General features: G+C 37.7%; 5 protein-coding genes across 5 annotated transcripts; 2 read left to right on the forward strand and 3 right to left on the reverse strand.

The window, feature by feature from the left end:
• Positions 1-35,174: 35,174 nt before the first annotated feature.
• LOC134792732 (kynurenine 3-monooxygenase) lies at positions 35,175-59,013 on the reverse strand. Its single transcript, XM_063764031.1, has 10 exons — positions 58,876-59,013; positions 57,858-57,927; positions 56,905-57,098; positions 56,499-56,547; positions 56,185-56,272; positions 44,601-44,769; positions 43,066-43,317; positions 41,220-41,450; positions 36,107-36,268; positions 35,175-35,300 (listed from the first exon to the last, which is right to left on the reverse strand). The coding sequence occupies exons 1-10, from the start codon at positions 58,939-58,941 to the stop codon at positions 35,232-35,234; spliced, it is 1,350 nt and encodes a 449-aa protein (XP_063620101.1). The 5' UTR covers positions 58,942-59,013; the 3' UTR covers positions 35,175-35,231.
• A 4,655-nt stretch (positions 59,014-63,668) lies between these two features.
• LOC134792745 (transcription initiation factor TFIID subunit 2) lies at positions 63,669-80,286 on the reverse strand. Its single transcript, XM_063764048.1, has 19 exons — positions 80,148-80,286; positions 80,019-80,072; positions 79,766-79,929; positions 78,587-78,803; positions 77,920-78,152; positions 77,337-77,514; positions 76,579-76,848; positions 75,959-76,099; positions 75,119-75,399; positions 73,791-74,030; positions 72,663-72,912; positions 71,365-71,527; positions 70,560-70,729; positions 69,564-69,777; positions 68,707-68,908; positions 67,755-68,007; positions 67,171-67,356; positions 64,709-64,837; positions 63,669-64,060 (listed from the first exon to the last, which is right to left on the reverse strand). Exons 1-19 carry the CDS (start codon positions 80,190-80,192, stop codon positions 63,818-63,820), a joined length of 3,633 nt encoding a protein of 1,210 aa, XP_063620118.1. The 5' UTR covers positions 80,193-80,286; the 3' UTR covers positions 63,669-63,817.
• A 1,485-nt stretch (positions 80,287-81,771) lies between these two features.
• On the forward strand, positions 81,772-87,996 carry LOC134792733 (uncharacterized). Its single transcript, XM_063764032.1, has 7 exons — positions 81,772-82,088; positions 82,460-82,599; positions 83,063-83,222; positions 84,103-84,321; positions 84,697-84,855; positions 85,303-85,437; positions 86,201-87,996. The coding sequence occupies exons 1-7, from the start codon at positions 81,939-81,941 to the stop codon at positions 86,357-86,359; spliced, it is 1,122 nt and encodes a 373-aa protein (XP_063620102.1). The 5' UTR covers positions 81,772-81,938; the 3' UTR covers positions 86,360-87,996.
• Positions 87,997-88,667: 671 nt separating this feature from the next.
• On the reverse strand, positions 88,668-92,317 carry LOC134792734 (probable nuclear transport factor 2). The gene is made up of 4 exons (XM_063764033.1): positions 92,095-92,317; positions 90,863-90,934; positions 90,041-90,139; positions 88,668-88,897 (listed from the first exon to the last, which is right to left on the reverse strand). Exons 1-4 carry the CDS (start codon positions 92,200-92,202, stop codon positions 88,784-88,786), a joined length of 393 nt encoding a protein of 130 aa, XP_063620103.1. The 5' UTR covers positions 92,203-92,317; the 3' UTR covers positions 88,668-88,783.
• Positions 92,318-92,548: 231 nt separating this feature from the next.
• On the forward strand, positions 92,549-121,372 carry LOC134792735 (U4/U6 small nuclear ribonucleoprotein Prp31). The gene is made up of 9 exons (XM_063764034.1): positions 92,549-92,885; positions 93,104-93,239; positions 94,382-94,586; positions 95,029-95,171; positions 95,849-96,033; positions 96,611-96,751; positions 97,234-97,383; positions 103,214-103,441; positions 121,155-121,372. The coding sequence occupies exons 1-9, from the start codon at positions 92,685-92,687 to the stop codon at positions 121,263-121,265; spliced, it is 1,500 nt and encodes a 499-aa protein (XP_063620104.1). The 5' UTR covers positions 92,549-92,684; the 3' UTR covers positions 121,266-121,372.
• The last annotated feature ends 524 nt before the right edge of the window (positions 121,373-121,896 follow it).

Genomic DNA, 121,896 nt, shown 5'->3' on the forward strand with positions numbered 1-121,896 from the left:
TAGAAAAAAATCGCTAATACTTGCTTCTGGTCTATCGCCATTATTGGGACATCGGACTTTGTACTCTCCGAGGTATTCGACTAACCTGTGCTCAATAAGCAATCGGAACAATACAGGGTCTAGTCATTAATTAAGTATCGGATGCCATCAATGGACATTCCGCGACGTCGAGCGTCATCGTGTTTTTAATTCAGCGCGAAATTAAAAAATCTCAACCTGTTCATCAAAGCTCACATCTCCCTTCGCATATTTTTGAAAATGTATCCTAATAACCAAGCGTATAAGGTTGCATTTTAAGTATTCAAGCTAGTACCATACGAGGAAGGAAATATGTAGAAATGTTACAGTAATTATGAAATGATTACTCCTGTAGCACAAGCACTCCGCTGATGAAATCCGTCTGAAATCTAGTAAAATATATTACGTTAGCTGCAGTGCGGTGCAGGGAATACATTCAAAACTTTTATATTATAGCTTGTAACATAGTGGCTAATTTAACCATATATTATGGGAGTCGACAAGAAACTACCGAATTGTCATTATTATGCTTAATCCACTAAATATTTAAGTTAAGTGGATATGTGCAAGTTTCAAGGTAAAAAGAGAAAAGTAAATTGTTGGTCTACCATTATTTTTATGGCTACGCTAAATGAATGTAGGTTTGCATGTGTATAAAAAAGGACCGCAAAAACGAGCATACAAAAAGAAACATCAAACTAGCAATATTTACTGACAATGAAAAATGAAAAAATCCATTTAAAAATACTAAATCCCAATACAGCATCTAACAGTCCACGCCCGTCTGACGTAACAGGGTAAACAAAATAACAGTCCCATTTACCCGAAGGGCAGCTTCATGTGGGAGAGCTCCCTCTAGTCCTGTAGCACTAAACAATGTCGTAAATGCAATTGAAAAAATATTGGGATGTGAACCTTGTTATCTTAGCACAAGGTTCAAAATAGAATGAGTTTTCAAATGTAGATATGACAGATGGGAGAGCTCCACTCGGCACGCGAGCATTGTGACGTCACAATGGTACATTTTGTTTTGCTCGCCCGCCTCGTGCCTTTCTGTTGTACGGGGGGAAGTCAGGGGTGCAATTCTCACGGCTATTTATATCAATTGTTATTGTCATTGAGGATAGTTTATTGCAATTGAAATGGATTTTTGATGTAAAGCTCTTTTGATTTGAAAGGTTTTACAATTTATGTTTAAAAGCCCCTAGGTTTCTTTCTCTACTTCATTCTCGTCTAGATTTAGCTTAAGAGCCCATCATCGTGAACACTAGCGTCACTGCTAAATAATCGTGACAATTTAAATTTAACGAAAGATATTTAAAAAAGGGGGCCGCTACGTACTGTATTTTGTATTTAAGTACCTTTTGAATAAATCAGACTAGTTTTTTGTTCCTGGATTCATCAATCTATGCGTCCAAAGTTAAAACGGCCGTTTTTGTTTTGAGTTCATAATAATAATGTACATACGAGAACGTAAAACTGAAATATTTATAACAAGTGCATCACAACAGTTACACCCAGTTTGATTAATCAAACATTTCAACACCGCCGCGCCAATTCCGACAGAACGAAATTCAGAAAAATATTGATACCAACTCCATTACCAATAGCGAATGTACAGTCAGGAGCACAAGCTTTATTTTTCTGAAGAACCGCCGGATGATCATTGAAAGTAAGGGTAAGGGTAACATTCGATTTCTGACTATGCACTACTAGTACGTACGCGTCGGTGTTATTGTCAATTTCCATAGTAAGGTGACAGTCCATTTCCAACGACAGCAGCAGTACCATTCATTTTACTATGGTAATTCACAATAACACCGACGCGTTCGTACTAGTTGTGCAGCTGCGGTCAGAAATGGAATGTTACCCGTAAAATGAATGGTAGTGCTGCTGTCGTTGGAAATGGACTGTCATCTTAACATTGCAATGGCGACAGCATTCCAGCTCATGGTTGCCGCAGAATGCTTTGTTGCAAGAAATGTCAATTATCCAGGATATCGACATTGAAACTGACATATCCTGCAGCAATATTGCACGGCAATGCTGTTGCAATTATGTCAATTCATCATTTGAAACCGGAGACGGCATTGTGCTAATTTAAGTTGTGTCCACACCACACCAATTACATTCTATGTTCACGTCTTTCATATTGTGCCACAAACCATTACAAGAACTGGATCTTGGCTCCTGAATCCAGATACTGGAAGAGTCTACAAAGTTACAAACAAGAGTTTACAGCGGCGCAGGTGATCAGGCCACTGCGAGTCGCAGGGCGTTTTCGCTACACTTGCCCAAAAAGCTTGACTTTAGGCGTGTTTTCGAAACGTTGTAGCTGAGTAATATTTTGCATATTTTTTCTGCAGCGGACTGTATCTGCATTGGTATCATTCCAGCCCGTCACAAATATCGTGATCGCGATGTCTGTTCGATTAATTAAATTCGTAATAACGATCGGATTTTTCGAATAACAACGATATTTTGGCATGAGTATACCTATACGAGTAGGTATTAAACCACGTCAGGTGGCGAATACCTACAAGTTGTGTTGATTTTGAATTACTTGAAAATAAATGTAATTAGACGATTAGACTCGATAAATTAGATAAAAGACATCCAAGCTGGCTTTGGGCCTCCCTTAAAGATATAGTGACCGGACGTCTGGAGTCTGGAGGCCTACCGCGAACCACGTTCGACGTGTCGCCTCTCTGTCGCACTTGTAAATTTTAACATAAGTGTGACAGGCAGGCAACACTTCGAACGTGGTTCTCTGCTACCCTCATGCAAACGGTTCCCTCCGAACAAACAAAATTCTACTCGGTACAAAAAAACCGAGCAAAATCGACTTAAGACGCAAAATTGTTGTCTCTTTCAACATATTTTATATCTTATCTCTGACTCACGATTCTTGACTGTTATGATAACATATAATAGAACGATACGTTCCCAAATAGCTCTATATGGTGACAATGACTTTACAATATACCTACCAATCGCTCAGATTACTGTATGATCTATGAAATGATTCCCGTCACAAATATGGTCGCGATTGGAACCTGTCCGTTTAATTAAATTCCGAATAACGATCGGAGTGTTCGCAAACTGCGGATATTAAAGCACCATCGGTTGCAATTTCACTTTGGCGATTTTGAAGTGCGAGATTTTGATGCCAACGGCGGGCGATAGCGAGCCGTTATAACGCAATTTTGACTTGACTATGCATACATTTATTTATATAATATCTCTCATGTCCACAGATTTTTTTTTAACTCTAACACAGATCATGGAGTCGTCAGAGCTCCATATTATGATAGTACCAAAAATAAAGACTAGGTAATTTGAGGACAAACACTCACTTTATTGTTAATAAAGTAATGTTACTTTCACACTCATGTAACACTTCACACATGTAACACTCACTTTATTGTTATTACCTAAAGTAACATTACTTTATTGTTAATAAAGTAACATTTCTTTATTGTTAATAAAGTAACATTACTTTATTGTTAATAAAGTAACATTACTTTATTAACAATAAAGTGAGTGTTTGTTCTCAAATTACCTAGTCTTTATTTTTGGTACTATCGTAATATGGAGCTCTGACGACTCCATTGCATATTGTTCAATATGCAATCGGTATCTCCACGAATATAGGCATTTTTACGTGCGATTTGGTATTCGGTATTTGGTATTTGGTATAGGTAACTATCTGTAGGTCGAAGAGTTATTTTATGACACGATATCCTAGAAAATACTGCTGAAGTTACATACTTCATGCTGAAACAATGCTTGTGGCACTCACACAATTTCAACTCATCAAATTCGAAGTAGTAACTTAAAATTTGTGTGAAAACTTTCAATGCAAATTCATCATTTCTTCGTTCTTCGGGCAACTTGCGCAATCATTTTGCTGCGCATTAGTAAATCTGGAGTAAAGGCGGTGATAGATGATCGCAGTGGCGGATTTGCAGTCTTTGCCGACCCACGCCCTATAGCCGCCCCTTTCGCAGCACCCATCATATTTACTACATTTTAAGTTATTTCTTTGTTATAATCAGCAAATTTTTTGTCACAATTTGCCGCCCCTAATTTTTTGCCGCCCTAGGCCCGGATCTACTGGGCCTTAGGGCAAATCCACCACTGGGTGATCGGGTGAGTGCTCTTTAATGGCTCTAAAACCTTTATCGCTGCTAAGGATGTCAATCGTGTACGATCAGCCATTAACTTACCGATGATTTGGTTACTTTGTTACCTATTCTTAATATGCTCACAAAATTAGGTGCAGAGACCATAAGGTAAATGATGATTAACGTGTCCGAAAGACGACCAAAGCTGGCCAAAGGTCTGCCCTAAAGTTCTTTACAATGCACTTCGAACTCGATTTCGAGAGCATCTTCTGATGCTACCTTGTATGTAGTTGCAAATCGTTGTAGATAAGTTATCAGGCATGGATCATGAACAGTGGCCCTTGAGTCTTTTTTGGACTATACAAGAAGTATCATGTAGAGAGCCAACGTTTCAATAAACATAGGTAATTACGATAACCTAGTTTCATCTAAGAATTTCCTCTGTTATAGTAGATTATAAATGTGCCCTCTGTGAGGTTACATATCAGAATACCGAAAACTGATTTACCTAATGTTGAATCACCTATGCTTGATTCACCTATTTTTAAATTACCTTTCGATCATTTTACCTAAACATTGACTGACCTAAGTTTATAATACCTAAGCTCAAATAACCTAATGGACGAAACACCTAATGCACGATATACCTAATGCACGTTTTACCTACTGCACGTTTCACCTAAAGCTATTATACCTAATGCACGAATCACCTATAGCTGATATACCTAATGAACGATACACCTAAAGCTGATATACCTAATGAACGATGTACCTAAACTTGATTTACCTAATGGACGAAATACCTAAAACTGTTAGACCTATCGCACGACATACCTAAAGTTGATATACTTCCTGAACGAATTACCTAATTTCGATATGCCTTATGCACGGAATACCTAAAGTCTATATACCTAGTACAAAATTCATATCATTTTGCCGAATGATCCAGTGGCAACTCCACCCAATAAATCGTATGATTTCCCAACCTTACAGTAGAAACTGTTTGGATAACAACTTAAAAATATACTTTAAGAAACGCTACTTTTTAGGTAGTACAATGATTTCGTAAGTCTAATACAAAATTAGTTAACTTATCAAAAACTTAATTTTTGTAAGTTAACATTATGACGATGAATAAAAGTCGGTTTTGGCACTGTTTGGTCGTAGTTAACCTAACACGCTCCTCCTCGCTTTGCTCGTCGTCGCACCTATCTCGACTCTGGCAAATGACTAAGCTAATTGAATGATTTGGCAAAAAAAATTATACTTATGTCCTAATAATATTCTACTAAACAATAATGATATTTTTGATTTTAGGTACATATTTCGTTCATTAAGTGCATCGACTTCAGGTATTTCGTGCATTAGGTGTATCAAATTTAGGTATTTCGTTCATTAGGTATGTTAACTTTAGGTAATGCGATCATTAGGTATACCGACTTTAGGTAATTCGTGCAGTAGGTATGTTAACTTTAGGCAATTCGATCATTAGGTATACCGAGTTTAGGTATTTCGTGCCTTAGGTATATCAACATTAGGTGTTTCGTGTATTAGGTATATTAGCTTTAGGTATTTCGAGTATTAGGTGTTTCAACTTTAGGTAAATCGAGCATAGGTATTCTGAGCTTAGGTAAACCAATTGTAGGTGAAACGTGCAATAGGTAATTCGTTCATTAGGTGTTATGAGCTTAGGTTAATTGATCATTAGGTATTTAAAAAAATAGGTGAAACGAGCATAGGTGATTCAACATTAGGTAAATCGATTTTCGGTATTCTGATATGTAACCCTCTGTGAATATTTATTCCGATGCCAGATAAAAGCAATGTTTACCTGCTTGAGAAATGTACCAGCACCGATAGCCAGTCTACTTTGTTGTACCGTAATGTCGCCAATCCATTATACGTAACAGGCGGGAGCAAAGCGCAAATATCTCGACATCAGAATAATTCCATTTATAATACTCCATTGAATTAAACGGGGACTTAAGTCCGGATATAAATTATCTTTCTAGAACAGGGGACTTGTTCAGATTGTAGAAGCGGGGAAAGGTTTGGAAATTATAATGAGAATTGACTTACGACTTGTTCTGGTTTTCCTCTACCTAATCCAATAAGTGAAGAGGGTAGGCTACTCTTAAATTTTATTAAGTAAATACCAGGTGTGTGTAACTCAGCATCGCGCGACCGTCACCAGATTTGGTGTCGCATACAAATATGTGTAAAGCAAGTAAACACTGCATCGCAGCTGGTTGCAGGAACAATGATAAAAATCCTGATAAGTGTATATAATATATTATGTCCAATCGGCAACGTTTAAGCCCGTTTGCTATACCTAAACAGGGGTTTTGTTATACAGTGAGCCTTATGTACGTACCTACTATTATTTATTTTTAACCGACTTCAATTTCATAGAAGGAGGAGGTTCTGTATTCGGTTGTGGCTATTTTATTTTTATTTTTTTTCTATGTACGTTCACCGATTACTCCGACATCCGTAGTCCGATTTGAGTAATTCTTTTTTTGTTTGAAAGGAGCTACCTCCGAGTTGGTCCCATTTTAATTTGGTTCTGTTCTGATGTTGGGATCCATGAGGAATTGAGGGAACTCCTCAATTTTTAAAGGCACATGCATGGTGTTTTGGGCGTTTTCTTAAGCAACTCGAGCATTTTCTCCCGAAAACCACCAATTTGATGAAGTAGACCTGATGATGATGATTATTTTGATGATAATGATTATGATTTCTTTAAATGTAAGTATGTTCAGCGATTACTCCGGCACCTGTGATCCGATTTGAGTAATTATTTTTTTGTTTGGAAGAAGTTACCTCCAAGGTGTTTCCGTATTATTTTTGGTTCTGGTCTGATGATGGAATCCATGAGGAATTGAGGGAACTCCTCAATTCTTAAAGGCACGTGTAAAGTGGTTTCGGTGTTTTCTAAAGTAACTCGAGCATTTGCTTCCGAAAACCACCAATTTGATGTACTGCAACTGTAGCCTTACCACGAGTTTGACATTGACATATTCGCTAACGTCTTATGCATCTAAATGTAACTTTTTATGCATCTCGCTCACACTAAGGTTAGTACGAGCGAGATGCATAGGAAGTAAGTTACGCACATGCTAGCGAATATATCAATGTCAAACTTGTGGTAAGCTGGTAAGGCTACTGATCGGGGGTTAGGGTTAGGAGTTAAGGGGTCAGGGATTAAGGGGTCGGGGAATGGAGGTTGAAGGGTTGCTGGTTCACGATCGAGGGGTTCCTGGATCAGGGGTTGATGTGCTGTGAGGTTGAGTGATCGGGGGGCTGAGGGATTGGGTCAGTGGCGGGGCGGGCGGATGGATTTAGTTGACAGGAATTATAATTTCCCAGACGGACTCGAGAAAATTCCTGGTTCAGGGTCGAGGGGTTCCTGGATCAGGGGTTGATGCGCTGTGAGGTTGATTGATCGGGGCGTTGAGGGATTGGGTCAGTGGCGGGGCGGAGGATGGATTTAGTGTAGTAGTGAGTGTAGTGATAGGAATTATAATTTCCCAGACGGACTCGAGAAAATTCCTGATTACATAAATTTATTAAAGTAATAGGTGCACGAATTTAGTGTTACACGTGATCTTGTTTTTCATTCATGCGTCGCGCTCTTAACTGCGTTAAAACTAAACTTACTTAACTAAACTTAACATTGCGTTAAAACTAAAAATGGAAAAATAAAAACTTTTTACAAAAAAAGCAAACCGACTTCAAAAAGGATGAAATAAAATATTATCCTTTTTGAAGTCTATGCGTTACCAACTGATATGTTTGTAGTCGGTGCCAAGCCAAGTAGTAACAATACCAGTCAAAAATAATCAGCTTTATGGCTATAAATCCCATTAGAACTGTACTAATAACTATTACAAATGTGTAAGTAATTCTGTCTGCCTCTTTGTCGCCTTTCCATGGCTAAACAACTGAACCGCTTGGCAAGAAGGTAAATTTCTTGAATTGTTTTATATTTTGAAATGTAGTCCTCTGGATAAGGGACGGGAAATTACTCAGTCCCAATCTCACACTTGCGTGCTATAGACTGTTCGAGCATTAGTAAGAAATGCTTTTTAAAAAATACGACGGAAAAAAAATGCATTGGATTTCCACTAATGTGCCGACAAACATGGTACAGACTGCGCCAAGGTTTGATCGTGTGTTCTGAGGTTCGTTCTTAGATACAATCGACGTCAAAGATATGTTTACACTTTTGCACCTTACTCCTTTGTAATAAGGCGAAAAGTGTAAACATTTTTTTAACGTCGACTGTACCTACAGAATGTACGTTCATTGTCGTCGTGTAAGGCAATCCAACGTAGGTACATCCTTATCGAATCGCACCAAAATCATGATATGCTTCAAAATTTGGCTTGGCACCGACTTCAAACATATCAGTTGGTAACGCATAGACTTCAAAAAGGATAATATTTTATTTCATCCTTTTTGAAGTCGGTTTGCTTTTTTTGTAAAAAGTTTTTATATTCTGTGTAAATACTACTACTTACCACTATTTTCTTTTACGGACAACCTCTTTCCGTGCCAATCCACAGCCAATTACGAATATTTTTCGCCGCTACTCTCAGTCGCTTCCAACAAAAAGTGGCGGGCTTCTGGCGCAAACATTAATTTTGTCCACGTTCTTATATTTTTCTTTGACCGAGTCGTCGTGGAACTGACCTTTGATAAATAGAGTATAGCCTTCACCTACTTAAGTATCCTTGGGCGGTATCGGATAATTCTCTCTAGATTTTGCTAGGCTTTGGCCCTTGGAGCGATAGAATTGAGCGGGATTTAATAATACGGCTCGAATACGCCACCAAAGGAAATGTGGTTTCTTGATATTTTGCCTTCGGTATAAGGACATTTTCGTAAATTCCTTTAAAGATTACTCGTACTTTGCTGTCGTAGTGGTTAGTTTTTCAATTCTAGTATTAACAGCATGGCTTTACTATGATCAATTTATGTTCTTTAATCTGCATTAAACGACCTTCTGACGGTCTGCCAATATTCGAAACTGAATGTCTACTTGACAAAGTATGACAGGCTCATTTTTAAATATGCCCAATGCCGGATAAAAAATAGATACCTACCTAAATATAAATAATAAAGCCTAGATGGACTATATTGAGTTTAATTTTGGCACCGCGCCTTGTCAACATGATTTTGTTTACACTGCACCTGAAAAGAAACACATTCACATAATTTTGATAAAAATATTGAGATTTATAAGTGAATAGTTATTCAAAAGGAACACAAGTGTGATAACCTCCACAATAATTAAGCATTCATTTGTTTTTTTGAAGTGAAAACTTCTTTAGTGGCGCTGTGCACTTTTTGTGATGGGGAAAAAATGTTAAACTCGCGAGAGTGTAAGATTCGTAATACGTGACATCACGTGTCATTGACTTTTTCTTTATTGATTTAAATGCCATCTAGTGAGTTTCCCTCTAACTGGTACTAATATAACTCGAGTATTAACAGTGATGTGCCTAGGGGTTTCAAGTAATGCGACGAAATAACATGCAACCCGTTGTTTTTTTTTTATACAGTCACCTGTCTCCGTGCCAGACTGCCAGTACAAGCGAGCTTATCCACGGTTTACCAATTTGCAATCCTTAACAAGTAACTGTGAATGCAGTCTTAGTGACAGCACAACTGGGACCTCTGTCGGTCGATAAGCCACAGGTTCGTGCTCCTGCAATATTAACTGGACACTCGATACAATCTGCCGGCCGCTTCGCACATTTGTATAAAACATGCAAACGCGTTGTGGTAGTGCATTTGTTTTTATTACTCTTGGTCAGTTGCGGCAAAAACGGGTGACCAAAAATAAATGATAATACTTATACGAGATATAGCTAGTTCCATTGTAATAATGTGTTTGTTGTAAATAATACAACGGTCCAAAAACAGATTTTTTTCCTAGTTTTTGGTCATACAAAAGAGATTAACATTACGTCATACTATTATGCTGAACCAATTGGTTGTAAATGTAGCCTGGGTGTCCGAAATATTCGTCATTGCAAACGTGAATTTTAAATAAAACTGAAAAAGTAACACAAAAGTATTATTATGTCTTCCAGACTTATTTATCATTCTTTATTTATCAAACTGAAAATTATTTTTTTATTTTAGACTTCATTGTGCAATCAAAAATCGGACAAAACTTTAGAAAAATTACAAGGCGGGTACAGTGAGAAGCGTTTAGAAGTAAACAAGTAGGTAAATATTTTTAACTAAATATGTATTTATTTCACTCAGAATTGTGAGCAAAAATAACCACGACAAAAGAAAATAAGTAAGTAAATTTAAAGCAGAGATCAATTTTGCCGCCTAGAGTCATATTCTAGATGCAATCTTAGTATGCAGTGCTGCATGTCCAATGTGTCATCGCAGTTCATCCAATATTCCGGTCCACGTGGCGCACGATTCATAATTCATGTGCAATGAAACTTGCTGTAATCATTGCTGAACCTATCGATTCCCATCACTCTCATATTGTTCGAAATCGTTCTATTGTCTGTGGGGTGTTGTTTTAAGGTGCATGTTACTTAATATCACATTTTTTTTAAATCTCTATGTAACTTAGTTACATAATATGTATGTTTAATTCTAGAGATAGTTCGAAAAGTGTATAATGTGTGTAATACAAGTGTACTAATTTTATGATACTGACTACATTGTATTAACAGTGTGTCTTGGCTGTAGCTGTAAACTTATACTTAGTGTGTGCCTGAATAAAGAATAAATATGCACCAAATGATATCGTATGAGACCAAAATATAAGCATTGTGATGATTTTTACTTGTTTTTTTTAATTAGGCCGATTGCATTTGAGTTTATAACTTCAGATTAAAACAGTTATACCAAGCCCTCGTTGATATTAAGTTCTTTAAATACTAAGTTATTTTAGTTTTTAAAGCAATTTTCGCTATAAGCTATCTAGCTTCAAATAAAAATGGCAGCCATTTTACCAGCGGACATTTCTTGCATTTTATCCGATGGAAAAATATGAAATGTTTTAAGATTAATGCCCCAAAAATGTCAGTAGAATTCGCTCTAAAGCGACGTGCATTTATTCAGTTTTCATATCAAATAATGAAATTGGTCTACCTAGAAGTTCACCGGCACGTGTCTTATAATACACGTAGGAACGTTTTAAAAATATTTCTCTCGCCATCCACCGATACTACCTGCAGCAAAGTTCCTCGAAACATACATACCTAATGTTTACATATATTCATATATGTATAACAAGCTTTGAAACAAAACACAAAGGAATGCATTTTAACTCATACCTTCACATAAATCATTATAATTTGAGCTGCATGGAATGAATTAACATATAAATGCATTTCTGAAGTTGCAGCAAGACAAAGAGCCAGTGTAACGGCCTCATTGGTAGACAATAAATTTGTTTTTATGGCTTACTGACTTAGGTTAGTTAACTTTACAAAATCTAATAACCATTAAAAAGTAACTGTTTTGCACACCTACGTAACATTCAGGCACGGCTTTAACCTATCTCATACCATCAAACTCAGACGATCTTAAAAAAACCAGTCAAGTGCGAGTTGGACTCGCGTTCCAAGGATTCCGTACATTATCCAATTTTTAACAATGTATTTTTAGGGTTCCGTACCTCAAAAGGAAAAAACGGAACCCTTATATGATCATTCGTGCGTCTGTCTGTCCGTCTGTCACAGCCTATTTGCTCCGAAACTACTGGACCAATTAAGTTGAAATTTGCTACACATATGTAAGTCTGTGACCCAAACACGGACATGTAACGTTAACAAATGAATTTTTAACATAGAGGCTACTTTTGGGGGGTAAATAAGAAAATTAAAAAACAAAGTTTAGCAAACTATATTGTGTTATATATCAAACGAAAGGGCTCATTGTGAGAAACTCAAGCATATTTTTTTTATAATTTAAGATAAATAGTTTAGAAGTTATTCAATAAAGTAGACAAAAAATGACCATTCCCCCCCCCCCCCCCCCCCCCTCTATCTCCGAAACTACTGGGTCTATTAATTTTGAAAAAATACACAAAATAGTTCTTTACCGAAAGATGACAGGAAAACCTATTAGAAATCTACAGTCAAGTGTGAGACAGATTTAGGAACAAAAATGCGTTTAGGTAATTTTAGGGACGCAGAAGCAATGGTTTAAGTGAAAAGTGGTGTAGACAGCTATTGCGAAGGCCCTAGGCCGATATCTGCATAAGGCCGAAGGTCCGAAGCGTCCCGAAGAAGTGTGCCTTTAGGTTCAAGCGTGAGTCCGATTGAAGACAAAAAATGTCGACTAGGCTGTATCTGGCACATAGCCGCAATGGTACTTGTACTATTGATTGATTAGGTACTTGTACTGTTGTTTTAGCACTAACATCTGGGAGACCGAGCTTTGCTCGGAAAACATAAAAACTCAAAGATGCACGTTTTCCCGGAGATAAGACCTAGCTAGATCGATTTTTCGCCCCCGAAAACTCCCATATAGCAAATATAATCGAAATCGTTAGAGCCGTTTCCGAGATTCCGAAATATAAATAAATAATAATAAATATATAAACAAATATTGGGGACATCTTACACAGATCGACCTAACCCCAAACTAAGCATAGCTTGTACTATGGGTACTAGGCGACGATATAAACATACTTATATAGATAAATACATACTTATACATATACATAGAAAACACCCATGACTCAGGAACAAATATCTGTGTTCATCACACAAATAAATACCCTTACCGGGATTCGAACCCAGGACCATGCACAGAATTGCTCGTTTAAAAATATAAGATATGTTTGTCTCTTTTCGACCTTCGCTTTTAAAACACTTGTTCGGCATTTAATATTCCTATCCAAGCTACTTTGCTACTTTGCATAGTTGCAGAGATATAAGCCATCGCGCCATAACACTTCATGTTACATCTGGTTTTTGAACTGACCCACTCAGGTATTTCAAAGTTTCACTCACGTTACACGTACAAAAAAAATTGCTATAAATTGTGTGATGTACGGAACCCTTGAAACGCGAGTACGACTCGCACTTGACCAGTTTTTTATTTTATGTGAAACGTCTTTGAAAAAACCCGTAGGGGTCGGATCAACTAAGTAATTAAGTCCGACTCACGCTTGACTACACATTTCTAATAGGTTTTCTTGTCATCTATAGGTAAAGAACTATTTTGTGTATTTTTTTCAAAATTTTAGTCCCAGTAGTTTCGGAGATAAAGGGGGGAAAATGGTCGGACAGGACAGACGCACGAGTGATCCTATAAGGGTTCCGTTTTTACACGACTGCCTAAAAAAAAGTGTTTTCCTTTTGAGGTACGGAATCCTAAAAAGACGAAAGAGGATGACGTCACGTGACCGCTTCTCCACACAAACATAGTCCCCATTTTACTTTCTGGATATTAACATTATGGTAAATATTTTTACGCAATTCGATGTCTGTTCTTCGAAAATATGAATTTAGGGCCTGTAATCAGCTTAAACCAAATGATTTATTTTTTATAATATTCAGATATGAACGAAAAATAATAATAACACAAGCGTATGTAAACGAGCTTCTTAATTAATATCATACAATCAGACTCGAAGGCGCTCACTCATCATAATGAATTAATGACCTCATGTTTACACGACCACTTATGTTCCGAGCACCCAAAAGAGCGATTTTCACGAGTTTTTATCACAACTCTAATTAATTCTGTGGAAAATGGCTACCGGGCGTTGCGTGGGTGTGGGAATAGGCGATGTGATGAAATCACATCATGTAGGCAATCATTTCACTCATTTGTTTCATTTTAAACGTGGGTGTGATTTCGCGATAATTTGTGATTTTGAGTAGTTCTTAGGCACCTGAAGGTAGCCGAGCTCGTTGTGGGTGTTATAGCATTTTGGGAGCATTTTGGGATCATTTGTAGGTAATTTGGACTGCGAATGTAGGAGTCGTTATGTATTCATTGCGACGCGTACCTTCGACAATTTTCAATGGACATTGTGTTCTTGTATGTACAACATTAATTTATATTTAAATTATTATTTTGGCTAAGATTTCTGAATTCTGGTACCGTCTTTTGCTTTTGTGACAATATAAGGTACCTACTTAAAAAAATACGTGAAATTGGGCTTAGGATAAAAAGTAATTCTGGCCATAGAAGTACTAGGTAAAATCGCGATTAAACTGTCTAATTCATACAACTTTTAGGTATCAGAATACATACAAGTTGGGCAAAAAGGCCTAGATAGAAATCAATGGTTGAAGAAGATGAATTGTTTGAACGCTAATAGTATAACAGATGCGGCTATAATTTGGTTTTCTGGGTCAAAAATGGTCGGGAAAACAAGTGTATTTTCTGTGGACAATACAATATACTTATAGCTAACGATTTGGCACATTTTACTAAGGCTTAAATTACAAAACTTTTAAGAAAAAACATGATTCTAGGATTCACTGTGTAAAGACGCATAACCTTACTAATCATACATAAAAACTTTTACAAAAAAAAAGAAAACCGACTTCAAAAAGGATAAAATAAAATATAATCCGTTTTTAAGTATATGCGTTACTAACTCATATGTTTGAAGTCGGTGCCAAGCCAAATTTGAAACATACCATGATTTTAGGGCGATCCGGTAACAATGATTAGATTAGATTAGATTAGATTAATTTATTTCTTATTAAAAATTACATGATATTTAACAATGTCATAAATGTCATAATGTTTCCAAATAACATGAATTCACAAAAAGATCGTCAGATTGTAAACAATAATAATAATAATACGTTAAAATAATTAAAAAATAAGTAAAAAATATACAACAATCAAATAATCATAATAAAAATTAAAAGTACCTATATTAATATTAATGTTTGCCATAACAAGGATTGCCTTACACGACAGCAATTATCATACTTTCTGTAGATACCTAAGAACCCACTGTCAATCCACCTTGGCGCAGTCCGTACCATGTTTGTTCTAGTATAAAACCAATGCGATTGCCGATATGTTTTTTAAACAGCAATTTTTACTAATTTTCGAACTGTCCATAGTACTCAGGTGTGGGATTGGGACTGAGTTATTTCCCGCCTCTTATCCAGAGAACTTGATTTCAAAATATAAAACAATTCAAGAACCATCTACAGGGCTTTAACTTTTTACCTGCATGGCAAATTTCACCAGTTTACATGGCAGTTGTTTAGCTGAAAAGGTGACAAAGAGACAGACAGAATTACTTTCACTATTATAATACCTATTAGTACAGTTGTAATGTGATTTATAGACATAAAGCTGATTATTTTTGACCGGTATTGTTACTATTTGTCTTGGCACCGACTTCAAACATATCAGTTAGTAACGCATATACTTAAAAACGGATTATATTTTATTTTATCCTTTTTGAAGTCGGTTTTGTAAAAGTTTTTATTTTTCATTTTTAATTGTAAGGCATTGTTAACAGCTTATGAGTGACGCGTGACGCATGAATGAAAATAATAATGATACGTATCACTAAATTCGTAATCATTCCTGTCACTACAGTGCACAAACACAAAATCCATCCTCCGCCCCGCCACTGACCCAATCCCTCAACCCCCAGATCACTCAACCTCACAGCACATCAACCCCTGATCACGGAACCCTTCGACCCTGAAGCCTGAACCACCAACCCTTCAACCGCCATTTCCCGACTCCTCAGTAGCCTTACCATAAGTCTAACACTGACATATTAGCTTAGCGTGTGCGTAACTTACTTTCTATGCGTCTCGCTCGTACTGGCATCCTATTAGTGCGAGCGAGATGTATAGAAAGTAAGTTACGAAGACGATAGCGAAGATGTAGTGTCAAACTCGTGGTAAGGCTACAGTTGTACTTTATCAAATGGGTTATTAACGGAAGGAAATGTTTGAGTTACTATAAAAAACAACGATGTCGCCATACTCGTACCTTTAAAAATTGAGGAGTTCCCTCATTTCCTTATGAATTCCGTCACCAGGTTATAACCAACAATATTATGGGAACACCTTGGAGGTAACTTCGTTCAAACAAAAAAATAATTACTCAAATCGGACCACGGGTTCCGGAGTAATCTACACTTATAAAATCATCATCATTTATCATCAACAATCATCATCATCAGGTCCACTCCATCAAATTAGTGGTTTTTAAGAGGAAATGCTTGATTTGCTTAAGACAATACCCAAATCACCATACATGTGCCTTTAAAAATTGAGGAGTTCCCTCAATTCTTCACGGATCCCATCATCAGAACAGCACTAGATTAATGTGAGACGCTCTTGGAGGCAGTTCCCTTCAAACAAAAAAAGAAATGCTCAAATCGGACCACGGGTCTCGGAATAATCGCTGAACGTCGAAAGAAATCGTCATGATTATCATCAAAACAATCATCATCATCAGGTCCACTTCATCAAATTGGTGGTTTTCGAGAGAAAATGCTCGAGTTGCTTAAGAAAACACCCAAATCACCCTACATGTGCATTTAAAAATTGAGGAGTTCCCTCAATTCCTCATGGATCCCATCATCAAAACAGCACCAGATTAATGTGGGACCACCTTGGAAGTACCTCCTTTCGAACAAAAAAAGAATTACTCAAATCGGCCCACGGGTCTCGGAGTAATCGATGAACATACATAAAAAAAAAAGAACAGCCACAACCGAATACAGAACCTCCTCCTTCTATGAAATGGAAGTCGGTTAAAAAATGTACAATAATATGAATGTACATGTAGTTGTACGTATCCATAGTAGGTACCTACCTATATCCCGTGTTTCAACTATTAAACGCCAGCTAGGGAAGCAATTAAGTCCGCTTTGTGAATACTCGGATTACCTTTAAGGCCGAATCTGGTTGGGCCCGAGATTCTGAACCATCGTTTTAGGTGAATGGGATACCGAATGAATCGATTAGAGACAATGGACACACTCGGAAACTATGTTAGAGGGTCTGATAAATATTTGTGATTATGATCGTATGAATAAATTAAATTACTATTCTGAATATTATACCTATAGGTATAACGTCTACATAAAAATAACTAAATATTTAATATGATTTTTTTTTACTACTACTTACTCCGTTGGCTCAGAGACCCAAAATGTGACTTGGCCTCCGACACAAGACAGCACCACTTTTCTCGGTCCTGTGCGACCTCTAGCCAATTGTTGACTCGAAGTTCGCGTAGGTCTGCCTCCACCATGTCGCACCAGCGATATCTGGGGCGTCCGATAGGGTCCGATAGGACGTGAGAAGAGCATACATTTTTTTTACTAACTTTACTCAATTGAAATCTTTAGTTCCCAGCTGGAAGTAAATTAATACACGCAATTAACATATTCGATTAGTCTTAGCTAATTAGGAAACATTTAAAATGCAAATGTTATTAAAGTTATTGACCAGTATTAATTAATATTGTAGGTAGGTATCAATAAACTTTAAGTCTAGACATTGACATTATTAATTTAAAGAACACTTAATTTAATAAAGTCAGAACACAAATTCAATTCAGATTTTCTTTTAGGTGTCATTAATCAGTTACTTTATAGCAGATTTTTTTCGTGCAACGCAACTACTTGATTATCTTGATTGATTGATTTAAGGTACATTATGTTCCTATTTAGTCTTATGCGTTCGCTTTTATTTATATACCTATTGCTACTGTAAAATTAAAATTGATATAAAGTATAGAATACTGAGAAGTATATATGTAGTGTTTATATTATTTAAAATCTAGTGTCTCGTTTTTACGTATAATGTATGTAAATTTTCAAAATTAGGTAGGTACCTACTACTAGGTACTAATACCTAGGTGTGTTGGTGACGAATGTTCCATCAATTTAAAATTCTGGTGAACAAAATTTGGTGAACGACGTGTGAATTGCTTCATTATAAAGATAAGGGTGACAGACAACATTTTTAACTGTCTTTAAAAAAACCGGCCAAGTGCGAGTCGGACTCGCGCACGAAGGGTTCCGTACCATTACGCAAAAACGGCAAATAAATCACGTTTGTTGTATGGGAGGCACTTATATATTTATTTTATATTGTTTTTAGTATTTGTTGTTATAGCGGCAACAGATCATCTGTGAAAATTTCAACTGTCCTAGCTATCACGGTTCATGAGTTACAGCCTGGTGACAGACAGACCGACGGATAGACGGACAGCGGAGTCTTAGTAATAGGGTCCCGTTTTTACCCTTTGGGTACGGAACCCTAAAAAGCAGTATTTTACGAAAAACGTAGTCTGATAGTTTTTCAAACCTTTTGTTTATTCCCAAAACATTTGTTAAAGTTGCTCCTAACTGTGGCACCCAATGTTATTTCACTACTGTAGACTGGGGACACTTGTAACATTTGGTTACATGCTTAACCGCAAAATTATGGCCTAGCCACGGTAGCGACACGCTCGAAATGATACAAATTACATTGCGCTGCCGCGGACGGTATTGTGTTAATAAATCACCAATAATCGGAGTGGTTTAGTTGATTTAGCTCTGATACGAGTATACATAAATCTGATTATGGAATGCTTCAGAGATTCGGAATGTTACCTCAGATTTGCAACTAGTGAAATATTAATACAGTTTAGTATTATGTGAGGAATTTAGAAGTTACCTAATTGCTAGACTAAAATAGCATTTTTAAAGTGTTTCTCTTTCTCTCATAAATCCGCATTACTGACATTGGCACTAATTGTAAGACTGCTAGGCTCAAATGGGACTGGACCGGTAACATCTGCCGCGTGCATTCAGATAGTGGCCTACATAGTGTAGCTACCCAGTAGGGGCAACCCGTGTAAAACCGTATACCGGGGTAAAACCGTAGACTGCCCATATGTCTGTCACTAATTCATATTTTGCCACGCTTAAGAGCGCTCTTACAAGAAAAGTCGAAATAATGCAAAATTGATGATACTAGTCGACGAAATTCAGGACTTTGTGCTCATTATTAGAAACAATGAGTACTTGTTCCAGTAAAAGCGTCTTCTTATCTTTTTAAATATCGTTGTAAATATTAGAAAAAGGACTTATTAAATTAGTAATGATTTTTTTTCTGATGGTCGTTTCCGAAAAACCCCGTGAAGCACTGAATGGCGAGCTCTGATTTGGAAATGTTGAGAAGTTTACTCTGCTAAACCTGGCTATTTTGTATTACTAATACCCTGTACTTTAGGCATATCAAACGATATTTTTCCTACATACCTTTGAGAAAGAGAAAATCAAAGTAAAACGAACTCAATTTTCATCCCGAAACAAGTGTCAATTCCTACGAAAATCTACTTAATATCGAAGTCATTTTCATACTCAAGCAATCTGCAACGTTTGCATATACTGTTGGTATACATTAGTGTTTATGAAATTCTACTATAATTTTTTGGCAATTTTTTGAAAACTACTCTATATTACCGATGACGCGCGCTGCGCCAGCTCAGTGCCGCGGCAGAGCTTGTAGAGGCAGGACGTGTGTCGGTCGGCTCCGCACATTTTCAACGGCGACGACGAGGTTTTTTATCATTGTGTGCGGCGGGCGCCGTGTAAAACGCTATACTGTGTGCGTGTAAACCGCAACGAGAGACTTTGATCCTAGCACTGTTTTTATAGTATTATAATTTATAATGGTACAGTTTAATAAACTACCGGACAGGATTAAAAATATTTGAAACGACCTGACATTCTTTATGTATTTATTTGACTCAAGATAGTACTCAGGGTCTGATGATGGAGCTGGAAGGTGGTCACCGGTACCAATCAACCATGCAACTAAACCACTTCGTGTTTAGGCTCGTTTTATTCATCTCAACAAGATCTTTGACACAAGATAGTACTCAGGGTCTGATGATGGAGCCGGAAGGTGGTCACCGGTACCAATCAACCATGCAACTAAACCACTTCGTGTTTGGGCTCGTTTGATTCGTCTCAACAAGATCTTTGACACAAGATAGTACTCAGGGTCTGATGATGGAGCCGGAAGGTGATCACCGGTACCAATCAACCATGCAACTAAACCACTTCGTGTTTGGGCTCGTTTTATTCGTCTCAACAAGATCTTTGACACAAGATAGTACTCAAGGTCTGATGATGGAGCCGGAAGGTGGTCACCGGTACCAATCAACCATGCAACTAAACCACTTCGTGTTTAGGCTCGTTTTATTCATCTCAACAAGATCTTTGACACAAGATAGTACTCAGGGTCTGATGATGGAGCCGGAAGGTGGTCACCGGTACCAATCAACCATGCAACTAAACCACTTCGTGTTTGGGCTCGTTTGATTCGTCTCAACAAGATCTTTGACACAAGATAGTACTCAGGGTCTGATGATGGAGCCGGAAGGTGATCACCGGTACCAATCAACCATGCAACTAAACCACTTCGTGTTTGGGCTCGTTTTATTCGTCTCAACAAGATCTTTGACACAAGATAGTACTCAAGGTCTGATGATGGAGCCGGAAGGTGGTCACCGGTACCAATCAACCATGCAACTATACCACTTCGTGTTTAGGCACGTTTTATTCATCTCAACAAGATCTTTGACACAAGGTAGTACTCGGGTCTGATGATGGAGCCGGAATGTGGTCACTGGTACCATTCAACCATGCAACTAAACCACTTCGTGTTTGGGCTCGTTTGATTCGTCTCAACAAGATCTTTGACACAAGATAGTACTCAGGGTCTGATGATGGAGCCGGAAGGTGGTCACCAGTACCAATCAACCATGCAACTAAACCACTTCGTGTTTAGGCTCGTTTGATTCGTCTCAACAAGATCTTTGACACAAGATAGTACTCAGGGTCTGATGATGGAGCCGGAAGGTGGTCACCGGTACCAATCAACCATGCAACTAAACCACTTCGTGTTTGGGCTCGTTTGATTCGTCTCAACAAGATCTTTGACACAAGATAGTACTCAAGGTCTGATGATGAAGCCGGAAGGTGGTCACCGGTACCAATCAACCATGCAACTAAACCACTTCGTGTTTGGGCTCGTTTGATTCGTCTCAACAAGATCTTTGACACAAGATAGTACTCAAGGTCTGATGATGGAGCTGGAAGGTGGTCACCGGTACCAATCAACCATGCAACTAAACCACTTCGTGTTTGGGCTCGTTTGATTCGTCTCAACAAGATCTTTGACACAAGATAGTACTCAAGGTCTGAAGATAGAGCAGGAAGGTGGTCACCGGTACCAATCAACCATGCAACTATACCACTTCGTGTTTAGGCACGTTTTATTCATCTCAACAAGATCTTTGACACAAGGTAGTACTCAGGGTCTGATGATGGAGCTCGAAGGTGGCGACGGGTACCTGTCTATCATGTAACTGAACCACTTCATGTTTGGGCTCGTTTGATTCGTCTCAACAAGACCTTGGACACAAGGTAGTACTCAGGATCTGATGATGGAGCTGGAAGGTGGCCACGGGTACCAGTCTACCATGTAACTGAACCACTTCGTGTTTGGGCTCGTTTGATTCGTCGCGACAAGATCTTTGACACAAGATACTACTCAGGCTCTGATGATGGAGCTCGAAGGTGGCGACGGGTACCAGTCTATCACGTAACTGAACCACTTCGTGTTTGGTTTATCACCTAGTGTCAAAGATCTTGTTGAGACGAATCAATCGAGCCTAAACACGAAGTGGTTTAGTTGCATGGTTGATTGGTACCGGTGACCACCTTCTAGCTCCATCATCAAACTCTGAGTATCACCTGGTGCAAAGATCTTGTTGAGACTAATCAAACGAGCCTAAACACGATATGGTTTAGTTGCATGGTTGATTGGTACCGGTGACCACCTTCCAGCTCCATCATCAGACTCTGAGTATCACCTAGTGTCAAAGATCTTGTTGAGACGAATCAAACGAGCCTAAACACGATGTGGTTTAGTTGCATGGTTGATTGGTAATGGTGACCACCTTCCAGCTCCATCATCAGACCCTGAGTACTGTCTTGTGTCAAAGATCTTGTTGAGACGAATCAAACGAGCCCAAACACGAAGTGGTTTAGTTACATGATAGACTGGTACCCGTGGCCACCTTCCAGCTCCATCATCAGACCCTGTGTATCTTCAGTGTCAAAGATCTTGTTGAGACGAATCAAACGAGCCTAATCATGTTACTACATGGTTGATTGGTATCCGTGACCACCTTAATCATCATCATTATCATCAGATCCTCAGTACCAGTTCGTTTTTAAACCCTCGTTGATACAAACTTTACAACCTATAGGTACCAAATGCAATGACGAAACATGTAAATAAGCGAGTACCTATAATTTCTTTCGAGTAATATACCTTCATAAGTACGAGTATGGGGCTATTCATAAATTACGTCGTTTCAAATGGGAGGGGGGGGGGGGGGGGGTCTGGACATCGGATGATGGTAGCATGACGTAGGAGGAAACAGAGTCATCCGAAGCATGATTTTTGGATGATTTGAGGGGTGGGGGGGTCAAAAATCGTCAAAAATAGATGACGTAATTTATGAACAGCCCCTATGTACATTTGCACTGCATTTAGTATTTTCGTACCTACCAAATAACAGTTTTAGGACTTTAAAAGTTAAGTACAGTTAGTGTTGTTATGGTTGATTTCAATATGCTTCGCGAAGGATCAAGAATGTTTAATCCATCATTGTAGTGCGAGTGTGGCAGAAGGGATCGTAATACAGAGCTCGCACGGCCTGCCGCAGCGCGTAAAATACCTAAACTCGCTCAACGCCGAAATGTAATAGCGCTCTTAATACGCTCGCTGTCGCCCGCCAATAGGAGCTATTCATCAGCAAAGGCTATAGGCTGTATTATGCACGCGCAGCGTAAAAATATTCAAAATAATTGTTTTTTGGTGTGTTCCATGTTATTTTTCGATTTACTACTGAAGCAGTTTTAGTGGATAATACTTGTAATGAGGTGAGTTACTAATTAATTACATTGAATTGTGTGTCATTTGTTATAGTTACCGATAATTCATAACAGTGAAAAATCGTTTGCGTGTGTACTTACTGATAACTAGCTACCGGGTCAATATCGTATATTGTATACGGTTTTGTACAGGTGTCGGGTCAAAACCGGAAAAAGCAGCGTTTTTGTTTTGTTATGAAAATTTAATTTTTTGTTAAGGTTTTCCTAATTTTGTTGTTGGCATGATTTTTCACTTAAATTAACTAAAACGTGTTTATTTGATGAAATATTTGATTTTGTAATTTTAAGTAAGTTATAAATTTAGTTGGGATTTAGCTGTAAGATCTATTCAATAAATATAATATTATTTGTTACAGAATAAATTTATGAAATATTTCATTCATTTATGAAATAATTGCTTTGATGGTTCGTTTATTTGATTACTTGGTTTTTTGTCATTTCTACCCTAGAGCTTCTAATCCTTAGCTATACGGCATTACCCCGGTCTCCCCTCAGTGTTTATTTTACTGGAGATCCATTGCGAAAATATGGTGGGTGGCTAATGACGCCGAATTATTAGTTTTCTATTCGTTAAAACTATTAAAATAGTCTATTTATAACCCCCTCTCCCAATGTCAAGGAGTTTATCACCACATGTGCTCCCTGATTTCAACGAGAGCTCACACATGGCTTTGTTTATAATATAGACCGGTAAAAAATAAAAACTGCAGGTTGCTATGGAAAGTTCCTCACAATTGTTGCAGACGCCATGGATTAGCTAGTTATATTTAAGTTTAATTTACGGGTTAACCGTTTATTTTAACTCTAAAATAACTTAGGAACTAAATAGTTAGTATAAAATTTTCAACTTCGCAAACGCAACTCAACCAACTTCGGCTTTCAACGCGTTTTAAACTTCGCAAACCTCGTCGAAGTTCTGCTTATGATGAGTTTTGTCGTTTATACTGACGTAGGTATTTCTTACTTTACTCTAAAAAGCGTTTATGCATTACTGTATTGATCTGTGTACAAACTACAGTCTGAAACCGTAGCTAAATGGTGGAAAATAGCGCAATTTCCACCTACAACGAAATGAGAACAATCGCAACATTGTCTAATGTCTATATTTGTAACTTGTCTATGGTTCATAATGACAAGCATGGGAACCGTGTTTGATTATTTCTTTTACGGTCGGTGCTGAAAGTTGGGTTTAACATGATGGAAATATCGTTTTAACAGGGATTAAAGTCTATTTACAGGCGTCGTGTTTCATGCACAGAGATTATAACATTTATAATGTGTAATATGACGTAATGCGTTCATACAGCTTTTACGAGCTCACTTATTTTGCACTTAAATGTTTTCTTTTCATGTTTTACGCCGTGTGATACAGTTTCCGTATAATCCGTTATGTTTAAAAGAGTACATATTTTAGTTTTAAAACTTTAGCGTTGGTAAATGATACATAATTAAAATGAAATATAATAGGGCTGACATCAAGGTTTATAACTTCGTTGTTCATTAATGATGGTCACAAGTCACAATATAGTGCGTCGCAGTGTAACTATTTCCACTCACCGAGTCCCTCCAGAACACATGTTTTACAAATCATAACCACGATAATAATAAAATAATAATTTGAAATTACTGTTTGCTTAATATTATTGTCATTATCGTAATAATGGCGAGCTGTTGGGGAGTAACGACCCCACGGACCCGAGTGCTCCCGAGAGTCGGTCAGGGTCTCCGTCTCCGGCGTGTCTTCGTCGGTCGGAGTGGAACCCCAAGGAGGACTCTCAGCTCTGGCTTGCCTTCATTGGCCGCCCAGAGAGGAGTCGCTAGAGCTATATGCTCCAGGGGTGGAAGTGTTCCAGCAGGCGTTCTACATGACATTAAAGCTCATGAGCCGTGGCAAAATGCCGGGATAACGCGAGGAAGAAGATCGTAATAGCGATAGGTAGGTATATTATAATTATATAAATTCAGTACCTAAAGTGATGGTGGTAGTATTTGTACCTACACATAACTATTATATGTCATTAAATAGTATGTAAGTATTTATTAGAATTATTAGGCATACATCAATACTTAATCAACTACGAAAAAGTTTTGTTTTACTTGAAAACTATAAACACTTACCTAAATGCATCATGATTATACTTTAATCTCACCCCACACATCCGTAACAACGCCTACCCAATATTAATAAGCCAACGCGTTAATTAAAAAGTTAACCTTGGCCAACTACCTGCCTTTTGACCATGCACCTGCGTACAAATAAACAAGTCTATCTGTTTGAGGCATCTATTGCACGGTCACTCCGCTTAATTGGTTTCTCCAATAAGACGATTATACGAAAGGGTATCCTTATCAAACGGGTTCCGTAATTGCGTGGTTAATAAGCTCAGGAGGGGCATTCGAAATTTTCAAAATTAGTTCTTACTTGCCTTATCTCGCTCGCGCCAATGTGTATGAGCGTGATGCACACGCGAGTAATGTCGTGTCAAAATAGCATTAAATGACAAAAATTTTAAGTTCGAATCGGCCTCGGGGCGTTTTTATTGCGCTTGTATGTGTGGGATTTATTTCACATAGTTAAATGAAAATGTCCTGTGCTTATTTAATTGTGTGTAAGTTATATATTTGTTTACGTTCGCATAATTGACAACGTCTTTTAGAAGGTGCCTTTCTGTGGCAAGTTCCATGGCATTTGTTAAACAAATACAAATTATTTATTCTAAAAAAGCATACAATTTACAATGACTAAAATCCTCTGAGAACCTAAAATATACATACCTATAACAAGTTTTTTTTAACGACAGTCAACTACTACAGTAATTTATTTACTCTCCCTACTCTAAAATGTAACAGGAATGTTTATATTCGATTAGTATGTTTCTATAGTTCTCTACCAAACAGCGCGTGTAACAAACTAACTGTTCTCTGTGCAAATCAATTGGGAATTCTACACGTACTGAACAAGGAATGCTATTCAATCAGTTTTGTACTATCACGAAATGGATCAGTATTAGTTCCATGTATTCGCTTTCTCGATTGATTACTCGGCACAGAGTCGAACCACGTTCGACGTGTTGCCTCCCTGTCACACTTACGTACGAATTTACAAGTGCGATAGAGTGGCAACACGTCGATCGTGGTTCCCGGTAGGCCCTCAGATGTTAGCAGGTTTACGATCCGCCTCTCATTATTGGCGATAATAACAGTACATTATCTCAGGAACCTGTTTTAATCTTTAATTATTGTAAGGTTTAATGATTGAAAATATTCAATCAAAAGTTTAACCTGCCTTTTTGAGGCTTTTGCAATTAGTTTAAAAGAAATCTACCTACCTATGTATATGGTTACGAATGACGATTATTCGATCGGGACTTCGGGAGTATAGTTACCTTTTTCTTACTTAAAAGGGAACGTAGAAAAACCTGGAAAACTGTCATTCTTCCGGAGTTTGATTAGGTCTGGCCAAATGTATAAACATTATAATAATTTAATTTATATATTTAAATAGCGTATTTAACGCTGATTATAAGGATATGTGATTTAATATAGGTACTTTCAATCACAGAAAAGCTTTATTCGACGATTTTGTAAAATTCTCTTAATCTGCGCTGACCACCCACCGGGGCCCCGCCACGTGACTGCTTTTGCGCAAATCCGCGGCGCCACTTGACTACTTTTCGCGTTTTCGCTGGCGCCACTTGAAGGGTTATGGAATAAAATACGACATAACTATTTATACTTAATGGTTTCCTAATTACATATTAAATACATATATGCATTACTTAAAAATAACAATCTACATAATAGGAGAAAGCTAAGCCCACAAACTACCAGAGCATGATGTACTTCGCTTCACTGTTCTATGTATAAAAGATGCCCATCCAGGGCGAAAACCAGCCAGGAAATGATCTCAAGCCATTCTGTCCCTGGGATGACACAATCAAAATAACAGTAACTAATGAAATTCATGGAATAATTTTATATGCAAGTATAACCCAAAGAAATAAATCATATTCAATTATTTGAATATATTTCAACCTATTTTGTATTTATAAATTAAGTTTTTGATTTTCAATATTTATTAATATTATTCCATAAATTTAGGATTTAATTTGAAGTAGCAACACCATCAGCTTCAATTTGTTTCTTATTGGCTGAATGCCTGTCATGTATATTGTTGCTACATCAAAGACTTCCTTGCCATAGAACAAAACTATACTATATTCGAGACAATCCTAAAAACGTTAAACTGGGCTAACCATACAAAGTGCCGTGTCACACCACGTTACCCAAATAATACAGCTGAGTTCTTACAAAAATGCGATAATAAAGACGCAGATTTCATTCTTGGGATGAACAACGGCAGCCGAAAGTGCTTTGATCAGGCCGCCAATTAAAATACCAATCGACCAACCCTCTGACGAATCTCGTATCAAAATAAACGATAACAGGCATTAGTACTCATTAGCGGACAAAAAGCTTGAGAACTGTCTCGGAACAGCTGGGTAAGAGGTAGTTTTAGAAATATGAACTGTTCGAGCCGATAAGGAACTGTTTAGTTTGTTGTCCAAATTTACTAAAAGATGGTGCTGTTACAAACGCAAACTAGGTAACGCTAGTTTATCATAGAACCTAAAAAGGAATTTGTTTTTAAACATGAACAATATGCATACATTTTCAATGGTTAATAAATCGAAGAGTAATTGTAATATAAAACAATACTTTGTGTAAATAGATAGGTAGAGGTATAAATTTTGTTTCTAATTTAAATTTTTTTTTATTAAATATTAACTGTAGAATTTATTTTAAATTCAATCTGAATATTTTAGTACTTTAAGGTGGTTCATTGAATTGAAATGTATGGTGTGGTGAAAATAAATATAAATCTATCTGTAGATTTGCAGCTTACTACTGCATCAGCCGCTAAACCAAATTCGAAGTACAATTACCTATAAGTAAAGTAAAGACACCCATCTTACATAACATCAGGTTCGGTCAGGAATAACTTAGGCAAACAAAATACAAAATAGGCAACCGGCAAATTACCTGTAGGTAATTAATCAAGGACTGGCCCAATACTGCACAAGACAGAAAAAGATGGCAAGAGCTGGAGGAGGCCTTTACCCGTGAGGGGTCCTAACCAAATTATATAAAATAATTATAGTTACAAAAAAAAATATAGTTTAAGTGTACAAAATATATTTAAAAAAAAAAGATTTTAATTACCTTTTTGTTATGTAAATTTAATCTTTGGTTATGGAATAAATGGGCTTTTTATTTATTATTATTATAATTAATCAAGCCGTTTACCATTCCGATTAAAGAATATAAATTAATCACACTGTTGGGAACATTTTTGCAAGATTGTAAGTGTAGGTAAAATTAAAATGTAGCCTTCAATATAACAACAATTATAGTAACAGCACCAGTCATGGGACATTTAAGAGGAAATTTGGAGTATTTATGATATTTCCCTTTTACATGTAAATGGTCTTCCGCTTAGCGTGTTAAAAGATGAAAGTCCTATCCGCCTTTCATGTTTTAGGCGTGTTGTATCAAAGATACTGCAATGAGTTTCCACATAATTAACAAATTAAAACTATGCTTTTTTTCTCCAGTCATGGACACCAAAGCTCCAGTAATGGGCCCCCTATAATGGACATTGCTCTATCAGTACAAAATTTTGAAATGGGGAATAAGTTATGGCAAAAAAATCAATTTTTGGTATAAGCTTTTATCGCTGAATGTATTTTTCTTTCCACAGCCAATTATTATTGTATTAGATTCATCGAGACAATTCTAATATACCCAAAAACAATTAGTTAGGGTTTATTGCGATAAAGTTCCCATGGCCACCTCCTGTCTCCATCATCAGATCAAGTCCATGTTATCATAATATTGCATTATCATCCGATTTGCATACTTAATTACGTACTTACACAAAATTTCAACTGAATCGGAAATCGAAAAGTGGGTCAAATTCAGCTACCAAGATTTGACCCACACTAACTAACAAGGCAAGTTAAATAAAAGTTTGGAAAAACGCTATTAATTTATCCTAAGTCCGAGAATACCTCCTGGTTGACATATTTCGTAACTACATTTTACTTCTGTATTGTTTAAAACATGAAATTATGGCATGGCAAGCATCATTATGTCAATTGTCCCATCATAGGAGGTATGCAGTTTTACAGCTCCTATAATGGGATTGGGCCAAATACCACTATATTTTTACATCTGTGGAGTCACAACATAGTGTGTTGTATACCTTATCTCATGGTAAATGCAATTAACAAAACACATTCTAGTTTTCATCAAGTATTAATTAATTAAAATTTAATAAATTAACTCACCTCTGTTAGCGAAGTTGTTAAGAATTTTTAGTGATATTTTTTTTCAGTGGCACGACAACTTTTGGGTTGACGCACATTTCTTAAAAAATAAACGAATTTAATAAAAATTCAAACATAATCAGCTCTAGGACTCTTATTTATGATAAAAATATATCCAGTGTTTATAAACTACTTTTATATACTTATTTTAGAGGAATTGTGTTTTTATGTCCCATTACTGGTTCCGTGTCCATTATAGGGTATACTACTATAAGTGATAGTCACTATCTCTATACCTTTAGGTATTTAAATAAAAGTAAACAAAATCTAAGTACTTAGTAAGTACTTAGTAAGTATCTAAGTTGAGGGTAGATGAAAACATTACATGATCAAATAATGTAGGTTAAAGTCAGGTCGTTCAGTGACAGATCCAGGCGGCTTTGTGTTTGGTTGGATAACATGTTATAACTACCCGAAATAAAAATTTAAAAACCTAAAGATACATTATAGCTGAAAGTATGATAAAATATTAGGCAATAGGGTTCCGTAGTCCAGTCCGTAGATGACCATAATAACTCCTTCCTTACCAATTATAGTAGATAGAGCTTATGTTTACGCACAACTGATAAGTATATTATATAATAAAGCACTATGAGAAGGGCAAATGCGTAAAGATCTGGCTACACGCTACATCTTCCTTGCACAAACTCAAATTCACTTAAATGGCAAGTAATTAGGAAAAGACGGTGAGCTTAGAATGACCGTTCACCAAACAACTATCTCAAAAAAGGCATCTGAGGCGTTCCCCCAACTCGCATTCCATCCAGCGACGAATCGAGCGGTCTGGCCGAATTAATTGGCTCAGCATTTGACAACAGGAAAAGAAAACGAACTATTGTGACATTAATTAGGATTTATTGCCGCGAACCCAGGTAGATGGGCGGTAAATAGCTGAGGCTGGATAAATACCTGAGCCTCTATTTGGTATTTCGCATAGCTGTGGTTCTGACTGACAGAGAATAAGGCAAGTATGACTGTGCCCTAGCTTGTGGTATGTTACTCGATTACAATACTTTTTGCATTGTTGAAAATAAATGTATCTCTAGTCGAAAAAGTTATCCAGGGTGGCAAATACTACTGGCGTGTTTAGGTATTTATCCGTTACTGTTGTTGATGACTGCACGAAGTGGTACGGGAATGAAATTGCATGTCTGTAACACTTAGTTAAATTAAATACACAAGCTTTGCAGAAAATTGTGCATTTTTTATGCATTTTCAGTGCCTATTGAGTCTATAGCCCCAAAGAAGCTATTTATTTAAGTAACAGTCAACAGTAAAAAAATGGGTGTCGCCAACTTATTTAAAAATATGTCCCATATTTCTTAATTCGCTGACATAAGAGCTATGGGACATATGTTTGAGATGATTTGTGCACCCATATTTTTACAGTAGACTGTACAACTTACAATGTACATTTTCATCGATTCAATATAATTATTATAATCAAGTTTGAACTTCGAACGTAAATAACTTAAACAAGAGAAGTTAAACGCGACAATCCGTTTATCCAGTTTACGTTGATACCAAGTTTACACACTCGCGCTTATTTGACTAATTACGAAACACTGGAACACGTCACGTAAACCCAGTCGTACGAGTATAATGTGTCACAGGTGTATCCCTGCAACTGCAACTTATGTCGTTACACGCATAGTCTAATAAAACATGGTCTTCCATTCCCAGAGTGACACGGGCCTACGTCACAACAACATGGCCGCTATATATAGCGCTATCGCATATTATCATATAGCGCTGTCGCATGATGACGTAGGCCCGTGTCAGTTAGGTGACCTAGAAAAGACGGGAATGGAGTACCAGGCGGAGTATATTATTATACCATGGTTACACGTAAATAAGTGCACGGACGCTCCGGGCGTTTAAAGAGTTAAATTACACACGTGTTCTGTTTAATTTGCCGCGAAACTGCAAATAATTAACGTCCATAACAAACTCCGCGTTAAAAGTTTCGTGTTTAAATTGGATAGGCGCTTTATGGTTACAGCTTTCAGGTTTCAAAGGGTGGTATTCCACCTGTCCTGGTTTTAACGCTACTCATCATTTTCCTCGCGTTGTCCCGGCATTTTTCCAGTGGCTCATGGGAGCCTGGGGTCCGCTTGGCAACTAATCCCAAGAATTGGCGTAGGCACTAGTTTTTACGAAAGCGACTGTCATCTGACCTTCTAACCCAGAGGATAAACGCGGAGGAGGAGGAGGGTGGTTTTAAAGCTACTATTCCTTGAATAACCTGTATAAAATCTTACAGCTACACAAAATTGTCCCCAAAAAAAACTTTTACAATTAATTTTAAACATAATATTAAATGTTCCTACTTAATTATTACAAGCAATGTTTTATCCTATGAAAACAGTATGAATGATTAAAAAGGGGGAATCCTTTTAACCCTGCTTACCATGTATTCCTGCCGGGTACACGAGAGCGGGATATTTTAGTTTTCTGTCGACGGTGTTACGTGGCCACTAGATCCATTACAAACTCCTCCCGCGTTGTGGTTCTCATAATCTCATCTCCCTGCGGAATCGGCTTATCTCTAGTGTTGCCTAGGACTCGAGTCCTCTGCTTTAAGACTCAGTTTTTGAGACTCAGAATTTAGTCGAAATTAGAGTTTTTTCAACTTGTTAGACTATCTCAACATTTTTTTTTTAATAATAGTATATTGCCCTCGTAAGAAATTATTTAGTTTTTTAAGCTCTCTCTTCATTAGACTCAATCACTCAATAAACTCCAGTTCCTATTCCTACCCACAGTCCCACACTACTTCTCTCTGTGAGTCCCGCCATAGTGTCTTTTTCGGCAGCGTAAAATGCGACGTTCAGTTGGGTGTCCAGGGTGGAACAAACTTGATCTGCCCACCTTAGGTTAACCGTAACAACTAAGTACCTAGGTATCTGATAATCGGCAAGCGCTTTAAATGAAATATCTCTACATTTTGTTTTCACGCGCTTGACACGCGCGTAAATTTTTTCCCGCATTCGATCTAACGCGCGTACGCGTACGCTCGTATAAAACACTACACTAGTCTGAAACTGCCCCAACTCGCGCGTGTCCAGTTACCGATTGGAATTAAACTTTATACTGAACTTTATTGCACCGACAGCTCTTTGCTTTTATAAATAAACAGGCACTGAACGAAAAGGCTTCGTTTAAAAAACTAAAATAAACTTTTGGGAATATTTTGCTTATCGTTCTTATTTTAATATGGTAATTATTTTTGGCTAATTATTTTATGAGTAGGTAAGGAATGTTGGGGGACTAAAGGTAAGGTTGGTTAAGACTAACATAAACATAACACTTTAGCTTTATTTGACGTTTATAAGCGCATTGTAATATGCCTCATCATCATCTCAGCCATAAGACGTCCACTGCTGAACATAGGCCTCCCCCTTGAATAATAAACTACTCGTATCTTTATCATAGTGTATTATGCTCGGGACCAGACTAACAGTACCTATGAGGATTCCAAACAAAAGATAGTCTTACCCCGGTGAATAGTCTTACCTCACCTTACCTTATAACTGAGAGATATAGCGAAAAATTTTTTTTTTCTCGATCTCAGTAGATTCTAGAAATATGGTGCAAATCGTTAAATAATAACCGTAGTTTAGGCCTGATTATTGGCAACCTTCAATATTCAACGGTTTCAGTTTTGTACCAGTGTAAAGATGAGACAAAACTGAAACACAAGCAGAGGTAAATAACAAGCGGTGGTCTTATCGCTAAAAAGCACTATACAATTTATTATATCTGAGTATTAAAACCACATGCATATCATAGATACCAAAACCGCATAAGCATATGAGGAAATTCAGAATGCTTTTAGATTCATATTTAAACTTCCCCGTTAGCAAGACCGAGTGCAGTGTTTTGTTCGACTGTTCGAGTAGAATTCTACTGATTCTCTGTTAATGCACTAGCTATTTATGTTATACTCTACTTTTAAGGCGGGATTCTACTAGTGTGCCGCACATTCAGTATTCATTCACTGAACATTCAGTAAAAAAATGCTTGTGCCGTACAGTAGTTACCGCACATTGGTGGAATCCCGCCTTCTCGCTTTTTTTTAAATATTAGGGGACATACAACATACACAGCCGAGCCGAAAAGTGCTCGAGTGGAGACCACGGACTAGCAAGCGCAGCGTAGGACGTCCACCCACAAGATGGACAGACGACCTTGTTAAGGCCGCCGGAGGACGCTGGATGCGGGTCGCTTCCAACCGGTACGAATGGAGGTCCAAGGGGGAGGCCTATGTTCAGCAGTGGACGTCTTTTGGCTGAGATGATGATGATGATGATGATGACATACACAGATCAACCTAGCCCTAAACTAAGCAAAGCTTGTACTGTGGGTGCTAGGCGACGATTTACTTATATACGTAAATACATACTTATATACATAGAAAACATCCATGACTCAGGAACAAATATTTGTGGTCATCACACAAATAAATGCCCTTACCGGGATTCGAACCCAGGACCATCCGCTTCACAGGCAGGGTCGACACTACCCACAAGGCCAGACCGGTCGTCCGTTCGGTGATGCGTTCAAGAGCCCCCAATTACGGCCAGCATGAAACAAATTTCTGATTATTGATTTAATTATGACATTCAAATTTCGAAATCGAAATGAAATATAGATTGCAAACAGTGTGATCAATTAAATGCCTCAATGTCGGTCGTAACATATACGCGATTCTACAATATGTAGGTAGGTAGGTTAGTGGGTAGTTAGGTGGGTACCTATCAAAATATATAAGTTATGCTACACATATAGTACCTAATAACAATGTAGTACCTATGTGTAGGAATTTCTATTATATGTTCTGTTCTAAACTACAATGGACGTGAAATTGTTGAAATAATACTGAACTCTGGTTTGTATTAATGAGCAAAACCATTGTTATTTACTGGTAAGTACATGATTTAGTTTAAATTCCGAAATAGAAATAGTTCTCTGTTTTCATATCCATAATGTAGCGCACTGCATTGGGAAAAGGCCACCTAAAATCTAAATATAAGCCTAGGAGACAGCTTTTACAATTTAGTCACTACCAAAAAAGTGAAAAAAGCTTTAAAAAGTAGAAAGCTAAGTAAATATTTGTACCTACCGCTAATTGAACCGTTCAAATCATTTTATTTCATTGTTAATAGGATTGGCACCAACACCATCAAAAGAACGAAATACGATTCGTAAATTGTCTTGAAAAACTTTTTTGTCGTCTTATGCCATTAGGAAGTCTGGTTATTCCACTAAACCAACTATGTCTCTGTCACTTCAAGGCTCCGGTGACAAGCATCGAGAAAGCGTCGCTTCCGAAGGTTTAAATCAATCTTGGTGCTTGCTGCTCGCAGTTTAAAATGCAGTGCATCTCATTAGGCGAGGCACTGATTTATGTGGAACGCTGCGTAGGTATAGTGCTCTTTTGTAGGACTTGAGTAAAACTTAAAAACCTGCCTGCCTGAACATTCAAAACATTTTGACATTTCCAAACAATTGTTACTTTACTCTAATTACTTACTTTAGTAAGTAAGAAATGTTGATAATAATCTACCTTACTCGATATTTCTAGCGAAAGTGCAGGGAGCATTCGAAATTGAAAAATCTGATCGTGATTTGTTATTGGGTAACTTACTGGTACTTATTAACAAAATATCTAAATATGCGGTGTCTGAATGTGTAATTTATTTAAAATACTGGTAACAAATAGATATGGCTTTAACGTGACATTACGAAGTATCCCAAAATCGCCGATGATAGCGCAGACACGAAGAAATATTGTAACATCTGAAACAAAACGACACGCAATCAGTAATCATAATCATTATGCTGCAGATGAGGAATTGAGGACAGGATAGTCAGCATTTAATTTGAAATGACTCTGATAACATTGTAAGCGCACTCTACAGAATTTAAACCATTACCCACACTAACTATCATACAAAAGGCTGACTCACAAAGATAATAAAGACGGCACTGGTGATATTACTCCGGGTTTTACTGCCCTAAAAGCGGCTTTCAATTTTATTAGATAGTATCAGCAAAGAGAATTTGATATAGAGGCGGACTGTCAAAGTAATTTTTTAGCTACAGTAAATTTCCTGCCATTTGAATTTAATCCTTGTTCTTTCACTGATATGTGTTAAATTTGTTAAATGTCAAAAAGTGTCGCTATCTACACGAGCATAGGCCAAAGGAATGGCGCCATCGCTCGACAAAATGGCAGTAAATTTAAAGTGGCTACAAAATTTACTTTGACAATCCGCCTCTATACTAAATTCTCTTTGGTATCAGCCAACGGCATTCCGCTGCTGGACGTTGGACCCGCGTAGAAAGCACACCGCTCAGTGGTGACGTTTCAGGTCTTCAAATCTACTCCAAGGTAGACACCTTGCGAGCGATTATCACTACTACATAGTCCCACGAGCTTATACTAAAATATAGCCGGTCAAACAACTTTGTCAGTAGAAAAAGGTGCGACATTCAAATTTTCTATGGACCAATAACCCTTCTCGCCTACATTTTTTAAAATTGCCGGTCATTTCTACTGACGGAAATGGCTTTGACAGACTTTACAATACAATATGTCGTACCTTATCCTGCCACTCGCGGTTCTTGACGCATTGACTGTAAGGCATGGTGGTGAAGGTGACGGAGTTGTAGAGCGGCACCCAGAAGTTCGGCGCCAGCCAGAAGAGGAAGTCGTCCATGGCCTTGCGGAGGCGGTATGATGGTCGCGTCACCAGGTCACGCATCTGAAATACATTAAAACATTCAATTAGGCAAAAACTTACTTACTGCTGTAGCGCAACGACCCGAAGTGGATCTTGGCCTCCGACACCAAAGACCGCTATGCTACTCTGTCTAAAGCCGTTTCTGTCCAGTCGACGGCGCCGAGTTCGCTAAGGTCTTACTGCACTTCGTCTCTCCAGCGATACCTAGGGCGTCCAGACGGCCTTCGGCCACTTAGTACTCCAGAGTATTCCCGAGCTATGCTATATAACTACGTGCCCGAGCCATCGGAATCTAGCGGCTTTCGATTCTCCAATGATGTTCGGCTCGGATACCAGATCTTCAATCTCCTGGTTCTTGCGAAGTCATTCAAGAACCAGACAAAAACTTGGAAAGTTAAAAAATCCTCCACAAAATATGAACATCGTCAAATCGTCATTTAGTGAGTTACCTAACAAGTAAAAACCATCTTGACAAACATCCGCTTTCGATTAAAAAAAGAAAACGCGCTCAAATCGGACTTCTTCAAACACGGTGTAAATTGTTCTTGAATAAATAAACTGAAACTTGCTCATGAATTGGGTTTCTACTCGTAGTATGTCACAGACAGACACATACAGGGGTTAAAAAATAAACTAGCGACATCCAGGAGATAAGTAGGATGTGTTTTACGGACAATATCAAACATATAAATGTATTTAACGATTTAAAGGGTGCTTTTCTGTGTACCTAAATGACTAATCCGAATAGGTCTATAAAAAAATCAAGGGTAAAATACAGCGATTGAGAATGGGTAAATAAGGTAAACGTACTAGTGTTCGACATGCTAATGCCCAATAGATGACACCTTGCTGTCACTTCTATTGACAATGACGACAATGTACTGGGACCGCGTTGATCGCCAGTACGTTTACCTTAAATACATATTCAACCATAAGTAATTACCTATTTAGATATTTGCTAATAGTCAAGCCGGGTAAAGCCAGGCAGTAGGTACCTACTTGGAATAAAAACATTTTCTCATTAAATTGTTTTTTGGTTTTTATTGCACAATTGAGCTTACTTTTATCGTACTTAATTAACATTTCAAATACAATCCCATAATATTTCAGAACTGTTCCACCTTTGATAAACGGGTCCATATATCTCTTTTAAAAGCGCATTAAAGCGCTTAGATGAAACCCGTATTTCCTGATTTAGGCTGAAAACAAAGTAAACAATACAGGCGTGTAATTCCAAACGTTAATGTGGTTGGACGGCTTGATCGCTCAGGTCAGGTGTGCCAGCATAAGAGAGTTTTTCAGTACCGATCTCTTACCTACTTTACATATACAGGATACACCTACCTTTCCTACAAAGATTCCCGGTCAACACACGTTTTTAGTGTTTACACTGTAAGTCGGGTGAAAATGCAATATTAGTTATGGTACCATCGAGCTGATCTGATGATGGAGACAGGCGGTCGCCATAGGAACTCTGTGATAAAGAGGGATCGGAAATTCGGATGCTTTTATACCTAAACTTAGAAAATTCCCGGAAAAAGCTCAGCAAGTATGGAGTCGGCTTCTTAAAAATATTATTTTATTATTTAAGTTCCGGGATTCCGGGATTGTATAAAACATCACAAAATAGTGATAACTGTCAAAATATTTAGTTTATGACTATTTTCAGCGATTTTGTTAACATACCTACACGTTAGTAAACAGTTTTAACTACAAACAGGGTGTAACAAAAAAATTGCGGTGAATCAATTAAGAGCGTAATAGTAAGGTATCGTGTTTTTATTATGGAATATTAGGAGAAACGTAAGAACATTTTTTTTAATGAGTCAGGTACGTCTTCCCTTTTCAATGTAATTTTTTTAAATGTAATTTCTGTTTCCTTTATTATTTTCTTATCAGAAAACGATCGACCACTATTTTTGTTACACTTTGTATGTACATAATTATTATTACGTATTCTATATCTCGCACAAACGAATAAAAACCATTTCATTTATTTTTAAATAAATTATCCCGAATGCATGTAAAGTACAGCAACGTATGTAAGTATCATGAACTTCCCCATTCAACCTACCAGCTTTCTTATCTGTAAGCCAACCCTTAAAAACTACCTGGATTCTTACCTAATACCCTATCCTACGGTGAAAGACGCCGCGTTCAAGCAATTGTTGTATTGCCATCCTTTTCTAATTGCTAAAGATTAGACAATGACGGAAATGTAAATATACCGCATGTGTCGCTGTAGGTTGATTATAATTACATGTTCAATTTTGTTTGACTATGTATATTTGTTTTAATTTAGTGATTTAACAAAAATAGTTATTTTTCATAAGAATAATATGTAACTTAACAAATTTAGTTTGATGTTAAAGAACAGTATAGGTATTTTTAATTAAGCAAACCACATATTTTGTAAAAAGTTACAACTAAAATATGTTATTTAAATACATTCGTATGTGTATATGTATCCTAATTGCCGGTATTCCGGGAAATCCCAGTAAATTTATTAGCAAAATGAAATTGAGTCCGCCTCCATACTACTCAACAACAACGCGGTGTAGGTACTGGGGCCGAAGTTTAGGTATAAAAGCATCCGAATTTCCGATCCCTGGTGATAAAACAACGCAATTTAATTGTGCTTGGGGTTTTTAGAATTGTCTCGATAAGCATTAGTTGCATGTGGAAAGAAAAATACAGTCAGCGATAAAAACTTGTACCAAAATTGAAATGCCATTAACTTATTTTTCACTCTTACCTCAACATAGTTGTACATCGCCAGATCGCTGATCGCGTCCCAAGTAACAATTTGTGGTACTATAGTGGTCAATAGAACGTTTCCTAAATACGACCTAAGGTCCTATAAAAGACCTAAGAAGGTTGTATAAAGCCGAAATGGCGTATCTTTAGTGCCATTCAGTGATATAGTAGACCTGTAGCAGTGTCAGCCGTGACGTTTTAGGTCTATAAAAATGATGTAATGCATGACTCTTGTGCTAATTTGTTGTCAGAAACGCCATTATAGTGTTAATTTATACTATAGTAGCATTTGAGATTCCATTATAGTGCTTGTTTTATACTATAGTAGTATTTGAAATTCTATTATAGTGCTTTTTTATACTATTGTAGAATTCATAGTTCCTTTACTACTTGTTGTGTGTTTACTTCACAAAAACGGTACTAAGTAAAATGGTGATAAATAAAGACGTTATATTAATATGCGCCATTTAGATGTCGAATAATTCGGTCTTTAGTGCAAAAAGTATATGGGACGGAAGTTTTACCGTTAGAATAGTATTAGGTTAATGAGGAATTTTAAATGCCCCCTCGATTTATTTATGTTTTTAATAAAATAATTTAATAAAATATTATGATATTCACCATAGTTACTACTATACAGCCAAGAAGTAAATCCGACGCTTTTATAGGCTAACTATAGAACTTAGGACGAAATATTCACCGCCATCATGATTAAAATTAGGGTTCCAAAAGAATTTTGCTGTGACCCAGTTGCACCTACAAACTCTTTAGAAAGATATAGGATTTTTTTTTAATTTAGATGTAGTCATTACTGTTGTTTCCTTTTTCAATGAGATTGGTAAAAAAAAATGTGCTAATAATGGATGTCGATAAATATCTAAACCGTCACGATTTTATGCTTGTATTAAATCATTGATGATAAATCTCACCTACAATCACTAATATCACTGGGGTCTTTTTTATCAATTCATTAAAATATAAAAATATTTTGTACGGAACCACATTATGTGGCTTAGGCCTGAACTTATATAAGCAAGATATAAGTAGCCATTACAGATCAAATTGATCATTTACAAGTAGTCGTTTTCTACCTTTATGTATCTAACTCGGTTTATAAAAGACATAAAAACTCAGCTATAACGCTGTTGTCTTTTAAAAGAAAAAACAAAACCACTATACAACAGTTTTGTGATATAAAAGAGTCATTGTGACGTTTACAGCGATGAGATATAATAGGGATTTTAAAACTACTAAAGCGCTTTTTAACGCTATAAATATGTCCCAAAAACGCTACTATAGAGCAAAACAGTTCTATAATAGTGTTCATATGACTACTAAAGTATTATGTACTATAGCAGTGATCTCTAAAGCCACTATATCCTATAATCGTTGTATAGTTGGGTTTTTGTCACTGTTTAAACACAAAACTATAGCGGCTTGCAGGGAACCTTAATAGCGCAAACTACTAAAGTATTATGTACTATAGCAGTGATCTCTAAAGCCACTATATCCTAAAATCGTTGTATAGTTGGGTTTTTCTCACTGTTAAAACACAAAACTATAGCGGCTTGCAGGGAACCTTAATAGCGCAAACTACTAAAGTATTATGTACTATAGCAGTCATCTCTAAAGCCACTATATCCTAAAATCGTTGTATAGTTGGGTTTTTGTCACTATTAAAACACAAAACCATAGCGGCTTGGCAGGGAACCTTAATAGCGCAAATTAGTTGCATAAAAGTGATTCCAAATACTATTATACAGTAATATTGCTCTATAGTGATTATATTTGAACCTGTTATAGTACACGCCTGTAACGGCTCTATAAAATGATGATGTAAACCTTTACATCAATTGCTTATAGAATATATTAGCTGTATAAGCCTATAGAGCAAAAAGGTGTTGCCAAGCGCTTTTATACGACAGGTGGTCATCTCTGAAACCTTAATACGACGTCTATACAAGCTTTTAGCGATAAAAACTAAAATTATAGGACTAAAATGTTACTTGGGGTGCGTATCCTCCCACCTAGTCTGCGAGAACTCCTCCAGGATCTCCGCAAGACTGTCGTGATGTTTTTGGAACAGTTTGTCAAGGAGTGTGCAGTCCTCAAAGCCGGCGTTCATGCCCTGGCCGTAAAACGTAACCATGGCAACGAGTGACACAAAGAGTTGGTTCATCCAGGTATACTTTATATTCGTATCTCTCATTCTTACCTCAACATAGTTGTACATCGCCAGATCGCTGATCGCGTGCGTATCCTCCCACCTAGTCTGCGAGAACTCCTCCAGGATCTCAGCAAGACTGTCGTGATGCTTTTGGAACAGTTTGTCCAGCAGTGTGCAGTCTTCGAAGCCGGCGTTCATGCCCTGGCCGTAGAACGGAACGACGGCGTGCGCTGCGTCGCCGATTATGAGGGATTTGTCGTCTACGTGGTAGGGGCGACACTGGCAAAAATAATTGTGGCAGTTTGCAATGTTAGAAGAGAAAATTAGGGCTGGTTTAGACGATGCGAAAACTCGCATGCAAGTTTCATACCATTGCGGGTTTTGATCGGTCGGTTGAATTGGTCGTAACCAACAGTCCGCAATGTAACTAAAATCGCATGCGAGTTCGCGCACCGTCTAAATCAGCCCTTAGTTTTTAACAATAGTTATTTGTACAACAAGAGGTCAAAATTTGATATTCCTTCGACTGCTTATTTTGAGTCCCGTGCAAGCGAAAGATTCTATAATAGATTCACGAGCGTAGCGAGTACATGAGCGTACTATACGAGCGTAGCGAGTAGGTACTGTGTACCTACTTGCTACGCTCGTATAGTACAGGATTACGATGTACAGGAAACGAAAACACATATTTTTAACATCTCATTTTTTTTTGTTAAGTTACCTATTCTGCTTTTCTTTTTGTTTAGTGCCTGCACCTATATACTACTCATTCTGTTTAGCCTGGTGACTGGTAGACAATGTCTTAAGGCATTAAGTCCATTTTTACTTTATTTGTTATATTGTGCAATAAAGTTCAAAATAAATAAATAACATCGTATAAAGTGCAGCATGTTGAAGCTGCAGAGCGCAATTTTGATGTTAGAAACTCTAAAATCAACTAATAGCTTGCGCTGCAAGCTCATATTGTACATAATGGCTAGTACAAACAGTAACACTTTTAACATTGGTGGACCTTATGACAAAAGGCTTAAGGTCCACCTATGGACAGTTAACAGTGTGAGCGATGGTATAGCAACAGCTAGATTTAATGCAAAATGCGCCTCAGGCAATATTTGATATTCATGTGTGTACCTTTGTGAACATTAAGTCGTTTATTGCCTACGCGAATTTCTCGCCTCAAGGCAATAGATGCCAATATAGTCTAGTTCAGTATGCACCAGACTCTAAAAAGATTTTCATTTAGACTTTTAGTGTAATCCAATTTTGGTCAATTCACTAATGGCCTTTAATTTTCATCTGCGAGAAATGGAAGGTCACATAAGAATAGGGAAAACGTTTGCAAATGGCACACAGACAGTTATTCGTCTTGAAAAAGATAGGACACTTTTAGCCCTAAGCCCAAGGGGCGCAATTTAGTACGAGAATACTAAAGGAGAGGAGACAGGGGCAAGATTTACTATTTCCACGCGAACTACCGTAAACCGGGGTGAATAGGGACAAAACATAAAATATGATTATGATTTACCTGACAATTTCTTTAAAAAAATACCCGTATAAATTGTGTCATATAAAACCTACTATTATTTTCAATCGAATGATATAATTTGTGTAAGTATGTATAGTTGGTCAAACCAATTTGTCAGTCAGTAAGAACCAGGAAAACTATACTCATCCTTTTTGGGTGCTAGTACTACATTGAAATGAGACAGTCCTTTGACAAACTATACCTACCTATATTTTAAGAAATTGTTAGATAATACACATTTTAAGTTTAATTTTGTACCTATTCACCCCAGCCGTCCATATTCACCTCGGTTAACGGTATATCAAGAGAAAGCTAGTACAGATAGACCTTATATTATTATATTAGGTACCTTTATTAATAATTAATTACCTTCACAGCAACTAAAGGTGACGGCGAACCACCAAAGAAGTCCTGTATCAACTTCTCCTTCCCAATCAAGGGAATGGAATCAGGGAAGTACTTCTCAAAAAACACAAGAAGTTTTTCCTCACTGTCGATAGTCTTGAAGTTGGTGAACGGCATGAAGAGAGTCACGGTCCAGGAGCAGTCTTGGTTGGGGAGGGCGATCATCATGAAGTTGCCTCTGGGCCAGATGTGGAGGTAGTTTGGCGGCATCTGGAACTATAAGACGATTTAAATGGTTGTTTTTCGAGTTATTCTGCTAAAAAAGACTAGCTAAGTAAGTCTAGATACTCTAGATCAGGGGTCTCCAAACTTTTTTAGCTGAGGGCTATATTGCGCCTCAGAAACTTTCGCGCGGGCCACAGTCGGTTTTTGCGCCGGGGGAGGGTGTCTGGTTGCTGCTGTTAAGAACAGTTCCACTCTCAATGAATGCTGGCTCCCGCGGGCCGGACAGTGGGCACTCGCTTTGGGGGTCCGCAGGCCGGATTGGAACGCTTCGCAGGCCGGGGTTTGGAGACCTCTGCTCTAGATATACCTACTCATATTTTAGCTTTAAAATGTAGTCATCATCTCTTTAAGAATTAATATGGCTGGCAAATGTATATGTGCCTTATCAATAAAATTGACCAGAGGGCCTACCGCGAACCACGTTCGACGTGTTGGCTCCCTATGTGGGTCCCTGTCACACTTACGTACCAATTCACAAGTGCGACAGAGTAGGCTCAGATACTGCATGAGGCTAAACCTCTAAGTTTTAACCATCTTGAGGGTTTAGCTACAACTGTTGGAAGAACCACTGATACAGAACAGATGTCTAACCCATTGGTTTAAGAGCTGGCCAGCAGTGTCAAGTGATTTTAGACTTTAATCGAGGTCAACAAAGACCTTTCTCTCCAAACACGGAATCCAGTAATAACATTGCTCCAAATATTGTATTGGTAACTTATTCCATGGCTAACTCTCTGTCTATATCTTAGTTTTTGTTCATTAACATCTAATGGTCTGGCCGTATTACTAAATAAGGCGTTATAATGATAAATATGATAATTGATAATAGCTGTAATTCAATGGAATTACAGCTATTACAATTTAAAAATTACGACTTCGTGACGCAATAATGCGATCATAACAAGAAACCTTGAAAGTGTTATCGAGAGTACAATATTGTGACAACGTAGTTATCTCAAACCGTCAACAATCTCTATCTACATATTTAATGTATCTTAAAAGCCACAAATACACATTATTCTACATTTATAATAAAATTACTGTCAATGTTAATAACGCTCATTAACAAACCAATCCAAGTTCAACTTATTTATTTATCGTATGGCATTACAGTTACTGGATAAAATATAACTATTTAATTGTGTGACCAGCCCAAAGACCGGGAAATTAAGCTGTTTTCTTCTTATTCTTACATCTAAAAATAAAAGTAACAATCGATTTGCTTATTTAAACTATCCACGAGCCAAAAACTGTTATAATCTAATACAACTTACTCCACCACTTTCATCGGCTGGTATACACAGCTCCAAATATCCGTGCTCAATGTACTTCTGACTGTAGTCGAAGAGAGGCTGCTTCATCATAGATTTGCGGACGGCTGAAAATGCTCCGTCTGCGCCTATGACCAGGTCAGCTGTGACGTGGACATTTTCTTTGCCTGGACTGAAAAGGCAGGGAAGAAATTGAGTAGATTTTCTCTGTTGCACTAAAGTCATAATTTTACAGCAAAAATATAAAATACCAATGTAGGTAGTACCTACTAGGTACCTACTCATTTAAATTTTGTTTGTTACTGCGTCTTTAGCAAATTGCAGCAAAAGCAAGAAAACCTATTTAAAAATACTGTTCAGGGACATTTAGCGAAGTAAAAAACTAAATGAGAATACAACATTCCCGTTGGCCCCTTTCCCTGCGAGAAATTAAACCTTTGTCCAAATGGGGAATGAATGTCTATTATATTGTTGCAGGGAATTCTGGGAATGGAGAGCGCCATCATGCCGTCAACAAATTCCATGTAGGTATAGGTAGTTACGGCTTTCATGAGACTAATCATGTGAGACTGCTCACATCATGCTTAATCAGTGTTAAATGGGTCAATTTCACCAAACGAGCATTTTTGTCTAATTCCCATGGAATTTTGAAATACCAACATTACCCAAAAAAAAATATGCTGATAATTTGATAAAAAATATAATAAACTTTAATTTTCTTATTGGGTAAAAATATTCATAAAACTATAAAAGTTATTTCAATTTAAAATTTTGGTCAGGGCACGGGAATTAGTGTGTCCATGGGACTTAGATTTTACTAGCACGGAAATTAGAACATGGCCCAGGAATTGTTTTCTTAACTTATTTTGGTAGTTAAAACTATTATTTATGTATATTTTAATCTACAATAATATACTGCAACCATACTGAAGCGGCATCGAACATATTTACCTTCTTTAATTTTAGTTTCGGACGACAAATCTACGAAAGTATGATACACTAAAAACTACGTATTTGACTAATCGTTTCCTTTATTTTAATGGCAACTAATCTCTCTTTCTTAGTAAAATGTACATATTTCAAAACAATACTTTGAGTAGTTGCGTAAACTTGTCCGCCTTACATACAAAACTATTCATTAAAAAGTGTCATTATGTATCTGCATGTAGATAGGTACAAGGTGTATGATCTGGTATATGACCGTATAGGAAATGATACTAAGAAATAAATAGGGGCACAGTGAGAAGAAGTTATTGTGTAAGTTAATCTGAAGAAATCGAATATGCTGCCTTCATAAATTCATAACACAAAAAATTGTTTGACCACATATGAGGTAAGGTGGGGTAAACTATCTCCATGCCAAATATCATCAAGATGATATTGGTTCAGCGGTTTAAGCGTGACAAGATAACAGACAGACAGACAGAGATACTTTCGCATTTATAATATAGTAAGAATAGGATATATTTAATTATTCTTGTATTAGAAAAGCTAATTTATAACAACTATGAGGAACTATGAGGGTTTTCTGGGGTGAAAAATCGATCTAGCTAGGTGTTATCTCTGGGAAAACGCGCATTTTTAGTTTTTAGGTAGGTATATGTTTTCCGAGCAAAGCTCGGTCTTCCAGATGTTCAAACTTTATACGGCATACGCTGTCAGCTGTCTAATTTACAAAAAAGAACATTGCAAATTTGATTCATTTTGTTTTATGTAACCTTAGGTACAGGTATTATAATATGTAATAATTCCAAAAATAGTTTTATGTTTATATAATATTTTAATTTTATAATATGATCAATGATGGCAACCCCGGCTGTCAAACGATAAGCAGCTGATTTTGCTAGGTCCCTTGTAATTATTTTAATTTTAATGATATTTCATGTAATATTAAGCATTAAAAGTGTGAATCAAATAGTTTTAACATTAAGTTTTATGTATACATAATAAGTGAAGTGCTTTAGTGACGTTTACTAGTGTCTTGTAATATCTCAGATTTGTAGCCGTTACAGGTTATAAATTTGAAACCTGCTTTCGCCTTGGATTCCTTTCTGGGTTTTTTTTTATCACAAATATTTACTAAGTGTGTTCATAATAAAGCGTTGATCATTGTACAGGGTTAGAACGCAGTGTAGATACAGTCAATCGTCACTATTTCACGTAAGTACGTACCTAAATATCACTTAGCTTGAGTGAGCGATTCCTTGTTTATTTTTGGGTTTAATTTCAATTGCAAAACTGTCTACAATGCTTACCCGCAGAGCAGCCGCAGCGGCTCGCCAGCAGGAGACTGATAAACTCCAACTTACCTTGCTGGAGTTGAAAATATCCAAGGAATCTTGTGCTCAATTGCTCAGTGAAAGGGAAGACAGTGAGAAGGAACTATTATTAGTACTTAATAGCAATGATAAGCTTAAAAAGGAACTTTGCTCATTAGAAACTGACTACAATAATGTAAATTCAGAGCGGGCCCGGCTTCAGGAGACGGTTGACAGGTTCACTGAGTGTAGTGCTGCGTATGAGCAGGCCCTGAAGGACATCAACTCATTTGAGAGAGCACTGCACGACGCCCACGAACAAATCTATGAGCTACAGGAGGCCCAACACAATGCAGCAGTGGCACACTCTCAGAGCTTGTTCGAAGAACTGGTCCGGCCCGACTCTCAGTTGGTTGCCGCACCAATTGAAAACCTTGTGGCCCCTACAGATTTAGCCTATGATACTACCACACCAAGGTTAGTAAATTGCAGCGGGAACAAACTAAAGAAATATATTAAATTAAATAGACTAATAAAAAAAAACCGAAACTTGTCAAAAATAAATAAATTGTTTTTTAAAAAATTGAGATTTTGTAAAATTAATGTTAATTTAGTGGATAAGTTAGATTTATATTCTGCCCAGTTAGAAAATAGTCAATTGCAATATGAAACCGACACACAGACTTTAAAATTAAAAATTCAGAGTTTGGAGGATTCCATAGAATCCTTAGAAAAAATAAATGAGAGTTCTAAAAAGGTGATTAATGAATATTCTTTGGCCATGGATGATTTAATATCCCAGATTAAGCTTAATTCAGAACGGTTTGAGTCACTGACCAATGCCCAGTCATGTGCAGTGACTGAACATTCGTCGACCAGTTTACTCGACCTAAGCCTGTGTGACGGTTTACCACAACAGCATGTAAATGATAATAGCTCCTTCCACACTACACAACAAAGCACACCTAAACCTAATGTTATTATGTATTCTGATGAAATTGGAAGCAATATGAGCTCATTTTTAAGCTTTTACCTAAAGGGACTTAGTACAATCAGCAATTGTCTGCCTCACAGTAGCTTTGAAAATATCTTAAAACAAATTTTAAATGACAGTAATATTAATTCTAAGACAACACTGCTTATTCTTATGGGGAATAGGGGTAATGTGAACAAAAATAATTTAATTAAATACTTTGAACAGTTAAACTCGCTTGCAGTGCATGAAATTATTTTTTTCACATTCCCCTATTGTGAGCAAATGTCAGAGGCAGAAAATACCACTAGACATAAGTTAAATATATCTCTATATAATCTTTGTACATATAGTAGTAAGTTTAGCATAATTGACACTAACAATTTTGTTAGTAAATACCATATGCCTATGGTGTTTTTGACTAAAGGCAAGTGTTGCCTTTCAAATTATTACAAAAGACAAATAGCTTTATCGCTATCATATTTACTTGACATTTCTGCCAAGAATTTGGCAGACAATTCTGCTCCTATTGAGCAGCCCAGTATGAACATGGAATTGGTTCCAGTCATAACCAATGATTTAATAGATTTAAACTAGGTGTTAAGACAAAAGATTCTGTCTCTGGCAATTTAGTTTTAAATAAATATAATGAAAAATACTGCAAACATGGAAAGTATATCCACCTGGTGCATCAAAATATTCAATGTATTAGAGGAAAAAATTTACAGATAGAACTTTTTTTGAATGATTTTAATATTGATATTTTATGTCTTACTGAACATTGGTTAAATAATAATGAATTAATGCCCCAATTTAATAATCACCAGGCGGGAAGTTCGTTCACCAGACTTAGTTCCATACATGGTGGGTCATTAATTATATTAAATAGTCAGTTAAAATTTAAGGAACGTAAGGACATTGTATCCATGTCTGTTGAACGGACTATAGAACTAAGTGCAGTAGAATTAGAGCAATTTATTGTTGTCTGTGTGTATAGGCCGCCATTAAGTAATTTTGAATTATTTGAAAACATAATGGAATCTGCCCTACTTAAAATATCATCTTCTAGTAAGAAATTGCTTATATGCGGCGACTTTAATGTAAATATTATGGAAAATTCAACAATGTCTTGTAGATTATTGAATCTTTTTAAATCTTGTAATCTCAACCACATGTTTATGGAGCCCACTAGAGTGACTGCTACTAGTGCAACCTGTATAGATAATATTTTCACAGATATTTTTCCTATTGCTAAAAAAGTTATCAGCAATTTAGAATCAGACCACTTAGGTCAATTAATGGTATTTGAGGCATTAAGGAAAAATACCATGAGAAAACAAATAACTTTTGTACCAGTAACCTCTGACCGCGTGGAAAGAATGAAGCTAAGTTTAGTTCAGGCGCTACCCTTTTTGTCTTCCGATATGAGTCCTAATAGTATGTATAATTCATTCTTTCACACTTTTATGGATCATTATAATGCGATATTCACCTCAAAATCGGTCGTAGTTAGTGGTGCATCAGTTTTTAGTGAGTGGGCTACTGCGGACTTACATCAAAGAAGACGTGAACTGTATGCCTTATATGAGGAACGGCGGTTTAATCAGAGTGATGAATTTAAAGAACATGTGAAGGAGTATTCGAAGAAGTTTAAAGTAGATTGTCATATAGCTAAGCGAAATTATCTAAGTCAGAAAATAAAAAGTAGTTCCGACATTGTTAAAGCAACCTGGAAAGTTATAAATGTGGAGACTGGTCGCTCTAAACACACAATTAAAGAGCTTAAACTAAACATTGATAACAAAATTATAGATTCCAATTTAGAAGTAGCTACAGAATTTGAAAAATTTTTCACCGAGGTACCAGTATCCACAACTAAGGATTTAAATTCATCACCCTCATCTGCTGTTACATTATTAAAACATAACGCTCCAGAGTGTTGTGGAGACCTTCATTTTGAACATGTTTGTACCTCAGATGTAATAAAGGCGTTTAAATCAATTAATGTCAAAAAAACTAATGACCTCTGGGGAGTCTCTGTCCATGCTGTCAAATCCTTAGTTGAAATTGTAGCGCCTGACTTGGTAGTTATATTTAACAACAGTGTTGATTGCGGCGAGTTTCCTGATCTAATGAAACATAGTAAAGTAATTCCTTTATTTAAATCTGGTAGCAGCTCTGACCCCACTAACTTTAGACCGATATCTGTGCTACCAACATTTAGCAAGATTTTTGAAAAATTAGTTCTTTCTCAATTAGTACGACATTTTAACGTTAATAATTTGATGCATAATAAGCAGTTTGGTTTTACACGGGGTCGCTCAACAACCGATGCCGGTGTTGAGCTAATTAAGCATATTTTCGATGCCTGGGAGGAGTCACGAGATGCTTTAGGTGTCTTCTGTGATTTATCTAAGGCCTTCGACTGTGTTTGTCATGAAACATTAATCAGGAAACTTCATTATTACGGAGTTAGAGGATCGGCACTGAATTTACTTAAGTCCTACTTAAATGGTAGAATACAAAGGGTCGATGTGAATGGACAGCGATCACCTGGGTCATTGGTCTCTATGGGTGTACCACAGGGGTCAATATTGGGGCCTTTCCTGTTCCTTATCTACATAAATGACTTGCCATTCCTTGTTAAGACCCACCATGATATAGTATTGTTTGCAGACGACACCTCACTTATTTTCAAAGTCAAACGACAGCAACAAGCTTACAATGATGTAAACAATGCCATTTCAAAAGTAGTAAATTGGTTCAATGTTAATAATTTATTGTTAAATGAGAAAAAGACTAAATGTATTAAGTTTGTCACTAGTAGTAACGTAAGGCATGTGCAAACAAGTGTCATTGTGAAGGATGAGGAATTGGAATTAGTTGATAGTACAGTTTTTCTTGGTATAACTTTAGATTCTAAACTCCAGTGGGGTCCCCATATTGCTACTCTTTCGAATAGACTGAGCTCTGCAGCTTTTGCAGTGAGCAAAATCCGTCAGTTAACTGACGTGAAAACAGCTCGATTAGTATATTTTAGTTACTTCCATAGCATTATGGCATATGGTATTTTACTGTGGGGCGGTGCTTCAGAGATAAATACCATTTTTGTTCTGCAGAAGAGGGCTATTCGAGCAATATACAAAATGAACCATAGAGACTCACTTAGAGATAAATTTAAGGAAATTGACATAATGACAGTGCACTGTCAATACATTTATGAGAATATTCTGTATGTACATAAAAATATTGTAAATTTTAGGAAAAATTGTGAAATTCATAATATTAATACTAGAAATAAACATAAGCTCGCAGTGCCCTTCACTCGGCTCCATAAAATTAAAAAATCATTCATGGGTAATTGTGTAAGATTTTATAATAAACTTCCAAACCATATTACTGAATTATCTATTAATAAATTTAAGAATTATGTAAAGCGTAAACTTATTTCTAAAGCTTATTATACCACACAAGACTACATGAATGATATTACAACGTGGGATTAATTGTTATTCGAAATGATTATTTATTTATTAGGTACATTTGATTATTGATGAGGAAATGGATATTCCGATGTAATACTATCTACTTCTTTTGTTACTTATGCTTTTTTTTTTTGACATTTAGATTTTATTCTAGAAATTCTAGACTAGTATTTTTTTATACAATCTTTTTAATGTTTGACGATCCTTTTGTGAAATTCTTAGTGTTAAATTTGATATGTATAATAATCCAATTTTATTATGGAATAATATTAACATCAATAAATTGCTCTGATAATTAGATTAAGATTAATTACGATTCATAAGAGCTTGTTGCTAGGCCTACATGAATAAAGTATATTTTTGATTTGATTTGATTTGAATGAATAAGGTAAGGTGGGACAAGACTAACAGTACGAGGATTCCATACAAGTGAGTCTTACCCCGGTGTCGTCTTACCCCACCTTACCTTACGTATTAAAATTGCCCGGGTTATTCGGGTCCACCCTGTATGTACTATCCCTAGTAGCATTTTCGTTGGGGCCCACGGTGCCAACGGTAGGGAAAACGTTGGGATGAGGTTCGTTCCGTAGCCAACATTAAAATTTGTATTGGCCCACCATCGCATTTACCAACATTCGCTGTGGCATAGATGCCCAACAATGGGCCTTTGTGTATTTTGGTACCGTTGGCTAAACAACGATAATATTCGTTGGCCCAATGATGACAAATATCGCATTTACCAACATTGGCTGTGGCACTGATGCCCAACAACGGGCCATTGTGTATTATGGTAACGTTGGCTAAACAACGATAATATTAGTTGGCCCAATGATGACATATATCGCATTTACCAACATTGGCAGTGGCAGTGATGCCCAACAATGGGCCTTTTGTGTATTTTGCTACCGTTCGCTAAACAACGATAACATTCGTTGGCCCAATGGTGACAAATATCGCATTTACCAACATTGGCAGTGGCAGTGATGCCCAACAATGGGCCTTTGTGTATTTTGGTAACGTTGGCTAATCAACGATATCATCCGATGGCCCAATGATGACAAATATCGCATTTACCAACATTGGCTGTGGCACTGATGCCCAACAACGGGCCATTGTGTATTATGGTAACGTTGGCTAAACAACGATAATATTAGTTGGCCCAATGATGACATATATGGCATTTACCAACATTGGCAGTGGCAGTGATGCCCAACAATGGGCCTTTGTGTATTTTGCTACCGTTCGCTAAACAACGATAACATTCGTTGGCCCAATGGTGACAAATACCGCATTTACCAACATTGGCTGTGGCACGGATGCCCAACAATGGGCCTTTGTGTATTTTGCTACCGTTCGCTAAACAACGATAACATTCGTTGGCCCAATGGAGACAAATACCGCATTTACCAACATTGGCTGTGGCACTGATGCCCAACAACGGGCCATTGTGTATTATGGTAACGTTGGCTAAACAACGATAATATTAGTTAACCCAATGATGACATATATGGCATTTACCAACATTGGCAGTGGCAGTGATGCCCAACAATGGGCCTTTGTGTATTTTGCTACCGTTCGCTAAACAACGATAACATTCGTTGGCCCAATGGTGACAAATACCGCATTTACCAACATTGGCTGTGGCACGGATGCCCAACAATGGGCCTTTGTGTCTTTTGCTACCGTTCGCTAAACAACGATAACATTCGTTGGCCCAATGGAGACAAATACCGCATTTACCAACATTGGCTGTGGCACGGATGCCCGACAATGGGCCTCTGTGTATTTTGGTAACGTTGGCTAATCAACGATATCATCCGATGGCCCAATGATGACAAATATCGCATTTACCAACATTGGCTGTGGCACTGATGCCCAACAACGGGCCTTTGTGTATTTTGGTAACGATGGCTAAACAACGATAATATTAGTTGGCCCAATGATGACAAATACCGCATTTACCAACATTGGCTGTGGCACGGATGCCCGACAATGGGCCTCTGTGTATTTTGGTAACGTTGGCTAATCAACGATATCATCCGATGGCCCAATGATGACAAATATCGCATTTACCAACATTGGCTGTGGCACTGATGCCCAACAATGGGCATTTGCTATTTTGGTAACGTTGGCTAATCAACGATATCATCCGATGGCCCAATGACGACAAATGTCGCATTTACCAACATTGGCTGTAGCATTGATGCCCAACAATGGGCCTTTGTGTATTTTGGTAACGTTGGCTAATCAACGATATCATCCGATGGTCCACTGATGACAAATATCGCATTTACCAACGTTGGCTGTGGCACAGATGCCCAACAATGGGCCTCCTTTGTTTACTTTGGTAACGTTGGCTAATCAACGATATCATCCGATGGCCCAATGACGACAAATGTCGCATTTACCAACATTGGCTGTGGAACTTTGCTTGTGGCGTCACTAGATGGCGTTACTGTCTCGAAACATCGAAGTTATAGTTATTTTCTCGATTATTCCGGATATAATCATAATATTTTTTTAAAGTAACTTATAAATCTAATAGCTATAACTATAAAATTTATACATTAATTTAAAAAATTGTATTTTACCAACATTTTCTCAATTTAAATCTCAAAAAACATAAATCTCGCTTACGAAGTTTTGAAGTGCGGTTAGTATATATACAAATTAGGGTGTATAGTAAGTGTACTTGCTTCGGCAGTACATATACTAAAATTGGAACGATACAGAGAAGATTAACAACAACTGGTGCCTAGGACCTTTATGTGGGTATACATACAACCAATGCCTACCGTAGTGTAATTGTAATATTTATCAGCAAAGGCCCAACGTCGTATTACACAACCACTTACCTAACGTAGGGTAAGTGTAGGACTCGTAAACAAATGCCCATTACATATTTAGACTGTAGGCCCACTATAAATTACACAACGATTTACCTATGGTAGTATTGTAAGAATCCTACACAAGACCCAACGTTAAAGTTACAATGTTGGCCCTTTGTGGGACAAGCTGTGTTGGGCCTCCAACCTGGTGCACGACTACCTACCGACCTACCTGACTTGCCGTTGGGTAATTGTTGAATTTGCAAACAGAAGCACAACGAAAAAATTGCCCTTTTTTATTGTTTTGCAGTTGGCCCTACAGCAAGCCATACGGCCAAATGTAACAATTAACCAACCATCAAACAAATGTGTATAGGCCCAACCAAAACCACAACCGTTGAATAATTGTATGATTTATTTAAATAGGCCCAACGAAAAAATTACTCTAATGGCCCTCTGTTGGGAATCTTCAGGAGGGCCTTTGTCGAGGGCCCTCCAGCAAATCGTACGGCCAAATGTAACAATTAATTAACCAACCATCAAACAAATGTGTATAGGCCCAACCACGGCCCAACCAAAACCACCACCGTTGAATAATTGTATGATTTATTTAAATAGGCCCAACGAAAAAATTACTCTTATGGCCCTCTGTTGGGAATCTTCGGGAGGGCCTTTGTCGAGGGCCCTCCAGCAAATCGTACGGCCAAATATAACGGTTGCCCAACTAATACGTAAACAAAGGCCCAACCAAATCCCTACAAGAAAATGCTATTAGGGATAGTACTTATACTAAAAACCGTTCACAGATTTTTGTGCATTCTTTAAGATTTTCTTAAATGTAAAATACAAAGATATACGTCATATTGTTATTACATATAATATATATTCAATGCCAATATACATATATATATAATAATAATATGACGTAAACATTGCCAATTAACTTACAGTGCCCCCAATAAAAGATTTGTTGACAATATATGTAATACTTCCTAATTCCCGTGCCACTTAATCAGCTGTTTTAGGTAAATATTCCATGGGAATTAGGGCACGGAAATTAGAATTCGTAATAAAAAAATTCGCCAAAAATTTAAATCGTGTTTGACCAAACTGTTATGTTATCGCTAACATAAAGATACATAAAGGGCTCCTAAATATGACAATTGTTATTGAAAAGCTATGTGGGAAATAAAATTTATAAGGGGCATCGAAATTAGAAAAAAATTGTCGCCCACCCGGATTCCGAAATAATTACGCGATTTGCTCGAACACGCCGCGGCTTGACGTACATCCGCTTGCTTCAAGAGACAGCCGAATACTGCCAGTACAGGTGAGGCGGGACACGAGGCGGTTCAAATACAGACGTCGGCTGTCAGAGCCCTTTGAGTTTTGCTGACGAAATTGTACTCGCGCGCTCGGACAAAATTTAAACATCGATCACGAGCTATTTACCACAATGAAGTTAATAGTGTATATGCTCAGTGATAGTAAATATCATCTAGTTTAAGTATTTGATACTAAATTAGTGATACTAATGTACAATTTTTCGTAGGATTTTTCATTATGCTCAAAAGTAGATTCCGGACAGGGCACGGGAGTAGTAATTTGAGCCTTTATGTATTTTTAAGTGTACTCTAAAAACCAATTAATCAGTGAATTCATATGGAACTCGGTGTGAAAGTGTGATTTCTTTATGTAAAAAAAAAATGGTAAGTATTATCTGATGCTAACCCCCGATTTTCATCACGGACAGAAAAAAATTCGTGTTCAGAAATTGACCCAAATGTACCTACGACCCACGTAAAGTAATGAAACGCTCTTTGGCTTTACATAAAGTAACGAACGCCGCTATAGTCGAACTCATATCAGGTAAACTTTTTTCACTGTGCCAGGAAGCTGGAAAGTTTACCTACTATAACAATATTAAGTACTTACTTTTTTTTTAAGTGGTGAAGTAAGTAGGTATAGGTACATCATTAACCGACTTTAAAAAGGAGATTCTCAATTGATAACATCAAAAACATATTGCATCATGATACTCACGTCTCGAACTTCAAGGATCCTTTTCGTAAATTGGCTTCGACCAATTTGTGATTAAAATGCCTCTCGACATTCTCGTATTTCTCTGATTCTGAAATATTAAATGTGAAACATATTGTTACTACGTTTATCCTGTGCTTTAGCGTGAAGTACTTAATGTGATTTCGTTTAAAGTGTACCGTAGACAAAAATGGTGATGGTATAACTAATGACAGTATTCAATTATAGATTTGATACCTACTCAATGATTTAATGAACCCTGCATGGACCAACCTATATTAGTTTCATTATTTAACATTATAGAGAAATCAATTTACCTTGCAACAGGAGTCCATTGAGGTAATTTCGGCCAACTGAGTATATGCACTGAAAACAGATTACAATTCGTTTATGGTAAGGACTTTTGGTTATGGTTAGGTAAAAAAAAGTTAAAACGTTAAAGAAAAATATGCAGTTCTCCAAAAGGATTTGGTTTGCAGCATAGACAAATAGAGCCTTGGATTGCCAAGGCTCTATTTTTAATAATTTTTTATTTATAAACTTTATTGCACAGTAAAAAATATACAGTGACAAAAGACGGACTTAACGCTACTCGGCATTCTCTACCAGTCTACTGGAGGCGCAAGTGCATTGTAGCTCCAGAACAATATATTTAAGATGTAGTGGGCTTAAGCAGTGTCAGCGCGAGGTTATCTACCATCAAATGAACTAATGTAAGCAAACCTGATTAGTTCTCGCATCGTATGGTATCGCGTACGTAGAGCCGTCCAGCCGATGGATCATACGAGCCCGCATGGGGATCCCGTGATGCTGGATCATCTGTTCCTCGAGACCAACATCCTTAAGGGCCGTGCGTCCGCGTACCGATAGCGCGAGGTTGATTGACCTGCCCCGAGCCAGCGGGGTTTTTCGTATATCTGAGATAGAGGGTTTATAATTTAATACTTGGAGTTACAAGGATCTTGTTTATCATTTGTTATCATGTTACAACAATGAGCGCATCGGTTTAAACAAGACATGCAGACGGGATTGGTTTTATTTGCTCGCTAAAGTACCAAGCAGAGATGGGCAAAATTTATTCCAATGACGAATGGAATGAAAATGTCGGAATAAACAAGTTATTCGAATGATGCCCATCTCTGGTACCAAGCAATCAAAGAGTTTATCTGAGATTACTTACTAACTGAGTATGTGATAAAAGGAACTGTTACTGTCATTAAGAAAATTGCCATAGGATAGCCAAAGACACGTAATCTACTAACTATCACCATCTCGAGTCAAATAGAGGCTCTGAAAGTGATACGTAAGAATTAGATATTTACTAATGTCCGAATGCTGCCATTCAGATTCTTAAATTATTTCAGAAAAATATTTTAATTTGTTTTTATCAAGTAGAAACACTACTATATAAATTATAAACTGAAAATAAATGTCATATACTAAGAAAAAGTGACCAAGGCCTCCAGTGCCCCAGGCTGGAATCGAACCAGCGTCCTCTGCTATCGCGGCAGATGCCTAAGCCACTCGGCCACCGGGTCACAGCGGCATCGGTCAAATTTTCCAAGTATATGCACTTCTTACTGAAGGCTTATGGCGCCCCCTGGCCATCTCTAAGGTAGAACAATATGCTACTATTTTAATTATAGGTACACTATAGAAAAAACTTGCATTCTCACCTTCGCGATATTCAAAAATATGGACCCGGTGACCTCTTTTGGCCATATACAGAGCTTCCAAGGATCCAACCTATAAATAGTTATTTGTTTTACAAGGGGGCAAAGTTGTTGTTTAACCGCTCGTGCTAATACGAGTATTGATACCCGAGCAAGCGAAATATTCCAATATTGAACCACGAGCGTAGCGAGTGATTCGAAAAATGGAATCTTGAGCGTTGCGAGGGTTTCAAAGCACGAGGGTTAAACAAAATTTGCCCCCGAGTGAAACACAAAATTATTCACCACACCAAACCGAAGCAAATATTAAATGTAAAATATTAAACAAAATCATACCAAATCAAATCCAAATGAATGTTATTAAATATTTATCACCCAAAATCATCATTTGAAAGTCAATTCTACCAGCAAACATAAGAAAACAACTCAAAATATGCATTTGAATACTTTGCCTCACATGTGAATAAAATGCAACTTTGCTATCAGTTTTTGAAGTGCAAATTAAGTAAACCTTTCCGAGCTTGTGTGGTGAAAAAGTATTTTGCTCAAATGTGAATAAGTATTACCTACTCATTGTGCTCAAAAAGAAAAAAATCCTTATTTTCTAAAGTTAAAATAAAAATATACTTACACAACAAAAGGGATACGGTATTCTACTCTAATCAAAATAATAACATTCTAATGGAAATAATTATTTCTGTAAATTTTAAACACAGGTTCATATATTAAATATTTCTAATTTTGCCGGTGGTGAACCGTTATGAACTCTAACAAGATACCTACCTAATTTGACAATGGGTAAACTGTATCACCGCTTAACCCCGGGATAGTGGAATGGTGCAAGTGGGCTAGTTTATTAAAACAGATCGCTATACAATAGTAAAGTATACTTATTAACCAGGATATCATTGAACGTGGCCTACTGTAATCTTTGTAAAAGCAAGTACCTAATTAAATATGCCTAAAAATAGTCAACAAAAATATTACATATATAAAAAATATAAATTTGTAGGGTACTCACTAAACCGCCGCCGACAATTGCAATATCCAACTCTTTTTTCGAATGTCCATTTTGCAGCTGTGCCATCGTATTAAATTTAACAACCCACTCAAAAGACACTAAATTGTCGCAAAAATCAGAACTCAAATAATATGACTGATTTGATACCTAAGTTATCAACTCAAACCACACTCAAACTATGAAATGAGATGTTAATCTCGTATCGTTTTATCACTATTCTCTATTGATAACTAGCACCAGTGTCATCAAAGCTGGAAGGCTCGAACTCAACTAACCAATACTACCACAGACACTACTACATATCTAAATAGTATATTTCATTAAGGATAGCGGATCATTGAAAATTAGACTTAAAAGTCATAATAATAAGGTTCAATTGCAATTAATCTAAGGGTCATTAACACACAATTTATCATTCGATACATTTGCGTTAAAGCTATCCATTGAACAATTTACTTTCGAACTGTTTCTGCGAGTAGACTTTATGGCGGCAATGTACTAAGTTACTCTATGAATGTATGACATGATATAACAAATATGTTTAGATACTTAGAGAAACGAAATTAGATATTTATCTCAAAAATCTTTGTCGCCTTGCGCAATGATAAATATGCTTGAGAATGTCATATAGATAATTAGTTACTAATAATAGCATCTATTATGTCCAAATACGTAGCCCGTTGGTATCCTATTAAGTCCAAAAAACACGTACCTAAATCCCGCACTTGCAACTCTATTGCCTAGGTAATAGGGAGGCTGGACCGAATGATTTTGCTGTGGAGAACTACGCAAAAGTATCGTAAACGTCATATATGTCAGATATGTTTACACCTTCCTTTCCTTCCTTCCTTCCTTCCTTCCTTTCCTTCCTTTCTCCTTTCCTTCCTTTCCTTTGTAATAAGGCGAAAAATGTAAACATCATTGACGACGACTGTCCCTTAATGATATAAGAGGAAGAGGTAATTCACCCAGTGAACTTTTGACTCAGGAGTATTATCGGGTCCGTGGTAAAGATATAATAAACTTTATATATTATATCTAGTATGGAAACACTTATGTCTGTAGCTAACAAAAAGGTGCCATTTTTGCCCTATAGGGTAAATGCGCCTATGGGAGACATTCTTTTCCATTCTTCCTTACGTAGATACCAACTAAATAATGAGTATTTACCCACTTACTTACCTTACCAATTGATTTACTTTACTTTTACCTTACATGCGTAAATTCACGAACAAAATTAATTAAACGAATTCATATTTGTTGCGATTGTCATTTCTCTTAGGTAGGGTCTATTGATCGACATTTCGCCCTATATATTCGCATTATTTACGCTTATCAGATAATAAGGCAGCGTTGGTAAAATTACCTTTCACCTCAGTTTTTAGTGTTCCGTACAAAACTTTGTTCACGGAACACTTATTTAGTCCGAAATAAAATACGGTTGCAACTTTCAGAAGTTACTAGATAATTATAATTAATTATATACTACGGTACCTACGTATTCATTTGTTTCCGCGACAGTGCACCTAATAACTTTCAATCGATGTGACATTCAATACCGATCATTTAGGACACAGTAATTTAAGCTGCGATACTGGATACTAAACCACTGTCTTACATTACTTGGGGCGACATATTTTAAACGATAATGATGCACTTTATCATCCTGACAATAAAGTCGTAATTAGCATACCTTTGTTTTGCTTTCTCTTGATATGGTTTCGTTAGGTTAAGGCTGGAGTATGAATCGATTTATCCCATCAAAAACATAAATGTAAAAAAGGAGAGCCAAGTTCAATACAAAAATTATGCTTGGCTGTGGGGTTCGCCGCAAAAAGAATGGAGATCTAAATGAGTGCCAAGTTCTATGCAAAATCCAAATATGTATTTATAAGAACAAAATAACATTATAAACAAGTATTAAACTCTATTTCTTTGCTTTATTGGATACCTATAACAATTGCTGTTATTTAAAAAAAATGTGAGATCTTAAAGCAGGTTAGATTTGACTTGGCCAGTTTTCATTACATCAGTCATTTTATAAAGTTATTCAACATATATATATATATATATATATATTATATTTTGTAATTCTGATAAAAACTAGCCAAGCCAAATCTAACCTACTTTAAGATCTCACATTTTTTTTAAATAACAGCAATTGTTATAGGTATCCAATAAAGCAAAGAAATAGAGTTTAATACTTGTTTATAATGTTATTTTGTTCTTATAAATACATATTTGGATTTTGCATAGAACTTGGCACTCATTTAGATCTCCATTCTTTTTGCGGCGAACCCCACAGCCAAGCATAATTTTTGTATTGAACTTGGCTCTCCTTTTTTACATTTATGTTTTTGATGGGATATCAATACTTTTTGTAAAGAAAACAAGGCAGGTATTGAGATTTAATGTTTTTTCTTGTGTTTCCGCCGCATGTTTTTTCACTTCTGTTCTTTGTATTAATTATGTGGTGCCGCGCGCCGCCAACGACACACCGTTGGCCGGTCGTTTAGCGCGTATTACAAGTTTTTTGTATGGGGACACCACTTATTTTTTGACTAAACTTTATTTTTATATTTCTTTTATATAGCAAATATAATAATACATATATTGGGATAGTTTCAAATATCTGCTTGTAACGGTTCCAACGCTACAATTAAAAAATATTTTTTTGTATGGGGACCCCCCCCCCTATTTTTTACCTTTTTTTATTTTTAGATTTTTTCCTACGCTTACACACAATTACCGAGCTGGATTCCAAATTTCATCCTTCTAGGTCATCTGGAAGTAGGTTAGGTTTAGGTACTATATGTCAGTCACAATAAATAAAAAAATTGTATGGGGACCCCCCCTATTTTTTAACTTTTTTTTATTTTTCGATTTTTTCCTACGTTTACACACAATAACCGAGCTGGATTCCAAATTTCATCCTTCTAGGTCATCTGGAAGTAGGTTAGGTTTAGGTACTTATATGTCAGTCACAATAAAAAATGGTTTTTTTGTATGGGGACCCCCCCTATTTTTTAACTTTTTTTTATTTTTAGATTTTTTCCTACGCTTACATACAATAACCGAGCTGGATTCCAAATTTCATCCTTCTAGGTCATCTGGAAGTAGGTTAGGTTTAGGTACTATAAGTCAGTCAGTCAGTCCCAAAATTTACGACTTTTTGACCTTCATATCTTTATAACCGTTTGAGCTAGCTTCATGAAATTTAGGCTTCTAGATGTCCTTATGGATATAATTAAACACACGTAGTTTTATGTGTTTACGTTAAATATGTTTTGAGTTATAGAAGGGTCAAAAGTGGCACCAAGTGGTTCGTGTAAAGATACACTCGGCGCTGGCTAGCCAGTTCCTTTGCTTGAACTTGGCTTGACACGCTGCCGCGTGTCTAGATATCACTCTTAACTCGATATAACCGCGAGTCTTTACAAGTCGACTCTATCGACACAATTTTCGCATGACTGAAAATAAAAATTCATTATTGACATGATGCCAAACCAAAACACCAAACCAAACACAAAAAACGAACCATTTCTCGAACGATATTAGTCTAATATTATTTGTGTGTTGTCATGGGAACCCATACGATGTGACAGTTCGCGGACTAAAAATATTAGTCTAATATCGTTCGAGAAATGGGCCCCTGCGGGCTCAGCACGGTTCCATTTTTATCGACTATCACTATGCGCGTCCCTTTCGCACTTACATACTTGTTAGAACGTGACAGGCATGGTGACAAGGGATAAAAACGCGACCGTGCTAAGCCGCCTGGTCTAAACAGCAAAAAGAAGCAAAACTCTATTCTAAATTCAAAACGGTAAGGTTTTAGATGAGTGAATTGCAAAAAAAGTTTTACATAGTTAAGCACCTGTAATTAGTCTAAAGGGGCTCACTGATTAACAGTCTGCCGGACGGTATCGACCTGTCAGTTACAACAAAATTTTGACGGTTCCGAACAACTGACAGGCCGATACCGTCCGGCGGACTGTTAATCAGTGGGCCCCTTAAAGTTAATCGATTCCATTGTGTTACCACATGCACAGTTAAGCCATTTATTAGATGCATGAAAGTGTGTTAGCGTATGTTATAGACTTATATGTATGTGTACGAATTAAGTACAATAAATACAATACAATTTACATAGTTAATTTTCGTAACACAAATGCATCAATTAAGTTAAGACTTATCACAGCTTCTTAACTGCGCTTAATTACGTACAATTTTTTTGCAATTCACTCAGACGGCAAATGTAGTTTCGACACCTAGACAAGATGAAAATCGTTGATAGAGAACACCAAATACAGATGACTGTAGCGCATAATTATTTTCACGGAAACGTACGAACGTGTCTTGCTATTTCAGTCAGTCTCGGTACAAAAAGTACTGAGGTTGACTGAAGTAGTATGACAAATACGAACGTTTCCTAGAAAATACGATGGAAAACAATTATGCACTATATCTGTATGGAAATAGTCACGTGTCTTTTCGTAACATCTATTATCCCGTTACATTTTTTTTTCGTTTCGAGTTTGTCGATGTACAGTCGCCATCAGATATATCGGAGCGGCCAAGGTGTTCACAATATCTGAACACGCACTCTAACGCCTTGACAATTATTAGAGGCGTGTTCAGATATTTGTGAGCGCCTTGACCGCTCCGATATATCTGATGGCGACTGTACGACTGTCATTTTGGCTACGCTCTCTGGGAGTTGGGGCAAAGATTCATGTGTGGGTTAAAGGGCTAGATAAAAAAAATCTCAAAAATTGCGTAAAAAATATATTTAAAATCAAAAATCTTACAACACATTACCGCTTACTTCTAGTTAAGATCAATTTTACTTAATTTACGAATAATCTTTGCATACTTCATTCAAAATTGCGAAATTCAACCTTGACGTCTTGTTTATAAGGTTGAATTTTCAATAGTTTTATTAAAAGCTCATATTACTGGGCATAGACGATATATCCTCGGAAGGGCTTTGACTTGAGCTGAATGAACTAAGCGTTTCCCGCGTCTCCTCCTTGATTTTGAGATGGTCTGTGCTCGAGGGGGGGCGGGGAGGGAAGCGGTCTCTGTCTCTATGGTCCTTGTCTTTGCCGGATTTGTCTTTGCTGCTGTGTTTATGCTTGTGTTTGTGTTTATGCTTCTTCTTTTCTTTCTTCTTTTTCTTTGCCTGTAACAAAATATAAAATAATGTTAAAAAGCCACTTACACAAGACGTGGGTCGACAATGTTCTTGCGAGTTTTCTGGATAGGAGTGCACTATGATTAACAAAGTATGGCTATATTTTATAAGGCGCAATAAGAGCTGAACCGTAAGGGCTCATTTAGACGATGCGAGATCTCGCATGCGAGTTTCATTACATTGCGGGTTTTGATCGGTCGGTTGAATTGGGCGTAACCAACAGTCCGCAATATAACTAAAATCGCATGCGAGTTCGCGCGCCGTCTAATTTAGTCCTAATCGTAAATTTTATTTTATGGGAAGATTTGTCGAGCCCTGCTAGAACTTACCTTTACCTTAACACATTCAACACCAAGAACCCGACTGTCGGGTACACTGTTCGTAGCGACTACGCGCTACATACGACGAAACCGTGGCTACGCGCTACGAGCGTAACCCGTAGCACTTAGTGGTATTGAATGTGTTAAAACAGGGACAATATTCAAAAAATCAGTCAGGTCCTTTTTTTATACTTCCCAATAAGTTCCCAAGCTATCGCTAGAGAATTCAGCGGAGAAGCTTTCGACCTATGATGGCCGACATTTATCGCATGACACAACGCATTTTTTTCTGGCATTTCATAACAAGATAACTTACCTTAGGAGCGCCCATGTCATCCTTGTCGCGGCGGAACATGCCGGGCTCGAAGCCGATGGGGCCCGACGAGCCGGGAATGCCGGGCAGCGGGGCCGCGTTGTCCGATATGAACTCCCGTTTTGAGTCGTCCTGTCAAACAAAAACAAATTCAATAAATCCTCCTTGATGTTTGACAAAGGAGCGGGAAAGTCTCTTTTGATGTCAAACTCCATTGGAGTTGGCATTATGTTGCCGGAGTTCAGGCTGGGGACCACGGTGGATGATTATGATTTGTGTACCTGTACCTACAATTTCAACCTTACGTCTTTATAAATAAGTAGCCTTTTGGAACAACTTACGTACACCCTGATTGGCATATCATAAACCGAAGTGCCGTTATTCTTGATGTCAAACTCCTTTGGGGTTGGCATTATGATGCCGGATGTTGGACTACGGTGATTGGTTCTTATTGGTGTATTTAGAATTTCGACCTTACATCATTATAAATAAGTATTGTTTTTTTTTTTTTTATAAGTATTATTTATAATGATGTACACTATACTATAACTCAACTATACAACACTATACTGTAACTCAACACAACTTTTGGTATTTAGTTATTGTTACTTACTATACTTACCTACTTGTATATACTTACTACTTAGTGTAACGAATTTTAAAATTGTAAATAGAATCAAATTGTCGCTCACGGGCGCTAACTAACGAATTAGCATAGAATAGTATTAGTGCATGTAAATTTCTTTTGAGATGAATAAAAAAATTCTTTATCTACACACATATCATAAACTCTCTATGACGCCTTCAAAATCCGTAAATAATGGCCCACATTACGATAAACTGTTTTGTTACAGCAAATTTCTTATCTGTGAAAATGTGGTAATAGCTTCATTACTACATCAAAATCGATTTGGTAATGCATTCAAATTTCGAACATCTCTGAAAAAAAAAGCAATTTGATTTGACCCCTATTCTAATATCAGTCGAGATGACGTTTTATTCGAAATCAAATGACAATTGCATACAATATTGACAAATCTCGCATGTAAGTTGGTATCGGACGATATGGTAATCGACCCCGACTCTAGTTTGTCTCTGAATTAAAAAAAAACTACGGATGCGTGACATGCGTGAAAAAAGTTTTCTTTTGCCGCCATTTGACGTTTTAATTAATTTGTATGTAAAAAATAATTTGTTTTGTTGTTTTTAAAGTAACTATAACAAAAGTTTCGTGTAAAATGTGTGATAAAGATATTTCGGAGACGCCAGCTCATATCCGCGAGTTCCGCCAGAGAGGAAAGTGCCCCAATGTCGGCTGTAATATGAGGTTAGTGAATATATCATAGAAAGTTTATAATATGTGTGTAGATAAAGCAGTGTATGTAACTGTACATAATTAGGCATTAAAACACTCGTGTGATACTATTATGAAACTCATTTCATTCGTTTCATAAACCCACACTCGTATTTTAATGCCTTTCATTATGTAGCAGTCACATAAACTACTATTAACCACTAAAAAACAACAAAAACTCACGCCACTGTACACCCTGATGGGCATGTCATGGACCGAAGTGACGTCAATCTTGATGTCTTCCTCCTTAATGTTGGCCAGAGGAACGGGCAGGTCGCTCTTAATGTCCAACTCCATTGGGGTCGGCATTATGATGCCGGAGTCCAGACTTTGGACTACGGTGGTTGGTTCTTATTGGTTTATTTACAATTTCGACCTTACATCTCTATAAATAAGTATTATTTTTGAAACTCACGCCACTGTACACCCTGATGGGCATGTCATGGACCGAAGTGACGTCAATCTTGATGTCCTCCTCCTTGATGTTGGCCAGAGGAACGGGCACGTCGCTCCTGTTGTCCAACTCCATTGGAGTTCACATTATGTTGCCGGAGTCCAGACTTTGGACTACGGTTGTTGGTTCTTATTGGTGTATTTACAATTTCGACCTTACGTCTTTAAAGATAAGTAGTATTTTTGAAACTTACGCCACTGTACACCCTGATGGGCATGTCATGGACCGAAGTGACGTCAATCTTGATGTCCTCCTCCTTGATGTTGGCCAGAGGAACGGGCAGGTCGCTCTTAATGTCCAACTCCATTGGGGTCGGCATTATGATACCGGAGTCCAGACTTTGGACTACGGTGGTTGGTTCTTATTGGTTTATTTACAATTTCGACCTTACATCTCTATAAATAAGTATTATTTTTGAAACTCACGCCACTGTACACCCTGATGGGCATGTCATGGACCGAAGTGACGTCAATCTTGATGTCCTCCTCCTTGATGTTGGCCAGAGGAACGGGCACGTCGCTCCTGTTGTCCAACTCCATTGGAGTTCACATTATGTTGCCGGAGTCCAGACTTTGGACTACGGTTGTTGGTTCTTATTGGTGTATTTACAATTTCGACCTTACGTCTTTATAGATAAGTAGTATTTTTGAAACTTACGCCACTGTACACCCTGATCGGCATGTCATGGACCGAAGTGACGTCAATCTTGATGTCCTCCTCCTTGATGTTGGCCAGAGGAACGGGCAGGTCGCTCTTAATGTCCAACTCCATTGGGGTCGGCATTATGATACCGGAGTCCAGGCTGGGAACTACGGTGGATGGCTCCTCGGCTTCGAATTTAATCTGACAAGAAGAATATGAGCGTCAAAAATGTATAAAGTCTTAGAAAAGTCTTGTAAGTCCCAGGCATTCTTGAGTTCCATACATTCCGTAAGAAATAATGTTCGATAGTGTGCGATATTGCGTCTAGCTTTTGTCTAACTTTTGTGCCGACCCTAAATCGCGTTGGTGGGGTGGGACTCAAGGGGTTAATAAATTCATGGCCAGCGACGCGCTAGGTGGGTTCTCTGTTCGTAGGTGTTTTTCGCTACATTCGATTTTTCCAGTGTTATCGGCTACGTAACGTGTAACTCGCGCTGGCAGTGAAAGTGTTAAACGACCTATACGAACAAGCTATATACCTTCGGGTACTTTCGTTCATATTCATAATTTCTAAACCTAGGGTATAACGGACAAATTACCTCAGGAATTTCTTGCTTAATAACAGGTTTATTCAACTCCATCTCTCTCAGCCTGGCCCTGTCCTTCTCCCTGTCCTTTTCCCGCTCCAGCCTCTCTCGCTCTTTGTGCTGCATTTGTTTCATCATCGCCTGAATCTCAGGCAGAGGTACGCATATGGGCCGCTTGAGCCCATACAAGGTGTAGTAGAGATCAACTAAATCGCATCTGAGTCGTGCGTCGTTTGATAGGTGGCTGTTTATGTTGTTCCATAGTCTGAAACAAAAAAACAATATATCGATAGAATTAAGAAAAAACCGGTCAAGTGCGAGTCGGACTCACGTTCCAAGGGTTACATTACCCAATATTTAACAATGTATTTTTTTATGTGGAACGTGAATGAAATGTCTTTAAAAAACCCATAGGGGTCGGATCAAAAACTAAGTAATTAACTCTGACTCACGCTTGACTGCACATTTCTAATAGGTTTTCCTATCATCTATACGTAAAGAACTATTTTGTGTACTTTTTTCAAAATTGTATGGTCGGAGAGACAGACGCACGAGTGAACCTATAAGGGTTCCGTTTTTTTTTGTAATTCTTTGTCTATAATGATATTATTATATTTAGCAGTGTGACAAAGTTATGGCCGACAAAAATTTAGTTATAAGAAGTTTGATCCCTTTACACGAAAAGAAGAATGAAGAAGCGTGATAGACGAATATGCTGTCTAATGCCATAACGATAAAGTTCAAATACCTGTGCACGACCGCCTCCGTGTCCAATCTATGCCGCTGAGCCTTCTCGAAGGGTGGGTTGTTGACAAACAAGCGAGCCAGGCCGTGTCGCACGTGAGGGTCGGGATCGCTTTCCACTATGACGAGGAGCTAAGCACTTTCGTAATTCCTTTGGTGATGCTAAGCAGCGTCTCAGACTAAAGCGTGACCTAATAATATAACGATAAGGTTTAAATACCTGTGCACAACAGCCTCCGTGTCCAATCTATGCCGCTGAGCCTTCTCGAAGGGTGGGTTGTTGACCAACAAGCGAGCCAGGCCGTGTCGCACGTGAGGGTCGGGATCGCTTTCCACTGTGGTTAGGAGGGAACTAAGGTCTTCAGGCTTGCCGTCAACGCGGACGAAATCGACTAGGCACTCGAAGGCGGCTAGGCGTACGTCTAGAAAACGTTAATAAATGGTTATTGGAAGTGATTAAATTTACGTTGTGTTTCGTGATATTGAAAAATAATTCGTTAGTAGAGAAGAAACGGAAAAAATGATTTCTTAATATACAACGTGTCCCAAAATTCAACGATAAGCTGGCACCAGAAGATAGACCTGCTCATGACTACTCGAGGAAAAATAATAAAAAAAATTGAAAAAATTGTAGACATGGTCGATTCATAGTCGACACTAGGGGTGTCGATTTTAATTTTTTTTTGTAATTCCATATATTTTTTTCTTTTTTTTCCACGAGTAGTCATGAGCAGGTCCATCTTCTGGTGCCAGCTTATCGTTGAATTTTGGGACACGTGGTATAAGTGATTGCGATAAGAGTAGGTATATCGAATAAAAACAAAATATATAAAAAACAGGACTGCAACAGAAATACATCATCTGTGAAAATTTCAACTGTTTAGCTATCACGATTCATGAGATACTGCCTGGTGACAGACGGACAGGGTTCCGTACCCAAAGGGTAAAAACGGGACCTTATTACTAAGACTCCAGTTTTTATCCTTTGGGTACGGAACCTTAAAAACTGTAAATATACCATTTTATTCAAGATAGAGTCAGACTGCAGGTGGTTAAAGGGGTGATGGAAAAACTTACCAACATATTGTCCGTACTGGGCATAAGCTCTAAACACAGTGGGTATGCTCGGCAGATGCCCGCACTGCTGCAACCGCCTTATCGAGCGTAGACAACTGACGGTCACAGTATTCTTGTAGCATGGCAACACTTTCTCTAAATTTAGGACGCGGGTTATCTCTTCTAGAACTAGTTTTGTGTCCGCTGCGAGGGAGTCTGCTGTTATTGGGGCACCCTGTAAAAAAAAAAATTATCTTTTAACTCGTTGACCGCCAAAGACGTCAACTGCCCAATATCAAACATTATTAAAAGGAGAAACTCTTCCTTTTATCTGCCTGGAACATTAAAGCTAATCAAAGACGTAACAAGCCTGCAGGGTTAAGAGAATCGGTTTTTATCATCTGTCACGTTCTATCTGGTATATAAGTGCGAAAGTGACGCATGACATGACAGGTGATAAAAATGCTACCATGATACCGCCGCTGGTAGCCTAAACTAGACCAACTAAACTTGAGGTATGTATTTCATGTTCGAACCCAGGCTCGTACAAATGCGTACACCATTCATTTATTCTATCTGTCATTCGCTAGGAAAACATCGTAAGGAAACTGAAATCATAATAACACCTAGTTCTGTCTCTAGGTTGGAATGCTTCGGTTTCTCAGTTGGTGTTCCAAAAACTCGCAAGTTCCAATTTTGCGTTAAGCGGTGTATTTTCCATTTTTATGTTAATTTAATAAAATATTGTATTGTTTGCGGACGAATCTACTTGTTAAAATAATAGTTCAGACAATTTGAAATTAAGTCGCCGAACAGATTTCAGACCACTTAGCGGGCGATGTTAAAAGCCTGGACACAGGTAAGGGTGGTATTCCATCTGTCCAATATCTTATCTTTGTCCAATGTGTAAGTATTGCGTCTCACATTTTGAGAGAGTGAGACGCAATGACATTGGACAAAGAAATTGGACAGGTGGAATACCACCCTTAATAGCACGCGAGAAACATGATGGCTTACCGGTTGCAGCACAGATATAACAGGTGTGATGGTCGCCGTCAAAGCATCGACCAACGCCGCTTTATAATAGTTGTCAGAGAAGTGGTTCTTCGAGTTGTCGTTGTACTTGAAGAGGTCGAGGAGGAATCTCACCACTTCGGGCGGGCAGATGCCGTGGATGTTGCGAAGGCCTGGTGAAGAGAATAAAAACATTTAATGTTATACGATTTTTTTCAGTATTACAATAGAAATAACGATGTGTCCGGAAACATTTGCCCACTTTGGTCATCGCTATCTATTTGATGATGACTGTACCAGAATGGTAATGGCAAAATCACATTCTAAATGACAAAACAATGGTCAAAATGACGTTGCTAGCGATGGTCCTTAAAAAAAGCAAAGTTTGTATGAAAATGGCTAAATATTTCGTCCCAGTATGGAATCCACTGTTTTCCGGAAAACCTAACCCTAACCCTTTTACATAATTAAGGAATGTGGAATCTGGTGCCATCTACAATAAGCTTTCATCCGACTTCCCCATTAAGAAGATCATTGATACTAGCGCTTCTTGTCGTACACTCGCAATAAGAAACCACTTAAGAGCATTGAAATGCTCCTAGTGTTAGTCGGATAACACAGTATGATATATTGAAAGTTTGGCTAAAAACAATTTTACAATTTATTATAATAGCCCTCAGTTGTGTAAAGTACGTATAGTTGACATCAAAATTTCACCTTTATCCTGTATTGCTGTAGTTTCAAAACTACTCGGGCCGTTCCACAGCTGAAGGGATAAAGGCCAAAATTAAATCTGAATTTAATTTACCTGCCATAGCGACGGGTATAGTCTTCTGCAGGAAGTAATGCTGCAAGTTGTCAAAGTTGTTCTGCTTTATAATGTGCGGCGCCGAGAACGAACCGAACATCTTGCGGAATATCGTCAACATGGCCGGTGGACCCGCCCATGAGCTGATCATTGCGTTTGCCACCTGGAAACAACTGATCGGTTTATAAAAGTTTTTTTTGTCAAAGATTATAGATTATAGACAATCATAACAAAACCAAACATAATTAGGTTGCATTGTTTTATCACAGAGTTCCTATGGCCACCTCCTGCGTCCATCATCAGATCCGCTCTATGGTACTAAAATAATGAAACTCAACTTTATTTCCATAATAATACCCACCTCACCTCACTTTCGTCAAACAATGCACTGCCCGACACCTTACTTAATAATATGTCTGTTCATTCTATATAGTGTCTGTAAGGGCCTTTCTCGTCGCCGGTTCAGGGTAGTTGTGTAATACGTCGATAACTGCACTCGGAGCTGTCACATATGAAATTCAACCTTACTTCCTACAGCAATAAGACTCACCTTCGTCAAACAATGCGCTGCCCGACACCTGATCTTATAATAAGTTTGTTCATTCTCTATAGTATTTGTAAGTGCTTTCCTTGTGGCCGGTTCAGGGTAGTTGTGTAAAGTGACGATAGCTTCACTTTGAACCATCACTTAAGAAATAAAATTCAACTTTATGTCAATAGTACTAAAGCACACTTACCTTTGTCATACAATGCGCTGCCCAACACCTGATCTTATAATAAGTTTGTTCATTTTCTATAGTATATGTAAGTGCCTTCCTTGTGGCCGGTTCAGGGTAGTTGTGTAAAGTGACGATAGCTTCACTTTGAACCATCACTTAAGAAATAAAATTCAACTTTATGTCAATAGTACTAAAGCACACTTACCTTTGTCAAACAATGCGCTGCCCGACACCTGATCTTATAATAAGTTTGTTCATTCTCTATAGTATCTGTAAGTGCTTTCCTTGTGGCCGGTTCAGGGTAGTTGTGTAAAGAGACGATAGCTTCACTTTGAACCATCACTTAAGAAATAAAATTCAACTTTATGTCAATAGTACTAAAGCACACTTACCTTTGTCAAACAATGCGCTGCCCGACACCTGATCTTATAATAAGTTTGTTCATTCTCTATAGTATCTGTAAGTGCTTTCCTTGTGGCCGGTTCAGGGTAGTTGTGTAAAGAGACGATAGCTTCACTGTGAACCATCACTTAAGAAATAAAATTCAACTTTATGTCAATAGTACTAAAGCACACTTACCTTTGTCAAACAATGCGCTGCCCGACACCTGATCTTATAATAAGTTTGTTCATTCTCTATAGTATCTGTAAGTGCTTTCCTTGTGGCCGGTTCAGGGTAGTTGTGTAAAGCGTCGATGGCTTCGATTTGGGCTGTGACGTCACGCTCGTGTCTGAGCTGGTACTGCCATTGGTAGTCGGGTTGTGATATGACGGTGCTTCGTAATAGGGACATCTCGGGGTCGAGACGGATCCAGAGAACTGGAGAATCGCTGTAAAAGAAAATTTAAGAATTGAGGAGACTGGGCAGATACGAACTAATCACATCTAAAATTTGAGAACTGATAACTCAAGTTACAACTGTTACTTATACAAATCTGCCGTCCCTTCAAGATAAGCAATTAACTCATAGATGCCTCTATATTTTACAATGAAGAAGATTCTCTGGATAAAAAACTTTGCACTTGCAGGTACATAGGGCAAACGTTTATGGAGAAGGTCCCGAAATAGTAGGGTGATCGCCGTAAAATTAGCTATCAAGCTATAATATACCTTAGAGAAGAGGTCAGATTCAAGATCTCATTCTACCCGCTTTAATCCTTTTTCAGGCCGCACCAAACTACAAGGTTTTTCCAAAAAATGCAAATATCCTCCTACAACAACGCCCTCCTAGCCTAGTCGGTAGTGACCCTGCCTACGAAGCAGGAGGTCCCGGGTTCGAATCCTGGTAAGGGCATTTATTTGTGTGTTCATCACAAATATTTGTTCCCGAGTTATGGATGTTTTCTATGTATATAAGTATTTATATATATGTGTATATTATATATATCGTCGTCTAGTACCCACAACACAAGCCTTATTGAGCTTACTGTGGGACTAGGTCGATCTGTGTAAAAAAATGTCCTATAATATATATTTATTTATTTATATTAAAATTTATGCAGCTTTGATGGTTCATTTAATGATAAGTAACTTTTCCTGAAAGACCAATCGAATATGAACCTTAAATCGGATTCCTAAGGTTGAAATTCTATTGGCGAGTATGCGGCCGCTAGGTGCACTATGCCTGGAAAAGGGTTAATGAGCTTAGTGCTGGTATAGTTAGCTGAAGGTAAACCATGAAGGTAAAGATAAACAATGAACAACTTACTCCATAGCCGACAGATCCATATCAACCTCTTCCCCCGTACACAGCGGTATCTTCTTCTTCTTATTCCTCCTGCTCTTACTGTGGCACGTGATATCAGCCTTCACCACCGTGTTCTCAATTTGAAGCGTGTGTTTGAATGTGCCGTCTAACTCTTGTAGTTGGACGAGGAGCGGCCCCACGTATTTGCGTATGCCGCGCTCGTGGACGCAGTCTTGACGGATTTCGAGTTCTACTGTGTTTCTACAAATGCAAGAATATTTTTCTAAAAGTTATTTTACCATAATTTGCTTTGCAAAGGCAAACTCAGTTACAGTAAATAAGTGTATGAGGTCGTCGTCTAGGTGGAGGGTGTATGGTGTATTAAAATAATGGCAAAAAATAATAGACACACCTGAAGCATTTATAGGCTAGACTCTGACCACACTTGGGAGTAAGAATGTGCTGCCCTCCCCTCCCCTATAAGCTCTATACTTGACATAGCACTTGCCATGAAAACGTAGCGTAGTCCGCTCTTAACACACGCAGGCTGTAAACTTGTTTGCTAACATCGTATCTCACACAAATCACTGTAGAAAGCAAAAACTACAACTGAAGTTAAGATGTAAACCATATTGGTACCATTATAACAACAAAAACTAAAAATTGTACAGTTGATTCCCTAATAAAAGTATCCACTTTTCTATACAACTAGAATGGCGACGTTGGAAGTTGGGGCACTTACTATACTGACATAAATAGTACATTATTGTCGAAGCTCGGAAGTAGCTACTTGCAGGCTGAGGATTCGTTTTAAACGGACGACCTTGGGAGTCCGTTTAATTGAATCCGAAGCCAGCAAGTAGCCTTCCAGCCGAGTCATATATAGTGCTTTTCTCAAAAATGGTGCAAGAAATATAAATATCATAGAAATATTTTACAAAAGCAACTTTCTTACGTATATATTTTCACAGAAAAAAGTAGAAACAATTGAAAAAATTAGCTTTGCCGCCCATTTATTTTTTTAATAAAAAAATAGAAGTGTATTTTTCTGCCGAAAATACGCCAACCTATTTGAGACAGCTAAATAGTCGCGGTACTAATCATCTGTTTGGCTGTTTAATGGGCCTGTGCCTTCATTTGATATGGCCATTTCAACTTTTAAAAAGTTTGGAACTCGACAAATAATGGAATTTGTATGCAACATTGCAGTCCCAAAATCGAGACTGCAATGTTTTTAACTTTTTAATTTTTGACTGACCATAAACTACGCGCTTCGCAACCTATTTTTTAAACGGCAAAGTCGACTTTGCCGTCCATTTTTGAGAAAAATACTGTAACAACACACTCACCGTTTCCTATTAAACACTGAGGTCAACTGAAACTTCGCATGTCCTCCTGTCCGGACCCACTGGTCCACAAACACCGCCATATCCTTCCCAGTCACCGTGAATATAGCCCTCACGAACAAATTCGTTGACAGCAAGAGATGTCCCCATAACCCTCCTCCTATTTTAGTGTTGGCGGCGTTGGTAGCGAGGGATAGTTGCTTGTTGAATACTTGTAGTAGTAATTCTTGGCCGATACGTTGTTCTAACATTCGGAGCACTAGGTGGGATTTTTTACGCATCACCTGGAAAGTAGAAGAATGTTTTTATTGTAACCAGTTACTGTGTGAAAGCTCTAATGCACAAAGGCAAAAACCTTAGGTAACTTAAAAACCTTATCTAACTAATCCAATTCCGGGATCTTGCGCAAATTATTGTTATTTCGCTTTTCAATCCAACACTGATGAAAAGATTGAAAGAAGAATAGAACAAACCTTTTAAACCCTTTTTTTTATAAGGCATATTGATTATGCAAATTTTAACCCTATCACTTTGAAATAAAGTTCAAAATAAAGTGGGACATATATTCCCTCTGCTTTATAAGGCTTAACAAGGTATATTTTTCCTTTGGCTGGTAGGGGAATAGATACCCACAAGACAACTAGGAGGACTTTAATAAGATAAATGTCGTTTGAAAGTCCTAATTACTCAGTTTTCATACTGTTAAGGGGCCACTGATTAACAGTCCGCCGGACGGTATGGGCCTGTCAGTTAGAACGAAATTTTGGCAGTTCCGAACAACTGACAGGCCGATCCCGTGCGGCGGACTGTTAATCAGTGGGCCCCTTTAGATTGTTGACTTACCTCAATATACCTCGGTGACATAGTGTGCACATTTCTGACTGGGAAATAAAACACGTCTTTGGGATCCACGCGAGCTCCGCTCGTCGGCGGTTGCCATGGATCAAGAACGATACCACCATATTGCTCTTCGTATGTCACAACCTGTTTTGAGACAAAAAAAATGAGTGACCAAGTAGTTCAGATAAATTAAATTGTAAATAAAAAAAACATTAAATTAGACCTTCAGACATATGACAGAGCTACCTTTTGCAAACTATAACAATGCGATCAGTTGTTATGAAATATTTTTGACGTATGGTTGAATATTTTAGGCTAAAATATTCTGCAAACAATTGAAGCGACCATTTAGCCTAACTTATGTGAAGTCGGCCATGTAACTCGGCGGTCGGCAACAGGCGGCCCGCGAACCTCTCACTTGCGGCCTGCGAGCCCCCCTGGCTATTCTGTATGTAATATTGTCAAACGATAATGATTGATAAAGTCACACATATTAACAAAGTGCGGCCCGCGTCAACTGCGTTAACTACTATGTGGCCCTAGGCTGCTAAAAGGTTGCTGACCGCTGACGTAACTGATAAACAATATCCTACTATATCTATCGAGTTTAGAAATCGCAGTACCTCTTGTAGCTCCTGATGCGTCCAATACTTATACTCATTATTGCCAAAGCACTTCTTTGAATACAACCCACACAGATAATCAGGAATGCCCTTGGCCAACCACAAATCCGACCAGTTCTGCATAGTGATAAAGCAGCCAAAGAACTGTTCTGCAACAGCTTGAGCCATGGCCTTGCGGCTGATGTAGGTTTGGTCTATGATGGCTATTGAGTGGAGGAGGTGGACGCTTAGGATGGACATTGTGGTGTAGGCTGTCGCGTCGTCTTCTGTCTGGAAATATGTATTGATTAGAAATATGGTGAAGCATGAAATAATAAATACTTTTGGGCTGAAAATTTGTGTGCAACTGTGTAGTGTGTATGCATCTATAAGATATCTTTACGTTATGTGTGCGTAGTTGCTTTTAAAGGGCACGCAGATTACTAGTTTCTTTGACTTCAGGTACCATAGTAAACCCAAAGAGAATTTGAAGTAGGCCAAAGATAACATGGCGCCATCGCTCGAAAATATGGCACAATACCTTTGGCCTATCCTCGAGTAGATGGCGATACTTATTGTAATTTAAAAAATTTAACACATATCAGTGAAAAAATAAGAATCAAAGTCAAATGGCGTTCTAAAAGTGTTAATCATTTGTGTTGAAAGATAGCAGTAAATGTACTGACTACATCATTTACTTTGACAATATTTCTCTAGTCTAAATTCTCTTTGGTAAACCAAACGAAATTATGAATCATCCATCACTCTATAAATCTTACCTCATCAACGAAAACTTGCTTGTAGCACGGATATGGATACCTAGTGGATAACGTCTCTTCATAGAATTCGAATGCCTCATGTAGGTATCGCACAGTGTTCTTAAGTATTTGCATCAGATTCGGTAAACAGTAGTGCGTCACTTCATTCATAAACGGATCTACGTAAGTCTCGAATGGTCTGAAAAATAAGAAGTTTTATGGTCCATCAGCATAAATTATCTTTTTGTAAATTATAAACTTCTAAAGGTTTTCTCAAGATCAGATGCTCAATTAGCGAAACTTATGCTAGGCTCGATTTAAGCGCGCAATCTAAAGCTAACATGCGCGCAGTTCGGGCAATCTGAAGTGTTTTTCTACTACATAAACACAAGAATAATATTAAGAATTCTTATAGCGCCTACTACACACAAGTATCGTCAACCCACACTTACTATCTGTAAGGTAAAAAGCCTTTCAAACATGCCACCTATACAGAGGATTATTTATTGCGATAATTGATTCCAGTCATCTACCACCAATTCACCATTCATCAAACCACAGGTTCTTATCAAGAAATGGTGATATTATTAAATTTCTATCTTACCCAATAGCCAAAGCGATATTCGGCGCACACGCCGGCGTATTCACAACATAATGGAATGTCTTCCGTCTATGGTCCGGTGTGTACACAACATCCAGCAGCTCTCCACAGGAGACAGCAGTCAGGGACTCGTCAACGGTGAACTCTAGCTTCCATGTGCAGGGTTCAGCGAAACTGTCGACGCAGGGGAACCAGAGGCGTGCTGAGTGGCCATAGGTGAACATGTGAGCTGATTTCTGCAAGAAAAAATGTGTGTGTAGATTTGGAAACAACGAAAAAGGCTGTACAATGACCACGACTGCTCTGGGATGGGACATTGAGCAATTTTTTTGAGCATTGCGCTTTAACATAATGGTTACATTCGATGGACAATAATGGTGACATTGTTTAACTGAGGGGGCAGGGGCGTAAATTTAATGAGTTTACCGCAATATTGTATAAGTAAATGTAATATTTTTATTAATAAGTTACTCATATTTTACACCTATTTTTTTTAAATGACCCTGGAATCATTTTTTTTCACTGATCATAAACTAACTCTGAATACCACTGTAATTCTGATAGCAAAACATTTATGAACAGTGTTTCCAAAATTTTGATGAATAATTTAGTAGACTGATTTCTAAAAATATCTAATACAGAAAATAATAGCTGAAACCAGATTACATACCTCAACCAGAGATCCTTCTCCTTCTGGCACCACAAAATGCATCCCGCCCTGCGGAGACTCCAAAGAGAACTCAATACCAATGCGGAGGCCTCTGCCCTCGCCCACCAGGTGAGCCGCATCATCAGGGACTTGGATGTGGAGCTCTCCCGAGTTGTGATCTGGGTCAATCTTCTGAGCTGCTGCTAGGTGGCATTGTGAGAATACTTCGAGGGATCTCCTGTTGAAGAAATTATGTATTACATTGTACATTTGGCAGCTATCTTGATATGAACACTTTTGGTGCGGGGCGCCCCATTTTCAGTACAAAATGAACACACATACATGTTCTGGGCACTGAATGTGTTAAAACACTAACTGAGGCATTTGGTTTAACTCATAGTTAAGCAAACTTTGCATTTAGGGCCCAAGCCAAGATGACAATCAAAGTTAACTGAACATAACTAACTAAAGGTTAACTGGAAGAGATCCATCAAAGGGATAAGTTCGCCTTTGTACTTCTTACTAATTGTAAGTTATTTTTAATATGTCTTTTTGTACAATAAAGAGTTTACTACTTCAACTAATACTACAATCATACATCAAAACCGGACAAGTGCGGGTCAGACTCGCCTACCGAGGGTTCCGTAGTTTTAGTATTTGTTGTTATAGCAGCAACAGAAATACATCATCTGTGAAAATTTCAACTGCCCAGCTATCACGGTTTGTGAGAAACAGCCTGGTGACAGACAGACGGACAGTGGAGTCTTAGTAATAGGGTCCCGTTTTTACCCTTTGGGTATGGAAGCCTAAAAAACCACCAAATGAAAAGTACTATACTGGGTTGTGAGACGTTAAAAATGTCATGTGCCTATTTCCATACATTATTTAAGTTTTGATTGAAGTAGACTAAATGATAATAATAGTTCTAGTTTAACGTTAATATTAGCAGTGTTTTGTGTAATGATATGCCATGCACCTGAAAAGGGACAAAAGCATAATGGACAAACCAGGTCTCTAAGAGAATTGCTGAAAATAAGTGATACTTACTATAACTGAAAATTTCTCTCATTTAGGATTATATTAAGTGACAACATACTTAATTTGAACTGAGTATTAAATTCTCAGGCTTAGAATAATATAATGAAAGGGTGTGTTGCAGGTTTTCAATGTGAAACTAATTTATTTGTTTATAATACGTACGTGTTAGGGTCAGCTTGGCAGATATCCAAGAATGGGTCACAATATTGAAAGTTTGCTTCATATCGGTCATTCAGGCAGACGCGATAGATACGACATTGCTTTGCATTGAGCCTTATGTAACGCAAGTTATCTTTCAATGGGACTACGGTCAGCTCGACAAAGCCCTGAAAACAAAGTTATACAAAGGAATAAAATAACCTAAAAAAGGTTGATTTATTAAGACAAATATACGTTATTATCTGTTATAACTCACAATAATACTTCTCCTTTCAAAGCTTATCCCAGTCAAACTGAGAATTTGATGAGCTGTAAAGGAAAAAAGCAGTTTTTAGCAAAAGCCCGCTTAAACATAAAACAACAAACAAGATCATCCCGATACTTATAATTTAAATGGGCGACAATTGTCGCCAGTGCGCTCTTTCTTCATGGTATGTAGTAATGATTCATATTTCTATTGAGATTAAAGAAAAATGGGAAATTTTTATGGCTTATACCACTAAAACTACAAAAACAATCACTGCTTGTGATTGAATCTGAAATTCTGAAACGAAATGACAACTTGCTTGACAAATGACAACTATGACTTGTTGACAGCTTGGTAAACTAGTCATAAACAATAGAGCATACAGTGGAAGAGACATAGTAGAAGATACATGATAAAGAAAAGTAAAATATAGCCGGTCAAACTATTTGCGCCTTTTGCTCAAGGAACGCATAGAAGTGGTATACGCATAGAAGGTAGGATTGTATAGAAGTGGTATACGCGTGCCTCCGTGAGGGACAAAACATACGCAAATGCGACACTGTGATTGGTCGAATTCATTTGTTGCCCACCATTATCCATACTAAAAAAAAGGTGGGGAACAAATAAAATGTGAGACTGTGACAAGGACAAACAATAATAGCTCTTTCGCTGCTACTCCTACTGAAAGATACATAAGACTATCCCGTTCTGTCAGTTACCCCCATCACTCATGCCAGATCCAGGTATATCCTAGATTCATGGCCCAACGTTTTCTGTTCTCTTTCACGGCGCAGCAACTAGTATCATTTCTCTCTCCTCGCTCTTTTAAAAATGCCGTTTGTCAAAAAAGGACAACCATACTGTTGACAAGATGGACTTCAAATCAAGTGTTGCCTTTTTTGATGCGCCCAGGCTATGTATGTGTGCGTAAATGCGTATATGTGTGCTCTTTTAGGGATGTGAAAAGTCAATTTTAATCATGTTATATATCGATAAACGCTACACAGCGGAACGAAATAGCTTCAATATCTTCGTTAAACATGAACATAATTGAAATGCTAATGGATAATGAATATATTATAATGTAATAGAATAATTCAATTATTGCGGAACACATATTTTAGTAGGTATTTATGTGTTTTAATTAAATATCTGAACTTTCCCTTGGTTCCCTGCTGGGGCGTGACGATAAAATTGTGATCTGTTAACCACAATAAAGAATAAAAGCGTTTTTGTTCATTTTAGGTATCGTTAAACCTTTGAAGTAAAATTAAAATTGCAAGAAATGTCGATAGTTTATCGATATGACTTTATCGACATGGCTACAGCAAGGTGGTGTTAAATTGTTAATCGTACACTAAACAAAAGTGGCAACAGTGACAGCTCGCTGAGACGGTACCTCTATATATTATAAATCTATGAGCTCAACCCTCCATGCCATTTTTTTTTAATTTGCCGCCTTTTTCTACTGACGGAAATGGCTTGCCAAAGTATACTTATTTGTTCTTTTGGTCTTGTGTATATGATGCTTTATTGTCTATGTTTTATCCGACGAAACGTTCATAAACCATGCCTTTACAAAATTTGAATGATTGTTTATTTAAGTTTTCTCCGACTAATAATTAAATATGGCACAATCAAATACAATTCTATGAATAACATCGTGAATACATGATTTTCGATACTCACGATATACTGATAAATGTTAATTATTTGGCAAGTTTAAAATCACTTTCCCTTCTAGATTCCGAACGTTACAAATCGCTATTTATGCTTGTCAAAATAACGAGAAGGAAGGGAGATCTATTTCATTCGTAGTGATAAAATTACCAACTTCTCAATATTGTGACCCCAATATCTATTATTTCAGCCGAAAGTTCAAGTCAAATCTAAATGAGAGAACAGTTTTCATGTTTTATCCCAGATTGAATGGTCGAAATGAGAGACCTACCATACTTTACTTGTTTGGTTCTGTACATATTTTCTTTCCAAATTATTGCTACGAATTCTCGTACATCTAATATTTGGAAACTTAATCCTGAAGAAGGTACAATAGTTGATGGCAATACGTTGACCCAGGTCAGTTAATTCTATTCTTAAATGCGACTTTTATATAATCAATGCAGACAACATTGTTTAGCACCACGATATATGTTACAACCCTCGCCGTGTGCTCAACGTATTTTATTTGACTATAAGTCACGTGAACATGAACTTTTTACACCTCCATGTAGTGGTACAACTTTGAAGAACATCCATTTGATTGCATATCAAGTTGTAGAAATATTTCTAGATCCCTAAGATATATTTTTATTATATTTGGTTTTCGTTGGAGTTTTACTACCATTATTACCAGTATTTTACACTCTCAAATATTGTTTACATGTGCATTGACACAACACACTGATAAGTAATTTATTTACTATAAACTTTACTCTGTTTTGTAACAGGATGACGCTGATAAGCAAAAAATGACTGAAGAAGACCCCATATTCAACATAATAACCTCCACTGTGTACTATGGGAACACTTGGACTAAGCATGGCTTTGACATGTTTTGTACTGACTGCCAAGCTTATGAACAGCAAAGGTAAGTAGATATTATTTTAATACTAAATCTACAGAATAAATAATAGTACTACTGTACAGAAAGGAAATTTCCTACAAAACCGAAGGTTGACAGTGGTGGAGTTTCACACCCCTAGCTAAATCTTAAACGGGTGCCTTCATGTTTAGTATTTATAAAAATGTTCAAGATTATGGAATGTTTTCAAGTAGGCCAAGAAGCATTGTGTTATGCACCTTAGAATTCAATTGTTTAATGAATATATTTTGTTTTGCTTGTACTATGTTTATCTCTGTAGCCATACATATCTTTTGGCTCCAGTTCTCTTAAACAGACAGACAAAGTATTTATTTATTATTCTTAACTATTGAAAATTTAAATCAAAATATATAAATTGAGTCAACAACAGTTTTCTATTCAGACAAAATAAAACAAAAGAAACCTTGTAAACATATTAAGACCCACTAACATTATTTTCCTGTCACAGATCCGGTGTTGAAAACGGAGATGAGTCGACACTGACTGAGACTAATGGTGATGTTGACGATGAATACTTGGACTGCGGGAAGGCTGTCAACTTCACATACTATGACAACCTTGTGGGGGTGGCCAGGCGCCATAGACATCCAAATGTTCCTGAGCCACAGGTAATTTAAATAATTATTTTACCACAGCTTTGGGGTTGTGCACAAATCACACGAGGTGTTTTCGGCTACTTTTTGACCCCCCCTCCCCCTTGGTGATATTTGGTGAGGTTTTTGGCTACCCCCCTCCCCCCACACAATTTCACGTGTATTTTTTTGAATTTTTTTCATTCAACCTAATTTTAAGATAAATAGTATTGTATATAGAAAATATTGTTTATTTTTCTATTTTCGTTAAATAGACTCGCTATTTAGAAGTGCAGAGTGAAGATTTATGTTTAACGATACCGAGAAAAAGTATGTACTCATGTGGTAGGTGTTTTTCTTAGTTTCGTTCACTGTAGAAAAATACACGTGAGGTTTCCTTATAACCCCCCTCCCCCTATCGAACCTTTTGCTGTTAATGCTGCTTGCATAAAACTCGTGAACGTCACTCCTATATATTTAATATCTCTGCCTAATTAAACTTAAACCCAGAGGATTTATAAAATCAATTTTTTTTTTAATCCAGGTTATAAATTTTCTGCTAAACTTAATCCCTTTTGCTCTTTCTTTGCTTAATAATTTTTTTACTAGCAATTGTGTATAATATTAGGAAGTAAATTGATCTTTACATGAAATAGGAATGAAGTGAAACACTAGATGGCCTTCAATATTAGGCAATGACCAATGACCTTTAGTTTTTGCATAAATGGTTTACAAAGTAAAATATACAAGTTATCTATTCGTGAGTTTCATGACCTAGTAATAAACTATTATTAACTTAATAAACTGGAATAAAACACCTGGATTAAGTAGGTATTGTGCTTAAAGAATATGTTATAGGTATTTGATCTATTAGTATATCAATCAAACTGCAGAATTTCCTACAATTTTATTACAGGTGGCTCTTATATTCACAAAAAAGAAGTCCTTTAAAAATGGTGTGACGGAGCTGGATATAAACGCTCTGGAGAAACGACTGAAAAAAGCTAAGAGAGAGAAACCAAAGTCAGTACAGCTGTACAACCAAATCGGCAACTTTTGGAGAATCAAGGGTGACACTAGACAGAGCATTGAGTGCTTCCGGCGAGCGTTGGCCGTGTCTCCTTATAATGCAGAAGTAAGTATTTATCTTTTTATGGACACACATATCATAAACCTTCTATAATTCGTTAACCGCAACGTACGGCCAGCATAAAGGTAAACTTTTCTTACAATGCAAAATTATGGTTCCATCAAGCTGTTGATGAAAGTGGTTCTAGGAACTCTTTCATAAACAACTTCAACACAGAATCGTTTTGATGATGATGACTGTCTGAATAAAAAAAGTAGTCAGCCATAGAAGCTACATAGTGCCAGACTCCAGTACCTCGACGGCGTTATCTTTTTTCACCCACATCCTCCATCCCACTCATCCTTGGGATGGGACTCATAATTGTCACGTGCTGTCTAAATATCACCCTTAACATATTTACAATAAAGTCTCAAATCCCAGGTGCTCCTGAACCTGGCGCGCGTGCTATTCACACTGCAGTACCTCGACGACGCTATCTACCTGACGCGACGCTCGCTCGAGGTTCAGCCGCCGGACCGCAGCGCGTGGCAGCAGTACTTCACGCTCGGGGAGATATTTAAAGCTTATGGACACTATCAGGTATGTGGTATAACAGCTTCTGTACCTGCCTTGTTCAGACTGTACCTACCTGACGCGCCGCTCGTAGGTTCCTTGCGAATTGCGATTTATATGATTGACCAGAACCTCGGTTAACTTTGTCAATGGATGCGCAGAAGGATGTAGCAAAAGAAGCCATCATTCGGTTCGGCGTCGCCACTTAAAAAGTCCTAACCGGCTTACAGAATATGCCAACCTCGTATGGAAATTTCCGCGCGAGGCGGCTCGGTTTGTGTAAACATGCCTCGGCCGAGACAAAGGCAAAGCGCGGCCTCAATGCCGCGAAGCGTCTACACAGACTAAACTGTTTCGTACGTCAATTTCCTCACGAGGATTCGAGGGTCACCACAACCCTTGATTGTTCCGCCCTCTCCACTGCCTTAAAAACCTAGCCTGTTACTTTTGTAATAAATAAATGTAATTTCACAGGAAGCAGCGGTACATCTCAAGCACGCGTTAGATTTGAGACCGGACTTCGAACCGGCGCTGACGGCGCTAAAGGACATTGAGAACATACCGGAGGCAAACGTGCACGTGTACACGCTCCTTATTATTGTGTGTTTGGTGAGTTTATCCTATTATATTACCCCCCCTTATTCTTAAGTTAGCAAACCGTTGTTAAATTTTTTCTCTATCTATCAAATACAAATTTGTAAATGACAGGGCCAACTTACGCCTTCCGCGTATACTAAATGAAAAGGCTTTGTTGGTACGATACGCTTCAATAGCATATACCTACACGTTGTTCTGCTGGCCAGCCAGCGATCTATTGCCATTCGATCCGCGCAATACTCACGAAACTAATGTCATGTTTTGTGGCAACTTGACAGCCAGAATTACCGCAAAATGTACAGAGCCGTACAGTGCCATTTACATTAGCTGTCAAACTCGAAGCACGAATTTTTCTTCGCATCTTATTTCCGTACACGGCAGGAAGATGATAACTAGCGGGGAAAAATTGAAGAAATTGGAACCTTATGTAATTTTATTTTAAGTTCAAATTTCTTCAACAGTTAATTACTTCTTCCCGCTGTGTATGGATTTATAGTCCGTTTTTTTAGCATTAGAAAGAACTTCGCAGAAGTAAGCTTGTCGTTCCAAATCCGGTATTTTTAGCGGTAATAATTTGAAGTAAATTATATGTATTGACGATGCTACATTAGATAATTCAATAATTATTAACAATCAAAGAGCCTAATAAAAACTGCACGCTTGCTTCTGTGGAGTTCTTTCTAATGCTAAAAAAAACGAACTATAGCCAATGAATTTCCTGGTTGCACCTTTAAGACTTTATAAACAACTATATGATGTTAAATCCTCTTCCCAGGTGATGGGCGTCCTCCTCGTAATCCTCTCTTCCGTGGACAACAACGGCGAAGCGGAGGAGCACAAAACTCAGCGCCACTTCAACCGCGCCATGGCGATGCGCTCCCTGCGAGGCGTGGCCTTACCCGGCTCGCGCGGCCGCAAGAAAGGCGGCTCCTAAGCGGGATAGCGGAAACCCGGTCTAATGTCGATGGTTTTGTTGCCGTTCGTTTCGACGATGTACTTTGGATTTAAATTATTTGGACTTTGTTTATAATTTCTAGATGGCGGTGATCTAAAAAAAAGTAAATTAAATAAGTCATAAACTAATCTGTCCAATATTTAAATTTTTGGTACAAGTTTTTATCGCCGACTGTAATTTTCTTTGTACAGTCATCAACTACTAGATAGTTCAAACTAGATAGTTATTTTTATTTATTACAGTTCCTATACCTTCTGTGTCTAATTATCATCAGAAAGGTACAGAAGTTAAGTAGGTACTTAGCTATGCTCAACTTCAGCATAATTGGAATACTAGGAAGTGAAATTGATCGCGCAAGATTACCTATTTGAGAGTTGCAATAAGTCACAAGCAATGTGTTTTTAGTGTCTAGAAATTATAAACAGTAGGTATAATTTTTTTAAGTGAAGGAAATTAGAAATCTGATTTGGTTAAATGCTCAGTTAGGAATTATTAGTTTTTATGGAGGTTGTGATTAAATTACTTAATTTTTATATCACAGACATTAGACCGGCGATCTTTATAACATTTTATCGCTTGATAATTACAAAATTGACAGCTAAAATGTTCCAGTATCGCTATTGATATCTATGAGTAAGAAACCGATGTTGTGGTACTGTTTCGTGAAATATTTTATTGAAAATAGTGAATAACTTGCATTTAAAGTTGAGTTGTGATTGAAACTAGAATTGCAGCCACGGGAAAATTTAGCCATATAGGCGGGTTCACACAGAGCGAGCCGCCTCGTCAGGAAAATGCCGCGCGGAGCAACTCGGTCGTTGGAGATGTGCCTCGCCCGAGGTACGTCTACGGAGACCGAGCTGATTCGCGAGGCGGCTCGTTCTATGTGGACCCGCCTAATTTATAATGCAATGTCTAATTGTCAATTGTCATATTCCAAAAATTTGACGAAACAGTGCGACAAAGAGAGGCTAATGTACAAAAGTGACCTAACCGGTCTTGCCATGTCTAATTTGATCTCTGCTTAGTAGTCTTCGTCACCTATTGATAGTTCCCTAATGTGTCGTGTTTCCTTTTAGCGGTTTCGGTATATCGAAAGGCTTATCAAATTTACAAATGTTAATCTACAAGAAAAACCTGGTTCTTGTCATAATGTATTTTATTCTAACTCTTATTTAACTGCTAATGCTTGATAAGCAATACTATTAATACATAACTACATGGAAGGCAATGGAATGAATAAACCTCGAATTTCGTCAAGTCATAATCAATAATAGTTATATTTTTGCAAATTGTTACTCCTTCAAAATGCAGTATTATAAGGGATCTACATATAAAGCGCGATTTTGGTTTGAAGACTCGGGTCGGTTGTGGCGTGCAAGCCTAAGGAGCGTCTACTTTTGCAACCTAGTCATTCACTTAGACAAGTGGGCCTACAGGCCGTGTGTGTTTCGTTAGTAGTGCATGCAAATAACTTGTTAAGTGTTCGTAGTGTCTAAGGATTTAAAGGGAGGAGCGTCTTAAATTCTGAGATTGGTGAAATGTACCTGTTTTCAGTGGTTCTTTTGTTAATTTTTGACTATTTATTACTTAATACATGATTGTCTTAGCATCAACTTTCGTTTCCTTTACTCATTTTCAGGTGATGTGCAAAATAAAGGATGAGAAAAATTAAACCTATTAAACGAAACAAAATGTTACAAAATTATAATGTATTTATTATAAAATGTATACACGTAACTGAAAATTACGCCCTTTCGAAGCTTTATTACATCTAAGCGGAAAACCACAATTTACTTAGAGGTTCTTAAATTTGAACATTCACAATTGGGCAATTCATTTACTAGTTACTTATACCTAGATAACCAAAACAAGATGCACTTGCAGCGTGATGACGAATATTAAAAAAATGTTGATCGACATTAAAATTGCAAACTCGCGAGTCAAGCGAATGGGACATTAGGCGTAATTCATAAAAACACCTATAAAATTCACGAGACATACTCATTAAATTGGAGCGAACAGTGTCATGAGAATGTTTTTGATTTAAATATTATATCATTCGCTTCAATTGAACCAGTAGTCAACACATTCACAGTTTAGTGTGCCTTAAAATGTACTGAACAATATCAATAGGGTTTAACACTTTGACTACCGAGAACCCGCCTGGTAGGCACTCGTAATGTTTGCTCAGATGCCGGACAACCCGCCCAGCGGGTTGTTTTGTACGCAGATATAGACGACCGGTTTCTGAGGTAGTGCGCCGTTTTTTGCCCGGTTGCGAAAGTGTTAATGGAATCTCTATGGAAGTTTATACATTGGACGCTCAGGATTGAAACAGGTTATGGTAAAAGTGAATGTGGTAGTCTCTTCACATTGATTCGCGATGGACAGTCCAAGGTTTTAGGCGACGTCGTGAATGCAGAGACGGAAGATGTCATGCTGAACGAAGAAGGAGTCTCCAAGTGTTTTTAGTACAAACGTCTGCATGTAAGAGTGTGGTGGGTCGTCGTCACACTGAAAACAAATGAGAAAATCTTTAGATATACAATAATTCGAATACCAAGAAACCTAAAACCCGTTCAAGTCGACAAAAAGCCTATGGCTCCAAGAACACCTAAAAATGCTTCAGCTATTAGAGTAACCTTCCGGCTTTCAAGTAAGATTTATATTTGATGCTAGCTAGTAGGGATGTTGCGAAAATTCGCATCCGCATCCGCGGAACATCCGCATTATTTTCAACATCCGCATCCGCATAAAAACGATGCGGAGCTCATGCGGATGCGGATGTCGACCAAGTCGGTAACAGGAACGTCTTAGGGGCTGTCCATAAATTACGTCATCGTTTTTTGTCGATTTTGCGTTTCTTAAGTACCGAATCTTGACACGCGGATGTGAGGCTATAAATATCTAAAAATCTGCATCCGCAACATCCCTGCTAGCTAGCTTGTTATGAAGTGGGCTTATGTGTGACATTTTAGAGCAGACTAACACAAATGTTATTTTCTTTTGTTTTATCCATTTTTTAATACATATATAAATTAACAATATTAATAAATTTTCCCTTTTATAATGGATGGATGTTTATTTTCTTTTAAAGTGGAACTAGATTGATCTGTGTTAAATTGTCCTTTAATAATATTTATATTTATTTATAATAATTACAAATATGGATGGAAATTATTTCCATCTATAAATCCAATTGAATGTATTATCTCTCACTGTTGTTCAATAATTACCTATAAACAATTATAAGGTTAATGTCATTAACTAAATGTCAATCACCTCTACAAAGAGATAACATTATGATTAATCTGACCGAACCTACTTTAGTCCACAATAATAATAATACATAATGTATTTATATTTAATGATTTGTCCTTTAAAGATAATGAAAACCTTTGTAGATAAGATGTTAAAAGTCTGCAGTTTTGATTTAATTAACTGAATTGAATGGTTATCTAAATAGTTAATTATTTGACACCCCATAGCACGACTTGCGTTGTCGCGCATGACTCCATGTAAGTCAAGTGTTGCTTCAAGAATGGTGTTGAACACAACAAGTTGATAATGCAAGTCTTGCTAAGTGGTCAGACGGTTCTAAGATCTGAATACAAGATATTTTCTCAGTATGTGTGATAATAAAAATATAATGCTTACTTGCAACCTGCCAAGAACATTGATTAGAACACCACCATCAAACATAGGCTGTGAGTCAATTGATGTGATAAACCTGCCGATTTTTTGGAATCCCAAGCCCTGAAAATAAAAAGTAAAATTTATTAAAATAATATACCATAACAAAAGTAAGACAGTTTGCTCAACACACATTTTTAAACTTTTATTCAAAAGACAAAAAATACTCACTACTATTAAAAGTGTGTACAGTGTCATACTTTTTAATTCAGCCTCATCAAACTGAGGTTTAGGTAGAGTTACTTAAAGTAGAAAATAGAATCAAACGCCATAACCCAGGTAAGGTGTACTTAAGTGGGTTCAATGGGCACTAATGGGTTAAAACTAAATGAAACAAAAGCAACTTCTCTGTTCCATTTAATCTATAATGATTTATTTTTTTTCAAATTTTATTGTAGGGCATTAGTACTAAGACATTGTGAATTTTGTTTTGCAAAAAGAAAGTAGCAATTGAATTACCAACATAAATTGAGATCTTTTTAATACATACATAGAGTTAAGACCAAGACAAGTCTGCAACGATTTTGATAGCACACACAGTGCAAGTGTTATTTATATGTCATAATTTCATAGAAGTTTGATGTTTAAAATGACACTTGTTCTGTGTGTGCTCTCAAAATCGTTGCAGACTTGTCTTAGTCAAACTCTAAATGGTTGCCATGCAGAGTGCAGCAATATTGTCTAAGGTTGCAAAATCATTATTATCTTTGGCACCCTGCCCAAATATCTTTGACCTAGCTAGAGCTGGACTATACATAAATAATCATGACTTTTCTATACACTTACATTTAATTTTTCCATAATTTTAACAGCACCTTGTAGTTGCACTCCTTCAAATGTCATAAAAGATGTTTCTACCTGAAATAAGCAATAATTCAAAATTAGCAAGGATAGACTATCAACATTTCCTTAGCTGATGAGATTGGTTCATCCATGGCCTAATTATAACCTTAGGATTTCCCCGATCTGATCAGAGAAAGTCCGCCAAGGTCTACCCCTTCCAACTCCCACTTGACATTACTACTACATTTACATTTATTACATTTTAATGAACAGTAAATTAGTAGTCTTTAAAAGTCAATATTTATTTGTTACATAACTTTGTCTATTCTGTTATGATAGAGTAAATAAAGTTATATAGCCATTCTATATGAAGACATGGTCAAACACTGCTACTTTGATGGGAACCTGGCCAATTCCGGACTTTCCAAATTTCATTATTTAGACTGTAAATATGCAGCAGCAGTATTAGTCAGGTACATGTCATACATGAAATTGGTACTATTTTCTACAGACAATAAAATTATGGTCTATTGTAAGTACCTAATTCTCCTAAATGGCCATAATGTCCTTAATATCAGTATCACCTATCTTCATTGAGCAAGAGATGGAGCTAAAACCTTGCCTAGGATTGGGTATGGATCAGGATATGGAAACCCAAACTGCCTAGGGCCATAACAAGTGAAATAATATGATTTAAGCCCTACAATCGAACATAGGGTAAGATTTATGACAGTGTAGTGGTGGGTAGTTAGTAAATTCAATTGATCAAAAACTTGGTACTTACAACTCTGCTAGTTAATTTTGTTAAACAATTGTTATTGTTAGTATGACAACTGACAGAGGCAATAATTATTTAGGTAGTAATATATTGGTGTATAATTGTTATTGCCAATAACTGTACATTTTATACATAAATATCTACATTTTATTCATAAATATCTGTCCATATAACCTAGTAGGTGTTGTAGCAGCATAACAAATAAGTTTGCCTTTGGGTACACTGGTATGTATTGGCATTGGCCACTTTCTAAAGTTAACTACTTTTACTGCAGTTATAGGACATTGCACCGACAGTCGAAATATTGCGTAGATGATTCATCTATCTTATAAACAAACTATAGATGACATCAGAACATCCCATAGAGAGGTTATTTGAAAAGTTATGTGTGACAGAATGAGGCATTCGTCTTAATGAAATATAATAGCTGCAGCTCACAATGCAAAGAAGCACTCACGTTGTACAAATTTGCCAGATTTGGTCGCTGTGCCGGGTCGTCGAATAGCGCATAATATTGTTGAACAAATCCTTTTCCGATTGCATCGTATTGTGGATTTAGCGCCATTTAGACGATTTTTGGTTTCAAACTCACTGTAACGTCCACAAAATTGCCGAAAATGTAAATTTCAGGCTTTCGGCATGCCCCTTCCACAGACAGCGAAAAATGGCAACCACCACTGACCAACCGTTTTCAGTGTTACCAGTAAGTACTTTTCGTTCAGAAATTAGAATGACATGATGCAATGATGGTGGTAAACGGAATAATCGGATAGCGATTGATATCGATAAAATATACAGTGTAGTACAACACTACACTACCATAGACAATACTGTTGTAAAAAAAAAAACTTGACAATATGTATGACTGGACTGACACATTGAGTTTGAGTGTCGATTTTGTACCGATTTGTGCGTGTTGCGTGTTGGTGATTATTTGCTGGAAATTGATAAAAGTACAAAAATACTATAATTTTCATTCAGTAATAATTATTGATTTCGTGGTGGCGAGTACTTATCCCGCTTCTTTAGCCCCAACCATCTCTTACCATGTCTTTAGCGGATGAATTGCTCGCTGATTTGGAAGAAAACGACGATGGGGAACTGGAAGCTGCTATTGAAAACAAAACATCTAAAGATGCCGAACACGAATTCGCCGTGCCTCATCCTGTTATTCCTATGGAGGAAGACATTAAAAGTGTCACTATAAGAGAATTAGCGAAATTGAGGCACTCGGACCGCCTTCAGAGGGTATGTTGCGATATATTTTACAACAAATGTCATTCCTGATTTTTGGCTCTCCTTTGATTCTCAAGACAGTCATTGAATGAGCCCGCATACGGCATTTCTAAAGATTTCATTTATCATGCTTAAGATAGGATATTTCAGAGAGATTTCCACAACAAATACGTTATTATACTAGAAATAGGGAATAGAATATTCACCCATCAGCATTTTTTTTATCACAGGTCATAACAGAAATTCAGCAGAATGTTGGTAATGATCGTAAAAAGATTGAGGTGACCGGACTCATGGAATCTGACCCCGAATACCAACTGATTGTGGAAGCTAACAACATAGCTGTGGAAATTGATGGTGAAATTGGTAGGTCTATAACAAATTGTTTTTTCAATTATTTTAAATTATCTTCTTCTTTGTCGTATCCTCATGGCTGAGGGACGTGACGAATGTGGACACTTTTCACCAGCGCTCTCCAAGCCGCTCTGTCTTGGGCCCAGTGCATACTAGCCTGCAATGTGGCATTTGTCTCTGACGTTATTCTGTCCGCCCAACGTGTGGCCATACATCCACCCCTATGCTTCCTTGCCATGCGGCCAGTAATAAGGAGCTTTTCCAGGCTATCCGGCCCTGTCCTGCTCAGATGGCTGAAGAAACCAAGTACACGTTGGGAGCAAACAGTGGAGAGCCTCGTTTTATATAAGGGGTCATCCATTAATTACATCACACAAAATTTCGATTTTTTTAGACCTTGGCACACTTTTTCATGTGAAAGAGATATAGGTTTTTAATACATATTGTAACACTTGGCATGACCTTCCCCACTCCCCTTGGTGTGTGACGTAATATGCGGATGAATCCTAAGGACACAGTGTATGCTTACAATACAACTTCAGCAAGTGGTGTAAATTTATTTTTATATTATGTATAGAGTTTACATTTCCAACTTTTACTGAAAGTTACAGTTTGCCTTTCTAGACATTGATAAGTGCAGACAATATGCATAAATTTAATAAAGAAATCTAAATCACCAAAGGCATTCATTTGATTTTGCTTTGTCAAACACCATTTAGTTTTATTAACACACTTGTCGCTCAGTGTCGTCGCTTAATGTATGAGTTAGCTAATTACAGTAATTACCATAGTGAACATGTTAAATATTATTAAATTGATTGAAACTTTGAAATATGCATTTGTATCGTAGTGTACATTACGGAGCCTTAATTTACTTATTAAAACCCAAAATTATATTGAAAACTATTTAATTTGACGATGAACGTCTTACATGTTCTATATGAGAAAGTGCAAGGGGCAGGTAGATATATAAAATTATTAATATCGGTGCTGTAAGCGCCTGTTGAATGTTGAAGGCAAACAATCGTTTCACAGCAATCGCAGACTAGCTTCAGGAGTCTGAACAGCATTTATCCACGAACATTTATTAACCATAAACTTGTTGTATTAATGTGAAAGTGTCCAGCTTGTAAATAGGCAATCTTATTTTCCAGCTACTATCCACAGATTTGTCCGAGACAAGTACCAGAAACGTTTCCCGGAGCTGGAGTCCTTGATTGTGACACCATTGGAGTATATCCGGACTGTAAAGGAACTTGGCAATGACCTGGATAAAGCCAAGAATAATGAAACTCTGCAGAGTTTTTTGACACAAGCCACCATTATGATTGTGTCTGTGACAGCTTCTACTACACAAGGGTATGTATTTTTATAGATAATAATAAGGAATTGTGAACCTTGTTCTGTGTGAACGGAATGCACGAAAGGATATAGGCTCTAGCCGCACAAGCTTATGAGGAAGATGTCTTCTTCTTCTTGGTGGTGACCTCATGTCTGAGGGACGTGACTCCTATGGGGTATTCTTCCTATCACTGCTCTCCAGGCCTCTCGATCTTCGGCCATCTGCATCATTGCCTGGAGCGAAGTCTGGGTAATATTTTGGACCATTTCTAACCATCTACTGGGTGCACGGTAATAATGCGCCTTTCTAGCGTGTCCGAGGAATGAGGAAGATGTAGATGTAAACTTTTACTAAGACCAGATGAAAGAATAGACACTGTTAAAATAAAATATGAGAACTTTTTACTACAAATTATATGTGTTTGTACTATAATTTTTACTAATTATTTTTTATTTTTAGGAAAATATTGACAGAAAATGAACTAGCTGAAATTTACGAAGCTTGTGACATGGCTAGTGATTTAAATAATTTTAAATCGAGCATCTATGAGTACGTGGAAAGTAGAATGACGTTTATTGCACCCAACATAACAGCTATTTTGGGTAAGTTATTTTTTTTATATTATTTATAGGTGACTAAACTTGGTATCCTCTTCTATCACATGGCAACTGCCGCAAATCATAACTTGGTATTGTTGATGGCAGTGAGAGTTTATACTTTGCTCAAGTAAGAACTTCTACTGAGAGCAAACAGCTTTGGGCCAATATGTCAAGTGTAAAAATATGGGTGCATATAACTTACTCAAAAATATGTCCCATAGTTCTTAATTCGCTGACATAGAGCTATGGGACATATTTTCGAGTATGATGTGTGCACCCATATTTTTACACTTGACTGTACAAACACTCAATTTTCTTTAGCCTGTGTTTTCTTTTACCACCAGTATACTGCCCTGCTAAGCCAAAGAGCGCTATCTCAAAAGAAAATTCATTGCTAACTTCTTTAGTTTCTATTACTGAGAATTCCATTTTCAAAATCATTTGTTTTTCAATCAATCAATCAATCAATCATTTATTTCAGGCATAAAAGCCCATATAATTTGTTAGTAATACAATATAAATTAATCTTAATATGCTAATGTTAGTAAGTACAAAATTAAAATAGAAATAATTATACTAAAATATCTTATTTAATAAATCAAAGACTGCCACATTTTTGAGATAGCACTATTCGGCTTAGGAGGGCAGTATATAGAATTTGATTTAATTATATTTTACAGGAGCATCAACGGCTGCAAAGATCCTTGGTGTAGCGGGTGGTCTGTCCAAGTTATCCAAAATGCCGGCCTGCAATGTACTGCCTCTAGGCCAGCAGAAGAAGACTTTATCTGGATTCTCACAGGCTGCGTCTCTGCCTCATACTGGTTTCATCTACTTTTCTCAGATTGTTCAGGACACTACGCCTGTAAGTTTACTTCAGTTTCAAGTTATGCAAAATCTTATTAGGATAAAAAAGTAATTATTTCAAATATATGAATTGTTGTTCGGTAAGAATAAACCCATTTGCTGGAACTAAAACCAACTCATTTGCCAGCAATTATATTACTTATAATATAGCCTATGCATATTATTATATGTCCCACTGCTTGAACCCTTTTGAAGACATGTTCAAAAGGGTTCAAGCTATAGTCAGTGCCAGTATGCAGTATTCCTCACGATTCCTTTACCAAAGAGCATGTGGTCAAACTCAAATTATATTTCATACGGATAACTCATTCATACGAGACTACCGCTGATTTGGAAGTGCACGCCTTGTTGCTCGGTTGGCAGCCTTAAATTTAGAGTTAAATCAGATATCAATCTGACTGATTTAATAGTATGTTAGTGTGTATATTTAATAGTGTGTATGTATTGTATGTTAGTGTGTAGTGTGTAACGTCGGAATTAAAGGTAAAAACAATGAAATTATATCGCGGTAGACCCGTTTGTGTAATTAAATATTAATAGTATGTTTTCTATAATTATGGTTTTCTTTGTTTTAGGAACTGCGTTACAAGGCGGCTAAGCTAGTGTCCACGAAGCTAATTTTGGCGGCGCGTGTTGACGCCTGCCACGAGAGTACAGACGGACACATCGGGCGGCAGCTCAGGGAGGGTATTGAGAAGAAACTGGACAAATTACAGGTATGAACTAACCTTTTAGTTTTAACTCTTCGTGTTATTATCATTTTGTTTTATTATTCACCCTAATTGAACACATTTTTTTACATACACCAAGGTATACTAATAAACATAAAGTAGTGCACAATATTGTAGCAACAAATTTTAGTACCAACAAATTTAACAGCTAAAGTAGATGGCACTTTTTGGCCCCGGACAATACGAAGATTAATTTGTAAAGCGCTAATGTTTGCTAAATTTAGCTGCTGTACTATTTTGCACTACTTTACGCGTCCTCTTAATCGTTTATTTATGCTTAAACTAATAAACAACAAATTATCATTGTGAGATATAGGTACCTACCTACGTTAAACTTACGTATTGAAGTCGGTGCGCGCTGATGAGACATCACTGGAAAAAATCCTGTAGTTGAATGCCCAATGAAATCGAAACATATCATAAGAATATGCGAGTCTGACCTTTTCTTTCAACTTTTTCTCACACAGGAACCACCTCCAGTAAAGTTCGTGAAGCCTCTACCCAAGCCGATCGAGCAGAGCAGAAAGAAGCGCGGAGGCAAACGAGTACGCAAGATGAAGGAACGCTACGCCATGACAGAGTTCCGCAAGAATGCCAACCGGCTCAACTTCGCTGACGTGAGTGTAATGTATATATATAATATAGAATGGGGTTGAAAGGTACTTCATCATCATCATCATCATCACCATCTCAGCCATAAGACGTCCACTGCTGAACTTAGGCCTCCCCCTTGGACCTCCATTCGTACCGGTTGGAAGCGACCCGCATCCAGCGTCCTCCGGCGACCTTAACAAGGTCGTCTGTCCATCTGCTTGCTTAAAGGTGCTTATTGTTTATGTATTTATTTTAAACTTTATTGCACATCAAAGAAAAAAGTACAAAAGGCGGACTGAATGCCTTCACATAATACACAATTTAATTGTTACACATACACAGGGCGCTTAATTTAGTCTATGATTTACATTTTCTATCTTAGCTTCGCGATATCTACATCTACCAAAATACCAATCGTGTTAAGAATCATCAGTAACAATGTTCTTTTCTACCGTTTTCCCTTTAATAAAAAAAAAATCGGCAGTAGAGTCTACTTCTTCGGCAGTTCAAAAGCTTAAAATGATATATTTTTCGTCGAACCCTTTCAGCACAAACTTGTTTTGGTTTACGACTTACGATTTTTAATTCAAATAATGTTTACAATCGGAAATTACTTTTTAATTCGTTACGCACTAATTATACAGTTTAAGAGCTATCCAGGATGGAAAGCAACCAACAGGAAACAACCTCATAATTTAAACTTAATAGGAACTTAATCAAGTGCATTTACTCTTATTATTTGGTCTGACGTCTCCAACGCCTGTCTGCTTGCGAACAAGCACGTAATGTTACGTCCAAACCTTAAGGCTTATTCTATAGAACTTTGTCCCTACCTTAAATTGTGAGTGAAAATCGTGTAAGTTTAAATCTATAGGAGAAACTACCCAACAGTTACCAGCTTAAATAAATTCACTCATAAATGTATCGCACTTAATTGTGATTACGAAGCGAGATCAATTATAATCCGAAGTCCGTATAATGAAATTCCATGATTGCTGGAGAAAGCTAAATGAAAATTGGAACCAATTACAATGGCTCTCTTGTTATCATGTTCTGAGAAAATAGAGGTTTCTTAGCAAAAAGCGGATTATCTGCGCGTTAATTGTTTTGGTAAATGTGGTTTCATCTTTACTTACATTAAAATGTGCTCGATTTACTTGGTAAATAAATACGTTACCATAATCTGCATAAACTTAAATAGTAAAATTATAACACTAATCCAGCAAACACGCTAAATAATCTCCAAAATTCGACCCGAGTAAAATGCCAAATTCCTTACATTCCTGTTCTCGAAATGCAAGTGGAGGACTGACTGGAGAAGCTGAAAAAATAAGGCAATAAATAGCTTCATGAGTGTCATGACACTCATGACATGGATTCAATGATTAAAAAAAAACGATTATAATTTTACCGGTTAATGGTTACCGCGATTGTTATTCAAGAATTACTAAAAACAATTCTACAAATCAATCTTAGAGCATAAATAAAATTGAAAACTATTCTATAACGCTCCCCGCTATCCTCCTTCAGACGATATGTAATTACTTTTCCACCCATATAAACCCTCGCAATATATTAGGTCCTTACCTATGAAATTGGCGTTTTGTTCGGAGAATTTCAACGAAACACGAATTTCCATACAATTAATATTGCGGATATTTTTTTGATGGCTAATTCAAACCAAACAAAATTTTTCCAGTAATTTTTGACACCTTTAAGGTATGTTTTCAATATCTCCATTTCTTGAAAATTGGTACCATTAGAAAAATATAAGTAATTTTAATACTCGAACCGACAGCACATGAAAAGACCTATTTTCAAGGCTTAATTCTGAACACTTAACAATAAAAAATAACAATTAATTGCTGTCAAGCAGTTTGGCGAAATCATATTGTAGTTTTATTGTAATTGTGTATGTACTTTTGTAAAAAAAAAAAAACTAGGATCAGACTTATATCTATGAACAAAAACGCCAATTTCATAGGTAAGGACCTAATATTCGCGATCAACGTCAAACTAACCAAACATAGCTTTCCTCGCGATCTTCTCATAACTAATTCCTAATTACCCTTAATTAGTAACCGATAAGCCAAACGATTAATCAGATTAGCATCTAACGTATTCGCAGAATCCTAAATGTGACGGCACGCTCGGCGAGCCGTGGGCGAATTTCAAGTAGGCCAGACTGTATGTGGATCGTTTTTTCGCGAGTCAAATAGACCGGAACGCGACCCGCGGACGTCCGTGCCTGTGCAATAGATACACACGGTTGTTGCCATTGTCAAACCGCTTATTCTTGACCATAATAACTTCTTGTCTCAGTTAAACGGCAGACGTATTTAGATATGGTGTGGTGGTGGATATTTATTCCACGTAAACTAGTTAAGACGAAACAGGAGCTGAGTTTTAAATATTTTAGGTAAATATACCCGTCTCGCTAACGGAAGCGGCACCTAAAAGTAGTGCGATAAGGACAAGGCGAAAAATCCTGCGTAAAAATCTCAAAAATCGAGGTTTCGTACTCCTCTGTTTCCTCCTCCAAAACTTAACCAATCGTAACCAAATTTGGAAATCTAAATGATTATGAAATTATCTGTGTCGGACCGTTTTGCTTTTTTGGCTAATTGATATCAGTTTTGAATCTGCGCCTCTCATTGCGGCATAGTCAATTAGGCCATTATGGCCATTTTTGAAGGGCTCTAGCGCCTTAAATTTATAGTGGAATGCATTACGCATACCACCCAGGCGCGGGGATAGGCCCGGGATAGTTATGTGGGACTCCCATATTAGGCTAATGAGATCCATGGTTTACCCACTAAACCCTCTCTTTGCCGCCTCAGGGCTATATGGCCACAGGAACGCCGAAGTACTCTTCCCCAACCAAGAAGTCGTACCTAATCTCAAAAGTATCATTACTTTTTAGCTTAGCTAATTTATAGCTTCACCTACTTTAAGTTTAACTATGTTTTTAGGGTTCCGTACACAAAGGGTAAAAACGGGACCCTATTACTAAGACTCCGCTGTCCGTCCGTCCGTCCGTCCGTCCGTCCGTCTGTCACCAGGCTGACTGCAACAAATACTAAAAAGTACGGAACCCTCGGTGGACGAGTCCGACTCGCACTTGTCCGGTTTTTTTTTATAATTGTGATAATTATTTGCTAGCTTTACCGACAGTGTGTTCCATTCGCAATAAGTCTACCAAGCACAATCCTCTAGCATAATTGCACATCGTTACTCATTACAATTATATCAAACACTAACGATGGCTCATTTCATTTGAATCGAATGCTTTACTAGCATGGTATGATATGTTATACTAACTACACGATGAACAGTTAACGAGAGAACATATCTACCAATTTGTTACACGCAATGGTCTTCCGCGGTCGAAATGGTGTAGAAGCATTTCTAGAATGCATTTTTCGTGATGGTAATAATGGGACCGGGAGGTGAATAACCTTCGTACAGTATAACAAAAACTTTTAGGAGACAAGAGCGTACTTTTCTTTCTTTAAAAGGAATACTTTAAAGTTATTTTGTGGCCTGAGTCAGACCTGAGTAAAAAATAGTACTTTCATAAAAAGTATAGTGCTTGTGCCAATTATTGTACGATGAACTATAGATTGAAAAAAAAACGGCCAAGTGCGAGTCGGGCTCGCGTTCCAAGGGTTCCGTACATTACGTCCGACTCATGCTTGACTCCTCATTTCTAATAGGTTTTCCTGTCATCTATAAATAAAGAACTATTTTGTGATTTTTTTTCAAAATTTTAGACCCAGTATTTTCGGATATAAAGGGGGGGGGGGTTGCTCATTTATTGGCTATTTTCTTAAATAGCTAACTTCTAACCTATGTATTTTAAAATAATAATAAATAATATATATTTGAAATTCACAAAATGAGCTCTTTCATTTGATAATATGTATACGTAACACGATATAGTTAGAAAAACTTTATTTTTTAACTTTCTCATTTACCCCCCAAAAGTGGCCTCCATGTTTCAAATTCATTTTTGGGTCACTAATTGTGAAATGTGTACCAAATTTCAACTTAAATGGTCCAGTATAGTTTCCGAGAAAATAGGCTGTGACAGACAGACAGACAGATAGATGCACGAGTGATCCTATAAGGGTTCTGTTTTTTCCTTTTGAGGTACGGAACCCTATAAACGCCTAAAACTAATTTCTATTCACCACTTCATGAAACCTGGCTCCAATTTCACCACGGTGACAGGTGCGACAATTGTAAAACATCACTGTTGCTGACGTCACAGGCATCCATGGGCTACGGTTACCGCTTACCATCGGGCGGGCCGTATTCCTGTTTGCCACCATCATTGTTTTATTTAAAAAAAAATTATTATATCGGAAAAAAACTGATATTTCTCTTGCTAAGTTTATGACAATTGTCACAAGAAACACTACAATTGTCACGAAATTCCGACATATAACTCATTACCTGTCAAGAATTACTTACAATTCTTCTAAATCTTGACAATTGTCAGAAACTTCACAAAAGAAATATCTGTTTTTTTCCGATATAATATAGTTTTTTTAAATAATACAATGATGGTGGCAAACAGGAATACGGCCCGCCCGCGGTAAGTGGTAACCGTAGCCCATGGATGCCTGTGACGTCAGCAACAGTGATTTTACAATTGTCGCACCTGTCACCGTGGTGAAATTGGGGCCTGATGCGTTTATTGTTTTTCGACATCAGATTTCTTGTACTTTTTAATTCGCAATACATTTTTTGCACCAGTCATAACAAAGTTACGTTTATTGCGTCTACTGATATGGCTATCATTCTTGCAGTCCCTTTATCTATTACGGTATTACTTAACTTACTTAACCATGTTGTTATGCATGACGGACCGTGCAATCTCTTTATTTGGACACACGAGAACATGGTTTTGATTTAAACGATACTCATCGTTATGTAAGCGTCATCCCATATATAGTTATTCTTTTGTTTATACGGTAGTTGATCGTACGTGGTGAAGTTTTTATAACTCTTTCATCGCGCGAAATTGATTGATAACTTCTCTTTTCCATGATGTTCTTTAGGTTCAAAATCGGATGAGTTATTTTACCAGAAGCACTAGACGTTTACTGTCGTAGCGTAACGATTTATAGCAGTTAATTGAGGGGAGAAATAGCTTAATAGTTGTTCGTAGTTATCGATTCGTTTCTTCAACAGTGATGTTGTGATGAGATTGAGTACGTAGAAAACTGGGTCGATTGAGAGAAAAGAAGCGGAAAATATCGCGTGGACCTCAAATAAATACTTAGACGAGAATGTGATCGAAAGTATTTTTTTATATGTCGCTTGAAATATCGCTCACATTAGAATAAAGACATCAACACATTACTAGACCCTCTAATGATAACTATTGTTTATCGACTTCATTAAATCGTTGTTAATCTGATTGACCTTACTACATTTGGTATCCGAAAACCATTCATATCACGACGATAGGTAACTATAAGGTCACCTTTAATTAAATTAATTGACTGATTAAGTGATTATGCATGAAATATTCTAATTCAAGCATTTTTCAATTTATAAAAGTAGCTTTATTCAAAGTATTCAAACCTTTCATATATTTTACGGTAAATTGTATTATTTAAATAAGTACGAGTAATTGCCTCTCCCTAAGTGAATGGTTTAAAGTCTAACCAGTCATTTACCGCCAACGGCCGTCACAGACGCACACAGTTACAGTGTACTGTACCTATTAATATAAATCTTCATACATTCCAATAAGGTTTATTATGGCGCGTTAATAAGGCATTAAAGGGTTAATAAAAAAGTATTCACTTTTCACAACTAAACCATCTGTTTCTTTCATAGATCGAAGACGACGCCTACCAAGAAGACCTAGGCTACACACGCGGTACCATCGGCAAGTCCAGCACCGGCCGAGTCCGTCTCCCACAAGTCGACGAGAAGACCAAAGTCCGGATCAGCAAGACTCTGCAAAGGAATCTGCAGAAACAAAACCAGCAATATGGAGGAGCGACGAGTATTAGAAGACAGGTGTCGGGTACTGCGTCATCGGTCGCTTTCACACCTTTGCAGGTTAGTTGTTACTACTGAATTAGGATGTGTAGATTGTGTAGGTAGATCGTCTTCAGAGGCCAAAGGAGGTCTCTAGAGACCATTGGCAAGTCCTCGTCTCCCACAAGTCGACGAAAAGACCAAAGTGCGGGTAAGCATGACGCTGCAAAGGAATCTGCAGAAACAGAACCAGCAGTAACGGGGGAGCGACCAGTATTAGAAGACAGGTGTCCGGTACTGCGTCATCAGTCGGCCTTCACACCGTTGCAGGTTAGTGTTCTTATGTAGATGATTGTGTGAGCAAGCCCATACAAGTATCTGGTGACGTCAAAATCAGAAGATAAAGGGGCCCACTGATTAACAGTCCGCCGGCCGGCCTGTCAGTTAGAATAAAATTTTGACAGTTCCGAACTGACGGGCCGATACCGTCCGGCGGACGCAATCAGTGAGCCCCTTAAGCTACAACGACGTCAAAGTCTAAAAGAAAGTTGAGTATGGAATTTGCCAGTACTGCTCTCAAATCAAAGATGACAGGGACTAACCGCGAACCATGTCGTTCGTGCATTAATCTGTTTGCGTCTCATTCACTCTGGCATATTCGAAAGAAAAAGAGATGAAATTTTAATTTTCTTTGTTCGCGGTGAGCCCTCGGGTACCTATCATAAATAAGTCATAACTAGCTACCATTAGCTTGATATATTCACTATTCGACAGACCTAGTAGAGATTCCGTACGTTCCCAGCCTTTCCCAATTGCAAAAACGACTATAAAATTTAACGATGCCATATATCGCCATGTCGGCCATTATCTTGGTGGATCGGAAAGTGACATCGTACTGTTTAATGGGACTGATGGATGTATTACCATCAATAAAGTTTTAATTGGCGAGAAAGAGTGCCCTTTTCTTTTAGACTCGGCACCGCTCCGAGCTCCGATCCAATCGGAGAAGCGCGAGGACAAGGAAGAGCGAGGCGAGAAGAGAGCAGCATGTACACACTCGTTCTCGGCCTGTCTTTAGGTCTCTCGACGAGTATGTACAGCCTGCATTACATATATATTATTATTGGCTATTAGTGTAAAGAGTCACGCGACCTTAGCCGCTGCCATGCAATTGAAGTCACCCTCTCATTTTGAAACGACATGCTGTAGTAACACGAGACTTGGCATGAACGTTAAAGTAACATAATTATATCGATTTTGATGAATGCCCAATATTTTTTCATGAATATTTCTACGTACGATCACGAGGATAATATATTGTTTTATTAGTCAGTATTATGCGAATGCCCACACAAAAGAGACAAAAAATAATGAGGCGAAACTTTTTGTCTTTTTTAATGAATAAATATACTCTGACAAATAAATTTCCGTCAGTACAAAAGAGTGGCAAATATAAAAAATGTAGGCGAGGAAGGTTTATCGTCCAAAGAAAAGTTGAATTTCGTGCCTTTTTCTACTGACAAACTTGTTTGACCGGCTATAGTAATTCTATAGCCGGCGCAATAATTTTTCGTACCTACCTAACCCAAAGAATGCTTGAAGACATTGCTAATAAGAAAGCGTTTAACTGACTTCGACTGTACATGGATTTGAAGCCTCTGAAAACCGATCATAGATCACTATACTACCTATTTACCTCGTTGTATCAATAACTATTTGGTTCTCGATTCTTTACTACGTTGGTTAAGTATTACACTGTGTGAAGATCTCAGAATAAGACCTTAAAACCATATTGTCTATGCACTCTTGATTAACGATCCTATCATTTATGTTTTCATCAAAGCGTATTGTAATGTTTTGTTTGATCAAATCTTAATTAATACGATCGCTTCAGAGATAATTGTGACCGATTGTGCTCTGAACGCGTGTGAAGACCTTGGAAATGGAAAACGTCTAACGTAAGTTTATGCAAATTTCATAACAGATGCATTGCGGAACAAATGCTCCAGATACCGAGGGTCGGTTGTAAAATGTGACAAATGAAATCCTATACTCGTACGGACAATCTAAAATTCGAACTCGCTTAGTAATTACATAAATGTGGGTTAGGTATCCTCGTGGACTATCTCAGTAGATTCTGCATTATCGTTATTATGAAGCACAGACGAACACTTGAGATCACCATTGTCACCATGCATGGTAGTCCTGCATGTAGGGCTTGCATTCCGGAATTTCGAAATTCCGGAATCTCGGACAAATTTTCCGATATTACAATTCCGGAATTGATACGACTCAATATCGAAAATTCCGGAATTGGATTTTCTAGGTTTTAATACATTTATTATTAAAAATTGTTAAGAAACTACACTGTACGGGTGTTTTTTGTCGTTATTAAGTGCTTCTTAATCATTCAGTGAACTACCTATAGTAGGTATACGTATATTTTACTTTTCCGTTTGCTAAAGCAGTGGAACGATATAGGCTCATAATAAAAAAAAATAAAGCAGAGCGATTTACTAAGAATATTCAGAATAATCTGAATCCTACATAAGCGAATTTGTAGAATTGAAATTTAAAAATATTTGGACTATTTATCTTGAATTCAGATAGAAAGAGGTTTTCTCTATTAACGATTTCGAATCCTGTAGAAGCACATAATATATGATATTCTGAATCATAATTAGGAACTAGGAAGGAAAAAGCCAAACTTAGACCTTCAACTTCTTAAACAACACCACTACCTACTAGGTTAGGAAAAGTAGGAAGCTATTATATTTAACTATTTTATAAAATTATGCATCGAATGGTTTGCTAGCAACTATAGTTTCCCCAAATAAATACCCCGTATCATAGAAGTGAATAATTAATTGTAACCATTTTAATAAGGTGGTATAATGGGTGGTAAAAAAACTTAGGTACCTACTTCAAATTAAATTTCTCTTAAACATTACTAACTTTAATAAACGTAAAGTATCAGAATTTCACATTTTTTGTCGTTTTTTACAAAAAAAATCGAATAAAAATATGTATGATAAACCCTAATTCCGGAACCAGTTCCGGAATTCCGGAATTGGACTCTCGAAAATCAGTTCCGGAATTGGAAACCATCCGATATTGCAAGCCCTACCTGCATGTATGGAGTCCTACATGTAGTTCCGAAGGTTCATTGTCCTATGTTTTAAAAGTACCATTAGACAAATGAAATTTCGGCAAACTGTATATCAGAGATAACACCGTCGGAAAATTGAGCCGTTAATAAAATATAAATAAATACACTTTATTCATAAACTGTAAATACATACACAAAACTATTCAAAAAAACAAAACACACACAAGGAGAAAGTGCCAAATGGTCTTATCTCATCATGATGCTGGCGTATTCCTCCGCTGATCTTCCTATGAGACTATCAGGTTAGCCACTAGTAGCAGCTCATATTTATCTCTGGAGCGAATTCGAGTACATATTTTTTTACGTAACATGCCGTAAACGTACCCGTAGACACAAAACGCAATTAAAAAAGCGGTCACACTCGCTTGCTATTACTTTTAAAGAACCAATACTGAGTCCGAGTCTTATATGCTGCATCTAGCGATAGCCATCTGTCGGTATCCTCGAGAAAAAAACCGTGCCGATGTACTGAGTTAACAATTTACATTGTCGTCGTGCCGTAATCGTTGCTGTTATCTCACGTATACTCATGCGACCTTACATAGACATTATATTAATTCGCTACCATCTTCCCATTGTCTATAATTTGCAATTTTTTCATTCTTATCTGCTTAAACGTAATTACGTTAAATCGCACAATAGACTCGAACTGTTTAAAAAAGCAACAAAACCTTAATTCGACTATTAAAATTAATTGGAATGTGTCCGATTCGAAGGACCTATTTAATAACATAAGACGTATAAATGTGGACATAAATTAAAATAATATTACATATATGATTATTTATATTAATCGAACTACGAGTTCGAACTATTCACTGTAAGTTTAATTACTTAGATTCCGTACTCAAAACTACTCTCTCATCAATCCTTAACATTCACCTCGATAACCGCGCCTGGACTCAGGCCTCCCTGCCAATCCGTCATGGCGGCCTGGGCATACGCCAAGTGGTCAGTGTGGCCCTCCCTGCGTTTTTGGCCTCTTTCCATAGTACACAGAACCTTGCGGCTAAAATTTTTTGCCCAGCTGCTGGAAACGAGTGCACCACCACTCTGAATGAGGCCCAAGACGTCTGGCTGCAGTCCTGCCCAGGCAGCCCGCTTCCAGTTTCCCTTAAATCACAAAAACAGTGGGACGAGCCGCTCTGCCGATCAACCTTAAAAGAACTCACGGACTCTGCTCAGAGTTCAGCAGAGCGCGCTCGTCTGCTGGCAGTGGCGGAACCGGAAGCTGGTTACTGGCTTCACGCATTACCATCAGCCAATATTGGCACCCTGCTCGACAAGACGACCCTCACTCTTGCCACCTGCTTACGACTGGGCACCAAAACTAACGAGCCCCACCGCTGCCGCTGTGGCACAATGGTAGACGATCTGGGTCACCACGGCTTGTCTTGCCAGAGGAGCGCCGGCCGTATCTCCCGCCACGCATCCTTGAATGATGTCATCCGTAGGGCGCTTGCTTCCGTCAGCGTGCCGGCCATACTTGAGCCGAACGGTATCGCACGAGACGACGGCAAGCGGCCCGACGGGATGTCACTCATTCCGTGGAAGCTGGGGAGGACGCTTGTGTGGGACGCCACCTGCGTTGACACGCTCGCGCCGTCCCACCTACAGGCGACCTCCGTCAAGGCGGGGGCTGCGGCCATAACAGCAGAACTAAACAAGCGGCGCAAATATGCTGTCCTCGGCGAGGGCTACATATTTGCACCGTTCGGAGTCGAAACTCTGGGTCCGTGGGGGCCCAGTGCGAAGTCTTTATATAAAGAAATTTCCGAGCGCCTTATAGATGCGTCTGGTGACCAGAGGGCTGGCAGCTACTTCGGCCAGAGACTAAGTCTGGCCATCCAACGAGGTAACGCTGCCAGCCTACTGGGCACCATAACTCATGACAGCGACCTAGGGAGCATTTTTTATTTATAAGTTTATTTATAAGTTCATTTATGTTCATTTATAAGTCTATTTATATGATTATTTTAAGTTTTATATTCCATGTAGTTTAGTTTTATTATTGTTTAGTTTGTATTTTTTGTCTCAATAAAGTCTCTTAACACCAAAAAAAAAAAAAAAAAATTACTTACATATTAAGTTTTTAACGTTTCTTACACCAACTGGAATGGGAACTCAGGAACGCAAGTTTCGGAGGCAGGGTTTACCACTAAGTACTGAGTAAGGTGACTGAATTGGTGCTCCGTAACTAAATAATTCAGCATGTATCATTAATATGAAAAGGCGTGTGTGCAACTAAGTACTGTAGGTCTTGGCGTAACCCTTTATAGGTATAAGAACGTCTATGTAGACAGCACAAGCAAGCGTGAAGGTGTGCGCCGCGCTGTGCACTATTACCTACACGTCTTCGTTAATTCTTCAAATGCAGAGTCTATAGAAGGAAATCTATTTAAGCAATGCATCAAGTATGCCATCGCATTCTTGACGTTCGCGGCGCATCGCGCACCGGCATTATATTTTATGGTGGAGTAAAGACATTAGCGCTATCTAAGATCGTGCCCTTAAGGAACCGGCTTGATCTATCGCTGGCCGGACGATTTAGCACTTAGGCTGGAGTTCCCAATCTGTTGGGGTAGAGAGATAGCAAGGAGGGCAAAATGTCTAGAGGCATTAACATTACCTTTTATCAAATAAAAAAGCACAAATTCAAGTCTCTCGCCGTTAAGACATCCTCCAGAACTATGGCAATTGGCAACCTTACTCTGAACCAAGAACATAATAACTACATCTAGACACTCTAGAGAGTTGCTATAATAATAATACCACCTATTGTTATTATACTCGTAGCTACAGTCTTTTGCACAATAGAGTAACAGTCAAGGAATTTTATTTCTGTACAACTTCGGTACATTGTCACAGTGAGATAGTGACTATTATGCGCTAGGGATCTCATATTATTGTCCCTGTGACAAGGTGGGAATTGACACAGAAATTAAATCCTTCACTGTCTACCGACTTTCCGTTGTGCCCTACATATGTAATACAAGAAATTTTTCTTCAGGTTTTAAGTACCACGAAAATAATTAATCATGAAAGGTCCATGCGAAAACTTTGAAAACCGCTGATTTAGACAGGGCTTGCTTAGGCTATTAGACTTAGCCTTGACTATAGTCCTTCATCCAAACTTCGCCTAGTAAACCCCATTGAGCGCACGGTAAGTTATGATAGTCATTTGTCACTGGATTGTGACGCCGCTAGGACTATAAACAAGTGACGCATAAGTTATGGTCATAAATAAATCGTTGGAAAGTTAAATAGGAGTGACAGTCCTTTTTGATGGCGGTCCTTTGCCGCGGGCAGTTACTAAGCAGTTGGTTACTTAACTAAATCATTACTTAGTTGAGTAAATACGCACAGATGGCCGTTGATCAGTTGTGTGTCATGTTTTTAAATTAAGCTTAAGGATTTTGTTCAATGTTGGGTTTACGTTGACGAAATCGCTTTAATTTGGTGTTGCGTTACTTTGTTGCACTTAAGGCAAGTAATACCTTTTCTGTTGAGCGCCAGTTACAACAAAATTGTAGGCGATCAAAGAAATAAAGCTCTACCACTTATATCAGTAGGTTGGTAAAATAGTTGTGCGGCGATTTTCTAGTAGAATGTATCTAGCTGGGTTTTGAGAATAAAAACTCGTAAAATCATTTTTATTTACTTAACCTTTTGAACGCCACACACGGCAATTGACGTCGATAGTTTTTTGATGAAAATCTACTGATCCCACTCCCCACATCCCACTTTTAGGTTGGCATAAATAATGCTATGCTATTCACAAAACTAAATTTTACCCCCGTGGCGTCAGTGGCACGGCAAATGGATGCGCCGTTTGGCGTGCAAAGGGTTAATTAAATTTAATTTCATACAAGCAAGCTTTCAACTAGTCATCTCACGAACCGCCTCAGTTAAACTTTAGAGATGCAGAGGTTTATAAAAAAGCTGAAGAGATTTTGAAAATAAAGTTGCGTTAAGATGGCTTTAATGTTTCTTATTGTCGAATCAAAAAAAAATAATAAGTTAAGCATGACTACAGGATACTGTCAGTCTATTTGTGTTCACTAATTATTCAAATTTATTATTATAGTCTGTCTCTGAGAATATTACCCGTTACTCATATTAATCCTTGCATTGTGACGGTATTCCCACACGGTTGACGATCTCATGTCCTCATGCGTCGTCTGCGTCTCGTGTGTCCCTTTACTTGTGCCTCTACCACCAGTTTTGACATTGACACATTCGCTCACGTCTACGTAACTTACTTTCTATGCATCTCGCTCATACTCGCATATTAGTGCAAGCGAGATGTATAGAAAGTAAGGTACGTAGACGTGAGCGAATATGTCAATGTCAAAACTGGTGGTAGCCGTACTGGGGCGTATTCAGATTTTAAAAACATTATATTCATTCAGTAGGTACGCTTCGCTTGCATCATATTGGCGCAAAAGGAGCGCAATAATAGAGCCTGGCTACTGAAATATTACACAAATGTTTGGCGGGAAATTCAAAAAATCTTGCGCTGGTCACACTTTGTGTAGTAGGAATTATAGTTTTGATACTAGAAAATATTTTTGATTTTCTGTGCACACGTAAGGTACCTAAGGATATAAATTAAATATACGTTGACGTGCACTCAAAGTTAGCTCACATAATTTCCACCACTATGTAAAGTACAGTCAACGATAAACACATATGTTAACACTTTCTCACCATATACCATTGTAACAAGGCGAAAAATGAAATGTAGTGTAAATAAGACCTAGCTCGATAATACCGTAATATTAACCCATCACCAAAAAAATACATAAGTACTATGCCAAATATGCTAAATGCGAAGTATCAAAATATTTATAGAGCACCAACCTCCTAATTTGTTTACATTTGTTTAGGAGTTGTAAACATTGCAGTTTTTCGTTATACAACGCTACACGTCGACTTCGAACATTGTCGTAATTATTTACGAGCTTAAATAATAGTTTGCGAACCTCACTCAGTATAGACATTATTAATATTATTTAAAATAATCCCCTTAAAAACCGCAAACAATTTGAATGAATGACATAAATTGACAACTGTCTGTTAGCTTTTTTTTAAATCATAGACAATTGGTGATACAACAACGAAATATCTGTCAACAATTTTTGGCTAGCCAGACTCTATTAATACTCTATAAGATTTATTCTATAAATATCAATTAGTCATCTATATATTTAGGTATTCATTTTTACTTAATTTCACATATAGTACGACCGTGTAATCGGTGTAATATTAGAAATTGCTGACCCGGGAAATATATCTAGTAATTTCATGAGCTCATTTTCCCTTAACTATACCAACATCAAAACATTTATAGAAACTAAATCGACTATGTAATTACTTTCCCTTCAACGCGGAGTAATGTTTCATTGTCTGTCAACTACATTAACAAGTACACCAAATCTGATTTAACTGCCCGCCGTCTGCCCGCTAACTTACAAGGCATAGACTACCTACCACAATAGACTCCGCTTTTAGAGCGTACCTACGTACGATGAACGTGTAGGTAATTTCCGGAACGGATATGATGGCTGACGTTAACAATCACAAAAAGACAAATTAGAGCGTTTTCACATTGTAGGATCCTACATCCGACATGGCTGAATTTATCGGAAGCGCCTTTCCGATATCGGATGTCGGAAGGCGCCTATGACAAAAACAGCTGCAGGAGAGTGCCATTGGCATTAAGTCCGCCTTTTTACTGCACGACTGCCCAAAAAGGAGTGTATTGTTTGCGTTATTTATCGTATTTTAGTAATAATTATTTATTAAATGCATAAATAAATACAGAGAAAACACATATATCTTACATTTTACTTCCTTCTGACATCCGATATCTGATCGGACAATGTGAAAACTCTCTTACGCTCTCATTTTGAAACCACATGGTGAAATAACATGAAACTTGGCGTATGTTATTTACTTGAGTGATCAATTGACCATGCCATAATGTTATTTAGATTGTATGGCGGCGGCTATGAAACATTTGCAAGTATATTCTTGTGACTCTTAACGACGTGACATCGTGATAATATCATTGTCAGTTTAATTGCGCGGTGTTAAAAGAGACATTTGCTCTATACTATAACGTTGATAACAACGTCTGTCATATTGACGAAGTCTCCAGACTTAGGGTCGGTTGCATCAAACCGTCTGTCACCGTAAAAGCGTTTGCAAAATTTTATTGTATGGGAAGTTTCATATAACTCTGCTGCGTGACGTTGTTCAGACCTATACGTAGACAAAGCCACTCCACCAGCCACCTCATTCAGGGTAGGGTATTTGACTGTGTTTGAAATAAATTAATTTACACCATGCATGAAATAAAGCACCAGAAGATTAATAGAGAAGCGTAGACAGAAGTTATTCTTTCTTAAAACCCGTAGGTATAAAACTATAAAAAGTAGGTAATTTGATAGTGACGTCACATGCTAGTGTTTCATATAAATTCCATAGTAGGTAACAAAATCGTTTTGACAGTTCGAAAAAAGAAATTGATTTGACTAGTAGTCAAATACCCTATTGGAGGTTGGAGGCGACTCCATTTTACCTATAGTACAACTAATGTTTAACCCAATAATTATTTTTTATACTTGTTATTCTACATTAGTACAGATCGTAAATTCAGCAAATTACATCTACATCTAGTACGTAAATCATCTGTGTCACAAGTATAATTGCGCCTGAATACATTTCAGCCGGCCCTCAATTAACAGTATAGCAAACAGTCGTGAATTGAAAGTACTAGGGGAAAGTAGAGACACTAGAAATTGTGCCCATGGCCCTAACACAGTACAGGGACAGTGACAGCAACCTATCTCTGGTTAAGGAATTATCGTGATGTCACGTTCGACGTTCAACTCTCGAGTGTTCGTTGCGTCTTGTAGAGTTAGACCAAGAGAAGTCTGCAGCGATTTTGGTAGCCCACGCAGTGTAAGTGTTATTTATACGTCATAATTTCATAGAAGTTTGACGTTTAAAATAACACTTGCACTGCGTGGGCTATCAAAATCGCTGCAGACTTTTCTTGGTCTAACTCTAGTAATAATTGCACTCAAATCCTACTTATTTGAAAATACAAAAATCCGCATATTCTACACACATCTCCAATTTTTCTGAATGCCTATCTAAAATTTCACTTATAAATAAATTACATTTAATTAAAAACTTAACTTAAAACTAGCAAAAAGAGTCCCCCAGATCTGTTCCCTGCGGAAAGGTGCCCATAATGCTGGCTTCATTCACCCGCTTAATGGCAAGGAATGAGCTAGGGCCTCTAGTGGTGTCGAGGAGCATCTTCTATAAATCTTAAAATAAAGTATAGACATCCTCACACTAAGGTCCCAAAGTCTCAACCGCAAAGGCGCTCGTGCGAAGGCAAAATACTCTGAATAAGTCTACTTCGTTACTTCGTTCCTTGTAGTCAGTGTTTATTTATTTTTAGCCTACCATTTATTACAGGCGCATTATGTGTACTTTGCATGTGGGCGGGGAAAATTACCCATTGGTATTTCAGACGATCTGGTTAGGAGTTTCACCGTTTAGGTGCATGGGTATTTATGCCATCGGCGTCGCCCTTATGTTAGTGCATAACTTGCATTGCAATTTACATAGTGTATGGACAACTTTATCACAAATGGTGGTGTGAGTCTTCTCTTATACGTATTTTATTAAAATGTTGTAGTTACGAGTAGGTACATTCAGCAGCAGAAGTTACTAAGCGGGCCAGGTGTTCAAAATGATCTTGACGCGACATTATTGTAAAGAGAATAAGAGCGTTGTCAAGGTAATTTTGAACGCCTCGCCCGCTTAGCAACTTCTGCTGCTGACTGTATATTAACGCTGGCTTGCTCATATGGCCCTTATAAACTGATGTTATGAAACTGATTTCTAACTTGTTTAAAAAATATATAAAAAAATTGTCTATACAGTCTTTAAAAGTCGGAAATTAGAACGCTTTGTTTAAAGTAAGTAAGGTCAGGTGGAGTAAGAGAAACACAGTTTATTTTGCTCGGAGAAAGAGAAACAGGGGCCAATCCAAACTTACACTGTGACATCAGAATTTCGCTCATCACCTAGATATCATTTTGATGTCACAAGGTAAGTTTGAATTAACCTCCAGGTATTATAGGATTCCGTTAAGTGTTTCTCTTACCCCATCTAACCTTATATAAGTACATTCCTGTTCCAGCCATTAGATTATGATCATGTATGCAAGAATTACTACTTTACTAAAACGCATATCTTTTATCCTTACGTGGACTAGCGTGGATATTTGAAATTTTATCAATATGGTCAGAAACATATTACGAAATATATACGATCCTCATTAGGAACTCGCAAGGCAAGAATTTAAGATAAGCAGGAGAAAACTTATCTCACTCAAAATTATGTACGTAAACAAAGGCTTTGGTAAGAATAGTTATTTACGATACAAGTGCGGAAAAGAGGAAATTCGAAACGAGTGGCGATAAATTAAAACATTAAAACACGACCGAAGTTTTAAATCGACACGGGAAAATAGGACCATATGTACTGTAAAATACATTTTCATCACACTCGCTCAGTAAATGTGGAATTTCACGCAGGTTTAGAGGGAGTTATAGAAAAAGCGTTCTCCCTAGGGAGTTATGACGTTTCTAGTGCCATAGTTAAAAGTTTTTTGTCTTTATACTTAATTTTTGTATCGCAAGTGTGATGAAAAACATTGTGTGTAACTCGGGGCGTAATAATATTGCAAACTCGAGTCTATAAATCGCTCCGGCAACCCGTCGCGATTTAACTTACTCCCGTTTGCAATATTCAACTTACGCCCCATGTTGCACAATGTACTATTACACTCCCTTCGGTCGTGTTTTAATATATCGCCACTCGTTTCGAATTTCCTCTTTTCCGCACTTGTATTGTAAATAACTATTTCAAAACTTTCGAAAAGCGATACTGGGAATCATCCCTGGCTCATAGGGGTAGCAAAATTAACACGTTCACTGTCCCCATACAAAATGATATAATAAAGTCACACGGCCAAGAGTGCTTCCACTTTGATGTTGTGAGCCCATAGTGGAAGCATGGACTCCTGAAAAAAGCTTCATGACCCCACATTGGGGGCACACAGACAGAGAACGTGTTAAAAAGATTAATTTGCTTATTCTAGTCCAATAGTTTCAATACGTATATTATAGTTGGTCAAACCAATTTGTTAGTCAGTAAGAACCAGGAAAACTATACTCATCGTTTTCTTTTGGGTGCTAGTACTAGTGTAAGACAAAGATAGTATGATTCTCTCTGTCTATGATTGAAATGAGACAGTCCTTTGACAAACTATATATGCCATAAGGCTTTAAGCCCCGTCCATCATCCAACGATTATCAAACTATAGTCCGACAAGAAATTGTACAAAATTATTGAGGGCGCCACTTCCTTAACGTAACTGTCACATTTCTGACGTAAAATGCTTAAACATGGCGACAATTTAGTATGGTTTTTTTTTTAGTTCCATTTTATTTTATTTCTACTATCTTATGTAACACTATAAAACCACCAGACTACGTCGGAAATTTAGCACTACGACTTTCCATCCCCGGTAAAAGAGGCAGAGGTAAACCGAAAACAAGATGGAAGGACGTAGTGCTAAAGGACGTGATTGAGTGCAATGTATCCGAAAACGACGTCGAGGATAGGGCGAAGTGGAAGCGAAAGATACGGAAAGCTGACCCCATCACCATGTGTGATATACGAGTAGATATAGCTTGGAAGAGAGAGAGAGAGAGAGAGACTATAAAACGTCTAACAATAAACAAGCATCATCTATCAACATTTGTCTATTAAAGCACTTTGCCTCGTCAGGACAGAATGAGCCACGAGCTTACGGTTAACCATAAGCACTGGCTAATGAGCTCTCCCGTTAAAATGATAATGTTTTGTTCTTTCAACTAACCGTTTTTACCCTTTGGGTACGGAACCCTAAAATGCACCAAAAAAATTTGTATAGCGAGCTGCAAAAGTGCATAGCTACTTTATGAATGAATTCCATGTGTCCATGCAATTTAGCAGCTGGCTGTACATCTACATACATTTATTCTTAATAAATATTACTCTTCTCTAGTCGAAGACAGCACTGAATCTCACCATATTTAGAAAAAAGTATGCTAGAATTTGCTTCAGTTTCTCTATGGATATTTTCTATTATATGTATTACTAGCGACCCGGCCCGGCTTCGCACGGGTTAACATATTATACACCTAAACCTTCCTCAAGAATCACTATAGATAGGTGAAAACCGCATGAAAATCCGTTCAGTAGTTTCTGAATTTATCGCGAACAAACATACGAATACACAAACAGACAGACGCGGCGGGGGACTTTGCTTTGTTTTATAAGGTGTAGTGATATCATACATAATCCGTTCCCAGGGAGTAGATACGTGAGAGTTCATAACCGGTCCGAGCACTTATGTCATTCCTTCATATTCCACGTCAAGATAATTATTCTCTTCCCGCATTTAACCCAACCACATCCCAACAATCCGACGTGAAACCCACGCTTATAACATATACCAATTCCGCCTTAATCGACCACAACCACACCTGTGGTGCAAACGACTAGTCTATTCACAAAACATTGCGTGTGGAGTGTGAGCGCGTTACTTGTATTACTTAGAACTTTGACAATTATCTGGTTTTTCATAAATATTTTCTTCTTTTTATCCTAAAGTCTGAGGCACGCGCAGTCGAGACTATTTTCCCAAGAATAGGGCGCACTCTCTCTCTTCTATCTCCCTCTCTCTTTTTTTTTCTCTCTCTCTCTCTTTATAAACTGTGAACACTTATCGGTCTCTTTTTAGGGTATTTAAGATAAGCAGCAGCCGTACCCAAAGGGTAAAAACGGGACCCTATTACTAAGACTCCACTATCCGTCTGCCTGTCGCCACAGGCTGTATCTCATGAACCGTGATAGCTAGACAGTTGAAATTTTCACAGATGATGTATTTCTGTTGCCGCTATAACAACAAATACTAACAAGTACGGAACCCTCGGTGGGCGAGACCGACTCGCACCTGTCCGTTTTTTTTATGTATATAATGCCCTCACCTTTGATGTTTTAGCGCGATCCACGCTATGCGGCCTCTGGACCTGTGACGATCCATTCTTATACACATACACAAACCAACTAATAGTACATTATTGTCGAGGCTCGGAAGTAGCTACTTGCAGGCTGAGGATTCGTTTTAAACGGACGACCTTGGGAGTCCGTTTAATTGAATCCGAAGCCAGCAAGTAGCCTTCCAGCCGAGTCATATATAGTGCTTTTCTCAAAAATGGTGCAAGAAATATAAACATCATAGAAATATTTTACAAAAGCAACTTTCTTACGTATATATTTTCACAGAAAAAAGTAGAAACAATTGAAAAAATTAGCTTTGCCGCCTTTTTATTTTTTAATAAAAAAATAGAAGTGTATTTTTCTGACGAAAATACGCCAACCTATTTGAGACAGCTAAATAGTCGCGGTACTAATCATCTGTTTGGCTGTTTAATGGGCCTGTGCCTTCATTTGATATGGCCATTTCAACTTTTAAAAAGTTTGGAACTCGACAAATAATGGAATTTGTATGCAACATTGCAGTCCCAAAATCGAGACTGCAATGTTTTTAACTTTTTAATTTTTGACTGACCATAAACTACGCGCTTCGCAACCTATTTTTTAAACGGCAAAGTCGACTTTGCCGTCCATTTTTGAGAAAACTTACTTACTTACTTACTGCTGTGGCGCAACGACCCGAGAAGTGGATCTTGGCCTCCGACACCAAAGACCGCCATGCTACTCTGTCCAAAGCCGTTTCTGTCCAGTCGACGGCGGCGCCGAGTTCGCTAAGGTCTTTCTGCACTTCGTCTCTCCAGCGGTACCTAGGGCGTCCAGACGCAGAACACAGAATTAGATATTTAGCACGATCTGTACTTTATGAATACTGTCCCTAGCTGCAAACGGGGGGCTATTACTGCCCTCCGCCCAGCGACCGGCCGCGTCCAGCGACCGTTAACCGATGGCAAGCGAGATTGCGGCCGCCGGCGCCCGCTGATGTTCAATGTGCGTCGGATATACCTTCTGTACAGTCGCCATATATCGGAGCAGCCAAGGTGTTCACAATATCTGAACACGCGCGCTAACGCCCTGACAATAGAGGCGTGTTCAGATATTTGTGAGCGCCTTAGCCGCTCCGATATATCTGATGGCGACTGTATTACAGAATGTACTTTTTATACAAAAAATTGCATGATTACATACCTTAATACCAGTCAGCACCTATTTTATCGGTCACCTATATAATATGTCATGTAGATATTATATTTAGAAAGGTTGACCGAGGTTCTCCACTCTCCAGTGTGTTCAAGAATCTGTTTATGCTGAATAAAATGGTTTATCCTGATTTGTATTAATGGCGTAGGTACCTTTTGTGTACTTCTATTTACTTTTCATAAAAATCTATTCGCCGAGCTATCCTGAAAAAAAAAGAGAAATAGTTACCGGCGGTTTTGAAGTCAGATAACGCTGCGAAACAGATGGATAACGAAACGTTGTATATTTATTTATAGAATGAATAGGTAGGTAATTAAAATTAATAGCCGCGTGTTTATAATTAATTGAAAGATGCTCCACTTATTTAGACATTACAAAAATAAACAAACTTAATTGTCTAGTTTTCAGCTCGGACGTTTTATATGGTCCGTTGCTAATGAGAGCAAATCGTTTTAATCATCTCAAGCGCTCATATAAAGTAACACATTTCGCGCTGATGTCACGCTTTCTTCGTTGATTTCACACCATTTTTACAAAATTTTAACATTTTGAAACATTTTAAAATACGGTGTGTTAATGTTTTTCCCTCTAGCTCTCAATAGTGACACATTTGTTGTTGTAGGCGTCCATAGGCTCCGGTATTCGCGTATCTGACGATAAGGCTAGTCGCATCCATACTTGAAGTCGCGCTTGACGTATGGAGACTGGAGGCTCGTGCTATGTAAGCGGTCTGGATACTACCAAGGAGACTAATCATCTTCCGCGCGTTGTCCTGGCTTTTTGCCACGGCTCACGATGTTTTCCTTCACCGAAAAGCGACTGGTATTTATCAAATGATATATCGTAAATTCCTAAAAACTCATTGGTACTAGAACCTGCAACTCTCCGATTGAAAGTCGCACGCTCTTACTGCTAGGCCGCTAGGCGACCAGCGCTCTACAACCAAGAAGATTAAATAACAAAATAAAAACACTAAAAGTGTTACTTTTAGTCATCTTACGGCACCTAGGTTAGATCGCGTGTCATGATAATTACTCAATACAATATAACTAGCAAAAAAACTGTCGTGCTGAGCGCGAATGAAGCGAGAAATTTACTATTTAACCATTGTATTGAACCGGCTTACTTACTTAATTAGATGTGACGATGGTAAACGCTTGTGGTCTGCCATACAATCAGGCCATTTTGTATTCTCACTCGAGCCCGAGGACGGGGAGCATCGGAGCAGTTGACAATTGACATTCGCTCTTGTTCTAGAATTGTCTATGGCATAAAAAAAGCCATTGACAATAAACAATAATCACCGAAAACATTCATCTTAATCTATTCATGAAACCTAGCCTAAGATCCCTAACACTCGCCTGGGTTAAGTGAGATGCTTAGACCTTTTTTCATCGTTCGAGTGATTCGAGCGTTCAAATCGCCTCACTACCGTACTTTAGTTTTTGCCAAATTGAACTTGGTGTTGACTACGAAAAACGCCATCAAAAGTTAACTCCCACTTTTACAAATTTCCAACGAAATTGATTGAGGAGTTTAGAACCAACGCTCATATGGTGAACCTCCACCTGCCCACCAGCACCTGCTGGGAGGAGGACCTATTTACTACTTAGTTGGCTATTTTGAAACCAGACGCGCGGTATGTTAGAGCAGTAACACCAAACAGGCTCCTACACTTGAAACAGGCGTTCCCTCAAGGCAATAAATTATATTTCCCATTTGGCGTGGCTCGCAGTATGCATGGGAGATGATGGTTTCTAATATGACCTAAAAACTTGAACGACTAGCGCCTGACCCTAAAGGTTAACGCGCTTTGCGGAGGCATTTTCCTTAACCCAGAAACCTGGAGGTATTTAGTCGTCAAATACTTATATTATTTCCCTATGCAGATCCGGTTCGGTTCGGAGTAACATTATTTAGGTGTTTTACGCAAATAAGAAAAGTTGTCAGGCTGTCCATGAAAATGACTGTTTGGGAAAGTTTGTGAAATATTCGATTTTGAACATTGAAAACATGTTTGTTAATTATTATCGTGTCTTACTTGATGATGATCATCACTATTGCGATAGCTGATAGTAAACGGTGACCGTTGTATTTGCAAAACCAAGGTTGAGTACATTATATTGCCCACTCTTATAAGTAGTTACAAAACAAACAAAAATTTCAGACCTAAACACGTCATTCTTCGTAATACAGTTATTATTGTAGCGGGCGTCTATAAACACATTTTTTCCCCATACTTCCCTTGGAAAAATTATCTTTTAAAGTATACATATATTATGTTTGTTCCAGGGTTTGGAAATCGTGAATCCTCAAGCAGCAGAGACGCGTGTGAACGAAGCCAACGCCAAATACTTCTCGAACACATCGGGATTCTTATCGGTAGGAAAGAGGACAACGTGAGTTATGCCAATTTGATCTCAATGTGCTGTACGATTAGGGTGAAAATGGAATGTGCTACTCATCGATGTACAGACTTGTCGTGAATAAAAGTATTTGGTAAGTTTAAACTTTTTTCTTTTTGAAAATTTCCCTAATGTATTCTTCCAACGGCTCAGCTAAATATTTCAGTCATCCTCTGTCAAGTCTCGTGGCCTCGTAATCTTTCGTGCCAGATACAGGCACTGAATACCTGGACTGAATTGAACATATTACGAATACATAGCTCAAATATTTAAGAATAATCCATGTTCTAATATGAAGATTAAACTTGTCTGTATGTTACAATGAGACCCCATCAGTGCGATGCGTTAATTGCGTCGTGTTTTACATGTATATATTTTTTTACGATATGTCACATTAATGCGTTGCGACGACGCGACGCAACGCAACGCACTAATAGAACCCAGAAGTAAAGTTCCATATTTGTATTCGGACTTAAATTCTATCATCCAGTTCTGTTCAAATATATTTACGAAGGGCACTTCTTTTTTGTTACCTATACCCATGGTTAACGATGGTGTTAAAAATAGAAGATTCATAAACATGTTACTGAAATGTATCAGGGTCAGCAGGAAAACTTGGCGTACTTCAT

Source organism: Cydia splendana, chromosome 8 (genome assembly GCF_910591565.1).
Source record: "Cydia splendana chromosome 8, ilCydSple1.2, whole genome shotgun sequence".
Classification (NCBI taxonomy): Eukaryota; Metazoa; Arthropoda; class Insecta; order Lepidoptera; family Tortricidae; genus Cydia; species Cydia splendana.

Bases quoted from the DNA above. Each gene is read 5' to 3' on its own strand.
- LOC134792732 (XM_063764031.1), bottom strand. From the start codon at position 58,941: ATGGCACAGCTGCAAAATGGACATTCGAAAAAAGAGTTGGATATTGCA. The intron at 57,099-57,857 runs GTGAGAATGCAA...CCTCTATCTCAG, and splicing joins TATTTTTGAATATCGCGAAG to ATATACGAAAAACCCCGCTG. The intron at 41,451-43,065 runs GTAATTAATTAT...TATTTTTGCCAG, and splicing joins CACCTTTAGTTGCTGTGAAG to TGTCGCCCCTACCACGTAGA.
- LOC134792745 (XM_063764048.1), bottom strand. From the start codon at position 80,192: ATGAAGAAAGAGCGCACTGGCGACAATTGTCGCCCATTTAAATTA. The intron at 77,515-77,919 runs GTAAGATAGAAA...CTTATTTTTCAG, and splicing joins AATATCGCTTTGGCTATTGG to ACCATTCGAGACTTACGTAG. The intron at 71,528-72,662 runs GTAAGTGTGCTT...AGTTGTTTCCAG, and splicing joins CAGCGCATTGTTTGACAAAG to GTGGCAAACGCAATGATCAG.
- LOC134792733 (XM_063764032.1), top strand. From the start codon at position 81,939: ATGGTCGAAATGAGAGACCTACCATACTTTACTTGTTTGGTTCTGTAC. The intron at 82,089-82,459 runs GTCAGTTAATTC...GTTTTGTAACAG, and splicing joins ATGGCAATACGTTGACCCAG to GATGACGCTGATAAGCAAAA. The intron at 85,438-86,200 runs GTGAGTTTATCC...TCCTCTTCCCAG, and splicing joins TCCTTATTATTGTGTGTTTG to GTGATGGGCGTCCTCCTCGT.
- LOC134792734 (XM_063764033.1), bottom strand. From the start codon at position 92,202: ATGGCGCTAAATCCACAATACGATGCAATCGGAAAAGGATTTGTTCAA. The intron at 90,140-90,862 runs GTAAGTGTATAG...TTTTATTTTCAG, and splicing joins AAATTATGGAAAAATTAAAT to GGCTTGGGATTCCAAAAAAT. The intron at 88,898-90,040 runs GTAAGCATTATA...ATTTGTTTTCAG, and splicing joins ATGTTCTTGGCAGGTTGCAA to TGTGACGACGACCCACCACA.
- LOC134792735 (XM_063764034.1), top strand. From the start codon at position 92,685: ATGTCTTTAGCGGATGAATTGCTCGCTGATTTGGAAGAAAACGACGAT. The intron at 93,240-94,381 runs GTAGGTCTATAA...CTTATTTTCCAG, and splicing joins GGAAATTGATGGTGAAATTG to CTACTATCCACAGATTTGTC. The intron at 96,034-96,610 runs GTAAGTTTACTT...TCTTTGTTTTAG, and splicing joins TTGTTCAGGACACTACGCCT to GAACTGCGTTACAAGGCGGC.